The 144,179-nt window shown below is 39.7% G+C and overlaps 4 protein-coding genes across 9 annotated transcripts; all 4 read right to left on the reverse strand.

The window, feature by feature from the left end:
- Positions 1-511: 511 nt before the first annotated feature.
- On the reverse strand, positions 512-35,273 carry LOC128097023 (ribitol-5-phosphate transferase FKTN-like). The gene is made up of 6 exons (XM_052717219.1): positions 30,586-35,273; positions 20,665-20,942; positions 20,112-20,149; positions 19,191-19,328; positions 17,916-18,036; positions 512-4,702 (listed from the first exon to the last, which is right to left on the reverse strand). The coding sequence occupies exons 1-6, from the start codon at positions 30,688-30,690 to the stop codon at positions 4,489-4,491; spliced, it is 894 nt and encodes a 297-aa protein (XP_052573179.1). The 5' UTR covers positions 30,691-35,273; the 3' UTR covers positions 512-4,488.
- Positions 35,274-35,280: 7 nt separating this feature from the next.
- Positions 35,281-61,290, reverse strand: LOC128096341 (zinc finger protein 431-like). Its single transcript, XM_052715795.1, has 3 exons — positions 58,135-61,290; positions 54,781-54,912; positions 35,281-38,153 (listed from the first exon to the last, which is right to left on the reverse strand). The coding sequence occupies exon 3, from the start codon at positions 37,875-37,877 to the stop codon at positions 36,213-36,215; it is 1,665 nt and encodes a 554-aa protein (XP_052571755.1). The 5' UTR covers positions 37,878-38,153; positions 54,781-54,912; positions 58,135-61,290; the 3' UTR covers positions 35,281-36,212.
- Positions 61,291-69,537: 8,247 nt separating this feature from the next.
- On the reverse strand, positions 69,538-141,556 carry LOC128096310 (ribitol-5-phosphate transferase FKTN). 6 transcript variants are annotated; one of them, XM_052715733.1, is made up of 11 exons: positions 140,911-141,023; positions 127,218-127,407; positions 125,108-125,167; positions 123,401-123,604; positions 103,101-103,378; positions 101,001-101,133; positions 94,233-94,362; positions 89,230-89,363; positions 87,945-88,072; positions 86,295-86,384; positions 73,063-73,177 (listed from the first exon to the last, which is right to left on the reverse strand). In XM_052715733.1, the coding sequence occupies exons 2-10, from the start codon at positions 127,320-127,322 to the stop codon at positions 86,309-86,311; spliced, it is 1,248 nt and encodes a 415-aa protein (XP_052571693.1). In that variant the 5' UTR covers positions 127,323-127,407; positions 140,911-141,023; the 3' UTR covers positions 73,063-73,177; positions 86,295-86,308. The 6 variants fall into 6 exon arrangements, with proteins under 6 accessions (XP_052571690.1, XP_052571691.1, XP_052571689.1 ...); XM_052715730.1 differs by lacking the exons at positions 86,295-86,384; positions 140,911-141,023 and adding an exon at positions 141,223-141,556 and having other exon boundaries at positions 69,538-73,177; XM_052715731.1 differs by lacking the exons at positions 86,295-86,384; positions 140,911-141,023 and adding an exon at positions 141,069-141,182 and having other exon boundaries at positions 69,538-73,177.
- Positions 127,389-141,004, reverse strand: LOC128096309 (zinc finger protein 431-like). The gene is made up of 3 exons (XM_052715727.1): positions 140,911-141,004; positions 131,947-135,124; positions 127,389-127,407 (listed from the first exon to the last, which is right to left on the reverse strand). Exon 2 carries the CDS (start codon positions 134,932-134,934, stop codon positions 133,516-133,518), a length of 1,419 nt encoding a protein of 472 aa, XP_052571687.1. The 5' UTR covers positions 134,935-135,124; positions 140,911-141,004; the 3' UTR covers positions 127,389-127,407; positions 131,947-133,515.
- Positions 141,557-144,179: the final 2,623 nt, after the last annotated feature.

Genomic DNA, 144,179 nt, shown 5'->3' on the forward strand with positions numbered 1-144,179 from the left:
TTGCACACCAAATGTATACATCAACTTGGGCAAATTTCACATCTTTTGACTTTTCTAATGCTTGACACAGTACCTACATTTATGTAGGTCTTCTTTGGTTTCTTTCTTTTCATATATATATATATATATATCCTTTTTATAGATATTTGCGTTTGCATAAACTATGACTTTTCACCCTGTGTCTGGGGGTTTTTCTTTACAATTTTGACTTTAGCTCAAATAGTATAAAAGAACTTTCTAGAGCTCTTTGACTATGTCATGGTTCTGCACAGTGGATGTTTTCCCTGGCTACCATGAGCAGATAAGCCAAACTCTGCATGATGAGAGATGTCATGTGGCTGACTTTGTCACTGAGAAATTTTGGATTCCAGGGTATGTGTGTAGACCTCTATGGTTTCCAGACTTGGATTTTAGAAATATTGTATTTGTGCCAAGTTCACTATTTCACCAGTTTTGAATGCTAGTGGCTTTTTATTTCTAGTTCAAATTTCAAAAACAAACACAAAAAGCACAAGAGATTAAAACATTTTATTAATCATCCCAAAGTGGTTATAAATTACAAATTCAGATCACAGTAATAATATTAAAAGTGTTTTCAGCAGGACCATAAACTATACCTTAAGACAAAAACCAAATAGTAAACTGGTATGCTACACTGAAATCTCATGTTTAAAATATTACTTTGTCGAGAAAATTCACATACATGTTCATAGTCACACACATGTTAACAGAGCTACATGGTTTGCATTTAACAAACTCATGAACTAGTTTTCATGCTTTGAATAAACTGCCAGAAGGCTGTAAGAGCTTAGAGTTTTTAAAGTGTATGACAGAATACCTTATATGACGAAGCTTTCCTATATACCCCCTTCTGTGAAGGTACTCATAAGTAGAAGTTTGGATGACTACATGGGCCCTCAGGGAAATTCTATTCGGTTGGGTCCAGGAATTATAGTGACAAATTCTAGCCTAGGTAAGAGGGTACAGAAACAAATTTCTCAGAAAATTTATATTTGCTTACTAGTGCTATATGAAAGGTCTCAACACTGAATTGGTCTGTTTGTCTAAAATCAACTACAATTAGTATTTTGCTCTAAAGTGAAGTGATTTAAAACAGCATTACCTACCCTGTTGAGTCTTGTCTGGATTAGAAAAAAAATAAGTTTGTAGGCAGATGATTGACATGAGTATATTCTCATTCTCTCCCTCTCTCTCTATTCCTTCCTTTTCCTTCCCTCAATACAGGGTCTTACACAGTAGCCCAGGACGGGTTGAAACTCACTATGTAGCCCAGGCTGGCCTTGAACATGGTGATCCTTCTGCTCAGACTTCCGGTGCTTTGTACTGATCCAGGCCTCACACATGCTGGGCAAGAAGACTCCCCTAGCCCACTTGTCTATGCAGGGTGGGTAGTAAATGACTAAGCATTCCAAAGTATGCAGGGGCCACAGGCCATTTGTGGAAATTAGTCCTCTCCGTGCACCATATGGATCCTGGGATCCAACTCAAGTTGTCAGATTTGGTGACAAGTGCTTTTACCCGCTAAGCCATCTCATCAGTGCCCCGCCCCCATATTATTTCTAAGCAACTTTTGGCATGCCACCTTCTGAGTAAGGCAGTATATCCTCACCTGCAATTTCTGTGTCCTAGTTAAACTATATTGGACAAGAAAGAAACATTCCTCCTTAGTGTCTTTTGTCACCTCAGGCCTTCAGTGGGGATGGCACGAACACCCCAGAGCACATGTCACTGAGACACTGGAGTGATGTGTCATGGAGGCCACACTAAGAACTCATCTCAGAACTGCAGACAGCAGCAGACTAGAAATCACAGAAAGCTTGGATCTCGGCCTCAGCTCTTTTGCTCAGCTCACTCCTTCCTGGGATTACTCAGTGGCTGAGAAAATGAGGGCTAGAGTGAATGTTTCACTGAGTACACAGGGCCCACATTTCAGGGTCTGCAGCTAGGAAATCTGGGAAGCCTGCCCTCTAACTGCTCGGCTATTTGTAGGGATGCTCACTTGTGGTTACTAGCATTCTATCTCAGAGGGCAGATGTCAAAAACTGCAGCCAAGAGCACGGCATGTGCCCCATGCTTGGAGAAGTAGCTGGTTGTTTCAAACTGAGAAAGCATTGCTCCTCAGGGTCTCTCTGCAGATAACCTTGGTTACATAAGGTACCAACAAGTTACTACACTAGGTGTCTTCAAACAAGCCAGGCGATGGGACCAGAAAGTAGTCATATAGGAGAAGGACACTTGGCATATTCAGGGAGGAAAGGAAAAGGTACAGGTATCTGAGAAGGTACAGGTGGTGGGCACACCTAACCCAAGGTCTCTGGACACTCAGCAGAGTTCAGTTAAGAAGCACAGGCGTAACTGTGACTGAATCATGGGATCATTTTGAGATGCAGGCCTCACCTTCGAGTTCTGGGGGAAAGGCTTTCATTTTCTGCAAGATAGGATGGAACTTAAATACTAATACCAAACCAGAGGGAAGACAAGAAGTTTAGCTGTCCTCTGTGTAGGGAGGAATATAGAACCTCTGACCACAGGCCAAGACTGCCTGTATTCTGAACACTTCCAGACCTTGAACTCCAAAGATGGACACAGGTGAGGTAACTTGAACAGGAGTAGGCGAGATCTCCTGGCAGAAGATGGGAGCTCTCAAGAAATGTGATGAGAGTGAACTTACTTCTGGATACTGATACGAACAAACAGTTCTCTGCAGATAGGGTGGGTTTTTCTCAAGAACACTATTATAATCATTTTATTTCTGGGGCACAAAAAAAATGAAATTAGGGTTGGCTATCTAAAGCATGGATACATATTCTATGGAGTTATTTTCTAGGACAGAACTGTTTATGATCTATAATTTGTTTCCTGAAAATCTGAATATGACAGCTATGATGAGACTCAGTATTCCTACATGGAGGATGTATCCTCACAGACTGTGGTTTTTTCATCCATCAAAGAGTTTTCATGTGATTTTAAAATTTGGAAGTGGGTGGCTTTAAGTAATTTCCCCCAAGGTTGTTTTGTTTTTGTTTTTGTTTTTGAATTTCTGCCAGCTCATTCCCTCAGATATTCTGGTTTCCATTTTAGTAACTATAGTTCCACAGGGAAATCTGTCAAGCTGCCAGGGAGAGCATCCCTAAGCAGCAGAGAGTAGAGAATCTCTTCTCCCAGGCAGTATAAACTGTGTCAGACTGTCCTGCATATCTCACTTAGAGCACATCACTTAAGTACAGGTACAGAGATGGGTGCAGCTAGCCCAACCTACTCACGAGTGTATAATGAGAAGAAAAAGAATGTCAAGGGGTCCAGCAGGTGTAGCACTTGGTAGTAGGGAAGTCTGAGTCCTTGCATTATTACACTCAGCAGAAGGAAAATCTAGAGATGGACACAGGTTTTAAAAGCAGTGATCTGGAATGAGGAAGAGTTATCAGATTCACATTAACCCTCCATTATGGAAACCTGAAGTAATATTGGATAGAACAACAGTCATATCTCTATACTAAATCAATTAAGAGTGTAGGCTATCGATTAAAGAAATAGAGCTACGGTTCATAAATAAATAAATGGTATATTTAGAAAACTCAGAGGTATATCTACTAGTATTTAGTGTCAACATTCAAATTAAGGGTAGAAGAGTTATAAGTTCAGAACATAGAAAAATAACCATGAATAACTCCTATTTTTTAAGTCTAACAGCGATTGAGAATGAAATGAGCAAAGTAAGCTCTGTGAAATCACAACTTTTGGGCAGCATGACTGAGTGACTTATCAAGAACTACTGCAGGTCAGTGACCATGTTCCTATGACGTCAGACATTTAAGCATCACATAGGCATCAACTTCTCACTTCAAATATGAAGAAAAGAGGATACATCTTGACAAGACTTGAAATGGGCTCTCATGTTCCTTTATAAATCGCCCTGTGCTTTAAGTCAACTGTGGATCGCATTGCTTGTAACATGAGTCTGCCACTGTCTTTCTCTGTGTGACACAAAGTCTAATCACTCATAAAATACTAACTCATATTCCACAACCTTAAAGGGGCACTAACACAGCAGCTTAAGTCCTGAGGGCTGGCAGGAAGGACTTATTCCTAACGAATGTACCCTTCCTTAGCTTTGTCTGATAAGCTCACTTTCCAGTATAAACATTATTTAATGTTTTAAGAATCATAAAATACATCACAGTGCACATCAGCTCTTCAGAAGGTGGGGGAGACTCCCTTAACAGAAAATTGGACATGACAAGCAAGAGGCAGGCATTTGCTCATTCATCTCTGCCTGACCACCAGAACCCAGTGTTTTACCTGGTGTATAAAAGCCTCAGTAAATGCTGAATGGCAGAGCTGATTAGATGGCCCACGAGTTAGAACATTTCTGTCTTCAAACTTTTCACTTATCTTCTTTGGCTCTCACATGTTTTAAACAGTTACCCGCCTTCTTTTTGGGAAATGTCCCTCCTTAACTTTGTATTCTCAGTACAGCTGGATAACCTCATCCCACTCAGAAATAGGCCAGACACCATTGGGCTGCACATTTGGTGGCGAGCTCTTCCAGTCCCATGTCTTGACAGGAATCGTCCAGGTCTTACCATAGTTGGCTTCAATGTAGTCAACTGTTTCACAGGGCACATGGACATTCATGTCTACAAACTCGGTCCAGCACAGTGTGAACTTGGGAAACAGGTACCTGCAGTAAAACAAGGACAAGCAGGGAGCATCAGGCCATGTACCTCAACTGCCAGGCCTTCCTAGTGAAGGACAGCCCTTTCCTGTCAAGCAGATTTATTCTTTATCTGCTCAGCACCCCTTTCTCCTTTGGGGTTTACACCCTGGTCTTCCTCTTCTATTCTGCTTCCATCTGAAGGAGAGCTAATCCCATCCATAAGCTCCAGTGGAGAAAAAAAATACAAACCAACCAATCTAAACCTAACCCAGGCCTGGTTAGTAAGTTACAGGGAATGATTGCTTCAGAGATGGGAACACACCAAAATTAGGCAAAATCAAAGCCAGCCCCTGGGACTGTGTTGAGAAACCTGAGGAAATACGTGTCACAACAATGTTTCCACAAGATCGAGAAAATGGTTATTTTCTTTTCTTGTACAATCTCGTGTTCCAAGGCAAATGGATTAATTCCTCCAGCATGTCTGAGGTTTTTCCTCTGCTCTATATGCGATAATAACTGTACTTTCTACCTCTCTTTACTCTTAAATTTTAAAGAACATTTCCAAACCTCTTGGGAAGGGAAGGAATGAGGATCAGGAGTTCAAGTCCAGCTTCAGTCATATAGTGAATTCTGGGGCAGTCTAGTCTACTAAGACTCTGTCTCAAAAAATAAAACATTGAAATAGATCCTTCCATAAACTATATAACAAAGGAAAGTAAAAAGCAGCAGGCCTGTTTACAGTTACATAGCTCTATATTCTGTGTTGGATTCTCAATGAGAAATTTTTTCATCATAACTCGGAAGAACTTTCAGTATTTAATGAGGAAATGGCAATAATAGGGATCAAGAATTTAATATACTAGAGAATTACAGAGAGAGTAGAGAACTGGGGAAAAGGGATCTGATTGTATTTGATTAACATGTTTTACCACCAAGTGAACCCAAGAATGGATTTTGTTCCTGAATATCTTGTTTTACCACGAAGCAAACATGAAACCACACATGAAAGTGTATCTGAATATTCTAAAAAAGCCAACAAGTCTGCTACAAAAGGCAGTGGGTACTGGCAGTTAGTGGACAGTCCCAGCTGGCATCTATGAATAGACAGCCACAGAAAACCTCATAGCTGAGATACAAACAAGACACTGCTTCGACACACCATCTGCTGGTCTCAGTTTTGCCCTGTACACTCATGTCCACAGAATGACTTATTTTGTCATGAGAAATAGCTATCCTTCATCAGCCTCCACGCCCCACAATCACCTGCTGGTCAGCAGAATGTCCACCTGTCCCATACTATCAGGTTGACACTATGAACCAGAATTGAGGCAGACACCATCTCCCTAGTAACAGCAACCAGAAAGCATCTGCCTTAATATTAGCCTTTAGTCTCATCAAAGAGCTGAGAGTGAAAAATAACAGCTTCAGGATACACGTGGTAGAATACTACAGGCTACAAAAGAATGCTTGGAACAGTGAAGGAAAATCTAAGAGCAAACCCCAAACACGTAGAGAAACAATGTGAAAACGATACAAAAACAATGCAACTCTAATGTTGTTCCTAACCAAATCCCCAGACTCTCTGCTTCTCATTTCTGTACTCATTTTCAATCTATTCTACAGAAGAGTATCTTGGCTTCCCAGGAGAACAGGAAAGATAATCACAAAACGTGATAAGTAATTGTAAAGTCAGACCATGCAGAGGAAGGAGGCAGCAAGTCACACACAACAGCACATGCTTGGACTTTGCCTGGGTTACCAGTAAATAATGACTGATACTAAATCTCTCATTGTTGCCTGGATTTAAAGCTATGATTCAATCTGGCAGAACAGTCTGTACTTTAAAGCTTTGGGAAGAGATCCAAAATCTGAACAGATTTAAATTTAGAGCAAGGCACCCTAAATTAGGATACAAATTCAAAAGATCTTACTATGGCAAAAAATTCTCCCATCTGTTTTCTAACTTGGACCACTTCACTTCATTCCACTTTGGCTAAAACAGCAGTTACAACACTTGCTAGCTTGAACAGTGAACTAGAGTAGTAGGATAGTTTTATTTTCTTCCCCAAATTTGAAAGCCAATAAAGCCACTTTGGGGTGGTTAGAATAATTTTGTCAGCTTAGTTGTACAATCTTTGAACATAATTGCCAAATGAGAAGTATTCCCAGCACTCTAGAACAGTGTGTCTCCTGGTGCTAATAGAGGAGGCTAAGTGAGACAGAGGCCATCAACTACAACCGACCTGACCTTTCCAAATCTAAGTCTGCACCAAACACTGCAGTCCCACGAGCACAGCCGAAGACCCCCTGAATTCCTCATAAACACAGTTTATTCCCATTAGCACCTCACTTTTTCTGAACCTCCCATTTTATCTGATATTCCAGGGCCTAAACACTAGCATCCCGTTAAATAGGAGCAGTCAACACAGGATGCTGCTTCTGACTGTAATGGAAATGTGGTGGTATTGTGTTCCCCAAAATATGTGCACCCTAATAAACTTATCTGGAGTCAGAGAACAGAACAACCACTAGATACAGAGGATAGAAAATGGTGGCACTCACGCCTTTAATCCTAGCAATCCAGAGGCAGAAATTCTCTGGATCTGTGTGAGTCAAGGCCACACTGGAAACAGCCAAGTATGGTGACACACGCCTTTAATCCCAGGGAGTGATGGCAGCAAGCAGAAAGGTATATAAGGTGTGAGGACCAGAAACTAGAACCATTTTTGGCTGGTAAAGCATTCAGGCTTTCGAGAAGCAGTTCAGCTGAGATTCATTTTGATAAGAACTCAGAGGCTTCCAGTCTGAGGAAACAGGATCAGCTGAGGAACTGGCAAGGTGAGGTAGCTGTGGCTTGTTCTGCTTCTCTGGTCTTCCAGCATTCACCCCAATACCTGGCTTCAGGTTTGATTTTATTAATAAAAAGTTTTAAGATTCCTGCTACATGGAAAAGCTTCTGAGTTTCACCATTAAACATGAAGCTCCCTCAAGGTTTTCATTATCTTCCCTTCATCAAATCAAGGAAATCCCATATTCCTTTTAATTCAGTTTCCTGGAAGATCTTTGCTGGTGGGGACTTATGTTTTTATGTCATCAACTCAATCACCTCCTCCCCTCCCTCCTGTGGCAGCACTGGAGATGGAAAAGGAGGCTGTGCACAGGAAGTGCTCCCTTCACTCCGTTAGGTAGAGTCAGACTATGCACATGCCTTATGAAACTATTCTTTTAGCATGTTTCCACCTGTGTTCACTGTGCCGTTTCCCTCTTAAAAATATGCTGGGGGACTCCATGTGCAGGCTTGCTGAGTCTCATGCAGTGAGTGACTCAGCTGCTCTCTTCCTGGTTTAGAAACAGGCTCTGTCCCCTGCAGGTAACTTATGTGTGTAGGTATGATGGACAATTTACTCTTTGTAAACCATGTAGGTCTTGGTAACTTCTAGAAGGGGACCTCAAAGGAATGATCAAGTTTCACAATGACCATAATTACAATGTGAAATTCAGTAACCTAACAATATCAATTACTGCTGGTAACTATCAATAAAAATTTAATAACTTTTTGGGATGACAATCTGGCAACATATATTATAACCATATTAATTTATTTCTCCATCCATATTCATTAATTCAAGAGCTACTAAGTGAGCTTGGGGCTTCGCTCCAGGGGATACTACATAATAAATGGGACATAATTGCTTAATAGACATTAAACTTCATGTATGATATGTAACATGACCCTACTTCTTTATGCTTTATTTTTTTTTACTAATATACTTTAGTTAATGTACATATTAACACAGTCCATTCATACAGCATGCACTAATCACATTTAGACCCCTTTTCACACTATTAGTGTATAATCACTATTCCACATTTATGACATATTTTTTTAGTTTAGAAATGTTATTTATTCATAAAAGTTTAACTTAGATTATTTTCTAAAAGTTTAAGTGTTTGCTTCAACTTAAAATCATGTCAGGGTTAGTTCTACTGCCACATAACTTCATCAGTTACAAGCAGATGCAAACAAATCTGCTTTTGTACAACAAAAAATAGAACATTATAGTTTTTAATGAAGTTAATTGAAGCACAGTAGGTGGCTTAAGGCTCACAGGGAATCAGTAGCTTAAAAAATAATGGAAATGGGTTTTCACAATGCCAGTCATCAGCAGTATATTTAAAGGTCAGAAGTCATCTTCATACATATTATTTCTATGGTATCACTTAAGTCACTAGTTGTAATGACTTAAGAAACAAGTAATCCTCCTTTATAGTCCTGGAATATGGACTATCATATTCTAGACAGTGGCAAAAACTAAAGGCACTCCAAAATTTAAAGTGGATAAATGTACAAGAATATTTTGCTGATTAAATATTTTCTTATGAAATGTAAGCTATTGTATATTCTGTTTATTAAATAAGCTATTATATTATGTTTGTGAGTAAAATGGAGAAACAGGTGAAAAATAACTGCCTCAAAAGTTAAGTTGGAAAATTTTAAAATTAAAAATTGGAATAATCAGAATAGTAAAGCAATTACATAAATCTATCATTAGACTCTCTCCATATTCCTCCCAAAGCTACCTAACCAACTCTGCTATTTTAAACCATGCTTCCTTGTTGTGTTTTGACAAGAACCTCAACTATATATTGTACACAGTTCTGTAATTGTGCTTCTTGCTTACAGAATATGCTGTAACTATTTTATGGTCAAGATTATGATCACAATGAGAGCAGAAACTAAAATACATTTCTACCAGTATTCTTAGTATGGAGCAAAAATAAAGTAATAACTAAAAAATGAAATGAAGTAATAAATTACATACAGTTACATTGGATTGGAGTGTAGTCTACAAAGGATGAGTCAAAACTCCTTGAAGATCTATCCAAAGAGCAAAGACAATACAAGGACCTAATACTACTTACCAAATAAATAAAAGATCACCTGTTATGGGACATTTGATCACAGTGTCAACCCTGAGTTTGTGTTAATAAAACCTGGAGTCAAGAGATGAAACTAGCAACTAATTAACAGGAAGTAGCCATATAGAGCTAGAGGGAGTCTGGAGAACGGATAGACACACACAGGAAGTAGTAGGGAGGGATTTTGAGTCTGGTGGTCTTTTTGGCTGGGGACAGCAGAAGGGAAGTTCTCTTGGTGGGTCGCTAGCTAAGGAGGAAGGTCAGCTGGTTGCTTCTCAGCCTCTCTGAGCTAGCAGGTTTTCACCCCAGTATCTGACTCCTGAGTCTTTATTTGTAAAATAGATCTACAGAGACTTAGTTCGGCAGAGGTGGGTCCAGCAGGATGCATAAGTCCCACTGGACCACAGCCTGAGCAGCAGGCAGTGATTGTGGAACCAGTCAGTAGCTGAAGCAGCAGCAGATTCAGGTGCAGCCGCTGTGCCGATGCTTAAAACAATTCCCTTGGGGAGAAAGCAGTAGCTGTATTACCTCAACAGTGTTTTCATGAAGGGAGGATTAAGAATATGAGAGTGAGCTTGGTGACACCAACAGTATACAGAAAAGAAAAGTGGGCTCTTACTGGAAAGTAGGAAGAAGGTCTGTGAAATGCCATTTTCAAAGGACCACACAGTCACGGCAATTGTCAACTCAGAGCAGCTGTGCTACTGGCACCAGGCTATTATTAGTGAGGCCTACTCATTAGTCAGCTATGAACAGGGAAGGGAAATCACAGGGCCCAACCATTTAAAGAGTCTGGGTAATGGGGAAACATAGTATGCAGTTGTGTACCCATCAGAGAGTCCACCGGGTTCTCATTGGCATGGTCACACAGAGGGCCATAGGCCCTAGTTAAATCTCTGCAGGACTCTACACAAAAGTCATGAATATGGGAAAGCTGTAGGGAAGGGGGGCTGACAGACAGGGGTGGAAACTAAGACAGTAACCAGAGAGTGTTAAGCTGGGGAGAGAGTAACCAGAATGCATTATATACATGTATGAAATTGTCAAAGAACAAAATTTATTTTAAATGGAGGGGGAAGAGAAGAGGAGAACATGAGCTCTAAAATGACACAGCCTAGCTCTGGGTCTCAGCTCTGTGTTATTCTCCATTAGATAAAGGCAGCAGTATTCAAATCTCCATTACAAAGTTCCCAAGAGGGTTAAAGAAAAAGGTGCACATAAAAATGTGGCATAGTAGCTGCATACACTAAGTATCCCATAAACAGTAGCTCCCATGGTTAGCTCTAAAACACCTAGCTTCTATTCATACATTGATTCAGATGAAGAATGCAAAGAAATCCAATCAAATAGCTGTAGGAACTGAGAAGTTGTGAAATAAAAAGTTCTTTCATTTGTTTTGAGGACCCTCCATATTTCCGTAGTGACTGGACCAATTTCCAGTGCCACCAGCAGTGTATCAGCATGCCTGTCCGTGGCCAGCCCCGACCTGCTGAAGGGTTCTTGGAGGGAGGAGAGAGGAATGAGGAAGTATTAGATAGAAATACAGTCAGAGACTATGAGAGGGACAGAGACACAGGATTGCTTCAGGAGGGCTGTGGGTCAACACCCAGCCGCCTGAGGTTTGATCTAATGGGTTTCTTATATACTAGCAAGGGGAGAGGCAAGAGACCTCCCCCTTTCAAGATCAAAGTGCAAAACATCTGATGACCACACCCCTGGCCAAATCATTCTACTATGCAATCCTGCTGGGTAAAGCAAGCTCAGATTCTCTGATCTTAAGTAAGGCCTTACTAGGGAGCCTCTGTGGGCACCCACACATTCCCTTTTGCCTGCATCCTTGCCAGCATTCTGTTTTCCTAATGATAGTCATTCTGACAGGTGAGATGGAATAACAATGTTTTAATTTACACTTTTTGGTATCTATCAGTCATTTGTACTTCATCTTTTGAGACCTGTCTTTTCATTTCATTCGCCCATTGACTGACTGAGTTGTTTGGGTTTTGGTATTTAGCTTATTGAATTCTTAATATATTGTAAATATTCTGTCCCAAGTACAGAAGCAAAGTTTTTTCTTCTTCTCATTCTATCGGCTATTACTCAACAGTTTGTTTATTCAAAGCTTTTACACTTCATGCAGTTCTACTGTTATCAAGTCTTGGATTTGGAGCTGCTTCTATACAAACCCTTTCTGGGTATACACTCAAAGGACTCTCAGTAAAACACACTGCACAAACACCTGCACATTATGTTCACTGCAGCATTACCCTTAATTGCCAAGCTATGGACTCAGACTTAATGTCTGACAACAGTTGAACAGATAAAGAGTTGTGGTATATGCACACATAATGGAGTTTCTGATAACAGTTGAATAGATAAAGAGTTGTGATGTATATATACACACATAATGGAGTTTCATTCAGTCATAAAGAAACATGAAATTGTGTCCTTTACTGGAAAATGGCCAAGTAGAGATCATCATATGAAGTGAAATTAACCAGACTCATGAAGACAAATTAACATATTAACCCTCATTTGTGGATCCTAAATTCTATATGGGCACATAAAATTTATAGATGTGTGTGGTAGTTTGAATGTAATCGGTCCCCATAAATCATAAGGAGTGGTACTATTAGGAGGTCTGGCTTTGTTGGAGAGTATGGCCTTGCTGGAGGAAGTGTGTCACTGTAGGGGCAGACTTTGAGGTTTCCTATGCTCACGATATTGCTCAGTGTCTCAGTCGACTTCCTGTTGCCTAAAAGATGTAGAACTCTTAGCTGCTTCACCAGTACAGTGTCTGCCTACATGCCTACATGCTCCCCACCATGATGATAATGGACTGAATCTCTGAAACTGTAATTGAGCCACCCCGGGAAATGTTTTCCTTCGTAAGAGTTGCCATGGTCATGGTGTCTCTTCACAGCAAGAGAAACCCTAACTAAGACACTGTGTGAAAAATGATTAGAAGCAGGACTGAGAGAAGGAAGGGGACTAAGGGGTAAAGGAAAAAGAGGAGGTTATGGAGCATACCAAAGTACCCATGTTTGAAACAAAAGGCCTTTATGAAACCCATTACTATGTACCATAATATATGGCAATTAAAAACTTAAAAAGGAAAAACTTCCCACATGAAGGTTGGGCTCAGACAGCTTTACCTGTATACTCCACTGAATATGTTAGAAAGCAATAATGCTAATTATGTACAAACTCTGTAAGAAAATTAAACAGATTATCCCCTCCCTTATACTACCCCTCAGGAAAAAAAAAACAAAAACTTCTTATATTGTCATCACTTTTTATTACTGGTGATCTGGACTCTATAGATGAAAAGCAAATATGAAAAACACAGACAACTTTTGAAAATGAAGCAGATACAGAACATATATCTTTAAAAGATATAACAGCAGAACAATGAAAGACTAATGGGAACTAAGAAATAAAAGACTGAATGATACCCAGGAAGAAAATGCTCACCAAGGGGGTAACTACTCAAGTCAGTATGTGTTGAAGGTGCTGTGATCTGTGCTAGTCCAGCACCTGATGAATAACAGCAGTAGTAGAGACAATCTAGAAGTGGGAATAGAAGCAGTATTTAACAGTGACACATACTTATAGGGTGCCAGGCACTGTTCTAATACTTCACACAGATCAACTAATTTACGCTATTAACTCAAATGTTTAGGCCAGGGTCAAACCAGTCTGAGGTGAAATCATGGCACTGTTATTAATGGTCCATGGCCTTAGATAGTCACTGACCATCAGTGTGTTTTAGCTTCCCCAAGCCTGAGCTGGTCATTAGAAGACATAATCCAAAGAGCGATATAGGATTCTCTAATACTCTATTAAGGGGAGTGTACCTAGCAGACACACTGGTCATGATATCTTTACAGTTGCTGTTAACAGTAAAATTATTATTAAATCTTAGAATCCAAGGTATCAGTCAGAAAGCATAAATGGGAAGAGATGCTTTTCCATGGAGCGCCCATCCTTAAAAAAGTTAAGCATAAAAAAAAAAAAAGGTAAGCATTCTATAGTTTTAGGGTTTTCTCAGCATGAACCACACATGGTTTAAAAAACACTATTATGAAATTTAAAAAAACCCTCACACTAGTTTCAAGTTTCAGGTCCTCCCTTTTAGAGATGGCCTTTTGATCAATCCTGTATTTCCTTAAAGTGAATGGAGTTGACAATGGCATGTGGCTGGGGAGTCTCCCAAAGAAATGGCTCCACACAGCCTTCCCCTGTTCTTTTCCCTGCCTCTAAGGTCACAGTAACAGGAGAGAAAATCTGGGGTGCACACCATCTGTTCAGACCGTTCCCTCACTGCTCATTTCTCCTGTTCCTCAGAGAACTTCACACTTGGCCAACACTGCTACTAGAAAGGGAAATGGGAGGAAACCAAAGTTGTCTCTACCATAAATGTGGCAGCTGATTGAACACTGCTTGTGAAGACTGTGTTTTCAGATCACATCCTGAGAAGAAAAATTCACCTTTGATAGCAAATTTAAGACAAAAGACTGACACTTTTACAGGACTTCTCAAAACCCAGATGTAGCAATTTCATACCGCGCTGATCAGACGGTATCGAAATTTCTCACAAGACTATGAAAGGCATCATTTTCCTACTGTTACTATAGTGGCATTAACACAAGCTAAGAGCATTCAGGAAATCTTGAATCCCTTCAAATCCTTTTTCCATAACAACATTTTCAGTCCTTAAAACAAGGCTGCATGACAATGTCTAGTATTATTTCCACTTGGAAGTGGAGGAACCATATGCAGAGAAGTTAAATAGAAAATTGATGAAGGAAACAGTACTTGTCACATGTACAGTTGGGATTTAAAAGCTGGCTCTATGACCTTAATTTCTGTGGTATGCTATCTTATAAAGAAAAAACTCATTATACACTAACTTTGCAGTTTCTATCATATTTTGAAATATAAGCTCTAAACATTGTGAAAACACTCCCACTCACTTAACTACAACTGAACCTCAATAAGAAAGTTCCTCCATAAGATCAGGCTGTAGGCAAACCTCTAGAGCATTTTCTTAATTAGTGACTATGAGGGTAGGGCCATGCTCAATGTAGGTGGGGCCTTCCCTGGGCAGGAGGTTCTGTGTTTTGTGAGAAAGCAGGCTACCTGTAAATGGCCTTTATTATGCTTAGGTATGTCCCTAGTATCCCTGACATCTCCAATATTCTTATCATAAAGGGGCATTGGATTTGTCAAAGGCTTTTTCAGCATCTAATGAGATGATCATGTGGTTTTCTTCTTTCAGTTTGTTTATATGGTAGATTACATTGGCAGATTTTCGTATGTTGAACCTTCCTTGCATCTCTGGGATGAAACCTACTTGATTATAGTGGATGATCTTTTTGATGTGCTCTTGGATTTGGTTTGTTTGAATTTTACTGAGTATTTTTGCACCTGTGTTCACAAGGGAGACTGGTGTGTAATTCTCTTTCTTTGTTGAGTCTTTGTATGGACACACTGAACCTGACAGAAGAAACAGTGGGGAACTGCCTTGACTGCACTGGCACAGGAGACAAACTTCTGAACAGAACACCAAAAGCGCAAGCACTAAGATCAACAATTAATGAAAAGTTTCTGTAAAGCAAAGGACACCATCCACAGACCAAAACGGCAGCCCACAGAATGGGAAAAGATTTTCACCAACTCCACATCTGACAAAGGGCTAGTATCCAAAATATATAAAGAATTCAAGACATTGGACTTCAACAAACCAAATAATCCAATTAAACAATAGGGTACAGACCTAAACAGAGAACTCTCAATACAGGAATCTCAAATGAATGAGAAACACTGAACACTCTTAGCCATCAGGGAAATGGAAATCAAAATGACTCTGAGATACCATCTAACAACTGTCTAAATATCTAAGACCAAAAACACAAGTGACAGCTCATGCAGGAGAAGATGTGGAGCAAGGTCCACTCCTCCATTGCTGGTGGGAATGCAAACTTGTACAGCCACTTTGGAATTCAATATGGCAGTTTCTCAAAAAATTGGGAATTAATCTACTTCAGGACCCAGCTAGACCACTCCTGGGCATATACCCAAAGGACATTCTATCCTATCACAAGGACACTTGCTCAACTATGTTCATAGCAGCTTTATTTATAATAACCAGAAACTGGAAACAACCTAGATATCCCTCAACCAAAGAAGGGATAAAGAAATGTAGTACATTTATACAACGGAGTATTCTCAGCTGTTAAAAACAACAGGCATCAGAAAATTTGCAGACAAATGGACAGAACTAGAAAAAATATTATCCTGAATGAAGTAATCCAGACCCAGAAAGATAAACATGGTATGTACTCATTTATAAGTGGATATTAGCTGTAAAATAAAAGATAACCATGATATTGTCCACAGACCCAGAGAGGCTAAGTAACAAGTAGGGCCTACAGGCTGGGCAGAATGGAAGAATCTCCCTGGGAAGGGGAAATAGAACAGAATTTACAGGTGAATTAGGTAGGGGCTGGTCAGGTTAGGAACAGGAGGGATTAGTTGGGTCGGGGAGGGAGAAAATACTGAGAGAACTATTGGAATAAGGGGGCATGTTAGGGTCAAGGCAGAAACCAGGTAAAACAGAAACTCCATGGGATATACGAGAGTAACCCTACCGAAGACTCTTAGTAATAGGAAACACAGAGACTGAAATGGCTATATTCTGCAACTAGGAAGGGCCTCAATTGAGACACCAATCCAGTCACACAACTTTCACCCTACAGTTTGTCTTGCCTGCAGAGTGTTCTGAGACCAGAGCTTAGCAGAATCCTCATCAAAGAGACCAGAGTGACTTCATCCAGGAACTGTGGGAGCAGATGCAGAGTCCCACAGCCAGACATTAGGTGGTGCTTGCGGAGTCCTGCAGAGGAGGGTAAGGGAGGATCAGAGGAACGAGCGAACTCAGGGGCACCGAAAACACACCCCACAGAATCAATTGACTAATGAGGGCTTGCTGATAACAGGGAGCTTGTGAGGGTCTGATCTAGGCCTTCTCCACATATGTCCATGGCTGAGTAGCTTGGTGTTCTTGTGAGATTCCTAATAGTGGGAGCAGGGGCTGTCTCTGACTCTTTTGCCTACTTATGAGATGCTTTTCCTCCTAGTGGGTCGTCTTGTCCAGCCTTGATGTGATGGTATGTGCCTGGTATTATTGTAGCATTATTATTCAATGTTTGGGTGATGTCCCTGGGAGGCCTGCTCTGTCCTGAGGGGAGGTGGAATGGGGATGGACCTGGGGGAAAGAGGAGTTGGGGAAGCTGGGGTAAGGGGAGGGAGGAGAAACTGTAGTTGGGATGTAATGTATTAAAGAATAAAGGAAAAAGGCAGCCTGAGAAGTCAAGCCATGGTGAGCAAGCCAGTAAGCAGCAGCCGCCATGGTCTCTGCATCAGTCCCTGCCTCCAGGTCCCTGTCCTCTTTGAGTTCCTGTGTGACGTCCTTCCGTGATGGACTACAATGCAGAAGTGAGAGTCACAGAAACCATTTCCTCCCAACTTGGCTTTTGGTCATTCATCACGGCAATAGTAACCCCAACTAAGACACATATAGACCCACTGGTTTATCTATTTCTAAGTATATTTAAATTGTAAATTACTTTTAATTTATTTGTGTGTGTACACGTGTAGGTGGGCACAGCATGTTGTATGTGTGAGATCAGAGGACAATTTCTGGGAGGTGGTCTCTCCTTCCAGCATGCAGGTCCCCAATTGATGCAGCTCAGGTTGCTAGACTTGGTAGCAAGTGTCTCACCTGCTAAGCCATCTCACTGGCCCATCTCTCTTCCTTTGTATTTTTATTTCTATGTATCTTATAGTCAGACTGAACTCAGTGGAGTGTGTTGTCATAAAGCAAAGTAGTTTTTATAATTAATAAAAGTGTAACGAATACGTTCTAGAGTCAGAGTCAATTAGAGATGGATAGTTTGTAACTTTCAGGAAAAGGTTTGGATTACTCTCAAACCTCCAGAACAAATTTACTTTACAATCTTCAGATGAAGTCTCAGGAATCCTAGGAGGATGGATGAACCCAAGAAAAACTGCATCGTAAGTTTGCTATGGTAACTCAAGCGCTTTCATCATGACTCCTTCGGTTGACTAGCCCTGGCAAGGGTCCCTCTTCTCAGACCATCCTCACAGCCAGTTCTCATGAGAACTTCCCAGGAAAGCTGGACTGTGGGTGAGCTGAGAGCATAGTAGCTGCTGATGGAGCCTTGGGGGACTTTCCTTTCTTCTTTCTGAAATTACTCCCAAAGCCCCTTTAAATAAGTACTTCTCTGATTCATACTTAAACTTTTTTCCTGTTTTGGCCTGCGTGCCTCCATTCCACATATGGTCAGTCTCTTCATAGAAGAAAAAAATGTCAAGTTTTACATCATCTTTTCCCTGGAAGGATAGTTCCAAGCTGTCTTCCACCAATAGGGAAAACGAAAACCTTCACAGACTGAAACAACAGAAACACATTTCCTACTTTAAATAAAGAAAAATGTTTTATATAGTGAGCATTAATTCTAAGATGCACGCTTTTAAAACTTAAATCCCTGTCAAAGTGGGATACTATACTAGCCTTTCTTAAATGCATATACAATAATGTTTCTTAAATGATGACAATTCATGAGTAAATGTCTCATGGTAGTTAAAACTGTCACTCTGCAGGGAAAACAAAAGTAAGAATTTCAGAGCCCCGTTCCAACAAATGAGGAAAGGAAAGTTATCCTAAAAGTAAAGTTCACATCGGACTTGGTGCATGTGTCTTCAACAGCATCAAATAGTAATTTATGTGACCCTCAAGGAGATGAACGCTAATGGATCCATCTGTAGGTAGTGCCAGACACCAGCCTTTGGCAAGTATCTGCTCAGTGACTAAAGCTACTGCTTTGGCCTCAGAAAACACTAAATTTTTTTTAAATAAATTAGAATGATTACTTCTGATGGGGAGAAATAATTTTCCAGGAATGAAAAAAAAATTCCCTGGGAACAAATTAAGAGCAGCATCATCAAAAAGGATCATGGGCATTGTGAAGAGCAATCAAATTGTCCAGAGTTCATTTGGGCCATAGTGAGTGCCCTTGCCCATGTTAACCTCTGAGGAAGTTGCTTACCTTAGCACACGTGAGACAAACAAGAAACTGAAGCACTTGTTAAACATGGCTCAATATCTCTATCCCTTAGCAATCGATGGGATATTTGTGCTGATGATTATTATGACATCTAATCCTAAGTGAGCATTTAATTAGACAACTCAGAAACAAATATAACTTCAAACAGAGTAGCAGGACTCTATCTTTAGATTAATTTTGTGCCATATTATTGCATAACAAAATAGCAACACATTCACTTACAAGAGCCCAAGTTCCTTCTTTCATATTATCAATAAAAGGCATATTTTTGAACTTTTCCTTAACTGGTATAGAAATGATAAGGGATAATAGGCTTCCACAGCCCATCCTGGTAAGTGCTGGGTGCTAAAACTATGTTTGACATACCTTTAATCATGTATAAGTTAGTTAAGGTAAACTTTACAACTGAGACACATTATTTATGAAATTAAGTTCATTGTCACCAACCTTCCCAAACTTGTGTTTTAGTGGAAGTCCAGCATTCTGAAATGCCAAAATAATGTCAGGTTTGTAATCTTGTATAAAAATTCCCAGGTCGACATCTTTGCTATAAGGAATAATACTGCACTGCCGATACCATCCTAAAAAGGGGAGGAGGATAAAATATGTTTAAATTATATTTGGAAGATTAGTTATTATCATGAACAAACCTTATAGTAATGGCTATCATTTCATATGGTTGGGGTTGGGGTTCTTTATTAAAATTATTTTTTAAAAGTTAAATCCCAAACTAAACCACTTGGTTGCAGTAGTTACCTTGAAAAATCAATCTCCTTGCTTTTTTCCCTCCCCACCCCTTCCCTCCCTTGTTCCCTCCCTTCCCTCCCTCTCTCCTCTCCTTCCCTCTCTCCCTTCCTTCCTTACCCTGGCCTGAGTGCTCAGCTTCCTCAAAAGTTTGAATGAAGACAGACATGGTGGCTGACACTTTTAGGTCAGCCTGTTTGGTCTACATAGTGAGTTTCAGAACAGCCAGGGCTACACAGTGAGATCCTGTGTAAAAAAAAAAAAAATTCAGGATACATAATAATTTCTGACCAGATCATCAGCTTTAATAATGTATTAATTGGTCCATTCACTTAAACAATTGCTGTTCAGAGTGTTTAAATGTTAAAGTTTAATGATTGAGACTGCTTTAAGATGTGTTAAGTCTGACTCTGGGTCAGAAATCTGACATTCACAGTCCGGTTTCCCGAGTCTCCTCAAGTACCTGTTTCCTGTCTGCAGCGTTGACTAGTGTGGTAGTTAAGGACAGACTTCTACACAGAGTATTATTTTTATGCTCATGATCTGTCTTAGTTTTCTGAGGCAGGGTTTCATGATTACAGCCAGGCCGGCCTGCAACTTGTTCCTTGGCCCAGCCTCACCTGCAGCTTGCAACTCTCCTGCTTCAGTTTCCAGAGTGCTAGGTTTACAGGTGAGTCACCACCTCAGGACACAGGAAATTAAATAACACACACACACACACACACACACACACACACACACACACGCTCACTCAAGTACATGTAAACATAAAGGCACAAAATAATGCGTCAGAAGCATTTGTGTCTTCATCTTCATCACAGACACTGAATCTTGTCAGCTCCCCTGGAGGTCTCTGAACCCCACTCAGTAACTCCCTGTCTATCCTTCCCCTTCTAGGGATACATTCTATCTTCTTTGGGGATAACTTTTCCTTACTATTCTTAGTACCTTTATTCTATTTTAAATATAACCATGAACACAGTATAGCATATGCTATTATTCTTTTCTGCCTTGGGACACTCAGCATTGTAGGACCCATCCATGCTGTTGCCGAATTGCAGCAGATTTCACTGATGTATATAATACTTCAATGTAGGAGTATACAGATTACATATAACTTTAAACACATAATATCACTGATTTATTATTGTTTATTGTTATAGACAGACTTACCTGTCAAAAGCTCCAGGATAACGACCGAACTGTAACTTTCGAAAAGGAACAAACTTTCTGTCCACGTGTCCTTGGAGCCGCAGGTGACCATGCCAGAGGTAGTTGCCGCTCCTCTCATAAAAGAACACCAAGGGGATGGCGTGAGTGGCCAGCTTACAGACATAGTGCAGAGGGATTTCAGTTCCAGAAAGTGAGTCGATTCCATCTAGCCGAGGATCTTTGCTTTCAGTCTTTAAGCACTGAAATCCCATATTCTCAGCTATCTGAAACCAGCCATCCTAGAATAAGGAAAAGATCAAGCCTGAATATTTTAAACCAAATGCTAATAACAAAACTAAAGCAATTGTTACACCATTAATGAAGCCATATTTTTGTCTTGATTTGCTTTTTGCCAGAACATTGTAAAAAAGGACAGTAGGAAACAGAAGGCAGTGCGGAAAGAAGGAAGTAGCAAAACAAAGGTATGGGGAATGGAGAATAGGTCTCAGGACTCTGAAAATAACACAAATTTCTCCCGAAGGAGAAGAATGTTCATTTAGTGTCCTCCCATTAGTTTCTATGAAGTAGATGTTAGTAGGAAGAACAGAAAAGCAAACTTACAATTCTAATCTCCTAACACTTGAAAAATGTTATAACAGGGAAGGAAGATGGCGGCGGGGGCTAGGTGAGGTGTTGTGTAGGGGTGGGGAGCCACGGATCAATGACCCGTGCAGGTCGCTGGGGCAGATGAGACCCCTGTCGCACTGCAGGTGTGGGCTGGAGGGAGGAGATAGTGACATAGGAGTATGACGGCTCTATGAGCTGGTATGATGGGTGCTGCATGGGCTGCTCTGAAATTATTCAATGGTATGGCCAGTGAATGCCCATCAAGCAATAGCATCTTCACCCACATTCCTATGTCTGTCTGTGTCCCCCTCCTTCCTCATCCACCTCAATCCTTCTCTCTGTCCTGCCTCAGTCTCCCAAGTCCTGAGACTACCACATGAACCAGCTGGTTCTCTGCTATCTCTATGAAATTAGGGTTTGTCTATTTAGTCCCATATTCCTAACTGCATCTCCATATACTGAATTAGTGATGAGATGGAAAATGAGGTTTAAAAAGTATAATGAACACATCTCAAAGGTCCCCTCCCACATACTCCCTCATAACAACACTGCAAAGTCATTATATCTAGTAGAGAGATGGTCCCAATACCCACACTTTTCATCATGTACACTATTATTCAAATGTTCTAGGTTCCTTATAAGTTAATAGTACTTTTTAAATATCCAGGTTCAGAGAGTCAGAAGGAAGAAAGCAATATTATCAGTAGTAATACCCTACACCTCCAAATAGTTTGAAACTAAATAGGAGAAAGAATGTTGGATGGTATAGAGGTAAGAAGAGTGTTTCAAGCTCAAAGAAGTTTAACAGCTCCTTATGCTTTCAATGAACTTCTACCTATGAAGTATAAATAACTGAGAGGAAGCTGACAGACAATTAGTATCGCCTCATCCTACAAACACAACATTCCTAAAAACAAGGCTCATCTTCTTGTTAACCTGCACACTCAACGCCAGGTGCCAAGGCCAAGCTTTCTTTGTATTACCATGTCTGGCCTAGTGCTCGGTTAAATAAATGTTAGTTCGAAATTGTTAACTGGAGGACAAAGGAAGGAGGAAGAGTAATTAAGGCAGAGCCTGACTCAGTCTCTCACAAGATCTGCACTGTAGACAGTAAAATTTAATACAAATGGACATGTGAGAGAAACAAACAACAGAAAAATAAAAACGCAGGGAACATTGTAATCTTCAATCCTGACAAGTGATGGAAACTGTAGACAGAAATTTGATTTTCACTACAGCCCTACATTAGGAGAGGAGCCTGAATTTTTAAGCAGTTGAATTGGTTGAGTTTGGAGTAAGTACATTTCTAGTGAGCTTGCAGATTATTTTATACAAAATTTACTGGAAAAAGATCATATATCATAATTCCTACCATTTTGAAGTGTATAGTTAACTGTATAGTTAAATGTATGGATGTTGGAACACAGTCTAAAATGGAGTCATGCGAGGGGAATTCGGAGTGCTTGTGAGACAACTCCAAAAAAACAAGAAATCAAAATCCTCTCTAGTAAAAATCCTCAAAATCCTCCTCAGGTCTCTGAGGTTTACAGTTATATACCCATGCAATAGCAGTGCTCTAGCTAAAGCAAGGTCACCAGGCTTGAATTCTTACAGGGTCATAAAGGCAGACAAGAGTTTTCTTTAGGTAGTGACTGTCAGGCTTTCTTTTATAACCCAAAGGGGGAGAGGTAAAGCAGGAGGACCACTAAGAGCTAAAATTGGTTAATATATCAGAAAAAGGGCATTTATGTGCTCAAACTACATTCCTAGGGGTGGTTAGGTAAATTTTAGGAGTCTATAATGTTAGTATAAATACCATTAAGGCTTTATAAGAAAGGAGGGTCTGAGTTTAATTTACCTTAATTCAGAAGATCATTTGGCCTTGGATGCTTGGTAGGTATTTCCAATAAAATGCACCATTATGAGTTCTTGGAAACATACATAGCATACAAGGAAATCATTGCAGGAATCAGCTAATATATACATACAACAGCTAAAATATCACCAAGACTTCTTAAGCCATGGCTTGACCTTAGGAAATTTCCTTGACCTTTCCAAGTAGTAGCTTTTGTGATAGCTGAATTCCATTACATTTTCCTGTGGCTTGCAGCACTTAACCCTCAGAGTATATATAGTCCGATGCTCTGAATAAAGTTGGCTATCAAATGAGACTTTACTCCACCTCATTCTTAAGCCCTGCTCTCTCAGGTTCATGACTCCAACGAGAGCAGTAAACATACGGTTACAGTAGTATTACTATCACCTCTACCTAGAACTTTACACTATGTCAAAACTACATTCTTATTAGCAGTCACTCCCCAGTCTATTTCCTCTGTGACACCAATATGAGCAATGCTGTCACAAAAACCATGTTTTGAATGGCAAACCCTCCTACAGACTCACAATTTGCCACTATTTTACTTGCTTAGTAAAACACACACACACACACACACACACACACACACACACACACACAAACTCCAAAACTCCAAAAACCAAAGCCAAAACAAACAAAAAAATCCCACAAAACGGTTCATATTCACAGCTGGGCACGGCGGAGCAAACTTATAATTCCATTATTAGGGAGGCTAAGTCCAGAAGACCATTAGTGGGTTCTAGGCCAACCTGGACTATATAGTGAGACCCTTCATCACAAAACAAAGCAAAACAAGCAAGGGAATCCAACTCCTCACTTGTCTGCACAAGCAAGCACACAGCTAACTACAGCTGTAAACTGGTGTCACCGCCGGATCTCCAGGATGTAAGGTAGGCCTTCACTCTGTTGAGCAGTGCTACATTTCATTTCCTTGGCATTAATCCTCTCCTTCTCTTAGGTGACTTTTTCTGTTCTTTTCTCTTTTTAAAACATTTTCCATATCCCCTCTGCCACCATATTGCATTGCTTTCTCTTTCCTAAGAAAAGAAAAGGAAGTAGAGACCTTTCAAACCCTCCCAATACTTTACCACCAACTGAGATTACATTCAAACAGTCTGACTGCCCTCTTCTCCTAAGAGATGAACTGCCTACATTCCTCTTTACAGCCACTTCTCTACTGACTACATCTCAGGTCCTCTTGCTTGGCCAAAGACATCGCTCTGGTAGACCATTCCTATGAATATACAAACCCAAAATTATTTTTTCTATTAAAAATAATTACAAGAAACAAAACAAACCAAAACCTATTGACAGACCTTTCCTCCAACAATTTCTTTTTCTCCATGGTGCAAAACTCCCAATGTCACTCTCATTGCCTTTAATTCTTTCCTATCAATTCACTTGAGCTCAAATCCGCTCCACCAGACACTCACAACTACCACTGACCTCCACAATGCTAATTCCATTGGTTGGTAGCTCTTATCTCATTTCATCTACCAAGACTTGGTAGCATCTGCCTCACTGGAACGCTTCATTTACTGGACTCTCCAGAGTCCATAATACAGACATTTCCTGCACTGTCTCGCCTTTTTTTTAAAAAAAATGTTTTCAAGGTTGTTGCTAGAGTTTTCCTGCCTGGCCAACAGTCAGGACAAACTCTCTCACCCGCCAGTCCCACAGCCACTCAGACCCGACCAAGTACACAGAGACTTATATTGCTTACAAACTGTATGGCCGTGGCAGGCTTCTTGCTAACTGTTCTTACAGCTTAAATTAATCCATTTCCATTAATCTATACCTTGCCACATGGCTCGTGGCTTACCGGCATCTTCACATGCGGCTTGTCATGGTGGCTGCTGGCAATGTCTCTCCCACCCAGCTTCCTGTTCTCTCAATTCTCCTCTCTGTTAGTCCCGCCTATACTTCCTGCCTGGCCACTGACCAATCAGTGATTTATTCATTGACCAATCAGCAACACATTTGACATACAGACCATCCCACAGCACTTCCCCTTTTCTTTTCTTAAAAAGGAAGGTTTTAACCTTTACACATCTCCAAAGTCAGCTTGGTATATTTGGGAATTTGGGCGTAGTTTTTCTTACTACTTCCTGCTGGAGGGGGGCGCTGTATCTTATGGGGACACAAAGAATATTTTAGGGTTATGGAGTAGTCCATGAGGGTGTATTGTCTGAGCCAGTTGCCTTGAAACAGTTCTGGATGTTGGATCATCTGGGCCATGGTGTCATCAGAGACCTTTCGGGTAGTCTTGGCTGGTCAAACCTGATGTGTCTTAATCTGGAACAAATCCATAGCCTCTGGCTTTCTGTGGAAACAAAAGCAGAGCCTCCTTTCCAAAGCAACATATCCTTACATCCAAATTTTGAAGTCAAGGTACCTTTAAAATATACATTTTGGCATAACTCAACAGCTTTTGTAATCAAATATTTTTCTTTAGTTACGAATATCAAAGAGAACATAATCCAGATTCTCTGTGTGGTAGCCATCTTTACGTGGCTTATATTTTTATATTAGCTTGAGCCTATTGCTTTGAACTGTAGCCTTCTAAGCCTGAAATGGCGCTGGCGCTGTTGGCTCCACCCACGTCAGCTTCCCAACATGGTGGTGATACGTTTTCCGCCAGTTCTGGGAGCCATCAACTCTCAGAAATAGTGGGTCTATGCTTCTATCAAAGCAGTGTGTAGCCTAGAAACCTCTTTTTTTTTTTTTTTTTTTTTGTACTAGCAAAGGCTAAATCCACCACACAGTTTAATGTGCCACTTGCAGAGGCCTCATTCCCATGCAGGTCAAGCATGCATGCATGCTAGGAACCTGCCAGTAGCTCAAACCAACAGACAACTAGGAACTGTTTTTAGCTCCGTTTTAGAATCTTTTTTCTCAGGTTTTAAATGGTGTCCAACGTGGTGGCAAGAGTTTCCACCTAAAACCTGAGAAAAAAGATTCTAAAACGGAGCTAAAAACAGTTCTAGTTGTCTCTTTCAAGTTAGCGGCAGCCTGCCAGTTTGAGCTACTGGCGGGTTCCTAGCGTGCATGCATGCTCGACCTGCAGTATGGTGGGAATGAGGCCTCTGCAAGTGACACATTAAACTGTGTGGTGGATTTAGCCTTTGCTAGTACAAAACAAAAAAAAAAGGTTTCTGGGCTACACGCTGCTTTGATAGAAGCATAGACCCACTATTTCTGAGAGTTGATGGCTCCCAGAACTGGCGGAAAACGTATCACCACCATGTTGGGAAGCTGACGTGGGTGGAGCCAACAGTGCCAGCGCCATTTCAGGCTTAGAAGGCTACAGTTCAAAGCAATAGGCTCAAGCTAATATAAAAATATAAGCCACGTAAAGATGGCTACCACACAGAGAATCTGGATTATGTTCTCTTTGATATTCGTAACTAAAGAAAAATATTTGATTACAAAAGCTGTTGAGTTATGCCAAAATGTATATTTTAAAGGTACTTTGACTTCAAAATTTGGATGTAAGGATATGTTGCTTTGGAAAGGAGGCTCTGCTTTTGTTTCCACAGAAAGCCAGAGGCTATGGATTTGTTCCAGATTAAGACACATCAGGTTTGACCAGCCAAGACCACCCGAAAGGTCTCTGATGACACCATGGCCCAGATGATCCAACATCCAGAACTGTTTCAAGGCAACTGGCTCAGACAATACACCCTCATGGACTACTCCATAACCCTAAAATATTCTTTGTGTCCCCATAAGATACAGCGCCCCCCTCCAGCAGGAAGTAGTAAGAAAAACTACGCCCAAATTCCCAAATATACCAAGCTGACTTTGGAGATGTGTAAAGGTTAAAACCTTCCTTTTTAAGAAAAGAAAAGGGGAAGTGCTGTGGGATGGTCTGTATGTCAAATGTGTTGCTGATTGGTCAATGAATAAATCACTGATTGGCCATTGACTAGGTAGGAAGTGTAGGTGGGACAAGGAGGAGAATAAAGCTGGGAAGTGGAAGGCTGAGGCAGAGAGACACTGCCAACCGCCATGATGAGAAAGAGCATGTGAAGATGCCGGTAAGCCACGAGCCATGTGGCAAGGTATAGATTAATGGAAATGGATTAATTTAAGCTGTAAGAACAGTTAGCAAGAAGCCTGCCACGGCCATACAGTTTGTAAGCAATATAAGTCTCTGTGTTTACTTGGTCGGGTCTGAGTGGCTGTGGGACTGGCAGGTGAGAGAGATTTGCCCTGACTGTGGGCCAGGCAGGAAAACTCAATCTACACAAGGTTTCTCTGTGTAGTCCTGGTTGTCTTAGAACTCAGAGATCTGCCTCCTGAGTACTGAATATGCCACTACTGCCAGCAAGTCTAGTAGCTTTTACTTAAAATGTATTTATTGTATGTTTATGAGTATTTAACCTATACATATATACCACATGTGTGAAGTGTCTGCAGAGGCCAGAGAGGGCATCAATTTTCCTTGAACTGGAGTTACAAGAGATTGTCAGATACCACAAAAGTCAAAGATCAAGTGAAAATCTTTGCACAATTTTACCAAGCAACCCACTTAAAACTATTCCAAAAGCCTTTTCTGCATATGTTCTACATGGCTGTAAGGTTAGTTCCCATTCCTAATGATAACATGAGAAGTTGTTCAATGTGAACAACTGCTGCCATTCTTCTTTCAAATCTCTCCCTCTAACGGAAAACAAATTACTGAACAAATGGGAAGCTGGCCCAGAATAACAGCCTGTGAGTGGCCTGCTAGTAATAAGGCACTGGGGGGGGGGGGGAGCTTGTCTGATTAGGAAGAACAATATAAGGCTTGCTCCAGTTACTGCTTTGTTTTTTACTTAGCCATCAACCCCAATATTTTCAATTATCCTACAGCATTCTGAAAGCCATCTCATCTCATATCTCCCAATCTGAACATACTCTGTTTAGACAGACTTTTACTTATATTTCAGAGCGGCTGCAGTAAAGACACAAGCTTTAGGTCCTGAACACTTTAATCATGAGCAAGAAACACTCAATCTAGATCCGAGTTAACTCATGCATAAAACAGTGAGAAATAGGCTCACAAGGACTCTATAATCACTTACTTCAACTTTATTTTTTTATTGGTTTTTTTTTTTTTTTTTTTTTGGTTTTTCGAGACAGGGTTTCTTTTTGTAGCTTTGCACCTTTGCACCTTTCCTGGAACTCGCTTTGTAGACCAGGACAGCCTGGAACTCACAGAGATCCGCCTGTCCCTGCCTCCCGAGTGCTGGGATTAAAGGTGTGTGCCACCATCACCCCCCACCCCTGGCAGCTTTATTTTTATTTGTTTGTTTGTTAGTTTATTAAGGGGTGGGAGAAGGTGTGTCACAGGATATGTACAGAGGTCAGAGGACAACTTTCAGGAGTCGGTTCTCTCCTTCTACGATGTGGGTTCCAGGAATTGAACTGATTGTCCAGTGGGGAGGCAAGTGACCTTACCACTGAGTGATCTCACTAGCCTCTCAACTTGATTTTCAAAATGGTAATGTAAACCTTCAGTAGGAAAAATAAGCTTCTGGAAACTATTGTCTTTGATCATATACATGTAGAAAACACTAAATGAGATGCATCACATCAAGTAGACTAGTTTAGCTCGGTTGGTAATATTGCTAAGAATCCTAACCAAAGGAAGCAAAGCTCAGAGAAGTGACCAGCTGAAAGCCAGATGACTAAACAAAGACTTGAACTCTGAGCCCAGACTCAAGAATTACTACTACTGCCAGGCAGAGGTGGTGCACCCCTTTAATCCCAGCACTCAGGAGGCAGAGGCAGGTGGATCTCTGAGAGTTTGAGGCCAGCCTGGTCTACATAGCTAGTTCCAAGACAACCAGGGCTACACAGAGAACCCCATGACAAACAAGAATCACTACTACTGCTATGACTATCAAATAGAGTAAGACCTTTGCCCTGCTAATCTCAGTTTTCCTGCTATATATCCTAGGTCTTAATAAGTCATCAGTAAATACAAGTTAGACAAGTGCCCTGAATTCAAACCACATTAACCTGTTAGGTGTAACAAGAAGAAAATAATCCCTAGAAACATGTCTTCTCCTTTTTGGTATGAACTGTAAGCCAATTATGAATGGATCCCAACTTCAGACAGGGAGACTCACAATTTTTTGAGTTTACAATAGGTGTGGAAGTATTATACACTGCATAGAAATGATACATTAAGTTTTGAACTTTTGTCTTTTCCTGGCCAAGTGACAGGCTATTCAATACTAACAGTGCTGTGGAGTTACCAGCCATATGATGATGAAGGTACTCAATTTCACAGCATACTATATTCCAAACTATGGTGTTCAGTAGGTGAGCCTTGTTATTTTTTACTTACAATATTTTGATCCTATAATGAGTTTATCAGGGTGTAATCTTACTGTAAGTCGAAGAATATCTGTACTTGAAAATTAGAGTCCATAGAATGCTCACAAAGCTACCATTCCACTAGAGTTTGTATTTTAGGATATGAGGGGAATGGCACTGTGGTATCTGTTACCCCACTGACTGTCAGGCTTAATTTGGCTGGCCAGGCAGGTGTCCCCGTCTTCCCTCATTGCTCCATGTCTTTCCCTCTTAAAGACGAGCACTCAGTCAGTCAAAGAGGACTGTTCTTGGGCCAAGGGTATATGAAGAGCTGTGCTCCCTGACAGAACATCCAAACAAACTAGTCTGCATTTCAAAAACCTGAACGACTGTCCTGAATCTGAAAAGTCAAGCCTATTCCTCTATGAAATACAGTATAATTGTTCATTACCTTTAATAATTAGATAATTGGATTGGTATCCGTTGTTGACCACAGAAAATACAAACTCATCTAGTTAAGTGGCTAGGGCCTAGAGAACATCTACAGGAAATTCCAAACATAAGAAGTAGGCCTTCTTTACTCTAAGAGAGCAAATAGTCCCCTTCCCTCGACTGTGACGGACTTAGGGTAATCTCTCCTAAGATCCTGGAAAGCTATGTAGTCATCCCAACATGGTGCTACAGGCATTTACTACTACGAGAAGCTACTGGACTCCAAACCAGTATCTCCACATCTTCAGTCCTACAAACAGCAATGAAGGTAAGTTCTCCGACAATTCCTCTGGTAGATTCTAAATCAAAACACACACTATAAGACAAAGTAAGTTTGATAACATATCAAAATTATTAAGTGACTTCATTTAACTGATACTAATTTGCGGAACAATAAGTTTCATTTATTAGAAAACGTGACTAGATTAAATATTATTGAAACATTACTTTTGATTTAATTGTATATTACAAAAACATTTCATTGTAATTTTGAACTGACTACTACATTCTACAAAGTTGAGAACCCCTGTAAGAAAACATTCTGTAAAGGTTCAACATTATTAATTGAATATACTGCAATGTAAATGTTAAGGAAACACAAAGCCACAATGATGTCTAATAAGAAAAAACAGAATTACCTTTGGTGACAAACAGTGCTTGTAGTAGTACAACTGAAACAGCAGAAATGCAGAACTAGTCAGTGTTAAAAGGGCCAAGATTACGTTCTTATTGATTCTACTCATTGGTGTGTGGTGTTCTCTTGGATGTTCTCAACAGTAACCAAGCTGTTTTCATCTTCTTCATGAAACAGGAAGGTAATCTTGTTTTCTGTGAACAAAGAGATACTTCTGAAAAGATAAAAAGGCCAATGTGGCAAAAATAAAAAAGGAAATTAAATTAACTTTAACAAAGATTGATAGCACACACACAAAGTTATTTAGTGAAACATAGCAGTACATGGCTATAAGGCTAGCATTTGGTATGCTGAGGCAGGGGGTAGAAAGTACAAGGCCAGCCTGGGCTACACAGTGATCTAGACCAGCTTGAATTACATAGAAAGACCCTTTCTCGAACAAAAAAACAAACATAAAAAGAAAAACCAGAAAGAAAGAAAGCTAAGGAAAAGCCATCTGCGGTACTACAGAGCACTATGACCAGGAGGAATCCAGGGAGGGCCTTCTCCAATGTCTGTGACACACAGATGTGACCTGGGACCTCTGGATCTCAGAATGTATGTCTGACAAGTCCAAAGGTGATATCACTTCTGACCATACTGAGAACTACTTCCATGGGAAAGAAGTGAGAAAGTGTTTAGTCAGGATTACAGTATCTGTTTCTTTGTGGTGTGTGTGTGTGTGTGTGTGTGTGTGTGTGTGTGTGTGTGTGTGTGTTTGTGTTTGTTAGAATGCTCATGTATGAACCTGGTATTTGCAAGGGTAAAGAACAGCTTGGAAATCATTTTGGTCTTTCATCCTTGGTGTCAACTCAGATTACTTCTTTAGTTAGAAATTTAGTATGTATATACTTCCTACCTCCTCTCCAATACATCACCTTGCTTAAATATTTTTAAAACGTCCTATTGTGTTTAGCTTTATTTCTTCAAGAATACTAATACCTCTTTCACTCAATAATCTAAGTTTTCTGTCTTATGTTTTCTGGTTATAACAAGAAACTGGCAAATTATGCTACCTCTGTCTTCTTTCCTTTTCCTATTTATTTCTGCTTGGTTATTTCATTCTGTACTATAACTATGTGATTTTACTCTTATTGGCACACTGTTCCACAATCACCCTATATACCATGGGCACACGCAGTTTCTCTGCAGCTTATAAAAAAGAACAGATACATACTACTTATTTTCAGTGTTTGCATAGTTTAAACAGATGTCAGTGGAGTTTGCCTGTGAAGTCACAATTTACTTCCCCTGATAAGTTACAGAATTTATCACTGCCCTGAAATGCTAAATATTCTCGATTATCATTCAATTACACAGCATCACCTACGGGGAAATCTGATCTGTTTTCATGGAATGCACAGTGGAAGCACACATATTCCCTACGTTGTTGACCTAGACTATATAATGATAGTGATGAGTCATTTTTAAAAATCTAAAATGACAGTGATGAGTATATATTCATTTTTCCTTGGTCTTTGTGTATTCTTTCAACTTATAAAGATTTCTGTGTAGAACACTTCTGGAGTCATTTAAATACTTTTGTTGCAACACTGGGGTCTCTATTTCCAGAACTACAGTAAGTACATCTCCTTTCTTTCCTATTTCAGTTTGTTCAACTTCCAAAGCCTGTCATCAAGCCACCTCACTGAGGCTTCAATGCTGACTTTCCATTCTAATGTCTGTTATTCCTCCTTGTGCATCTTTTCTTCCTTAGCTCTGCCAGACTGCTCTCTTATAATTAACTCCTAGCTCTTGAGATAATAAACACTTTATTTTTTGCAGGGCTACTAACTGAACCCAAGGCTTCTATCCAGGACTGGCAAATTACCACCAAGGTACAGCCAACACTGTCATTTTAGAGATTTTTAAAAATGACTATTGATTATAAGTACATTCACGGGTATGTTCACATGTGTGCAGGTGCACATAAAGGACAGAGGTGGTCAATACCCTTGAAGCTGGAGTCACAGGGGGTTATTGTGAGTCACCTGACATAGGTACTAGGAAGTAAACTCAAGTCACTCAAGGAGCAGTATATGTCTTATCTACTGAGTCCTCCGTCTTTCATTTCAAAAGTTTAACTGTTTCATAAACTTCACCACCACTTAGGCCTGTACAATTTCATCTCCATTTTTCTCAAAAACACACGAGTATAAACTTCATCACGGGTTGTCACTTGTTTTCTGGTTTATTTTCTTCTTGTAGCATTTTTCATGGACCATGCTCATTTCCTTTTAATTACTTACCTTTGAATGGCCTGAGTGCCGCAAGACCAGTTATTCTTAGGAATACTGGGGTAGGAGAGAAGAGTATTACATTCTAGACTAGATGGAAGTTCTTTCTGACATAACAGTTTATACACGTGTGTTTGTGAGAAAAATGGAGAATGCATATTAGATGTTAGAAAAAGTTAAAACATTACTCCTTCATGAAAAACAGGTACCAAAGAGTCTGTGGCAATCTCTCCCTCTATTTTCCTGCTGTAAGGATAGTGCACTTGTGTATACCTTATTTCCCTTTCTTCTTGCTAGTTCATGCTGCCAAACAACTATGGATGTTCCAATGCCTCCCATATGTCCTAACCTATTGTAAACAGAAGAGCCATGTCTTTGTTCTGTCAGTTCAGAGATCTCTTTCTACAAGGATCTTCTTTTTACATATGGCAACCATTTTTCAAATATTTCAGTTTGGAGTTACAGCAATATTTGTCTATAGGAATCTGTATTGTGTTGTATGAGGGTAACTTCAGACAGAATAGAGAACAAATATTTTTACTCTGTCATTTTAAATCCTAAGTTTGGTGTGGAGCTTTGAAACAATCTAAATGAACTGACAGAGCTGAAGCCACATAAAATAAGCACTGTAAGAAATCAAATAAGATCAACTACTCAAGAGAAATGCAACAGAGATGAGAATTACCTATCCTATCTGCAAATAATATATCAAGGTGATGGGATAAATCATGATTTTCTCTATTAAACTGTGAAAATTAGCAGCATCAATCAACACTGATGGTCGTCCTAGTGTCTGCTGTCAGCTAAAACTTGCTACAATGATTTCTTCAGAGAAGGTCATGGATAACAATTATTTGTCACCCTCCAGATTTAGCTATTCCTCATACAAGTATTAAATAGCACACTAGTGTAATGCACGCTGCTTCTTGGTGAAATTTAAGCTGGCATTCAGTATACCATTGTTAAGCCTCTCTAAGCTCAACTATTTTAAAGTCCAAACTAATACACTATAGTTTTTTGGGATCTATCACTATTTTACAGCGAATACAACATTAATTCATTAATAATACAGAAACCACTTAAACAATGCAATGAGACAGTTTTAAAAAGAGGTATCTCAGAGCAACATCATAAGCCCTGGCTTCTTCAGTGGCAGAGGTCCTAATTCAAGATAATATTAGTGTACATAGTTCTTATTTATGACATTTTAGCCACCTTGTAAAAACAGTAAAAAGGATAATGCATTTCTTACTTTACACATGTGTAAAGAAGATACTGAATCATGTGTAATGGAAAATAGTATCAAGCTAATAAAATAAGCAGAGAAAAGGGGAAAACAGATGGCAAATGTACAGCTGATTGCTGATCATTTTACCTCATTACATCTCTTTCAGAGATGAAAGTGCAGCTTTGGATGTACACATTAGGTATTTAATGTTTCTTATATTCTCCTCTATTAAGCAATTTAAAATTAACATTTTAAAACAAGTTGAAAAAATAGCAAACGTTAGGGGTGTATCATCTACCCTTGGACTTTTACACTGGAGACTGACACATGAGGATCATGAATTCAAATGTATTCCAGACAAATTACTGACATCCAACCTAGGCTGAATAACAAACAACATCTAAAGGGAATTTGTGAAAATATGAAAAAGAAAACCAAGAATAAAAACCCACCACCCTTTCACAGACACCCTTACTTGAAAAGTATGATCAGCATTGCCTGATGTTTAAATAAACAATGGACTACTTAGATGATGGCCATTCTATTCTATACTTTGCAATAGAAAAATATCTATCTCTAAATGAAAGCACAATTGAGGATGAACAATGGCCACAGAGGAATATAAGGACCATAAATTGAATTTGACTAAATAGATTTGCAACACATATAGCACACTTTAATAACTACCTCAAATGTTGCAAAATAGAACCACAATGCACTGATCTCCAACATCAGTCTTGTGTGAACATGGTAATTTGCTTCCTTCAAGGCTATGATATTAAAGAGGTGAAGCAAGTCCTTTTTTATGAACCTGAAGACAACTGTGGTGTGTAAGTTCTTTACAAAATCATATACATGAATAGGGTTTCCTCTTGTATCAGTTCTTCCCTATTTCTTGATATCAAGATGATAGTAAAAGGTTTTAAAATATTTAAAGGGCTAGAGACATGGCTGAACAATTAAGATAAGTTCATTCCTAGGACCAAAGTCAGGTTTTTGACAACTTCCTATAATTCATGCTGCAAGAAACTCCAAAGGTCTAACCTTCTTGGGAACCAGAATGCACATGCACATAATCACACAAAGACACACTGACATCACATTAAAAATCTGTAAATAAATTTCCTCATGAATGCTTTTCTCTTGTAAGCATTCATTCTAGTAACACAAATCTTGAAACATTTAAAAGGCTTACAGAGATTTTCTTCATTGTGAAGTAGTTCACATAACAGAAAACTAGCATGTAGACTTGAAGTCAGAGAAATCAATCCTTCTCAGTTGGTGGTATCATTTCAGAAGATTTAGGAAATGCTGCCATGCTTATGAAATATGTCACTATGGGTGGGTCTGAGAGTTTTCATCCATACACCATTTCCAGTTCCTACTCTCTACTTCATGGTGCAAGTTGAGGGTCTAAGATCTTAGCTTCTTGCTTTAGCTGCCCTGTCTGACAATTGTTGCCATGCCACTTTCATGGTGATCCAGTATCTCTCAGGAGTAAAGAGCCAATTAAATTCTTTCATAAGTTGACTTAGGCATTATGTTTTACTACAGCAACAGAAAATGCACTAATGCATATCCATAAAGTTTTACTCATAGATTTCTTTTTTTTCTGTGATTGAAGAGAAGAGATCCAAAAGTTGTTTTAGTTTAAATTCATAGGCCTTTTGTCTATGTGAGATTGCAGGTACAAACAAAATAAAGACATCATAATGACTGAAGAGACTGTTGACACTTGCTAGATTTTTTCCTCTAGATTAATCTTGAGTAACTAAATATACATATGTTGGCTAATGATCTTACCCAATCCTTTACAGTCAGATTTCCTTCAGTATTAATTTTTTTCAGATCATCACAGATTAATGTTTTATACACAGGATTTAACAGCTCAATTACACACTCAAAGTTTTACTCTTGTATGAAGACTACCATGAATTGCAAAATTTTGCCACACTGACTACATGTATAGGGTTTCTCAACAGTATGATTATTTTCTTATGATTTTGAAGACTATTGATATGCAAAGGCTTTACCATATTAATTACATTCATAGGGTTTCTCTCCAGTATGTCTTCTTTTATATATTTGGCGACTACTTTGATATGCAAAGGTTTTATCACACTAATTTCATTCATACGTTATCTCTCCAGTTCCAGTATGTTTTCTTTCATGTCTTTGGAGACTCCTTCGACATGCAAAGGCTTTATCACATTGATGACATTCATAAGGTTTCTCTCCAGTATGTCTTCTTTTATGTATTTGGAGATAACTATATTTTGTAAAGGCTTTATCACATTGATTACATGTGTATGGTTTCTCTCCAGTATGTGTTCTTTTATGTATTTGGAGACTACTGTGATATGCAAAGGATTTACCACATTGATGACATTTATAAGGTTTCTCTCCAGTATGAGATCTTTTATGTATTTGGAGACTCTTTTGACATACAAAGGTTTTACCACACTCATTACATTCATAGGGTTTCTCTCCAGTATGTGTCCTTTTATGTAATTGGAGACTCTCTTGATATGCAAAGAGCTTACCACACTGACTACATTCATAGGGTTTCTCTCCAGTATGTGTTCTTTTATGAGCTTGAAGATGAGCATGTTTAGAAAAGGCTTTATCACATTGAATACATGTGTAGGGTTTCTCTCCAGTATGTGTTCTTTTATGCTTTTGTAGATTACTGTATTGTGAAAAGGCTTTATCACATTGAATACATTTGTAGGGTTTCTCTCCAGTATGGGTTCTTTTATGTTCTTGAAAACTATTGTGATGTGCAAAGGCTTTACCACATTCATTGCATTCATAAGGTTTCTCTCCAGTATGAGTCCTTTTATGTCTTTGGAGACCCCTTTGACATATAAAGGCTTTACCACACTCATTACATTCATAGGGTTTCTCTCCAGTATGAGTTCCTTTATGTAATTGGTGACTCTTTTGACTTACAAAGGCTTTACCACACTGACGACATTCATAAGGTTTGTCTCCAGTATGAGTTTTTTTATGCATTTGAAGTTTACACTGTCGTGAAAAGGCTTTATCACATTGATCACATTTGAAAGGTTTCTCTCCAGTATGTATTCTTTCATGTATATGGAGAGCACTGTAATATAAAAAGGCTTTACCACGTTGACTACATTCATAGTGTTTCTCTCCTGTATGTCTTCTTTTATGTACTTGGAGATTACTGTATTGTGAAAAGGCTTTATCACATTGATTACATTTGTATGGTTTCTCTCCAGTATGTGTTCTATTATGTATTTGGAGACTACTATGATGTGCATAGGCTTTCCCACAATGATTACATTTATAAGGTTTCTCTCCATTATGAGTTTTTTTATGTGTTTGGAGACTACTTTGATGTGCAAAGGCTTTATCACACTGATTACATTCATAAGGTTTCTCTCCAGTATGAGTTACTTCATGTCTTTGTAGATGACTCTGACATGAAAAGGCTTTATCACATTTATTACATTCATAGGGTTTCTCTCCAGTATGTCTTCTTTTATGTATTTGAAGATGATTGTGATATGCAAAGGTTTTAACACATTGAGTATTTTCAGAGAGTTTCTCTCCAGTATGATTTCTTTCATTCCTGCCCTGCCTTCTAAAACTTTGACAATGTTTTTCCATATTATGGTCTTCCCAACTGTAGCCTATAGCTGTGAGGTTCCTGTAGGTCTCTAGCATTACATCTTTGTATAGATTCTTGTGGGAAGAATCCAGCAAAGCCCACTCTTCCACACTGAATTCCACATGCACATCTTCATAGGTCACTGCACTCATCTTGTGGTCTCAAAAGGTAATCCCTACTTCACCATCACAGTCTCATACAATGAACTCTCAGGATCTCCTCACTGTGGCTCTCACTCATCTCGTGGTCTAAAAGGCAATCCAAGCTTCAACGTCACAGCTTCATGCAATGACTTCTCAGGATCTCCTCTTGGAGCTCAAACTCATGTCCTGGCTTCCAAGCTGGACCATGCTCTCTCCTCAGTTCCGTGCAGCAGCACTTGTACAGCATACAAACCCAATAGTGCCAAATCCTCTTCAAAATCAAGCCTGAAACCGGAAAATTATTCTTAAATGGCAAAGGAAAAGGACAAAACTGGAACACGAACTGTGATCTAGCAATGGAGAAGAAGGAAATGGTAAGTAGTTTGAGGCATCAGAGCTATCAATCCTCTTGTCTCTGGCCCTAGATTGTGATGTTAGTTAACAGAATGCACATTCTTTTAACTTTCATTTCATCTTTCATTATCAAATTTACTACACATCACTACCTGAACAAGGTTGAGAAAATGTGGTCCTAAGAACCAAACACCCTTGAGATAGAAACGTGTGCAAAATAAGGTCAAGAATATTTTCACATTCTTTCTGTAGCCAAGAGCAATACATAGTAATTCAATGTCACAGCTGACATTCAAATATGCCTCGAACTGCAAAACAAATAGGAAGTCAAACTACAGAGGAAAAGAGAACAGTTCAGTTGAGAGAGTGTACGGTTAGGGGCCTAGGTAGCAGAATGGGATGAATGAAAAGAAAATGAAACCAAAGATGCACTCAGACGCTCATGCTCAATTAGAAGCTTTACTCCAGGTAAATAGAGTTCATAGTGTTGAAAGGTATGATACACACTACTGGAGAAGAAAAGTAATCATCAACCTCACTCAGGTGTCAAACCTGTGAGCTATAACAGCAATCTGTGTACAAGATTTACCCACTGACTGTGCAATAGTGGCAGAAATGCTATAGTAGTAACCAACCACCTTTTAATTGGATTTAAGGCCAGCTCTACAAGATGGAACCTATATCTGACACACTAATGAGGCCAAGAACCTGAGACTAGAAAGGTCAGAGGCCTCAAGGGAAAATCTACTATAATTATTCTGCCAAATGAACATAGAAATAAAATGACTCCTAATTACATATTGTTATATCCATGGAGTATCACATTACTGAGAACTCATCATAAACAAGACATCATGTCATAGATAATAACTAATATGGACAACCACAACTGGAAAACATTCAGAGAGTGAGAGTCTTTGGAGCACTCAGTAATAAAGGGAAAGCCCGTTAAAGCCCTCCCCTCAAGTCTCAGGGATATATATATATATATATATATATATATATATATATATATATATATAAAAGTAAAAAGACTATAAAAGCCAGAGGTGATGAACCACTCCAAGGAAACAGTATTTTTCAGTCATAATAGGGCTAATGCACATTTGAAATTACAGAGTCTGTGACGGCATGCATAAGATCTGTACTAGTTCAAACCAGACAAAAATCCCAGCACAGAGAATGGGAAGTGGGCACAAAGTCCCACTTCTAACCAAGAAGCTATGCGTAACCATTAACTTCTGGGAGGAGAAAACCAGTTTCCTTCAATAGAGAGACAAAATGTGTTAAACATACTCCAGGACAAGCCACATGCTCATGAATAGTTGGTCAACACAAATGGACACCATGTAATTTTTTGTTTTGTTTTGATTTCTAATAGAAAGAATCTGAAGTTGAGTGGGTATCTGGGAGTAGTTTGGCGATAGGAAATTATGACTAAAATATATTGTATGAAAATTTTTTTAAATTTTGGTAGAATATTACTTTAAGGTATGTTAGGTTATATTGCATTTATTTAATTCTGTAAAGCTTTGTTACTGTGCCTGTGTAAAATACCTGCTGGTTTAATAAAGAACTGGCCAATAGCAAGGCACCAGAAAGGATACATGGAAATCTCAGGCAGACAGAACATATAGAGAAGGCACCAGAGAACAGGAGGCCATCAAGGGCCAGCTACCCAGCTACATAACCAGCAAGCCATGGAGTAAGATTAAGATTTATAGAAGAGAATGGGAAAAACCCAGAGGCAAAAGATACATGGGTTAATTTAAGTTAAGGAAAGCTGGCTAGAAAGTAAGCCAAGCTAAGGATGGGCAATCATAATTAAGAATAAGCATCTGCATGTGATTTATTGGGGAGCCGGTTGGAGGGGCCCACAAAAAGAGTAAAAAACAAGTAACAACATTAAATTAAAAAGGAAGTCTAATAGAGCCTCATGGAGACTAGCCAGGATGATGGTTAAGTTCAAGGGCTGTCTGTGCAACAGACTTCCTGGCGAGCCTAGGAAACTCAGTGAGACTATCTCAAAATAAAAACTGAAAAAAGAGCTGGGAATATAGCTTGGCAATAGAGTGCTTGCATATACAATCCTAGGACTGAAAATAATAATAATAATGATCAGAATGAGTCTTTACCTATGTACTATTCATTCACATTGTAATCCTTTGCAAAATAACCTCTACCTCGCCACATTGCTACTTAGAAGGTGAAGGGTAAAATAAAGCAGTCTTTCCATGTGATTATCCAGAAAAATCATAAACATACAGGGACACATTTCTGAATATGCTATAAGGAACATTCTGAGGGAGTGATGGACCCCACCACCACCCATCGCTGCCCCAGTTTCAGGCCAGCAGGCAACACTCCTCAATGTAAGCCTCCCCACTACACCCCACATTGGAAACTGCAATCCACAAGACCCACTCCTTGACCTTAACTCAACCATCCCCCTGTAACCTCAGTTTCTCCCTGAGAAACAGTATCTGCCACACCTGATTGAAACAAGAGTGGTCCCCTGAGACACAGACACAGTAAGCACAGACTGAACCAAGAGCAGCTCCCTCAGACGCAGAAACCTCTTACACCTATTGGAGGAAGAAATGGGTAGACACCAGTGCAAAAACACATACAACAACATAAAGAGCAATATGGCACCAATAGAACCTAGAGGTTTTACAACAGCAAGACCTGAGCATCACAGAACAGAAGAAGCAGAAGTAAGCGATCTTACAAATCATTTTATGAAGATGATAGAGGCTTTTAAAGAGGAAATGAAAAATGCCCTTAAAGAAATTGATGAAAAAAAAAAAAGAAATTGATGAAAAGACCACCAAAAAAATTGGGAAGAAATCAATAAATCCCTTAAAGAAAGCCAAGAAGACAAAGTAAAAGTAAAGACGTGAAGGAAACAGTTCAACGCATGAAAATTGAAGCAGAAGCAATGAAGAAGATACAAAAGGAGGGAATGATGGAAATAAAAACTCTGAGTAAATGAACAGGAACTACAGATGCAACCATAACCAAGAGAACACAAGAGATGGAAGAGAGAATCTCAGGCGTGGTGGTCACAATAGAAGAAATAGATTCATTAGTCAAAGAAAACACTAAAACCAAAAAAGTCATAACACAAAACATCCAGGAAATCTCTGACATCATAAAAAGTCCAAATCTAAGAATAAGAGGAATAGAAGAAGAATACCAACTCAAAGGCACAGAAAATATATTCAACACAATCATACAAGAAAACTTTCCCAACTTAAAGAAGGAAATACCTATGAAGATACAAGAAGCTTACAGAACACCACATAGACTAGACCCCGCCCAAAAAGTCCCCTCATCACATAATAATGAATCCACAAAACATAAAGAACAAAGAAAGAATATTAAGAGCAGCAAAGGAAAGAGGCCATGTGACTTATAAAGGTAGATCCATCAGAATAACACCTCACTTCTCAAGGGCAACTCTGAAAGCCAGAAGGTCCTGGGCAGATGTAATGCAGACACTAAGAGATCACAGATGCCAGCTCAGACTACTATACACAGCAAAACTTTCAATTACCATAGACAGAGTGCACGAGATACTCCAAGACAAAACCAGATTTAAATAATACCTATCCACAAATCCAGCCCTAAAAAAAGCACTAGAATCAAAACTCCAACATAAAGAATTTAGATGTACCCATGGAAACACAGGAAATAGATAACCCCACAGCAATAAATCCCAAAGAAGGGAAATACAAACTACCACCAAAAGATAACAGGAACTAACAACCATGGTCATTAATATCCATGGACTCAATTCCCCTATAAAAAGATACAGGCTAAAAGAATGGATACAAAAACAGGATCCATCCTTTTGCTGCATACAAGAAACACACCTCAACTTCAAAAACAGACACTACCTCAGAGTAAAAGGCTGAAAAAAGACTTTCCAATCAAATGGACTTAAGAAGCAAGATTGTGTAGCTATCCTATTATCTAACAAAACAGACTTCAAGCTAAAATCAATCAAAAGAGATCAGGAAGGACATTACATATTCATCACAGGAAAAAATGCACCAAGAGGAAGTCTCTATTCTCAGAAATTATGCCCCAAACACAAGGGCATCCACATATATAAAAGAAACAGTACTAAAGCTTAAATTGGACATCAAACCCCACACACTATTAGTTGCAGACTTCAACACCCCACTCTCATCAATGGTCTGATCTGCTAGACAGAAACTTAAAAGAGAAATAAGGGATCTAATAGATGTTATGACTCAAATGGACTTAATAGATATCTATAGAACATTCCACCTTAATACAAAAGAATATACCTTTTTCTCAGCACCCCAAAGAAACTTCTCTGAAATTGTCAACATACTCGGTCACAAAAAAAAAAAAAAAAAAAAAAAAAAAAAATCTTAACAGATACAAAGAATGGAAAAACCCTCCTGTATTTTATCAGCCCACTGTGGCTTAAAGTTAGATTTCAACAACAGCAAATATCATAGAAAGCCTAAAATCTCATGGAAACTGAATAATGCTCAACTGAATCACCAATGGGTCAAGGAAGAAATAAGGAAAGAAATGAAAGACTTCCTAGAATTCAATGAAAGTGAATGCACATCATACTCAAACTTATGGGGCACTATGAAAGCAGTACTAAGAGGACGGTTCATAGTGCTAAATGTCCACATAAGGAAGTTGGAGAAACCTCACAGAAGTGACTTAACAGCACACCTCAAAGCTCTAGAACAAAAAGAAGCAAACTCCCCCAGGAAGAATAAACAGTAGGAAAAAATCAAATTGAGAGTTGAAATCAATAAAACAGAAACAAAAAGAACAATACAAAGAATCAATGACACAACGAGTTAGTTCTTTGAGAAAAATCAACAAGATAGACAAACCTCTATCCAAACAAAACAAAAGGCAGAGAGAGAACATCCAAATTAACAAAATCAGAAATGAAAAGGGAGACATAAGAGACAACGAGGAAATCCAGAGAATCATCAGGTCATACTTCAAAAATCTGTACCTCACAAAACTGGAAAATCTAAAACAAATGGACAAATTTCTAGATAGGCACCACATACCAAGGTAAAATCACAATGAGATAAACAATTTAAATAGACCAATAACCCCTAAGGAAATAAAAATAGTCATTAAAATTCTCTCAACCAAAAAAAGCCCAGGACCAGATGGTTTCAACACAGAATTCTATCGGATTTTCAAAGAAGAACTAATACTAATACTCTTCAAATTGTTCCACACAACAGAAACAGAAGGAATGTTACCAAACTCCTTTTATGAGGCAACAGTTACTCTGATTCCCAAACCACACAAAGAGGCAACAAAGAAAGAGATTACCGACCAATCTCCCTCATGAACACTGATGCAAAAATACTCAATAAAATATTGGCAAACTGACTCCAAGAACACATTAAAAAATTATCCATCATGATCAACTAGGCTTCATCTCAGGGATGCAAGATTGGTTCAACATACGAAAATCTGTTAATGTAATACACCATATAAAAGAAACTCAAAGGAAAAAAACCACATGATCATCTCATTAGATGCTGAAAAGGCCTCTGACAAAATCCAACACCCCTTCATGATAAAGGTCTTGGAGACACCAGGAATAAAGGGAACATACCTAAACACAATAAAGGCAATTTATAGCAAGCCAACAGCCAGCATCAAAGTAAATGGAGAGAAACTCAAAGAGATTCCACTAAAATCAGGAACAAGGCAAGGCTGTCCGCTCTCCCCATATCTTTTCAATATAGTACTTGAAGTTCTAGCTAAAGCAATAAGACCACAAAAGGAGATCTGCCACGCCCACCATGGTGTCGCCCGCATGACAAATGCCTTGGATGAGGTGGTTACATGGGAAAGGGGGGCTCACGGCCCTCGGGTCTATGCCCCCGACGACCTCTTATCAATCTGCCCGAATCATGGTGCCAGGCTACACGGAACCAGCAAAATCTGCTTGCAGAGGCTGGCTGGGCACTTTGCCGTTTTTCTCTTTGCAGATGTGACTATTGCTGTTTCCTTGTGTATTGATTTCAGGAAGTTAACTCTCAATGTTCCTGATGTGCCCCATAAAGAGAATAATGACTCCTCAAAAGTGGCCTCAATACCCCCACCTATAATTCAAGCTTTTAGGCAAACAGTTAAAGAGGGTCCCAGAAGTTTGGGAGAATTTATGAATGATTTAGAGCAAAAAGAACTTATGACTCAGAGGGACAAAGATTCTAGCGAGGAGAGAATGAAAGTAAAAGTCCAGGAACTCATGAGCAATCCACACGCGCAGCCAACAGCAGCTGCAAGAAAGCAGTTACAGGAACTAACCAGTCCTACAAGAATTATCCAGGGACAAATAGAGTTTCTCATCAAGGGTCGGTGGTGGCAACCCCCTAACTTTAATCCTAGATATAATAATTATTTGGAGCCATTGCCCTTTACGGGAGCTTATGATAAACATGGGAACCAATGGGTGAATCATAATAGTATGAAAACAGAATGGCATAAGTTACAGTTCATGGAAAGAATAGCTAGGTCCCAACCCCCCTGGTGCCTTCCCACCTGCAGGTAAAGGTTAAATATTTTCACACAAATGAAACCATGGTTAAAACGATAGTGGGAAGGGTTTAATTTTGATACAAAACAAAGGTCTAATAATTACGTAGAAGGAAAACTTCAGCTAGGGCCGTAATATTTTCTGTCTGGATGAGGAACCACAAAAAAAAAGTAACACCTGTACTCATGAGATCTATTAATCATTCTGAGAAAATTGTGTGACCACATTGTTGATTCTATGTCTATCACCCCACTGGCCGATTGCCATGTTTCCTCAAATGATTGTATAAAAAGCACTGCTTGATCTGAGTAAAATTGCAGCAGTTTCACAGCATACTCTTGTATCTGTGTCTGTCTGTCATTCGCCGAATCACTTATCCTGAGTACCTTCGACCTGTTCTCCCTCGGTCTGGTGTTCCTACTGAGACCCAGTCCAAGGCAGGTGGCACCCGAACAGGGACATGAAGGACAGGTAATTTTCTCTCTTCTTTCTCTCTTTTCATAAATAGGGATCGGCTCCTGTCAGGGTTCTGCAGACCCGCCGGTAAAGGCTCACCAGTTAAGCACAGGTAATCCAGAAGGTAAGCATGGGGCAACACCTCTCTAAGGAGGACAAATTATTTGCATCTGTGATAAGACATATGTTGACAGAAAAGGGCTTGAAGGTAACACCAGAGGCCTTGGCAGAATTCCTTAAACTCGTGAAGGAATTGTGTCCCTGGCTCACAGAGGATGGCAGCCTGACACTGACGGAATGGAGGAAGGTAGGGAAGGCTATGCACAGATATGCAAAAGAAAAGGGAGAAGAATGCCTCAGTCTCAGTCTGCTTTGCCTCGTGATGTCTTGGAGGCTATTACTAACAATGCAGTCGCTGCTTGGCGTCGCATTCTGCCTCCCGGGACAAAGAGCACGGTGTTATCAGGGATTATACAAGGGAATGAAGAAACATATCAAGCCTTTATCTCTAGACTTGAGGAAGCAATACATAGAATGCTTCCCCCTTTAGAGGGGACAGACATGCTTCTGAAACAGTTAGCCTGAGAAAATGCCAATACCCTTTGTAAAGACTTAATTAGGCCCGTCAGGAAGACAGGCTCATTACAGGATTATATAAAAGCATGCATGGATGCCTCACCAGCCATAGTGCAAGGAATGGCCTACGCTGCAGCAATGAAAGGACAACGATTTAGCGCCTATGTTAAGAAAATAAGTAGCGGAGGGGCTGACAGCTCCCCGACCTGCTATAAGTGTGGAAAATCAGGGCACATGCAAAAGGAATGCCCGAATGCTGAGAATAGAGGAGGAAGAGCTCCTCCTGGCATTTGCCCACGATGCAAAAAAGGAAAGCATTGGAGAAATGAATGCAAGTCAAGGTTCACTAAGGAGGGAGTTCCCCTCAAGCCCGACAGTCAGACAAAAAACTAGCTTCGGGGCTCCCCCTTAGCCCCGAGAAAGAAAAGGGGAATGTCCAAAAGGAAGTACAGTTAACACCAGGGCTAAACCCTGCTGCGCCAGAATTCACTGTCCATAACCTGCCTAGAGCTACTCCAGAGAGTGCTGGATTAGATATATCATGTCCTCAGGACTTGCTCCTGTCCCTGTGGGATGGGGTAACAGTCATAGATACAAAAATTACAGGAACCCTGCCACCGCAAACGGTAGGATTAATTTTGGGGAGAAGCTCTAATACTGCTACCAGCTTTGAAGTACTCCCTGGAGTGCTAGATGCAGATACCTTAGGTACAATAAAGGTGATGATCAGGCCTTTAAAAGAAACCATTCAATTACACAAGGGACAGAGAATCACACAGGTTGTTCTACTCCCCTACATAAAAATGCCTAACCCTATTATAAAAAGCCATAGGGGATCAGGACAGTTTGGCTCTTCAGACTCCGTAGAAGGAGTCAATTGGGTACAAGATTTAAGACAACGACCCTTTAAGACAATCATCCTGGATGGCAGGAGCTTCCAAGGACTCTTGGACACAGATGCTGACAGGACCTGCATAGCAGGAAAGGATTGGCCTTCTTCTTGGCCAACACACAGAACAGGATCCTCCCTTACGGGATTAGGGATGGCTTCCGGAGTAATACAGAGTTCAAAGCTTTTAAAGTGACAGACAATAAAAAAGGGTTTATACAACCTTATGTGCTACCCTCTCTACCATTTACCCTATGGGGAAGAGACTTAATGGAGTCACTTGATGTGCATTTAGTAACAGGAAGTTCTGAGCTGGAGCAGCATTTTACATAGGGGCCACTGCAAAGAATCTCTATACAGACTCTATACAGTGGAAGTCTGATCAGCCTGTATGGATTAGTCAGTGGCCCCTGACACAAGAAAAAATACAGGCATTAAAACAGCTGGTATCAGAACAATTGGAAAAAGGGCATATAGAAGAATCTAATAGCCCATAGAATACTCCTGTATTTGTCATAAAAAAAGAAATCAAAAAATTGGAGACTACTACAAGATTTAAAAGCAGTAAATGTTACAATGGAGGATATGGGGGCCCTACAACCAGGACTCCCATCCCCTATGGCCATACCAAAGGACTGGCACATTATAGTCATTGATCTACAAGATTGCTTTTTTACAATAAGATTACAGCCTCAGGATTGCCCTAGATTTGCCTTTAGCATACCCTCAGTTAATGTTAAGAGACCCTATAGACGATTTCATTGGAATGTATTATCCCAAGGAATAAAAAACAGTCCTTCATTATGTCAAAAATTTATGGATATGGCCCTTTTACCAATAAAAAAAACTTTTCCCTCTACATATATTATTCATTATATGGATGATATATTATTGGCTCATAAAAATAAAGATACAACAAAAAAAATTCTCAAAGAGACAATTAGTAGTCTAACAGCTTATGGCCTTGTTGTGGCTCCAAAAAAAATTCAAAAAAATAGGCCACTTAGTTATCTTGGACAATGGATAGGGGATAATTATATAACAACCCAAAAGGCATCTATCAGAGTAGATAAATTAAAGACCCTCAATGATTTTCAAAAATTGTTAAAAAATATAAATTGGATAAAAAAAATTTAAATGTCACAACAGGTCAATTAAGCCCCCTGTATCAAATATTACATGGAAAAGCTCACCCAAGGTCAATAAGACACTTAACTCCTGAAGCCTTGCAGACTTTAAAACATATATAACAGGCTTTAGAAAGAACTAAAGTACATCAAGTAGACTACTTGATTCCATGGTATTTAATTGTTTTTGCCACAGATTATTTATACTCCAACAGCTTGCCTATGGCAGAAAGGTGTATTAAAATGGCTACACCTACCACACACACATAAGAAGGTACTTATATCTTATCCCTCTCTTTGTACACAACTTATATATAAGGGCAAAATTAGGTCTAGAAAATTGTTTGGCAAGGAACCGGCCTTTGTAATTATACCCTATAATAAAGAACAATTAGAGCTCTTATTACAAGAATCAAAAGATTGGTGTCTCTCCTTAACGAGATACCTAGGACAAATCACCTTTCATTACCCCAAAGACCCTCTTATTAAATTCATAAAAGAAGTTCCTCTTATATTTCCAAAGATATGTGTTTCTCAACCCCTAGCAGAGGGTATTGTGGTTTTTACAGATGGGTCAACAAATGAGAGGTCTGCGGTATACTCGAAAGGGGAGGAACCTTTAATAAAAATTGTACCACAGATAACAGCCCAACAAGCAAAAATACGTACAGTTCTGCTTGCACTTAAACCTTTTCCCCAGTCCCTTAACCTTTAAACAGACTCAAAGTATGTGGTTAATTTATTTCCTGCCATAGAAACAGCGAGTTTAACAGGTTCTTCTACTATTAAGCGTCTGCTTAAGGAATTACAAGCTCTGTTATGACAAAAAACAGAGAAACTTTTCATAGGACATATTCGGGGTCATACAGGGTTACCAGGGCCCCTGAGCCATGGTAATCACATGGCTAACTTGTTAACTAGAATTAATCTCCTTACAGTACAGGAGGCACAAAAAAGTCATGCTCTGCATCATCAGAATGCTAATGCATTAAAACAAGCTTTTCAGATAACTAGAGAACAAGCTAGACATATAATTAAGGAGTGCGCTCATTGCCCTCCAAAAATTCAGAGTTTAAAGATGGGAGTCAATCCTAGGGGATTGAAGCCTCTTACATTATGGCAGATGGACGTAACCCATATTCCTTCCTTTGGGAAGATAAAGTATGTTCATGTAACAGTGGATACATTCTCTCATTTTATCCACGCGTCTGCCAGATCAGGAAAAGCAGTAAAGGATGTGATTCAACATCTGGTACAATGTTTCATGATCATGGGGAAACCCATGCATATCAAAACTGATAATGGACCTGCCTACACCTCAAAATCTTTTGAGGTATTTTTAGCACAATGGGGGATTAGTCACACAACAAGAATTCCCTATAACCCACAAAGACAGGCCATCATAAAAAAAACTCATCAGACATTAAAATTACAAATAAAAAGATTACAAAATGCTAACTCATATATGTCCCCCCATCATGTTTTAAGTCATTCTCTATTTGTATTAAACCATTTAAACATGGACTCAAATAATAATTCCTCTGCTCTTAAGCATTGGGCAGTAAAAGAGACGGCATCATCATTGCCACGAGTACTATGGAGAGACTTGCTTTCGGGATCCTGGAAAGGACCCGACCCTCTGATAACTTCGGGGCGAGGGTATGCTTGTATCTTTCCACAGGATGCGGAATCGCCCATATGAATTCCAGACAGACTCATCAGGCCAGCGCCGCAAAAAACTACCAAAGCAAAAAAAAAAGTTAACGACGGCCCGGCTGACTCAAAAAATAAAAAAGCTGACCCTGAAGCCACAAAAGCTTCCAACATGGACCCAGCTAAGACATCTGGCGACGGAAGCAAAAGCACTTGCCTCACAACAATGTTCTAACCCTCCTTTAGAAATGCTGTTTGTAGCCATGTTGTCCTTGATTGCTGTTGGGCCTCTACGGCCTCTACCAGTCCTTCTTCCTATTGGGTTTATGTGCCTCGTCCTCCCCTCTTACATGTAGTGGGGTGGTTGGATGATGAGACTTATAAGGTATTGAGCAATCAGACGGAGATCATCGGGGGTTTCCAAGATTCAGATGAAAGGGCAAGTGCTTCCTCATTTATAAACTTTGCAGGAAGCTCAGATTCATTACCAATTTGCTTCGCCCTACAAGGAGTAGCTCTTCCCAGGTGTCTCTCCACCAGCTACAGAACCTTTTTAACTGATGCCCCCAGCTCTACCGGTAAAAAAGGAGATCCTAGATGGATCTGGGAGACTCAACTGCTTACTCTGGGACTTCTCACTATAAATAAAACTTTTAAGTCTGTCAATTTTATGCCTCTTGATTCCTGTATTACTAAGTATCGGGATAAGAATCAATTTTGGGATGATGGTATTACCGCCTTTCCTACTTGGTTGCGTTGTGGGTTTCCTCACGCAGCCTCCTCCTACAATCCTTTACTGTCTAAATTGCTTATTTGGGATTTTTCCGCCTCTTCTGGAAAAAAGAAGTATAAAGATTATATCTCAAAAAATAAAGATAAGTTCCATAATTATACATTTGTGGGTCATAGAGAAAAAATCACTAGGTGGTTTTCACCTGGGTATGTTGAGCCAATGTGGGTCGCTAGAACCCCCTCTGGAAACATGAGAAAACATCCAGACTTGTTTCGGTTTGTTGCCGCTTCAGGCCCAGTGTCTCAAAAAAGACCCAAAAAAACTACCCCATCTCCCATGGCGGTTAGAGCGTGTATTTCCTATCCTTTTGCTCTGCTACTAGGCTCTGCCGCACATGCAAATATCTCTGCTCTTGGGTCTAATTCATATCATGTAACTTGCTTTGGATACATTATCACTAATTGTATTTCACCAAGGGAAAAACAAAAAATACAGATTATGATGATTATAAAAAGACCACCTTTTATAATGATGCCTGTGCAATTACATAACATGACTTGGTATGATAATTCAGCTTTACAGGTACTTAGACAGCTTCATAAATTAATAAGGCCAAAAAGATTTGTCACAGCGTTGATATTAGGGATAACAACATTAATATCTATTATTACTACTTTTGCCATTGCCACCACCACCCTGGTTCAAGAGATTCATACAACTCAATTTGTAAATGATTTAAATAAAAATATTTCCTTTGCATTATCTAAACAAACAATTATTGACAAAAAATTAAAGACAAAGATTAATATATTAAAGGAAATAGTGTTAGCCTTAAAACAAGATGTGGCCAATATTAAAAAACTTATAAAAACTAGATGTCATCAAGAATACAAAGCTATTTGTGTGACTCCGCTTCCCTACAATTCCTCTGAGAATTGGGATAAAATTAAGCATCATTTGTTAGGGGTATGGAAGGATTCTTCCATTCCTCATGATTTAGAGGCTATTCAAAAGGACATATCGGCCATGAGCCAAGCTCATATACAAGCTGGCTCATTAAATGTCTTAACACAAGGATTACAAGAAGACCTTAAGGCCATGAATCCCTTAGATTAGATTCAATATTTTATTTTCATAGACATTCTTGCCTTAATTGTAGTTTGTGTTATCGTGATTTTCCCTTGTCTTTTTAAGACAATAACCAGATCTCTGGGCAGTGTACGTGGTGACCTGTACCTGTACGCCTTCCGCCATAAAAACAAAGAAGGGAAAACTGCCACACCCACGACGGTGTCGCCCGCGTGACAAATGCCTTAGATGAGGTGGTTACGTGGGAAAGGGGGGCTCGCGGCCCTCAGGTCTATGCCCCCAACGACCCCTTATCAATCTGCCCGAATCATGGTGCCAGGCTACATGGAACCACACAAAATCTGCTTACAGAGGCTGGCTGGCACTCTGCCTTTTTTCTCTTTACAGCTGTGACTATTGCTGTTTCCTTGTGTATTGATTTCAAAAAGTTAACTCTCAATGTTCCTGATGTGCCCCATAAAGAAAATAATGATTCCTCAAAAGTGGCCTCAATACCCCCACCTATAATTCAAGCTTTTAGACAAACAGTTAAAGAGGGTCCTAAAAGTTTAAGAAAATTTATAAATGATTTAAAACAAAAAGAACTTATGACTCAGAGGGACAAAGATTCTAGTGAGGAAAAAATAAAAGTAAAAGTCCAGGAACTCATGAGCAATCCACACGCACAGCCAACAGCAGCTGCAAGAAAACAATTACAGGAACTAACGAGTCCTACAAAAATTATCCAGGGACAAATAGAGTTTCTCATCAAGGGTCGGTGGTGGCAACCCCCTAACTTTAATCCTAGATATAATAATTATTTGGAGCCATTGCCCTTTACGGCAGCTTATGATAAACATGGGAACCAATGGGTAAATCATAATAATATAAAAACAAAATGACATAAGTTACAGTTCATAAAAAAATAGCTAGGTCCCAACCCCCCTGGTGCCTTCCCATCTACAGGTAAAGGTTAAATATTTTCACACAAATAAAACCATGGTTAAAATGATGGTGAAAAGGGTTTAATTTTGATACAAAACAAAGGTCTAATAATTACATAAAAAAAAAACTTCAGCTAGGGCTGTAATGTACTCTGTCTAAATAAGGAACCACAAAAAAAAAATAACACCTGTACTCATGAGATCTATTAATCATTCTTTAAATATTGTATGACCACATTGTTGATTCTATGTCTATCGCCCCACTGGCCGATTGCCATGTTTCCTCCAATGATTGTATAAAAAACACTGCTTGATCTGAATAAAATTACAACAGTTTCACAACATACTCTCGTGTCTGTGTCTGTCTGTCATTCGCCGAATCTCACGTATCCTGAGTACCTTCGACCTGTTCTCCCTCGGTCTGGTGTTCCTACTGAGACCCAGTCCGCAACAGAGATCAAGAAGATAAAAATTGGAAAGGAAAAAGTCAAATTTTCACTATTTGCAGATGATATAATAGTATACATAAGTGACCCCAAAAATTCTACCAGGAAACTCATTCAGCTGATAAATACCTTCAGTAATGTGGAGAGATACAAGATTCACTCAAAAACATCAATAGTTCTCCTATATACAAATGATAAACAGGCCAAGAAAGAAATCAGAGAAACATCACCCTTTACAATAGCCACAAATAATATAAAATACCTTGGGATAACTCTAACTAAGTGCTTGAAAGACCCATATGACAAGAACTTAAAGTCTCCGAAGAAAGAAATTGAAGAAGATATCAGAAAACAGAAAGATCTCCAATGCTTAGGGCTATGTAGGATTAACACAGTAAAAATGGCAGTCATACCAAAAGCAATCTACAGATTCAATGCATTCCCCATCAAAATCCCAACACAATACTTCACAGACCTTGAAAGAACAATACTCAACTTCATATGGAAAAACAAAAAACACAGGATAGCTAAAACAATCCTGTACAATGAAGCAACTTCTGAAGTAATCACCATGTCTGACCTTCAGCTCTAGGAGAGAGCTGTAGTAAAAACAACAACAACAACAACAACAACAACAAAAAACAGCTTGGTACTGGCATAAAAAACTGACATGTGAAGCAATGGAATTAAATTGAAGATCCTGATATTAATCTACACACCTATGAACACCTGATATTTGACAAGCCAAAACTGTACAATAGAAAAAAGAAAGCATCTTCAACAAATGCTGCTGGCATAACTGTATGTCAACATGTAGAACGCACATAGATCCATATCTATCACCACGCACAAAACTCAAGTCCAAGTGTATCAAGACCACAACTTAAATCCAGTTACAGTAAACCTAACAGAAGAGAAAGTAGAAAGTAGCCTTAAGTGCATTGGTACAGGAGACCACTTCCTAAATATAACACCAGTCGCACAGACACTGACAGCAACAATTACTAAATGGGACCTCCTCAAGCTGAGAATATTCTGTAAGGCAAAGGACATGGTAAACAAGACAAAATGACAGCCTAAAGAATGGGAAAAGATCTTTACCAACCCTAAATCTGACAGAGGGCTGATCTCCAAAATACATAAAGAACTGAAGAAAATAGACAGCAAAACATCAAACAATCCATTTAAAAAATGGGCTACAGAACTAAACATCCTTACTCATGAGGGAAATGTAAATTAAAATGACTCTCAGATACGATCTTACACCTGTCAGAAAGGCTATGATCAAAAACACTAATGACAGCTTATATTAGGAGAGGATTTGGAACAAAGGGAACACTCTTCCACTAGTGGTGGGAGTGCAAACTTGTACAGCCACTTTGGAAATCAGTGTGGCAGTTTCTCAGGTAATTGGGAATCGATCTTCCTCAAGACCCAGTGATCCCACTCTTGAGCATATACCCAAGGAATGCTCAAGAATTCCGGAACGAAACTTGCTCAACTATGTTCATAGCAGCATTATTAGTAATATCCAGAATCTGGAAACAACCTAGATGCCCCTCAACCAATGAATGGCTAAAGAAAATGTGGCACATATACACAATGGAGTACTACTCAGCAGTTAAAAAATGATGACATCTTGAAATTTGCAGGCAAATGGATGGAACTAGAAAATATCATCCTGAGGTAACTCAAACTCAGAAAGACAAACATGGCATGTACTCATAAGTGGATACTAGATGTAAAGCAAAGGATAACCAGACGACAACCCACAGCTCCAGAGAAGATAGCTCACAAGGACACTAAGAGGGACACATGGATTGCCCCGGGAATGTGAAATAGATGAGATCTCCATTAGTAAAATGAGGGTTTGGGGGGCAATGTAGGGTAAGGTATGTGGAGTGAGTACATAAGGAATCAGGATGATCAAGCTGGGTGTGGGAATGAGTGGGAGAGCAACGAAAGAGTTGCCTTGATAGAAGGGAGACATCATGGGGATAGGGAGAAACCTAGTGCTAGGGAAATTCCCAAGAATCTACAGGAATGACCCCAGCTTAGACTACTAGCAATAGTGGAGAGGGTGCCTGAACTGGCTTACCCCGGTAAGCAGATTGGTGAATACCCTGTCATCACAGAGCCTTCATAAGGTAACTGATGGAAGCAGATGCAGAGATCCACAGCCAAGCATCAGGCAGAGCTCCAGGAGTCCATCAAAGAGAGAAGAGGGATTCTATGAGCAAGGGGCATCAAGATTATGATGGGGAAACCGACAGAGACAACCATACCAAGCTAGTAGTAACTCATGAACTTTACACCAATAGCTGTGGAACCCCAATGGGACTGGACTAGGACCCCCGCATAAATAAAACAGTTGTATAGCTTGATCTGCTTAAGGGGCTCCCTGGCAGTAGGATCAGGATCCATCCCTGATGTATCAGTTGGTTTCTTGGAGCCCATTATTTATGGTGGAACACCTTACACAGCCTTGATGCAAGGGAAGGGGCCTGGACCTACCTGTACTGAATGTACCAGGCTCTGCTGACTCCCCATGGGAGGCCTTACATTTTTGAAGGAGGAATAAAGGATGGGTTCGGGGGAAGGCTCGCGGGTGGGGTGGGGGTGGACGGTAGAAGATAGGGTGATCTGCCATTGGTATATAAAATGAATTAAAAACAATTCTTTTTTTTTTAATTTATTTCTTTATTATGTATACAGTATTTCGTCTGCATGTATACCTGCAGGCCAGAAGAGGGTGCCAGATCTCATTACAGATAGTTGTGAGCCACCATGTGGTTGCTGGGATTGAACTCAGGACCTCTGGAAGAACAGTCAGTGCTCTTAACCTCGGAGCCATCTCTCTAGCCCCCACCCCCACAAAAAATTCTTAACCAAAAAGAAATGGTAGGTAAGACTGAATTTCAAGGGGAGAAAATGTAGATGCTTTTCTTTTTATTTAAAGGCTTTTTTATTTGAACCTAATTTTGTAATAGAAAAAATGTTGTTTTATTTTTTTTTTTTAATTCTACTCTTAACCAGGTATGGCGGTGTAAGCCTTTAATTCCAGCACTTGAGAGTCAGAGGCAGGATTGCTGAGTTCAGGGTCAGCCTAGTCTACATAATGTGTTCCAGGCCAGACAGGGCTCCATAATGAGACCGTCTCAAACAAAACAAAACAAAATCCCAACACCACCACCAACTTCATTTTGCTAGTGTTCTTAGGGCTAGAAGAGAATGGTACTAAACCAGTTGTTATTGTGTAGGGAGATGATGAGTGCAAAGCAGTGTATGCAAGTATGTGGCGGTAAGACTACCTCTAGGGTCATTCTTTAGGTACAATCAACCTTTGTGGGGTATATAAGGGGCTATGTGCACTTATGTGTGTTTGGGGAGGCTATGTGCACTTGTGTATTGCAGGCATGTGGACTTGTGTGTGTCGGGGGTATGTGCACTTCTAGGAGGGCAGCAGCAAGCAGGCCAAAATGATCCAGAATTTTGATCTTTCACACTCTACCTTATTCCCCCAGGACAGAGACTCTCACTGACTTTGGAGCCAGGCTGGTGGTCAGAAACACTTATTTTTTGTTGCCTCCCCTGGTTCTGGGGTGACCGACATGCACACAGCCATGCTTGGCTTCCTATATGAGTGCTAATATCTGAATTCAGGTTAACATTTCATGCTTGCTCTCTGTCACTGAGCCACGTCTCCATTCTCCTTTCTACCACTTATACCTCCAAAACAAAGTCTATCACTAGCCTGTAAGTCACTATACAAGCAAGGGTGGCTGGTTAGAATTTTCAAGGAATCCTTCTTGTCTCCATCTCCCCAGATCTAAGAGTAGACCTGCAGGCTGCCATTCTCACTTTTATGTAATTTCTGGGAATGGAAATCAGATGACCATGCTTGTAATGACAAGCACTTTAGTGGCTGAATTATCTTCCCAGCTCAAATCAAGTTATTTTTATGAGTGTGCTGGCTAATTTTAGGTAAACTCTAGAGTCATCTGAGAAGAGGGAACTCCAACTGAGAAAATGCCTCCATAAGACCAAGGCTGTAAGCAAATATGGGGGACCCTTTCTTATTAGTTATTAATGTGGGAAGACCCAGCCCATTATGAGTGGTCCTAGGTTCTATAAGAAAGCAGGCTGAGCAAACCATGGTAGCAAGCCAGTAAGCAACATTCCTCCATGGCCTCTACATTGGCTCCTCCCTCCAGGTTTCTTCAGCCACTGCTTTTGATGGTGAACTGTTACATGGAACAGGGAGTGAAATAAACCCTTTCTTCCACAAGTCACTTTTGGTCATGGTGTTTCATCACAGCAATATTAACTCTAATGCAGTGAGAAAAGAATTTCCCTCAAGTGGCAAGAAATTAATTCCTTGCTTGAGGGCATTTACCCCAGGCTGGCCTGAAGCTCATTATGCAGTGATTCTCTTGTCTCCACCTCCAAAGTGCTGATATTCAGGTGTGAGCTACCATGCCTGGCTGACTTTTATATATCTAAAATATATAAAGGTAAAAAGGCTAGAGTATCATTCTTTATAGCTGAGAAAGCTCGAGGCACACAGCAAAGTGGCTTGCTTTGTGCTACCTGAGAAATTCACGATAGTGATGAAATCTGAATTCAGTTCTCCAGACTCTTATCTAAAGCTTCTAATTACCTCGCCTCAATTAAATACAATCTTTTCCCATATTCCCCAATATAATGTAAATGGAAGACAGCAAAGCTACACGCAATTATCTGGCATGGCTAACCGCGTCCACGTTATTATTATTATTATCGTCATCCACCGTTATTATTAAGCACAGTGAGCACTCCTCCAAACCTACTAAGGACGAACACTGAGGAGTCTCAGAGGGCAGGAAAGACACTGGCAATTCAACCACCTCCTCTCTTCGAAGGGGCTGCAGCTGGCCCCTGCACACAGAACTTCTCAAGTCCTTCGCGGGGCATCAAACTCCTTCAGGGGGAACTCTGGTTAGCCGCCTGCCATTCTCCCTGTCCCTGGCGAGTTCATGCCTCCAGCCACTACTGAAGATGCAGGCAGAGCAGCCGGCTGCAGCAGTTCCTCCCCTGCAGAGGCACCTTGCCATGCACCGGTCCTCACGTCTCCTCGTTCTCCCTCATCCTCCGCTCTCATCACCCAGCTCAAAAGATGACGCCGTCCCGACCCGGCTTCTACGAGCGTCTCCATCAACCTCCGAAATCGAAGCCGGTCAGGACGATCAGCGGACCGCAAGGGCACGTGGGGACTATCTGCTTCCGTGAGGAGCGCAGCGTGCCGGCGGACTGACTCACACATGGACCTGCGGCCGACCTCCGCTGCTCCCACCGCCTAGGGCGGGTACCCCGAATGTGGCCGACCGCCAGTCCGGGTACCGGGCGACCAGCGACACCTGCCTGAGGAGGCCCGCCCAGAGCCCAGAGACACAGCCCCGGTGCCTCATCTTACCTCACTCTACAGCAGCGGCGGAGGCCTCGCTTTACGGCAGTCGCGACGACCGTCGCAAAGCGGCCGTCAAGCGCGCAGCCTCACAGGCTGGCCTGAGTAGTGTCTGGGGTGGCCTGGGGCCGTCCGCGTTTTCTGCCACTTCACTGTCCCACGTTCCTGGAGCCCTGCTGTTTGCCTGGCCTTTAGAAAGCCGCAGGCAGCCAGCCCTTCAGCAGCGCACCGAGGCTGCCTGAGAGTTTAGAAAAACCTCAGCGAGCAAAGCAGAACTGTCTCCCCTGGTGTGCTGGTTCACCAGACAGGGCAGAGTGTGGGCTACATGCAAACTTCGGGTGGATAAGGATTCCTTTTGCTTTGCTTGCTTGCTTGCTGCCCCCCTTCGTCCCTACTCCCTCCTTCCCTCCTTCTTCCTATCTTCCCTTCTCTCTCTCCGTCTCTGTCTGTGTCTCTGTCTCCCACCCCCCTGGTGTGTAAACGCATGTACTAAGCAAACAGATTCAGAATAACTCCTTGGATTCTGCTTTGGATACCGTTACTTGCGATTTAGATACCTTTGCTTCCGATTGGGAATAGAGTGGGAAAGATCACTAGGTAGTGATGTATAAGCTCATGAGGTTGAGCTGCCTAGTTGACATCCAGGTCTGGAAGATGCTGTCTTCCAGAATAGGACTCAAAACAAACATAGTTCTGGGACTGGCATCTCTTGCTTTTAATGGTGTAAAGAGTTATTGGTAAGTATTAGATGTAGATTTTGATAGGAGTTTCTGAAAATTACAAAGTACTAGACACAGTATTGTAGTTTTAAGTCCTCTCTACAAAATTTATTAAGAGACCATAGAAAAAGATGAAATAATTTACCCTCCACATCCAGTTCTGTATTATGTAACTCAAGCTGGCCTTAAACTCTCCATGTAGCCTAGGATGGCCTTCAACGGTTCCTAGTGCTTGCACATCTCAAGTGCTGGGATTACAAGTTTGCACTGCCATGCTTGGCTTAAAGAGAATTTTTTTTTGAAAACTGTAATGGGATGTGACTCTTCCAAGAAGTCACTATTAAGCCTGGCATGCCTATGACTCAATCATTCTGGACTTCAAGGCAGAAGGGTCAAGAGTCAGGCTTTGTCTTTTAAGGAAAAAAAAAGTTAAAATTGATGCATTCTGGAGTGTTAAGAGGTGATTTTTTTTTTAATGAACAGTATTTATTATGCTAAACAATGTATGCGAATTCTAAGTAGGAAGACCTCTCAGGTTTTTATAAGTGAATGCTTTTCAAATGCATAGCTGTAAGTTTTGTGGCTCTGAAGGGAAAAGCTTCCCCAATGCAAGTGTTATAGCTCTGTTCCAGCAGTGGGGAAAAAGTTTCCCTACCAGAAGTGTTACATCTCTGCTCCAGCAGAGGTGGGGGTGATGTTTTCAAAGCAGAAGTATTACAGTTCTGCTCCTTTTCTTTTATTATTTATACCAAGGATCAGTTCAGATTATACATAATATTGTTGATGGTTTGATTCCAAAAAAGAGACAATGAATGTAAGTCAGTGTCTCTTTTTAAAATATTCAGAACAGAACACACACACACACACACACACACACACACACACACACACACGTCTATTGGCAGAATATGCTACTATTAATACAAACATTGTGGTCATGCCATAAATTTAAACAGCAGGTTAATTCTTGATCTACTCTCATAACCCATTTTATTCCCAGCTTGTTCATGTTTCTTCCTGGTTCCCTGTCTCCATACTCAGCATCACTAATGGCATTTCCTTTCTCTCCTGCAATACTACTTCCTAGCCACTGGGCGGCATGCCGTTCACTTTGAAGAATCCATAATATATATAGTGCAAAATAGAAAGTCTCATATTAAAGGGACTGATTGTACTTTTAAACTTTAGTATGCTAGATAAGCATTTTGTCTAAACTTATTTTAATAGCCATTTAATAACTGCCCTGTATGAATCATATTATAATAACACATGACACATAAACACATGTACTTTGAATTTAACCTTTTTAATGTTCAGAATTATAAAGGACAGTTAACTAGAGAATGCTGGTCACACTCAACATACCTACCACTTCCAATCAGCACAATGATGTTTCAGTGATTAAGTTGGTCTGAGAATCCACTTAACTCTACTCACTATGTATTTGGTAATACATTTGATGTTATGTCTGGGAAAATATAACCTTGCCCCTTATTTCCCACACTTGAAATGAAAATCTTTTTCTCTAAGTATCAGTACCATTCATACTTTTTTATTATTATTATGGTCCAGCCTTAATAATCTTCTTCCCAGGGAACCAGAAGAGAAGCTATGAACAGCAAGAATTATTTTCAGGAAAAGAATCTAAGTACACTGAGCTATTAGTTCATACTTTATTCCTCTATGATAAAATTCTGTCTCCTCAGCTTCAGTTCTGTTCTCATGCCTAGCTCCTCTCTTGCCTGATTTCTCTCTACATTTATCTGCTGTGCCCTCTAAGTTCTAACTTACTTCTCATCTTAATTCTGCCCCATCTTGGTCTTTCTCATCTTATTCTTACTCATCTCATTCATTCTTCTTATCTGGCTCTTCCTCATCTTCCATCTCATTCTTCTAGTTCTCCAGTCAAAATCCTCTCCAGTAAAAATCCTCCATTAAATTCATAGGACATTCAAATTGGAACACGGACCAAGACACTTGAAGAAAATAAAAGTATTTTGGGGCCCAAAAGATGACTCAGTGAGTAAAAGTCCTGGATGCAGAAACTGATGACCTGAGTTCAGTTCCCAGAACCCACAGGGGCAGAAAAGCATCAACTCCCACAGGAAGTTGTCCTCTAAGTTCCACATGGCTGCCTTATCAAGCAGGTGCCTGTGTGTGAACGCCCCCCACATATAACAACAACAACAACAATAATGTGTGGTTTGAATAAACATGGCCCCTTATAGGCTCATAGAAAGTGACACTTAGGAGGTGTGGCCTAGGTAGAGTAGATGTGGCCTTGTTGGAGGAAGTATGTCACTGGAGGTGGGCTTTGAGGTCTCAGATGCTCAAGCCAGGCCCAGAGTCACTCTCTCTTCCTGCTGTGCGCTGATCCAGCTGTAGAACTCTCAGCTACCTCTCCAGCGCTATATTTGCCTGTGTGTCACCGTGCTTCCCAATATGACAACAATGGTATAAAACTCTGATCTGTAGGCAAACACCAATTAAATGTTTTCCTTTATAAGAGCTGCTGTGGTCATGGTGTCTCTTTGCAGCAATAAAGCTTTGTCTAAGACAACTAATCATGATGATGATGATGATGATGATGATGATGATGATACATAAGATAAAATAAATCTTTAAGAAATTTCCAGGACAGACAATAAGTCACTCTAGGAAGGCTAAGCAAAGTGAGGAAGTTATTGAACCCCATGAAACTGAGGAGAGGTTGAATATCAGATCCAAGAAGGAAAAAAGCAGGACATTTCTTAGCCCAATAACAGAGAGGGTCAGGGCCTTCTTTCAGGTACTCACCATACTCAGTGCCAACATCCCTCATCCTGTGCTCCTCCCCCATTCAACGTTTCCAGAAGACATAGCCTGCCTGGCATGAGAAGAAAGATGTCCTTTCCTGGTTAATATGCTCTTGGGTGGAGGCTGGATCACATGGTTAAGATACAGACACTGCTATATATCTGAGGGATCAAATTCAGAACTTCTGATTTGGCAGCAAGTGTCTTTCCCCACCTAGCCCTCTCGTCAGCCCATCACCTAAGTGCTTTTTCATACTAAGATTGTGCCTACACATACACACACACACACACACACACACACACACACACACACACACACACAGCAGAGCACAGGCACAGGCCCCCACACACTTCATCTTTGTCTGCTGTATTCTCAGCGCTTCACCACACTTAGTAATATTGGCTTATTTATCATGTCTTACATCTCTTCTATATCCCTCAGTACCACATTGAATAGATGTCCATAAAATGTTGCTTGATTAGTGTATGATTAAAAAATCAATCTCTAGGTATTTCTCTCTCTGAAGGTCGCAGGATTTGAGACAATAAATTCATAAATGCATTGTACCTTGATGAATAAGAGCAAATGACTCTGAGGTTGTATTCATCCAGGTTGACATTTCTTGTCTATTCATTTGTGGATGCCAGGCAAATTCCTAACCTTCTCTCTACTTCAGTTACCTTATTTGTAAAATGGCTGCAATGCTGGAACTGTCGGAATCAAATTAGAAGGAAAACCAGGTAAGGCATTTAGGATCACAAGCAGCACATCACATAGTATTAACAGATTTTTGTTGTAATTGAACGACTGCATTCTAGTTCCCTTCTCTGTGAGGATTATAGAAACCCTTCAAGTTCATGTGACCAGTAGCTCTGCATAGGTGGAAAGAATACACTTCCCTCTTCAGTGCCAGGCTTGTTCATGTGCAAGAATCAGCCAATGGAATATGAGCAGATATGACACAGACCATGGAGAGAGGCTCCAGCAGGATGACTGCAGGCTGAGGCAGCAGCGAGAAAGTCATGCTTGAGGTTGTTCCTGCAGCCTGGGTACCATGGAGCAAACCCCAAACCACCCACAGCCCTAATGCAACAGGAGAGATCACTGCTGTGAGGCACTGAGACCTCAGGCTGCTTGTCACACCTAGGACTCCTTACCCTACACCCATGTAAACTCATAATTTTATTACAAACGGAGAAGATACTGTCTGGATTACAAAGCTCAGGTATGTGGGTAGAGCCAGAAAGGTGAAGGGGACATGACAGACTGAACACAAGATTGACAGTCCTCAGGAGCAGAGAAGGTAAACTCTAGTTAGGACAAGAGGTCAAAGATTCTGGCTGGATGACCAGGCATTATGTGTGGGAGGGATAGTATTTAGACAAGGCCTTGAAACAAGGCTCCCATTGGCAATCGAGGACCTTAAAGGAAAAATGGAGACTCCTAATTCCTTCCTCTCTATTTTTTCCTACCCACAGCTCCATTTGTTTCAGTAAAGGGCCCTGTGTATTAGGTGGACTCTGATCCACAGACTTGAAAAGAGCCCCGAACCAACACTGAAAATGAGCTTGGTGCCTATTGTAAAGCAATTCAGGGTTCCCAAATGTCCAGGTTGTTGTCTAGAAGGTGGAGCATGGGTACAGTGTAGGCAGGGGAGGAGACCAGGAGCAGGGCTTCTAAAGTACAATACCCAGAACAGGGACCTGGGTGCCTGGAATCTTGGAAGGGAGGGTAGAGGATAGGAAGACAACAGTGAGCTGCCAAGATGGGAACAGTAACTTCCGCTGGGACTCCAAGACCCATTCTGGTTATATCTTGAGGACGTAGTGGAGGGAAGAATAAGATGAGCTGGCCATTAGTGCCCAGAAACACAACCTAACATTTGCAGAAAGCACCTGTGGCCTGCTCCTCTTTCTGTCCCCTGCTCTTTCAGTGTGCTGTGCGAGAGAAATTGTTCCTAGGGTGTCCATGCTTTTCCCACTCTGTCCGATTATGTTACCGTTCTGACAGGCCCCACCAAAGCTCATTATCCTTCACCTGTGTTCTGGAGCTGGAAATCCAAATTAAGGTGTTGCACGTTAGTTCCTTCTGTAGGTTCCTCTTCCGGGCTTGTAGACGGACACCCTCTTCCTGTCCACACGCGGTACTCTCCTTATGAGTCATTCCTGTCCCAGTCTCTCTTACAATGACACAGTCGCCACTGGATTAGGATTTGCACATACAAACTCCATTGTACCTGAACTGTCTATTAAAAGGTTCTGTTTCCACATCCCATAATATTGTGCATACTGAAAGTTAAGGTGGGACTTCAATACCTGAATTTTAAGTGTGCTCAGAACAATCAGATAGTATAAATTAAATGTACTGTATACTTTTACAATTTTTCTTTTTGTCTTTTTCCTTCTTACTATACTTACAATTTTCTATGTAAAACTTAATATTGGACAGAATAACTAATTGTACCATCACTTTAAGAAGTAATGTGAGAATTGAGGTCGAGGATGAGATGTATGGGGTCTCTCTCTCAGAGCAGAGGTGAGAGGAACCCAGGGATTGTGAGCTGTATTATTTCTTTCTGTGCTTCTGTTCCCAGCATCCCAGCCCCCCACCCCAAAAAAGCAGGGGTCATTTACCCCAGAAACCTGGATGCTGAGATAGACTCCCTGCCCAGCATGCTGGATGGTCTGGACATGGGTGGCAGTCATGTTCTCTCCATTCTGACCTAATAGCATGCCCCCAACCCCTTTTTACTATGCAAGATCTCTGATACCCAGTGGAGGTCTTATTCTACCCCTATGGCCCAACTACCTGGTCTTTCTAGACTACCACCAGCACCCAGCTGGTCCTGCTTTCTCTGTAACGTCAAGGTGGCTCTGAGAGCCTGTAGATGGTCCAGGTGGGGTCTTCTCCTAGGCTCTGGTGAAGTCTATGAGGATGGCTTTAGGAGCCATCATGAGCCAGGACCACAAGGGAAGGATAAAGTTGCTGGGGTACATAGCACTGCAGGAGGAAGAAAGGTAGTTAGGGTACAGGCCCAGGTTCCCATTTTTGGAAAAGGAGCTGGAGATACTGCCCAAGAAATTGGTGCATGCCATGAGCCACCTGATTAGAGTGGTAAGTGTTGTAGAGTATTCACCAGAGAAGACTGCTCAGACATGGGTTTAAGCCAATAGAAAGTCCTTATTAGCCAGCTGGCTTTTACACTGGGTGTTCAGGATCCCAGTGTAGCACTGAGCCTTTTTCAGGGTGAGCTTTTAAGCACAAAAAAATGTTCTGGGTTGACATCTTTAGTTAACAGGAACACTTAGCCAGAAGTAGAACTACAGAAGCCAAAAAGCGAGGTTAGAACATTTAGAGACTTTCTCATAACTGTGGACGTAGATGGATTAGGTCTTTGTTTTCAATTTGTCAGGTGGTATAGTCGACATGTTGAGTTTATGGGCTGAATATGTACTTCTGTTATGGAGTCAGTTGTGCTAAGGTCTGGGACCCTGTTACAGTAAGCCTTCTGAATGGTCTAAAGGATCCAGTCTAGGATGAGTTCAGAGAATGCAAAACACTTCTCCAGGGTGGCCACAGAGCAGCTTTCACAGTAGTCTGGCCTGGCACAGCACATGGATGATAGCCTGAGATTTGGGCCCAGCAGGTAGAATACACAAAACACCCAATACGGAAGGCATGGTCTAGGGCTACAACCCCCGGCTCAATCACCAGCCACATCTCAGCAGCCAGCACACAGTTCAGAATGTGGGTGGTGTGTCACCATGAACCCGATGGAATCCCCTTCATAGTGGATGCCATCATCCAGATTCATGCCGAGGACTTGGTATTAGAAATCTGCCCCACAATGCTTAGTGTGGGGTGGGCCATAACGTTGGAACCAGAAGGGGATGGTGGGAATTGTTGATCTGGAAAGTTTTCACATTGGCTGTTACAACCCTGAGGAATGTGGGCTACTGCTGTCCTCAGAGGGCAAGTGTCAAGGGTGCTACGCTCCAGGTGGGTACAATCTTATGCAAGGTTTGCAGTGTTTGGCACATCTAAGGGCTCTAAGTCACCAACACCACCAGCTGTCAACTCTACAAACCAGCATCTGCTGGGATCTCAGTCCCCACCCATCGTCACCCTGACATCTACCTTTATAAGTTGTCACCTAATGCCTTTACCCCTCTTCATGAAACAACAATCTCTAGTTTTTTTTACTTATTTCTTTTTCAGGTTGGATTCACTTCTTGTTCAAGAAAATATCAAATGGGTGATGTCCATGTGGCAGTAGGTCCCAGAGGACAGAGGCCCATGCTTGGGAGGATTCTGAAGCTTTCAAAGAGGACATAGTAGTGAAGACTTGGGTCAAGGCTGTGGGGCTCTGGAGGCAGAGCCAAAGACAAGAAGTCTCCAACTTATTATTGGTGAAATTATTAAGGCCACTCCACGTAGTTAAAAGGGAGGTTTATTTTGTGGGGTAACTTACAAGTGAATGGATAGTTTACAGAGTCTGGGAAAGGTGTGGCCCAATCCGGTGGTGTTCTCTGGAGAACTCTGCTCAGTCTACATGCAGGGTCCAGGGTCCAGGAACTAAGAGAGCCCGCGCATCTGGAACCTGGGTCTTCAACATCCTCTGTCAGCCCTGCCTTGTATACATGACCATTACCGAAGCCTCAGTGGGGGTTGGAACTTCCAGGTCAAAGCTGGAATGGCTACCCACTATATCTCCCCATTTTGTCTAAATAAGAAGGTTCTAACCTAATAAAAGACTATATACAAAGGAATGGTTATCAAATATGTCCAGGAGTAATGAGGGATAATGACCTAGATAAGATGGAACTACAATCAATGCAAACAATATCAAGCAAGAAACACATACTAAAATCCAGGGAAGTCTAGAGCGTGGGCAAATGGCATGTTACAAAGATCATTCCAAAAGGTATCCTATCCTAAAGAACCTGAATCTAATACTTAATATATTCTATCTAAGATATTATATATATACTAAGTTGTAACTATAACTGCTAGTCTTCAATCTCATCAAAGACCTGAGAAGGAATACAATGGTTCCTGAGAAATGGAAGATGAATGCAAGCAACTTTCAGGAATCTTGTTAAGAGTAGACAGAGACAGCTGGCACCCTGGACAGTCACCTAATGTTTCTCAGCATTGTTGGTGCATTGAAATTGGCTACAGGCCTAGAGTATCTGACAGACCATTTTCAGAAGCAGGAATTCTGAAAGACCATCATACCCTGTCTTGGCAGAGTTCAGAAGTCACTTTTTTGTGTGTCCCGCTTGTCCAGAAGGACAGCACTTGTATTGTCAGCAGTTGAGATAAGGGCAGTTCTTTGCTCAATAGGCCATTTTGTGCCAAGAAGACAAACTTCCAAATGGAAATGTCTTAGAAGCCCAATGTTCTCTCAGGATCAAATTGGTGCTGCGAGGAGCAATTGTGTCTCACGTCAACAGAATTTTAAGTTATTTAAATGGCATATTCTCTAGGTCTATGAAGTGTTTGAAGATTACCTGTCCATCTGACCTATGTATCTGTAAATCTGGATAACCTAACTAGCATAACTATAGAGATGACAAGCATAGGTGACTATAAATCTATAAGTCTAATCTACCTAAATAACCTAAGGACTAAGGCTACATGTAAACAAGGTAAACAGTCTATAAGTAAAAGTATGGTAAAGGACGATGACTTCAAAACTGTGACAATACACAAGATATTTATAACAGAGGTAGGAATGTATAGTGCAATGTGCAATATGACAATAATCTTAAATATATATCAATATACCGAATATCTTAAACAGAAGTAGAACATACAGTATGACAGATATAAATTTACATTTGTATCAATATACAAATATTTCAAATAAGAGTAAAAATATGTGTACATCATAACAAATAGAGTTCTGTATTTGTATCAATATACAAATTATCTTAAACAGGAATATAAAAATAGTTTATATTTGTATCAACATATAAGAATTCATAACAGTGCAAATTATCTAAGACTGCTATTTTACTAAATTTGTTTACTAGTGTATACAATAATCTACCATAATATCTTATACCTATCCCTTTTCCCTTGGAGTGTCCCTTGATGAGGTTCTGATGATCAGGCCAAGGCTGAAGTGGACTTGGGCTGGCCAGCTTTGTAGCCATGGTGGTCTACAATGGTTATGTTGGCCTGGGTGTTAAGAGCCCTAAGGAGGTAGCTCCTCCTCAGACCCTCCTATGGGGCCAAGATTTCCATTGTCCCAGTGCAGAGGCTGGTGGGATAAGAATGGTAAACTCCACACTATACCATGTGAGGTGACAGGCTGCTGTGGCTCTCTGCTGGTGCATCTCAGCCCTGCCCTGAGCAGCTCAGGCTCCATGTTCATTCTTGTATTCAAGTTGATGCAGCTGACCAGCACTGAGGACTGGGGCTTCACTGACACATTGGACAACTTCACTAAGGCCACCTTTGATGCCATCTCTAAGACTCTTGACTTCTGGAAAGAGACTGTATTCACCATTTTGTGAAAACCAACAGCAGTCTCCTTGCAGTGGACTCAGGCACCAGCTATTGCTACCACATAAAATTTTCATATCAAATATATATATATATATATATATATATATATATATACACACACACACATACATATATATACATAATATATATAAATATACACATATATTTTCTTGTTGAAAATAATGTTGGATACAAGTTATAATTAAAAAAATTATTTTCCAGGCCAGTAGTAATAAGAATTGGCAGAAATGAAAACCAATGGATTTCAAATGAGAAGACAAGGATTTAAGATCTGTCATCTCTACAGAACAACTGATTTCACTGTCAAACTAGGGATCACCACCTCCCTTCTAAGATCACAGACCTATTCAAATTCAAGGAGACTCACATCTCTTTGTCTCAGAAGATTTTTCTTTAATATGTGTGCTTGTTTTGCCTGTATATGCACCATGTGTCTGTCTGGTGCCCACAGAAACAGAAAAGGGTGTTAGGTCCCCTGGAGTTGGAGTTAAGGACAGTGTGAGTTTCCACGTGGATTCTGGGATCTGAATCCAGGAGCTCTGGAAGAGCAGCTAGTGCTCTCAACACTGGAACCAGGTCTCCTGCATTCTTTCCTGTTCTTGTCAAGATGGCTCAAGCTCCTCTAGATAAATTTACCATAGAATTTTAGAATAAAGATTTTAGAAAAAGATTGCCGGGTAGTGGTGGCGCACACCTTTAATCCCAGCACTTGGGAGGCAGAGGCAGGCGGATCTCTGTGAGTTTGAGGCCAGCCTGGTCTCCAAAGTAAGTTCCGGGAAAGGCACAAAGCTACACAAAGAAACCCTGTCTCGAAAAACCAACAACAACAAAAAAAGGCTGAGATCATCGTAGGAATTGCACACCAAATGTATACATCAACTTGGGCAAATTTCACATCTTTTGACTTTTCTAATGCTTGACACAGTACCTACATTTATGTAGGTCTTCTTTGGTTTCTTTTCATGTGTATATATATATATATCCTTTTTATAGATACTTGGGTTTGCATATACTAGGACTTTTCACCCTGTACCCTGGGGTATTTCTTTACAATTTTGACTTTAGCTCAAACAGTATAAAAGAACTTTCTAGAGCTCTATGACTATGTCATGGTTTTCCACAGTGGGTGTTTTCCCTGTCTACCATGAGCAAATAGGCAGATAATCTGCATGATTAAATGTCATGTGGCAGACTTTGTCACTGAGAAATTTTGGATTCCAGGGTATGTGTGTAGACCTCTATGGTTTCCAGACTTGGATTTTAGAAATATTGTATTTGTGCCAAGTTTATGATTTCACAGGTTTGAATGGTATTGGCTTTTTATTTCTAGTTCAAGTTTCAAAAACAAACACTAAAAGCATAAGAGATTAAAACATTTTATTAATCATCCCAAAGTAGGTTATAAATTACAAATTCAGATCACAGTAATAATACTAAAAGTGTTTTCAGCAGTACCATAAACTATACCTTAAGACAAAAATCAAATAGTAAACTGGTATGCATACACAGAAATCTCATGTTTAAAATATTACTTTGTCTAGAAAATTCACATACATGTTCATAGTCATATACATGTTGACAGAGCTACATGGTTTGCATTTAACAAACTCATGAACTAGTTTTCATGCTTTGAATAAATTGCCAGAAGGCTGTAAGAGCTTAGAGTTTTGAAAGTGTATGACAGAATACCTTATACGACGAAGCTTTCCTATATACCCCCTTCTGTGAAGGTACTCATAAGTAGAAGTTTGGATGACTACATGGGCCCTCAGAGAAATTCTATTCGGTTGGGTCCAGGTTTATAGTGACAAATTCTAGCCTAGATGAGAGGGTACAGAAACAAATTTCTCAGAAATTTATATTTGCTTACTGGTCCTATATGAAAAGTCTCAACACTGACTTGGTCTGCTTGCCTATAATTAACTACAATTAATAGTTTGCTCTAAAGTGACGTGACTTAAAAAAGCATTACATACCCTGCCTAGTCTTGCTTAGCTTAGAAAAAAACCAAAAACGTGTGGGCAGATGATTGACATGAGTATATTCTCATTCTCCCTCTCTCTCTTCCCTCCTTGTCCCTCCCTCAATACAGGGTCTTATACAGTAGCCCAGGATGGGTTGAAACTCACTATGTAACTCAGACTGGCCTTGAACATGGTGATCCTTCTGCTCAGACTTCTGGTGCTTTGTACTGATCCAGGCCTCACACATGCTGGGCAACAAGACTCCACGAGTCTATCTAGGGTAGGTAGTAAATGACTAAGCATTCCAAAGCTTTGGTTCTATGAGTCATTACACAGAGTGATGTTTGCAGGGGTCACAGGCCATTTGTGGAAATCAGTCCTCTCCTTGCACCAAATGTCAATAACTGCAGCCAAGAGCACGGCATGTGCCCCATGCTTGGAGAAGTAGCTGGTTGTTGCAAACTGAGAAAGCATTGCTCCTCAGGGTCTTCTGGAGATAACCTTGGTTACATAAGTACCAACAAGTTACTACACAAGGTGTCTTCAAGCAAGCCAGGCGATGGGACCAGAAAGTAGTCATATAGGAGAAGGACACTTGGCATATTCAGGGAGGAAAGGAAAAGTGATCTGAGAAGATACAGGTGGTGGGCACACCTAACCCAAGGTCTCTGGACACTCAGCAGAGTTCAAAGGTTAAGAAGCACAGGTGTCACTGTGAGTGAATCATGGGATCATTTTGAGATGCAGGCCTCACCTTTGAGTTCTGGGGGAAAGGCTTTCATTTTCTGCAAGATAGGATGGAACTTAAATACTAGTGCCAAACGAGAGGGAAGACAAGAAGTTTAGCTGTCCTCTATGTAGGGAGGAATATAGAACCTCTGACCACAGGCCGAGACTGCCTTATTCTGGACACTTCCAGACCTTGAACTCCAAATATGGACACAGGTGAGGTAACTTGAACAGGAGTAGGTGAAATCTCCTGGCAGAAGATGGGAGCTCTCAAGAAATGTGATGTGAGTGAACTTACTTCTGGATACTGATACGAACAAACAGTTCTCTGCAGATAGGGTGGGTTTTTCTCAAGAACACTATTATAATCATTTTATTTCTGGTGCACAAAAAATAAAATAAAATTAGGGTTAGCTATCTAAAACATGGATACATATTCTATGGAGTTATTTTCTAGGACAGAACTGTTTATGATCTATAATTTGTTTCCTGAAAATCTGAATATGACAGCTATGATGAGACTCAGTATTCCTACATGGAGGATGTATCCTCACAGACTGTGGTTTTTCATCCATCAAAGAGTTTTCATGTGATTTTAAAATTTGGAAGTGGGTGGCTTTAAGTAACGTCCCCTAAAGTTGTTTTTGGTTTTGTTTTTTTTTTAATTTCTGCCAGCCCATTCCCTCAGATATTCTGGTTTCCATTTTAGTAACTATAGTTCCACAGGGAAATCTGTCAAGCTGCCAGGGAGAGCATCCCTAAGCAGCAGAGAGTAGAGAACCTCTTCTCCCAGGCAGCATTTACTGTGCCAGACTGCCCTGCATATCTCACTTAGAGCACATCACTTAAGTACAGGTACAGAGATGGGTGCAGCTAGCCCAACCTACTCACGAGTGCATAATGAGAAGAAAAAGGAGATCAAGGGGTCCAGCAGGTGTAGCACTTGGTAGTAGGGAAGTCTGAGTCCTTGCATTATTATACTCAGCAGAAGGAAAATCTAGAGATGGACACAGGTTTTAAAAGCAGTGATTTGGAATGAGGAAGAGTTATCAGATTCACATTAACCCTCCATTATGGAAACCTGAAGTAATATTGGATAGAACAACAGTCGTATCTTTATGCTAAATCAATTAAGAGTGTAAGCTATCGATTAAAGAAACGGAGCTACAGTTCATACATAAATAAATGGTATATTAGAAAACTCAGAGGTATATCTACTAGTATTTAGTGTCAACATTAAAATTAAGGGTAGAAGAGTTATAAGTTCAGAACATAGAAAAATGACCATGAATAACTCCTATATTTAAGTCTAACAGCGATTGAGAATGAATTGAGCAAAGTAAGCTCTGTGAAATCACAACTTTTGGGCAGCATGACTGAGTGACTTATCAAGAACTACTGCAGGTCAGTGACCATGTTCCTATGATGTCAGACATTTAAGCATCACATAGGCATCAACTTCTCACTTCAAATATGAAGAAAAGAAGATACATCTTGACAAGACTTGAAATGGGCTCTCATCTTCCTTTATAAATCGCCCTGTGCTTTAAGTCAACTGTGAATCGCATTGCTTGTAACATGAGTCTGCCACTGTCTTTCTCTGTGTGACACAAAGTCTAATCACTCATAAAATACTAACTCATATTCCACAACCTTAAAGGGGCACTAACACAGCAACTTAAGTCCTAAGGGCTGGCAGGAAGGACTTATTCCTAACAAATTTACCCTTCCTTAGCTTCGTCTCATGAGCTCACTTTCCAGTATAAACATTATTTAATGTTTTAAGAATCATGAAATACATCACAATGCATATCAGCTCTTCAGAAGGTGGGGGAGACTCCCTTAACAGAAAATTGGACATGACAAGCAAGAGGCAGGCATTTGCTCATTCATCTCTGCCTGACCACCAGAACCCAGTGTTTTACCTGGTGTATAAACACCTCAGAAAATGCTGAATGGCAGAGCTGATTAGACGGTCCACAAGTTAGAACATTTCTGTCTTCAAACTTTTCACTTATCTTCTTTGGCTCTCACATGTTTTAAACAGTTACCCGCCTTCTTTTTGGGAAATGTCCCTCCATAACTTTGTATTCTCAGTACAGCTGGATAACCTCATCCCACTCAGAAATAGGCCAGACACCATTGGGCTGCACATTTGGGGGCGAGCTCTTCCAGTCCCATGTCTTGACAGGAATCGTCCAGGTCTTACCATAGTTGGCTTCAATGTAGTCAACTGTTTCACAGGGCACATGGACTTTCATGTCTACAAACTCGGTCCAGCACAGTGTGAACTTGGGAAACAGGTACCTACAGGAAAACAAGGACAAGCAGGAGCATCAGGCCATGTACCTCAAATGCCAGGCCTTCCTAGTGAAGGACAGTCCTTTCCTGTCAAGCAGATTTACTCTTTATCTGCTCAGCACACCTTTCTTCTTTTGGGGTTTACACCTGGTCTTCCTCTTCTATTCTGCGTCCATCTGAAGGAGAGCTAATCCCATCCATAAGCTCCAGAGAGGAGAAAAAAATACAAACCAACCAATCTAAACCTACCCCAGGTCTGGTTAGTAAATTACAGAGAACGATCGCTTCAGAGATGGGAACACACCAAAATTAGGCAAAATCAAAGTCAGCCCTGGGACTGTGTTGAGAAACCTGGAGAAATAGGTGTCACAACAATGTTTCCACAATATGGGCGAAATGGTCATTTTCTTTTCTTGTACAATCTGGTGTTCCAAGGCATATGGATTGATTCCTCCAGCATCCCCTAGGTTTTTCCTCTGCTCTATATGCAATAATGTATTTTCTACCTCTCTCTCTTCTTAAATTCTAAAGAATATTTGTTAACCTCTTGAAGGGGAAGGAATGAGGATCATGAGTTCAAGTCCAGCTTCAGTCATATAGTGAATTCTGGGGCAGTCTAGTCTATTAAGACTCTGTCTCAGCCGGGCGGTGGTGGCGCATGCCTTTAATCCCAGCACTCGGGAGGCAGAGCCAGGCGGATCTCTGTGAGTTCGAGGCCAGCCTGGGCTACCAAGTGAGTTCCAGGAGAGGCGCAAAGCTACACAGAGAAACCCTGTCTCGAAAAACCAAAAAAAAAAAAAAAAAAAAAAAAAAAAAAAGACTCTGTCTCAGAAAATAAAATATTGAAATAGATCCTTACATAAACTCTATAACAAAGGAAAGTAAAAAGCAGCAGGCCTGTTTTCAGTTACATAGCTCTATATTCTGTGTTGGATTCTCAATGAGAAATTTTTTCATCATAACTCGGAAGAACTTTCAGTATTTAATGAGGAAATGGCAATAATAGGGATCAAGAGTTTAATATACTAGAGAATTACAGAGAGAGTAGAGATCTGGGGAAAAGGGATCTGATTGTATTTGATTAACATGTTTTACCACCAAGTGAACCCAAGAATGGATTTTGCTCCTGAATATCTTGTTTTACCACGAAGCAAACATGAAACCACACATGAAAGTGTATCTGAATATTCTAAAAAAGCCAACAAGTCTGCTACAAAAGGCAGTGGGTACTGGCAGTTAGTGGACAGTCCCAGCTGGCATCTATGAATAGACAGCCACAGAAAACCTCATAGCTGAGATACAAACAAGACACTGCTTCGACACACCATCTGCTGGTCTCAGTTTTGCCCTGTACACTCATGTCCACAGAATGACTTATTTTGTCATGAGAAATAGCCATCCTTTATCAGCCTCCACCCCCCACAATCACCTGCTGGTCAGCAGAATGTCCACCTGTCCCATACTATCAGGTTGATACTATGAACCAGAATTGAGGCAGACACCATCTCCCAAGTAACAGCAATCAGGAAGCATCTGCCTTAATATTAGCCTTTAGTCTCAACAAAGAGCTGAGAGCGAAAAATAACAGCTTCAGGATACATGTAGTAGAATACTACAGGCTACAAAAGAATGCTTGGAACAGTGAAGGAAAATCTAAGAGCAAACCCCAAACACTTAAACTAGAGAAACAATGTGAAAACGATACAAAAAGAATACAACTCAGCCGGGCGGTGGTGGCGCACGCCTTTGATGCCTTTGATCCCAGCACTCGGGAGGCAGAGGCAGGCAGATCTCTGTGAGTTCGAGGCCAGCCTGGGCTACCAAGTGAGTTCCAGGAAAGGCACAAAGCTACACGGAGAAACCCTGTCCCGAAAAACCAAAAAAAAAAACCAAAAACAAAAAACAAAAAACAATGCAACTCTAATGTTCCTAACCAAATCCCTAGATCTTTGTGACTCTGATTTCTCCTCTCATTTTCAATCTATTCTACAGAAGAGTATCTTGGCTTCCCAGGAGAACAGGAAAGATTATCACAAAATGTGGTAAGTAATTGTAAAGTCAGACCATGCCGAGGAAGGAGGCAGCAAGTCACACACAACAGCACATGCTTGGACTTTGCCTGGATTACAAGTAAATAATGACTAATACTAAATCTCTCAGAGTTGCCTGGATTAAAAGCTATGATTCAATCTGGCAGAACAGTCTGTACTTTAATGCCTTGGGAAGAGAGCCAAAATCTGAACAGATTTAAATTTAGAGCAAGGCACCCTAAACTAGGATACAAATTCAAGAGATCTTACTATGGTAAAAAATTCTCCCATCTGTTTTCTAACTTGGACCACTTCACTTCATTCCACTTTTGCCAAAACAGCAGTTACAACACTTGCTAGCTTGAACAGTGAACTAGAGTAGGATAGTTTTATTTTCTTCCCCAAATTTGAAAGCCAATAAAGCCACTTTGGGGTGGTTAGAATAATTTTATCAGCTTAGTTGTACAATCTTTGAACATAATTGCTAAATGAGAAGTATTCCCAGCACTCTAGAACAGTGTGTCTCCTGGTGCTAGTAGAGGAGGCTAAGTGAGACAGAGGCCATCAACTACAACCGACCTGACCTTTCCTAATCTAAGTCTGCACCAAACACTGCAGTCCCACGAGCACAGCCGAAGACCCCCTGAATTCCTCATAAACACGGTTTATTCCCATTAGCACCTCACTTTTCCTGAACCTCCCATTTTATCTGATATTCTAGGGCCTAAACAGTAGCATACTGTTTAATAGGAGCAGTCAACACAGGCTGGTGCTTCTGATTAATGGAAAAGCTTCTGAGTTTCACCATTAGACATGAAGCTCCCTCAAGGTTTTCATTATCTTCCCTTCATCAAATCAAGGAAATCCCATATCCCTTTTAATTCGGTTTCCTGGAAGATCTTTGCTGATGGGGACTTACGTTTTTATGTCCTCAACTCAATCACCTCCTCCCCTCCCTCCTGTGGCAGCACTGGAGATGGAAAAGGAGGCTGTGCACAGGAAGTGCTCCCTTCACTCCATTAGGTAGAGTCAGACTGTGCACATGCCTTATGAAACTATTCTTTTAGCATGTTTCCACCTGTGTTCACTGTGCCGTTTCCCTCTTAAAAATATGCTGGGGCACTCCATGTGCAGGCTTGCTGAGTCTCATGCAGTGAGTGACTCAGCTGCTCTCTTCCTGGTTTAGAAACAGGCTCTGTCCCCTGCAGGTAACTTATGTGTGTAGGTATGATGGACAGTTTACTCTTTGTAAACCATGTGGGTCTTGGTAACTCCTGGAAGGGGAAAGAAAGAGAAAGGCTTTCTGGTTATTAGTGCAGTTTCTTGACTGGGGAAGGCTATCTGTATCTCCTGAGTTGATTCTTGTTTATATTTTTCTATATTTTTGCCATTTCACATCATACTGCAATTGCTATACTGGGTGATCTAAGATCACCCACAGTAGTTTCTTTTTATCATCAGTCCAACACAGTGAGAAGTATAAAGGGTCATACATCTTGGGTTTGGGGAATAAATATTATTTTTATTTATTTCATTTCCCCTATATATCTTGATCAATCATGCTAAAGGTCTGTTAGTTGCACAAATTTGATAATCATTTGTTTATTTATGTATTTATTTTGGTTTCTTTATGTAGCCCTGGCTGTCCTAGAACTAGCTCTGTAGACCAGGCTGGCCTAGATAAAATTAATTTTTAAACAAACGAGCATGTGGAATTGATCTTTTATACTATTTATTGTTTTATTAATTTCTTTTGACTTGTTTCCTTCAATTCCTCAGGAAACCTCATTGATCATTTATACTTATCTCCCTGTGAATCTTTTAGTTGTACAAGTATTAAAAAATATTTATCTTTACCTGTATGTGTCTGTATGGATGTACATGCATGCGTGTGTGGGTGGCCACAGAATCTAGAAGGGATCAAATCCCCTGATGATGAAGTTATAGGTGGTTGTTCCCCACCCAATCGGATGCTGGGAACTGAACTCAAGTTCTTCTTTGGAAGAGCAGCAAGTACCCTTAACCACCAGGCATGTCTCCAGACCTCAGTTTTAGGAGTATTTTTTTTCAAGGCAAGGTTATATATACATTTATACTTACTTCTTTATAGCCTGTAAGTTTCAGTATGTTGTACATACATTATCTCAGTGCAAAGTATGTTGTATTTTCTACTATAATTTCCCTTTTGATTCATTATAATAGAGAATATTTTAAAGTTTCCACAGTTTTAAGAAGTATTTTTAAATTGGCTTCTTTTTTGTCTCTTTCCTTTCCGTGTCTATGTGTGTGTGGTGTATTTATCTGAACTCTGGTCTTCTTGATTGCATGGTAAGTGCCTTTACCACTAGACAATCTCCCTAGTATCAATTCTGGCTTCTTTATTATGTCTCTGTGATGTGAATCTTAAACTTTCTTAGCCTTTCTGTATTTGTACAGGTCATTATTTACATCTCACTCCTGGGAATGACTTAATTATATGTGACATTTAAAGATGACAGTTTTGCCGGGCGGTGGTGGCGCACGCCTTTAATCCCAGCACTCGGGAGGCAGAGCCAGGCGGATCTCTGTGAGTTCGAGGCCAGCCTGGTCTCCAAAGCGAGTTCCAGGAAAGGCGCAAAGCTACACAGAGAAACCCTGTCTCGAAAAACCAAAAAAAAAGATGATAGTTTTTAGAAGACACTGATGCATCATTTTCTGGCCAGTGTGACTGCCAAGGCACACCTGGTGCTCTTTTGTTAAGCCTCAAATTTTCAATCTTCCCGACTTGCCTCCAAAGTGCTGGGATTACAGACAGGATCTACTACAATCAGTTACTAATCCTTTTTGTTTGTTTCATATTTCATTCCCATATTAATATACATAATAACGGGCCTCATTATGACATTTTTATACTTTTCATTGTCAAATTTGTGTATGTTTAACAATCTTGCACTTATACACTCATCTAAGAATTAGACTCAATTCTTGAAAAACCAAAGTTACATTATACTGCCTAGTATCTTTTTTAAAATTATCAGCTGAGCTGTGGTGGTGCACAACTTTAATCTCAGCACTTGAGAAGCAGAGAAAGTTTGATCTCCAGGTTCGAGGCCATCTTGGTCTACATAGTGAGTTCCAGGTAGCCAGGGCTACATAGAGAAATCCTATCTCAAAAAACAAAACAACAACAATAAAAAACACCACCAACAACAAAAAAACCCTGAACCTAAATTTAGTAATTTAGGTAATGTAAATATCTGATAGACACGATAACCTTAGGGGACCCCTGTCAAAGGGCTGTCCCACCTCCATAGGGGTTGTCACCCACAGGTTGAGAACCACTGACTAGCTATCTGGAGATTCAATTAAGGAGACCAATGATATAATCGGTATGTTATAAAATATGAAAGTGTAAGTAGAGCAGGGAATAAGATCATTTTAGAAAAGCCAGTACTTCAAATACACTCAAAAAAATGACTCAATCTGCCTTTTAGCTTTGCAGCTGTAAGAACTGAGAGACAAGTATGTTTCCTAAGAGCTGTAACCATGGGAGCAGAGCATCAGCCTCTGAAGCTGGGAGTCCCCCAGGGACAACTCCACCCCTAAGTCTAACTTGGTGAGGGGCAGAATGACTGGAAGTAACCAGAATGACTCATCTTTATTGTTCCAATTGTCCAAAGATGCTGGGCTGGATCAACTCATTCTGAGTGTCACCTGTCATCCTTACTAAACAGTAGAGAGCTGACTCAGTGTCAGGCAGCACTCAGGTCTCACTCAGCCTGCCAGTTTAAGACTGACTTTATCCAGTCCTAACAGATTTCCTGGAGCCACTATCCTAAAATCATACTTGAATCAAGTTTAGATATATAGAAGTTCTTAACCTTTCTAATTCTGTGACCCTTTAATACTGTTCCCAGTGCTGTGCTGACCACAACCATGAAATTAATTTCATTGCAACTTCACACTTGAAATTTTGCTACTGTTATGAATCGTAATGTAAATATCTGATATGCACGATGACCTTAGGGGACCCCTGTCAAAGGGCTGTCTCACCTCCATAGGGGTTGTCACCCAAGGGTTGAGAACCACTGATATAGAAGTTTCACCTAGTGCTTAACTAATATTTAAAATGATATAATCTAAAGCACTGTAATATTTCATAGCTAAATTTTGAAGTGTAAATTAAATGTAGAGGAAGATATATGTCTGGTAAGATTAAAGAGCCTATGGATTTGAAATAGTTGCCAGTTAATAACTCTGATAACCTCTCATCAATAGCTGATTCTGTTTTATAATAGATATCTTTTATTAATGAGAAGCCATGGCAGGGAAAAAAGACTCAAAGGAACGATCAAGTTTCACAATGACCATAATTACAATGTGAAATTCAGACACCTAACAGTACCAATTACTGCTGGTAACTATCAATAAAAATTTAATAACATTTTGAGATGACAATCTGGCAGCATATATCATAACTGTGCTAATTTATTTCTCCATCCATATTCATTAATTAAATAGATACTGAGTGAGCATGAGGCTTAGCTCCAGAGATACTACATAATAAATGGGACATAACTGCTTAATAGATATTAAATTTCTTTGTACGATATGTAACATGATCTTATTTCTTTGTGCTTTATTTTTTAACTAATGTATAATAGTTAATGTACATATTAACATTCCATGCATACAGCATGCACTAATCACATTTAGGCTCCCTTTCACACTTTTCGTGTATTATAATCACTATTCCACATTTATGACATATTATTTTTTTAGGTTAGAAATGTTATTTATTCCTAAAAGGTTAACTTAGAGTATTTTCTAACAGTTTCAGTGTTTACTTCAACTTAAAATCATGTCAGGGTTAGTTCTACTGCCACATAACTTCATCAGTTACAAGCAGATGCAAACAAATCTGCTTTTGTACAAAAAAAAAAAAAAAACAAGAACATTATTGTTTTTAATGAAATTAATTGAAGCACAGTAGGTGGTTTAAGACTGAAAGGGAATCAGTAGCTCAAAAAATAATGGAAATGGGTTTTCACAATGCCAGTCATCAGCAGTATATTTAAAGGTCAGAAGTCATCTTCATACATATTATTTCTATAGTATCACTTAAGTCACTAGTTGTAATGACTTAAGAAACAAGTAATCCTTCTTTATAGTCCTAGAATATGGACTATCATATTCTAGACAATGTCAAAAACTAAAGACACTCCAAAAGTGGATAAATGTGCAAGAAATCATATTTGCTGATTAAATATTTTCTTATTAAATGTAAGCTATTGTATATTCTGTTTATTCAATAAGTTATTATATTATGTTTGTCAGTAAAATGGAGAAATAGGTGAAGAATAACTGCCTCAAAAGTAGGAAAACTTTAAAATTAAAAATAAATTGGGATAATCAGAAAAGCAATTACATAAATCTATCATTAGACTCTCTCCATATTCCTCCCAAGGCTACCTAACCAACTCTGCTATTTTAAGCCATGTTTCCTTGTTGTGTTTTGACAAGAACCTCAACTATATATTGTACACAGTTCTGTAATTTTGCTGTTTGCTTACAGAATATGCTGTATCTATTTTATGGGCAAGATTATGATCACAATGAGAGCAGAAACTAAAATACATTTCTACCAGTATTCTTAGTATAGAGCAAAAATAAAGTAATAACTAAAAAATGAAATGAAGTAATAAACCGCATAGAGTTACATTGGATTGGAGTGTAGTCTACAAAGGATGAGTCAAAATTCCTTGAAGATCTATCCAAAGAGCAAAGACTTTACAAGGACCCAATACTACTAACCAAATAAATAAAAGATCACCTGTTATGGGATATTTGATCACACTGTTTACCTCGAGTTTGTGTTAATTAAATAAAACCTTGAGTCAAGAGATGAAACTAGCAACTAGTTGACAGGAAGTAGCCATAGAGAGCTAGAGGGAGTCTGGAGAACGGATAGACACACACAGGAAGTAGTAGGGAGGGATTTTGAGTCTGGTGGTCTTTTTGGCTGGGGACAGCAGAAGGGAAGTTCTCTTGGTGGGTCGCTGGCTAAGGAGGAAGGTCAGCTGGTTGCTTCTCAGCCTCTCTGAGCTAGCAGGTTTTCACCCCAGTATCTGACTCCTGAGTCTTTATTTGTAAAATAGATCTACAGAGACTTAGTTCGGCAGAGGTGGGTCCAGCAGGATGCATAAGTCCCACTGGACCACAGCCTGAGCAGCAGGCAGTGATTGTGGAACCAGTCAGTAGCTAAAGCAACAGCAGATTCAGGTGCAGCCACTGTGCCGATGGTTAAAACAATTCCCTTGGGGGAGATAGCAGTAGCTGTATTACCTCAACAGTGTTTTCATGAAGGGAGGATTAAGAATATGAGAGTGAGCTCTTGACACCAACAGTATACAGAAAAGAAAAGTGGGCTCTTACTGGAAAGTAGGGAGAAGGTCTGTGAAATACCATTTTCTAAGGACCACACAGTCATGGCAAAGGTGAACTCAGAGCAGACACAAAATCAAAAAACTCTACTATAAAATTTAAAAAACCCTCACACTAGTTTCAAGTTTCAGGTCCTCCCTTTTAGAGATGGCCTTTTGATCAATCCTGTATTTCCTTAAAGTGAATGGTGTTGACAATGGCATATGGCTAGGGAGTCTCCCAAAGAAATGGCTCCACATAGCCTTCCCCTGTTCTTTTCTCTGCCTCTAAGGTCACAGTAACAGGAGAGAAAATCTGGGATGCACACCATCTGTCCAGACCATTCCCTCACTGCTCATTTCTCCTGTTCCTCAGAGAACTTCACACCTGGCCAACACTGCTACTAGAAAGAGGGAGGGAGGGAACCAAAGTTGTCTCTACCACAAAGTGGAAGATGAAATGAATGCTGCTTGTGAGGACTGTGTTTTCAGATCACACTCTGAGAAGAAAAATTCACCTTTGATAGGAAATTTAAGACAAAAGACTGATACTTTCACAGGACTTCTCAAAACACAGATGTAGCAACTTCATACAGAGCTGATTAGACAGCATCTAAATATCTCATAAGACTATGAAAGGCTTCTTTGTCAAAAATCATATGTTCATAGGTGTGCGGATTAATGTCAGGGTCTTCAGATCGGTTCCATTGGTCCACATGTCGGTTTTTATGTCCATACCAAGCTGTTTTTAATTACTGTAGCTCTATAGTAGAGCTTGAAGTCAGGGTTTTTGATGCCTCCAGAGGTTGTTTTATTGTACAGGATTCTTTTGGCTATCCTGGGCTTTTTGTTTTTCCATATGAAGTTGAGTATTGTTCTTCCCAGGTCTGTGAAGAATTGTGTTGGGATTTTGATGGGGATTGCACTGAATCTGTAGATTGATTTTGGTAAGATTGCCATTTTTACTATGTTAATCCTACCTATCCATAAGCGTGGGAGATCTTTCCATTTTCTGACATCTTCAATTTCTTTCTTCTGGAACTTAAAGTTCTTGTCATATAGGTCCTTTACTTGTTTAGTCAGAGTTACCCCATGGTATTTTATATCATTTGTGGCTATTGTAATGGGTGATGTATCTCTGATTTCTTTCTCAACCCATTTGTTATAGGAGGGCGACTGATTTTTTTGAGTTAATCTTGTATCCTGCTACATTGCTGAAGGTGTTTATAAGCTCTATGAGTTCCTAGATCGAATTTTTTTGGTCACTTATGTATACTATCATATCATCTGCAAATAGTGAAAGCTTGACTTCTTCCTTTCCAATTTGTATCCCCTTGATCTCCTTATGTTGTCTTATTGCTCTGGCTAGAACTTCAAGTACTATATTAAATAAGTATGGGGAGAGTGGACAGGCTTCTCTTGTTCCTGATTTTAGTAGAATTGCTTTGAGTTTCTCTCCATTTACTTTGATGTTGGTTGTTGGCTTGCTGTAAATTGTCTTTATTATGTTTAGGTATGTTCCTTGTATTCTTGATCTCTCCAAGACCTTTATCATGAAGGGGTGTTGGATTTTGTCAAAGTCCTTTTCAGCATCTAGTGAGATGATCATGTGGTTTTTTTCTTTCAGTTTGTTTAAATGGTATATTACATTGACAGACTTTCGTATGTTGAACCACCCTTGCATTCCTGGGATGAAGCCTACTATACAATGGAAAAAAGAAAGCATCTTTAACAAATGGTGCTGGCATAACTGGATGTCAACATGTAGAAGACTGCAAATAGATCCATATCTGTCACCATGCACAAAACTTAAGTCCAAGTGGATCAAAGACCTCAACATAAACCCTGTTACTCTGAACCTGATAGAAGAGAAAGTAGGAAGTAGTCTTGAACACATTGGCTCCGGAGATCACTTCCTAAATATAACACCAGTAGCACAGACACTGAGAGCAACAATTAATAAATGGGACCTCTTGAACCTGAGAAGCTTTTGTAGGGCAAAGGACACAGTCAACAAGACAAAAACGACAGCCTACAGAATGGGAAAAGATCTTCACCAACCCCACATCTGACAGAGGTCTGATATCCAGAACATATAAAGAACTCAAGAAATTAGACATCACAATACTCAATAGTCCAATTAAAAAATGGGTTATAGAGCTAAACAGAGAATTCTCAACAGAAGAAGCTCAAATGGCTGAAAGACATTTAAGGAATTGCTCACCATCCTTAGTCATCAGGGAAATGCAAATCAAAACGATTCTGGGATACCAACTTATACCCGTCAGAATAGCTAAGATCAAAAGCACTGAAATCAGCTTATGTTGGAGAGGATAGGGAGCAAGGGGAATACTCCACTGTTGGTGGGAATGCAAACTTGTACAGCCACTTTGGAAATTAATATGGCGCTTTCTTAGAAAATTGGGAATCAACTTCCCTCAAGACTCAGCTATACCACTCTTGGGCATATATCCAAAGAATGCTCAATCATAACACAAGGACACATGCTCAACTATGTTCATAGCAGCATTATTTGTAATAGCCAGAACCTGGAAACAACCTAGATGCCCTTCAAGTGAAAAATGGATAAATAAAATGTGGTACATATACACAATGGAGTACTACTCAACAGAGAAAAACAATGACATCATGAGGTTTGCAGGCAAACGGATGGAAATAGAAAAAAATCATCCTGAGTGAGGTAACCCAGACTCCAAAAGACAAACATGGTATGCACTCACTCATAAGTAGATACTAAATGTAAAGCAAAGGATAACCAGACTGCAACTCACAACTCCAGGGAGGCTACCTAGTAAAGAGGACCCTAAGAAAGACACAGAGATCGCCCAACCAAAGAAATGGATGAGATCTACATGAGCAAACTTGGGGTGGGAGGTTAATGGAGGGCAAGAGTCAGGGGAAACAGAGCTTAGGGGAGCGGGAGGTCCCAGCTGGATCAGGAGCAGAGTGGGAGAATGGAGAGGGAGACACCAAGATGAATGAAGACCCCAGGGGAATAGGAAGAAGCAGAGTGCTGGAGAGGTCCCCAGAAATCCACAAAGATACCTCCACTACAGACTGCTGGCAATGGTTGAGGGAATGCCTGAGCTGACTTGCTCTGGTGATCAGATGGCCGAACACCCTGGCTGTTATGATAGGACTCTCACTCAGTGTCTGATGGAAGCAGATGCAGAGATCCACGGCCAAGCCCCAGGTGGAGCTCCAGGAGTCCAATCGGTGAGAGAGAGGAGGGATTGTATAAGCGAGAGATGTTGAGACAATGGTTGGAGGAAACACAGGGACAAATAGCCAAACTAATGAAATCTCTTGGAACTGTGAGACAATAGCTGAGAAGCCCCCATGGAACTGGACCAGGCACTCTGGATAATTGAGACAGTTGATTAGCTTCAACTGTTTGGGAGGCCCCCAGGCAGTGGAGCCAGAACCTGTCCTTGGTGCATGGGCTGGCTTTTTGGAGCCTGGGGCCTATGCTGGGACACTTTGCTCAGCTTCGGTGCAGGGTTAGGGGACTGGACCTGCCTGGGCTGAGTCTACCAGGCTGGACTGACTCCCCAGGGGAGACCTTGCCTTGGAGGAGGTGTGAATGGGAGGTGGATTGAGAGAGAAGGCTGGGAGTGGGAGGAGGGAGGACAGGGGAATCTGTGGCTGATATGTGAAATTGCCGGTTGTGGTGGCACAGGCCAGTAGGATTTGCTGAAGGAGGCGGAGGTAGGAGGATCACGAGTTTGAGGCCAGCCTGGGCTACACATTTTTAGAGGCATCCAGGCAGTGGGACCGGGTCCTGTGCTCATTGCATGAGTTGGTTGTTTGAAACCTGGGGCTTATACAGGGTCTTTTGGCTCAGCCTGGGAGGAGGGGACTGGACCTGCCTGGACTGAGTCTTCCAGGTTGATCTCAGTCCTTGGGGGAGGCTTTGCCCTGGAGGAGCTAGGAATGGGGGGTAGACTGGGGGGAAGGGGAGAGGGGCGGGAGGGGGGAGAACAAGGAAATCCGTGGCTGATATGTAGAAATGAATTGTATTGTAAAATAAAAATTTTAAAAAAAAGTTAATTATAAAATAACAACATTAAATTTTTAAAAAAAGACTATGAAAGGCATCATTTTCCCACTGTTACTATAGTGGCATTAACACAAGCTAACAGCATTCAGGAAATCTTGAATCCCTTCAAATCCTTTTTCTACAACAACATTTTTAGTCCTTAAAACAAGGCTGCATGACAATGTCTAATATTATTTCCACTTGGAAGTGGAGGAACCACATGTAGAGAAGTTAAATAGAAAATTGCTGAAGGAAACAGTACTTGTCACATGTACAGTTGGGATTTAAAAGCTGACTCTGTAATTTTAATTTTTTTAATTAATTTATTTTATTTACATTGGTGTTTTGCCTTCATGTATGTCTGCGTGAGGGTGTCAGATCTTGGAGTTACAGACAATTGTTAGCTGCCATGTGGGTGCTTAGAACTGAACCCAAGTCCTCCTGAAGAGCAGTCAGTGCTGTTAACCACTGAGCTATCTCTCCAGCCCCCATAATCTTAATTTCTATGGTATGCTATCTTATAAAGAAAAAACTCATTATACACTAACTTTGGAGTTTCTATCACATTTAAAAAAATAAGCTGTAAACATTGTGAAAACACCCCCACTTACCTGACTATCATTGTTACTTACTGTGCTGCATGCTTTTATGTCAACTTGACACATGCTAAAGACAGAACCTCAATAAGAAAGTTCCTCCATAAGATCAGGCTGTAGGCAAACCTGTAGAGCATTTTGTAATTAGTGACTATGGAGGAGGGCCAGGCTCATTGTAGGTGGGGCCTTCCCTGGGCAGGAGGTTCTGTGTTCTGTAAGAAAGCAGGCTGCCTTTAAATCGCATTTATTATGCTTAGGTATGTCCCTAGTATCCCTGATCTCTCCAAACTTTTATCATGAAGGGGTGTTGGACTTGTCAAAGGCTTTTTCAGCATCTAATGAGATGATCATGTAGTTTTCTTCTTTCAGTTTGTTTATATGGTAGATTACATTGGCAGATTTTCGTATGTTGAACCTTCCTTGCATCTCTGGGATGAAACCTACTTGATTATAGTGGATGATTTTTTTGATGTGCTCTTGGATTCGGTTTGTGAGTATTTTATTGAGTATTTTTGCATGTCTGTTCACGAGGGAGACTGGTGTGTAATTCTCTTTCTTTGTTGAGTCTTTGTATGGACACACTGAACCTGACAGAAGAAACAGTGGGGAACTGCCTTGACTGCACTGGCACAGGAGACAAACTTCTGAACAGAACACCAAAAGCGCAAGCACTAAGATCAACAATTAATAAATGGGACCTCATGAAACTGAAAAGTTTCTGTAAAGCAAAGGACACCATCCATAGACCAAAACGGCAGCCCACAGAATGGGAAAAGATTTTCACCAACTCCACATCTGACCGAGGGCTAGTATCCAAAATATATAAAGAACTCAAGACACTAGATATTAAAAAACCAAATAATCCAATTAAACAATAGGGTACAGACCTAAACAGAGAACTCTCAATACAGGAATCTCAAATGAATGAGAAACACTTAACACCCTTTGCAGTCAGGGAAATGGAAATCAAAACAACTCTGAGATACCATCTAACACCTGTCTGAATGGCTAAGATCAAAAACACAAGTGACAGCTCATGCTGGGGAAGATTACAGCCACTTTGGAATTCAAAACGGCAGTTTCTCAGAAAATTGGGAATTAATCCATTTCAGGATCCAGCTGTACCACTCCTGGCCATATACACAAAGTACACTTTATCCTACCACAAGGACACTTGCTCAACTGTATTCAGAGCAGCTTAATTCATAATAGCCAGAAACTGGAAACAACCTAGATGTTTTTGTCATAAAGCACAGTAGTTTTTATAATTAATAAAAGTGTAACGAATACGTTCTAGAGTCAGAGTCAATTAGAGATGGATAGTTTGTAACTTTCAGGAAAAGGTTTGGATTACTCTCAAACCTCCAGAACAAATTTACTTTACAATCTTCAGATGAAGTCTCAGGAATCCTAGGAGGATGGATGAACCCAAGAAAAACTGCATCGTAAGTTTGCTATGGTAACTCAAGCGTTTTCATCATGACTCCTTCCGTTGACTAGCCCTGGCAAGGGTCCCTCTTCTCAGACCATCCTCACAGCCAGTTCTCATGAGAACTTCCCAGGAAAGCTGGACTGTGGGTGAGCTGAGAGCAAAGAAGATGCTGATGGAGCCTTGGGGGACTTTCCTTTCTCCTTTCTGAAATTACTCCCAAAGCCCCTTTTAATAAGTACTTCTCTGATGCATACTTAAACTTTTTTCCTGTTTTGGCCTGCGTGCCTCCATTCCACATATGGTCAGTCTCTTCATAGAAGAAAAAAATGTCAAGTTTTACGTCATCTTTTCCCTGGAAGGATAGTTCCAAGCTGTCTTCCACCTATAGGAAAAACGAAAACCTTCACGGATTGAAATAACAGAAACACATTTTCCTATTTTAAATGAAGAAAAATGTTTTATATAGTGAGCATTAATTCTAAGCTGCATGCTTTTAAAACTTAAATCCCTGTCAAAGTGGGATACTATACTAGCCTTTCTTAAATGCATATAAAATAATGATTCTTAAATGATAACAATTCATGAGTAAATGCCTCATGGTAGTTAAAACTGTCACTCTGCAGGGAAAATTGAAGTACCAATTCCAGAGCCCCTTTAGAACTAAAGGAGGAAAGGAAAGTTATCCTAAAAGTAAAGTTCACATCGGACTTGGTGCATGTGTCTTCAACAGCATCATATAGTAATTTATGTGACCCTCAAGGAGATGAACGCTAATGTATCCATCTGCAGGCTACACTCAAAGCAGTGCCAGACACCAGCCTTTGGCAAGTATCTGCTCAGTGACTAAAGCTACTGCTTTGGCCTTAGAAAACACTAATTTTTTAAAAAAAATAAATTAGAATGATTACTTCTGATGGGGAGAAATAATTTTCCAGGAATGAAAAAAATTTGGTTACTTCCTAGGAACCAATTAAGAGCAGGATTATCACAAAGGATCATGGGATTTGTGAACAGCAATCAAACTATCTAGAGTTTTTCTCAGCCACAGCCCTTCCCCACATTAACCTCTGAGGAAGTTGCTCACCTTAGCACATGTAAGACAAGAAACTCAAGCACTTGTTAAACATGGCTTCCTATCTCTGTCCCTTAGCAATCGATGGGATATTTGTACTGATGATTATTATGACATCTAATCCTAAGTGAACATTTAATTAGACAACTCAGAAACAAATATAACTTCAAACAGAGTAGCAGGACTCTATATTAATTTTGTGCCATATTATTGTATAACAGAATAGCAACACATTCACTTACAAGAGCCCAAGTTCCTTCTTTCATATTATCAATAAAAGGCATATTTTTGAACTTTTCCTTAACTGGTATAGAAATGATAAGGGATAATAGGCTTCCACAGTCCATCCTGGTAAGTGCTGGGTGATAAAACTATGTTTGACATACCTTTAATCATGCATAAGTTAGTTAAGGTAAACTTTACAACTGAGACACATTATTTATGAAATTAAGTTCATTGTCACCAACCTTCCCAAACTTGTGTTTTAGTGGAAGTCCAGCATTCTGAAATGCCAAAATAATGTCAGGTTTGTAATCTTGTATAAAAATTCCCAGGTCGACATCTTTGCTATAAGGAATAATACTGCACTGCCGATACCATCCTAAAAAGGGGAGGAGGATAAAATATGTTTAAATTATATTTGGAAGATTAGTTATTATCATGAACAAACCTTATAGTAATGGCTATCATTTCATAAGGTTGTGCTTGGGGTTCTTTATTAAAATTATTTTTTAAAAGTTAAATCCCAAACTAAACCAGTTGGCTACAGTAGTTACCTTGAAGAATCAATCTCCCTACTCTTTTCCCTTCTTTTTCTTTCCTCTCTCTCTCTCTCTCTCCCTCCCTCCCTCCCTCCCTCCTTCCCTCCTGCCTTCTCTTCTCCAAGCCTGAGTGCTCAGCTTCCTCAAAAGTTTGAATGAAGACAGACATGGTGGCTGACACTTTTATGTCAGCCTGTCTGTTCTACACAGTGAGTTTCAGAACAGCCAGGGCTACACAGTGAGATCCTGTGTAAAAAAAAAAGTTTTCAGGATACATAATAATTTCTGAGTAGATCATTAGCTTTAATAATGTATTAATTGGTCCTTTCACTTAAACAATCGCTGTTCAGAGTCTTTAAACATTAAATTTAATGATTGAGACTGCTTTATGATGTGTTAAGAATATTAATTCTCTTAATATGCTCTCCTGAGTCCATAATCTATAGCACTTAACAGCTCCCACAGCTCATAACTAATGGGTCACATAAAAGATCTTTTAAGGTATGATATGCAGTGCATACCCAATGCTATTTCTCGGTGTTTCTTGTGTATCTACATCTGGCTTAGATGCCTCAACAATGGACTGAGAAAGCTTACACCTAAACATTATTAGTAACTCCCCAGTCCTCCCTACTAGCTTCTAACCTTTCCACTCCAATAGCTTTTAAAGTACGTAAGTGTCTATAGTCAGCCCAGGAGGCATTGCTATTACAAAATATGATTTGGAATTATAAAAGAATTCTAATAAACAATTATGAACTATAAAAAAAGAAGGGATTTCTGGGTGTTGCAGCACTCACCTCAACAATGGAGGCTGAAACAGGTGGAACTCTGTAAGCTCAAGGCTAGCCTGGTCTACACAGACAGTTCTAGGCCAGCAGGGCTACATAGTAAGACCTTGCTTAAAACGCACTCACACACACACAAAACATGAAAAATTGCTGCAAGGAAAAAAAAATGTAACGGAATTCAGCTACTATCACAAAACTACTACTTGGAAAGGTCAAGGACTTTACTGAAGGTCAAGCCATGGCTTAAGAAGTCTTGGTGATATTTTAGCTTGATGTGTATATATATATATATATATGTTAGCTGATTCCTGCAATGATTTTCTTGTATGCTATGTATGCTTCCAAGAACTCATAACAGTGTATTTTATCTGAAATACCTGTCAAGCATCCAAGGCCAAACAATCTCCGGAATTAAGGCAAATTAAGCTGAGACCCTGCTTTCTTATAAAGCCTTAGTGGTATTTATACTAACATTATATATTCCTAACATTTACCTAACCACCTCTAGGAATGTAGTTTGAGCACATAAATTCCCTTTTTTTGATATATTAACTGATTTTAGCTCTTAGTTGACCTCCTCCTTTACCACTCCCCTTTTGGGTTGTAAAAGAAAGCCGGACATTATCTGCCTGAGGAAAACTCTCGTCTGCCTGTATGACCCTGTAAGAATTCAAGCCTGGTGACCTTGCTTTAGCTAGAGCAGCGCTATTGCATGGGTAAATAACTGTAAACCTCAAAGATTGAGGAGGATTTTGACTGAGAGGATTTTGAGTGGAGAACTAGAAGAATGAGATGGAAGATGAGGAAGAGCCAGATGGGGACGAACAAGATGGGGAAGAACAAGATGTGAAAGGCCAACATGGGGCAGAATTAAGATGAGAGAAGTAAGATAGAACTTAGAGGGGACAGCAGATGAAGGTAGAGAGAAATCAGGCAAGAGAGGAGCTAGGCATGAGAACAGAACTGAAGCTGTGTAGACAGGATTGTAGAGGAATAAAGTACACACTAAGAGCTCGGTGTACTTAGATTCTTTTCCTGAAAATAATTCCTGCTTTTCTTCTGAAACTCTGGGAAGAAGATTATTAAGGCTGGCCCTTAAAAATATTTGAGAAATAACTTCAGTGGTCGTGGTGGCTTCGGTGGCAGCTGTGGTGGTGGTGGATATGGTGGCAGTGGGGATGGCTATAATAGATTTGGTAATGATGGAAGCAATTTTGAAGGTGGTGGAAGCTACAATGATTTTGGCAATTATAACAATAAGTCTTCAAATTTTGGACCAATGAAGGGAGGAAACTTTGGAGGCAGAAGTTCTGGCCCTTATGGTAGTGGTGGCCAGTACTTTGCTAAACCACGAAACCAAGGTGACTATGGTGGTTCCAGCAGCAGCAGCGGCTATGGCAGTGGCAGGAGGTTCTAATTACAGCCAGGAAACAAAGCTTAGCAGGAGAGAAGAGCCAGAGAAGTGACAGGGAAGCTACAGGTTACAGCAAATTTGTGAACTCAGCCAAGCACAGTGGTGGCAGGGCCTAGCTGCTACAAACACGACATATTTTAGACAATACTCATGTGTACGGGCAAAAAACTCCAGGACTGTATTTGTGACTAATTGTATAACAGGTTATTTTAGTTTCTGTTCTGTGGAAAGTGTAAAGCATTCCAACAAAGGGTTTGACTGTAGATCTTTTTTCACCCATGCTGTTGATTGCTAAATGTAATAGTCTGATCATGACGCTGAATAAATGTGTCTTTTTTTTCTTTAAAAAAAAATATTTGAGAAAAAAAAACTACCTAAAATAAAGGGGTTCTTAAATATCACTTAACACACAGTATCATCAAATTTAATTCTTATTTTATAAATGAAATAAACCATGAGGGTAAAAAAATCTCAAATCAAATGACTATGCTTTTTCACTACTGACTATAAAAACATACATGCTTCTATAAAAATGTTTTCAAGCAAATATGCACACACAAGAGATTACCATGTATTCTTTTATGCTTTTACTGTTTTGTTGTTGAGACACGGTCTCACATATTCCAGACTGGCTTTGAATTTGCTATGTTGCTATGGCCTTGAACTTTTGAGCCTCCTGCCTCTACCTCCTGTGCTGGATTAAAGATGTGTGCCTCACCTGTCTAAGCATGTAATCTCTCATACAGCCCAGTATATAGGACAGCTATGAATATCAGGTTACACCTGTTGTACCTGCATAATTATTTAAGGCATTTCCTTTCAGTCTCAAAGTGTTCTGAATGGGAAAATAAATTTTATAGTAACTTTTTAAAGCTGAATTAACTGGAATTAACTTCTGAACAAATACAGTCACAATAAAAAAAAAAAAAAAAACATAGCCGGGCGGTGGTGGCGCACGCCTTTAATCCCAGCACTCGGGAGGCAGAGCCAGGCGGATCTCTGTGAGTTCGAGGCCAGCCTGGGCTACCAAGTGAGTTCCAGGAAAGGCGCAAAGCTACACAGAGAAACCCTGTCTCAAAAAACCAAAAAAAAAAAAAAAAAACATAATCATAATCAACTACAGTAAAAATTGAGAAGGAACAGATAAATGAAACAATCTTAAGGATCTAAACAATACTAAAGTCCAAGAAGCTGACATAATGAGTGGTGTATCCAGAAACCTTTTTCAGATTCTAATAGCTGCCTGTTTAAAACTACAAAAAGCATCTTTCCCATCTCAGGTGAACAGTGATGCCTAACCAGTGATGCTCTCAATGACCTGGAAGTTATAGGTGACCTTAAAGCATGCCTGTCAATCTTCCTCTCACTAGAAATGTTTCCTGAAATATTTCAATTTAAAGCAATAATAATCTTTGAGATAGAAATAGCAAAATGCCATTTAAGGATTACTTGAAACGAAACATACTCTACATGTCTGATATAAATTTGTACACATTATTATAACTTTTAGTAAATACAATTGCCCTTATGATTCTATTTTACAGGGCTGGAAAGATGGCTCAGTAGCTAAGTATAACATGAATCTTAAAAGGTCTTATTAATAAAAATAAAAAAACCCAAACAAACCCAGCACCAGGTACTGGAGAGAAAGCTGGAAGATCAGAGAGGCAGAATAAGCCATAGCCAACCTCACCTCACCAACTCTTCAGCCAATCCTGTTTCCTCAGACTGGAAGCCTCCGAGTCCTTATCGGAAAGGGATCTCAGTTCAACTGCTTAACAGCCTAAAAGCTTAAAAGCTTCTAGTTCCTTGTCCTCATGCCTTATGTACCATTCTGCTTCCTACCATCACTTCCTGGGATTAAAGGTGTGTGTCTTTTCCAAACAACACATGAGATCTCAAGTCCTGGGATGAAAGGTGTGTGTCCTTCCCAAGCCAAGACATGATATCATAAGTGCTGGGATTAAAGGTGTGTGCCTGTACACCTGGCTCTGTTCCTAGTGTGGCCTTGAACTCACAGAGATCTGGATGGATCTCTGCCTCGGGTATGCTAGGATTAAAGGTGTGTGCCACCACTGCCTGGCCTTTATCTAGTGGCTGTTCTAATCTCTGACCCCAGATAAGTTTTATTAGAGTACACAATATATCACCAGAGTTAAGAGCACTGGCTGCTCTTCCAGAAGACCTGAATTCAATTCCAAGTACCCACATAGTGGCTCATAACCATCTATAATAGGATTTGATGCCTTCTTCTGGTACTCAAGTGTATATGCAAATAGGGCACTTCTATATATGAAATACATAAATAAATGGCTTTAAAAAGATTCTATTTTATATTTCATTAATTACTTTATTTAAAGGAGTCAACACATCTTTGCTTTATACATTAATGTTTGTTCTGCTTATGAATACTACACTTCCAATATTACTGATACCTGATCACTTCAAACATTCACTCTTAAAGCCAAAAGGAAGAGATGGAGATAAAAGGAAAGCATTTTTACCTAGACAAGTTCCACTGCTCAGCCAGAAGGGCACTCCCAATTCCTGTAATGTTTTGGCAGCTAGTTGCAGTAATTCCTTTGCCCTCCTCCGAAAGGCCACAGCATCCACAGTGTTATCCTCAAGGTACTGCTGAAAGTTTAATAAAGTTATTTATTATAACAATCCCTAAACTGTTAGAAACTTTTCTATGATATCTGAATTGAACTTGGAAATTAACACTGTATCTTTTTTCTACTGCAAAAAATCCAAATGTAGGGGGCTTGGGTGGCTCAGTGGCTTTGGATTCTCAACACCCATATAAAAGCTGGGAGTGTTGGTGTGGGTCTGCGATGCCTGTGCTGTGGGGGTGGCAGAGAAAGGAGACAAACAGATCCTGGAGCTCCTTGGCCAGCCCATCTAGCCAGTCCATCAGTTCCAGGTTAAGTGAGAGACACTGTCTCAAAAAATAAGGTGAAGAAGTTGTGGACTGCTGCTAATGTGCCCAAGCTCTGGTGCATGGCCCCACTCCCACGTGCATGTAGGAAGCACTAATTGGATTCTTTGAGTTATAAAAATAAGAAGACAGGAAAATGGAAAGGGGGTGTATTGGGCAGGAGTACAGGGGAGCTGGGAGTGGATATAATCAAGACGTAATAGAGGAAGACACCTAGTTCCAACCTCTAGCCTCACAGACACAAGTGCACAAGTGTGCCCACATATCTACATACAGGCACAAATGCATATACCCCACAAGTCCAGAAATCAAAGTTTATAGTTGCTTCTTAGTCACACATTAAAATAATTCAAATAGATTCTAGGAGCAGCCAAGTTAAGAGGAAGAAATTTAAATAATGAGGATTCCCCAACGATGAGACTTGAAACTGTTATCTGTTTCCTCTGTACATCAGAAGTTAGCAGGCTGGGCAGTTGGGAGAAAAGAAGAGCTAATTACAGAGCCAGGAGCATTATTTAAACCAAATAGATTATATGATGTTTTAGATGTAGTTGTTTACTTGTCTTTACAGATTGGGTCATCAAGCAGAAAGACACATTTTGAATCAGACCATCTGTGTTGGACTCTAGGTCCATCTCCTTTGGGATGGGCAGATCATTTTACAAGAGTGTAAGCTCAATGAGGAGGGGACGTTTGTTGGGGTATTGTATAAAATACCCCAGTGTCTAGAACAGTATCTCTACATCTGAAAAATGAACAACAGAATGGAAGAAACAAATTTCACTGTGGTTAATGTCCTCATTTATAACTTAAAGATAATAACTATGCTTTATACAACTACTGTACAGATTGGAATGAAAGTCCTTTTGTAAAGTATAAGAATTTGTACTAATGTTATCTTTTACTTAGGCATTTTAGTTTTCTGCTATAGTACACTTTATTCTGTAACTGAAGAAAACAGCATGAATTCTTCAGTGATATTTCACTATGGAACAAAATATAAACTACTTGGTCTAGCAGACCAGGGACACAGGTCTTTGGCTGTGTCTGGCCTCATCACTAGCCTCTTTTTACATGTCCTGTTATAGTAATAAAATATAATTTCTCAAATATACCACAGCCTTTCTAGCCTATGTGACCTTATATGTTGCTTTCTTTTTCAGTATGCCTGTGACTAACAAAATCATGTTTCAGCCTCAGTCTCTGAGAAATATCCTCATTTCCCTAAAAAGACAGATGAGTGTGTTTCCCCAATGTTTCCATTCAACACTTGCTAATACATAAAGCCAAGCAAAATAGTCAGCTCCTCCATGAACTTACAATGATTGCCACTTACACAGAAGTTTTAAGTCCCTAATTTATTTTTTACTATTTTATGTATATGAGTTTTTGCCTGCATGCATGCATGTCTGTGTACTATGTCCATGCCTGGTCCCAGGAAGGAAAGAAGAGGACATCAGATATCCGGGAAATCGAGTTCTAGACTGTTGTGAACTGCATGTGGGTGCAGGGAATCAAACCCAGGTCCTCTGGAAGAGCAGCCAGTGCTCTTAACCATTGAGCTAGTCCTCTGTCTTTTTAATTCTTATATTTAGTTGTAACTGTTGGTTTTGTGTCATTTCCCAGTGAGGCTGTAAACATATGAGAACAGGTACTGCATTTCTCCCTCACTGAATCAACAGCTTTAGAATGCCACCTGGTACAGAGTAGGTTAGCAACAAATACTGGTGAGTGGCTAAATGAAGAAATGATTGTAGCTGTAAGGTTTCTCAGATCCCACCCAACGCCAAGGTCCTCTGATGCTTATAAAATAATCACTCAGAGGCTTATATTAATTATAACTGTTCGGCCATTAGCTCAGGCTTATTAAGACTAAGTGCTAAGCCAATAATGCCTGTCAATGTTAAAAGCATCTTAAAGCTACAATTTCCTCTCTGTTAAAGAACACTCACCTTATGGGAAACCTCCCTTCCAGATGTTGGCCAGAGGAGTCTAAGAAGCTCCCCAAACAATATAAGCCATTGTCCTTGGTTGTGTTCCAGAACATGAAGGTAAGACCTTATTGCTAAAGACACTACATACTTCAGACCCAGGGCGTGGAGGAGTCAACCCAGAAATGAACAGCTGAGCACGGGGCATCCATCTCTAGTTAATACATCTACAACACAGTCTTTATATCGAAGACTCAGGAAACATGGAAAAAGCAGCAGAAAGACTCTACAAGTGAAAGGATCAGAATGTCTACTATGAGAGAGTACCCTCTATAGATAACAGGGATGTGTACCTAAAAATCTTAACAATATAGTCACCTAAACAAGACCTGTACAATGACAGCATCAGCTGATATTACAATGTGGATGGGGGAAATTCCACAAGGCTCCAACCCTAGATGAAGAGCTACAGACAATTAATGGCTGTTGAGAGGGACAATCCAATCTCTCCAGTAGTAAGTCCCCTGACAGGTCATCCAATGTTGTTTAATTAGATCTTACAACTTAATTGGGCTGGAGATAATGATTTGAATTTATAAATTTTATCAAACAGATTTAGAAATAAATATAAACAGACATATGTATAATGTCCCTGTTAAATGAGAGGGCCTGTGTACAGAAAAACCCAAACAGCAATGAGCATGCTCCCTACTGTTTAGATCTTGGCTTATACAAGGACCCACGACTCAGAGAAATGGCTGAACCCAGGGCTGAGACAAGAAATTCACAAGATGAACTTAGAATATCTATATTTTGCTAAAAATGAAGAAAGATGGAGATAAGACAGAAGACACAGAAGCTGTGGTCAAGAGTCTTCTAACAGCCAAATATGCAACAATCTTCAGATAAAAATCAATGATAAAAGTAAGGGTCTACAATTCATGAAAACAGGAAACCATGAGTTTCTTATTTAAATAACAAATTTGATGAGAAATGTTAATATTTAAATAGTTGCAAAGTAACTTGCAAACAAATACTTCTAATTACAAAGGAAAAAATGCAAAGTCACAAAAGACTTTAAGACTTGAAAACTGGGTGAATGATGTAAACATCAACAGTGTTCTGTAGCCCTTCCCCTGAACTTAAACATTTCCAGCAGGGGGAGAAGGGAGGTCACAGGACTCAGGAAGTACATGAAAACTAAAGGTCCCAGGAAACTCCCCAAATCTGCAAGCTTCACAAGGCCTCACCCCAAGGTTATGAGTGCATCAACAGTTTCTAGGGTCTGAGACTGATGGTGTCCTGGAAGCTGTTAGGAGCTCTAGGGCACGCAGCTTTCCTAAGTGTCACTTGCACAGGGGGAAGCTTCTTGGTGATGTTTAAAACTGGTCTTGCTATATGCCTTAGCAGGCCTTGAACTTTGGGCAATCCTCCCGTCCTGGCCTCCCAAGTGTGGAAATTACAGGCATGTGCTACCACACAGAGTTAGATTGAGATTAAAAGCAATGTATGTTAATCCCTAATTTTTTTATTCAGATACAGAGAATATTCTGGTTTTTAGAAAACCCTGTTATTTAAGGCTTCAGGACACTAGTTTATAGCTCACTCTCAAATGTGCCAAAAAAAAAATGTTATTTGCGTTGTACTTGCAACTGTTACTTAAGTCTGATACTCTTTTAAAATCATCATTAAAATAAACGAGCAACTTTACTAGATCTTTGTTTGTTTGTTTGTTTTGTTTTTTAAATTTGATTAATTCATTACTATAACCATCGTGTGTTTATTATTTCATTTAAGACTGTTTGGCGCCATCAAGTGTTCAAATGGGTGTAAGTTAACTTTAATTTGAAAGTGGACCCTCTTGGTCTTTTACTTATCAGGGTACTAACCTAAGAAACAAAGAATGAAACATGTAAGAGGAAAAAGATAAAAAACATGACCAAACCTTTTAGTGATTCCACATCTGTAATATCAACACAATGTCAGGAGATAAGAACAAATTAGGCATCACGAATGTCATGGCAACAATTGATAACCATGAATAAAATAGGTGCCTGCTGTTAAGTTCACAGAATTAGAAGGGTAAGAGACACTGACAGTTCACTGTGGCAACTGCTATGGCAGAGGTGGGCAATACCCTTTGGTCAGGAAGCACCGAACTCCATCACTTCTACTCCTTCTTTTTGTGGGTTTTCAAACAGGGTTTCTCTGTGTTAGAGCTCTAGCTGTCCTGGAACTCACTTTGTAGACCAAGCTGGCCTTGAACTCACAGAGGTCAGCCTGTCTCTGCCTCTGGAGTGCTGGGATTAAAGGTGTGTGCCACCACCGCCTGGCTTACTTCTACTTCTTATTACTATGTGCTGAAGGCAGTGCTTACCCACAAAACAGGCCTATCCACACATGCTGCTTTCTAGCTTCTCTCCCACCAAGATCAGTAGATCTGACAGCCCTACAATAATAAATTCAAAGGACTAGGAAGAGCTAGAAGAACCACTTGGACTGTCAGGCCGAAGTCTTGGGTACCAGCATACAGTATCTGAGACCCTTGTATTTGAGCACTGGATACTGGGCAGCAATAAAAAGTTGATATTTAGTTTCTCATTCTATTTGTACTAATTTGCTTTATATTGTGTGATAAACACTATGATCAAAAACCAACTTGGGGGAGAAAAGGGCTTAACTCATCTTACAACTAACTCCCATTCACAGTCCATACCTGAGGGACTCAGGACAGGAACTCAAAGTAAGACCTAAAGCACAGATTTGGGCAGTGATGGCACATGCCTTTAATCCATCACTAGGGAGGCAAATGCAGGTGGATTGCTGAGTTCGAGGCAAGCCTGGTCTACAGAGTGAGTTCCAGCCAGGGCTATACAAAGAAACCCTTTTTCAAAAAAAAACAACCCCCCCCCAAAAAAACAAAAAGAAAAGAAAAGAAACAAACAACAACAACAAAAAACCCAAACAAAAAAGAACTGAAGCAAGGACCATGAAGTAATGCTACTTCCTGACTTACTCAGCTATAAGTCAACCCCAAATCATTTGCATAGGTGTGGCACTGCCACCAGTGGGCTGGACCCTCAGAAATCAATCACTAATGGAGAAAATAGCCCATAGGATTTCCTACAGGCCAGACTTTGACCAGGGAATCCCAGAAAATAAAAGGCAAGTAGAAGAATTAGGAAACCAAATCCCCACATCAAACTCTGTTTTCAGTGTATCTCTGGTTTCATAAAATTGTTAGAGTTGGACAATAAAATTATTTGTATACCACTACAGTCAGAAACCTACAAAGCTAGATTCACAGAGGAAAAACTAAAAATTCAGCTGGTCTCTGGATAGCACTTGTTTAGCATTTGCCAAAGACTCTCACACTCATATTCAGTGCCAAATGTCTGATAAAAAAAAATAACCCTATTTTCATTTAGTCTTTCTAAATCCACATGGATCCTCTTCAGTGGCTATATTCTAAGTCAACATAAACTTCTTAAAAAACACAAAAAGAGCAAAACAAAAACAAAACAAAAACAAAAAACAACAACAAAAAAACAGGCTAGAGAAATGGCTTAGGGTTAAGAGCACTGGCTGCTCTTCCAGAGGTCCTGAGTTCAATTCCTAGCAACCACATGATGGCTCACAACCATCTATAATGAGATCTGGTGCCTTCTTCTGGTGTACAGGAATACTATATACATGGTAAATATATAAATCTTAAAAAAAAAAAAAAAACACCGCTACTTTAAAAACAAAGCTTATGAACTCTCATAATTTTGGAATGAAGCAAGGGTTAATTCTATCAGGATCTAATAAAACAAAGCAATATATATATATGCCCATTCCCCAATCAGGGTAGAAAAAATTGTGTGTGCGTGTGTGCGTGTGCGTGTGCGTGTGTGTGTGTGTGTGTGTGTGTGTGTGTGTGTGTGTATAATTCCAGCACTTGGAAGATGGAGGCAGAGGGTTGAAGGTGATGTTCCACTACACGGTGATTGCAGAGGTAGCCTGGACCACCAAGAGCCTATCTCCAACAGGAAAGCATAGATTCTGCTGGCTGATAAGGCAAGTTTGTAACCCCAGCACAAAGCCAGCTTAGGCACAAGATCTCAGTTAGAAAGCATCCCTGGGCTCATGCACCTGCTACTGCACCTGGTGGGGAAAATCAAACTCAAGCCCTGTGCATTTCAGACAGGCACTCAACTCATTACGCTACACCCCTAACCCTTAGGGAAAAAATGAAGTTTTTAACTTTAAATTAAAAGAAAATAAGTAGGATGAAAAATGATCAACTTAACAAGACATTTAAACCTATTCTGCACAAGCCATCTTCACTTCCTCTTAAAAACTAATCGAGCCCTAATTCTCATTAATTTAATTTAGAATTATATTATTTCATCGTCTCTAACCTGAAGGAATGCCCGAGCTTCTTTATACCTGCACTCGATAAATCTGGAGTGTAGTACTTCTTCTAGAAAGTGTCCTGGGTCTTTTGGAATAAGCACATCTAGTCCATCTACAGTAACTTGCTGTAACTCTGGCCTGAAAAGGAAAGTTAAGATTTTCTATCAACATTTAATCCAGAACACAGGCAGCCTTTTAAAATAGTGAACATTAGCCAAGGAGCTAAACATCAAGTGAATTTTCTTCAAATACTTCAGGTATCAATCAACAACTTTATTAGGACCTTGGAAATCTGACATCCAATAGCAGAGCAGAATTTCAGTATTAAGTATTTTCACTAATGCAGCTTAATTTGGGAGTGAGGAGGGAATGGTATGGAATGAACCTCGGGCCCTCTGCATGCAGCCACTGAGCTACATCACCCCTCTTTTTTTAAGACAAGTTCTTCCTAAGTTGACAAAGCTGGCACTGATTTTGCAGTCTTACTGCTTCAGACTCCCAAGAGCGGGGATTACAGACCTGTGCCACTAGGGCTGACTTGGTGCATCTAAAATAGTTTTATAGCTACTTTGGCATTTTAAGCAGAAATGAAAGTTGAATGACATCCTTTTTCAGTTACCAATTTAGTTTTAAAGAAGTAAATAGTTCTTAAAGTTAAGAAATACTGAGTTAAATTACTGTAGCTTGGGAGCCTCACTGACTGGAAAGTTACCTGGAACCGACCTTCTATGAGTATTTCTTGAGAACGTTCTATTCCTCTAGGTAAAACTATAAAATGTACAAATGGCTTTATCTACTGGCACACATTACACTTACAAGTTATTTCTTAATTGGCAATATTGAACTTAATTAAATTATTAACTAAACTTTGATATAAATTTTTAATACCTTAAAGAACTAAATGACTCCCCCCCACAAAAAAATGTTTGAAACACAAAGTAAGAAAAAGTGCTTATGTGAATAGTGGCTAAGATTTCGACAAAAATAAAGGAAGAAACATTGACAAGAAACTGTTTCTTATAACCCACTAATCGTCACTTATATTCCTGACTTCCCCAGTTCTGAACACCCTTTCAGCTGTTTCTCAAATTCATGATGTTAAACACTAACAAGAAAACAAAAATACACATGCCCTTACAGTTCTAAAGCTAACAAAGCAGTGTTTCTCTAAAAGTGGTAGCAAAACATATCGATATGAAAATTCTTATTAGAATGATAGACTTTAAGGCAAAGGACAAACATTCACTGCTATATTCATATCAAGTTCCAGAGTTTCAGACAGATTATAACATCATTAAGGACTTCCGAGGAGAAAGAGAAGTCCGACTCTGGGTCAGAAAGCTGACATTCACAGTCCGGTTTCCTGAGTCTCCTCAAGTACCTGTTTCCATTCAGCAGCGTTTACTAGTGTGATAGTTAAGGACAGACTTCTACACAGAGTATTATTTTTATTCCCATGATCTGTCTTAGTTTTTTGAGGCAGTGTTTCACGATTACAGCCAGGTTGGCTTGCAACTTGTTCCTTGGCCCAGTCTCACCTACGGCTTGCAATTCTCCTGCTTCAGCTTCCAGAATGCTAGGTTTACAGGTGTGAGTCAGGACACAGGGAAATTAAAATAACACACACACACACACACACACACACACACACACACACACACACACACACACAAACACGCTCACTCAAGTGCATGTAAACATAAAGGCACAAAATAATGCATTACAAGCATTTGTGTCTTCATCTTCATCACAGACACTGAATCTTGTCAGCTCCCCTGGAGGTCTCTGAACCCCACTCAGTAACTCCCTGTCTATCCTTCCCCTTCTAGGGATACATTCTATCTTCTTTGGGGGTAACTTTTCCTTACTATTCTTAGTACCTTTATTCTATTTTAAACATATCCATGAACACAGTATAGCATATGCTATTATTCTTTTCTGCCTTGGAACACTCAGCATTGTAGGACCCATCCATGCTGTTGCCGAATTGCAGCAGATTTCACTGACGTATATAATACTTCAATGTAGGAGTATACAGATTACATATAACTATAAACACATAATATCACTGATTTATTATTGTTTATTGTTATAGACAGACTTACCTGTCAAAAGCTCCAGGATAACGACCGAACTGTAACTTTCGAAAAGGAACAAACTTTCTGTCCACGTGTCCTTGGAGCCGCAGGTGACCATGCCAGAGGTAGTTGCCGCTCCTCTCATGAAAGAACACCAAGTGGATGGCATGAGTGGCCAGCTTACAGACATAGTGCAGAGGGATTTCAGTTCCAGAAAGTGAGTCGATTCCATCTAGCCGAGGATCTTTGCTTTCAGTCTTTAAGCACTGAAATCCCATATTCTCAGCTATCTGAAACCAGCCATCCTAGAATAAGGAAAAGATCAAGCCTGAATATTTTAAACCAAATGCTAATAACAAAACTAAAGCAATCGTTACACCATTAATGAAGCCATATTTTTGTCTTGATTTGCTTTTTGCCAGAACATTGTAAAAAAGGACAGTAGGAAACAGAAGGTAGTGCGGAAAGGAGGAAGTAGCAAAACAAAGGTATGGAGAATGGAGAATAGGTCTCAGGACTCTGAAAATAACACAAATTTCTCCCGAAGGAGAAGAATGTTCATTTAGTGTCCTCCCATTAGTTTCTATGAAGTAGATGTTAGTAGGAAGAACAGAAAGCAAACTTACAATTCTTATCTCCTAACACTTAAAAATGCTATAACAGAACCCCTACCACAGTGCAAACATCAGCAAAAAGATTGCAATGTACTGTAAGACAATGGACGTTTTGAAAATCATTATAATTTAAATCTCATTTATCAAGATTATCCTACATGTAGAATTTAGATGACTAAATATTACTATGAGTATCTGCTAGCCCAATGGATATGTCTACATTACAACTCAGCATCTATGGTTCGGGGAACATTGCAGAAGAGGGGATCAAAAGACAGTGAAAGACATAATACCAGGAAGCCTGCTGGGAAAGGCTCTCCTTGAAATGGCTGATGCAATTCTGTTTCAATTAAAAACATTATAAAAAAAAAAAAAAAAGAGTCTCTGCTGGGTACAGTGGCCCATCAACTGCAGTCCTTGCCGAAAGACTGTAAATTTGAGGTCAGCCTCAGCGTTAGTGAACTCCTGATTCTTAGAAAATCTTGTATTTCACTAGGAATTTATAATCTCTAAAGAACTTTTACTTGTATTCTTACATTTCCATTTGAATATTATACTTACCCTATAAAAGAAGTAGCATAAGCATAATAGGTAAGGAAACATACTTCAAGTCAACTTTCAAAACACAGCTAATAATACACAAAGCCACCTAATGTGTACAAAGTGCCAGCACACTGATATCTCCTTTGCTACCCACAGAAACTATGTGAGGCCAGCAAGGAAGGTTCTACTTACATCTAACCTATAGTCCTGGAACATAAAGCTTTCAGAAAGTGTGTCTCACTGTCCACAGAATTCAGAAAGATATTGAAGACCAAACCCAGACTGTGAGGCTTGGTGACAAGCCAGCTCACCTGCTGAGTCATCTCACCAGTCCCTAGCAGACCTTTTCTTCTTCCACAGACTCTGGTCATGTTAGTCTTGCCTAGTGTTTATTCCTTCCTTCCAAAGTAGCAAGAGTATTGCACTCAAGAGACACTTTGGAAACGTGGAGGAATATTTCGTACCATAACAATAAACTGGTATTTAGAGGCCGAGGCCAGAACACTGGTGTGTGAGTGACTGTCCTGAGCCAAGCAATGACCACCTTGGGAAGTCCAGCTGTGCCCTCTCGCAAAAGGTCATCCCATTTGGGCTGGTTGACTGCTCACACCCCTCATGGAGGGCTACAGAGGGTCTCAAGACCTGCACCTGGGTTTCCAGCAGCCCCCCCACATCTACTGTATGCAACTCTGCCTTAACTACACCAGGTGATGCCTCCAGGGAGAGCTAGAGAACAGAGGCCAGGGCAAACTAGGAGAAAGAGGCTCCACGTATGTGATGATGGAGAAGATCATTTAGGTAAAGGCTTTCCAGGTGAGGCCAGTTGCGGGGCAGCACCCACACCCTGTGAGTAACCTCTCATCTGTAAGTCAGCTCAAGAAACTCACTGGATTCCCAGAGAGAACTTCTGTGGATCATGCCTCAGTTTGTCACTGGGAACTGGTGAGAAGATGTAGCCACTGTTTATGTCTCTCTCTGAGAAGTAATTTTAGCTACATCTGGGTGTTTTATAATCTAAAATACAAAAATCTGCACTGTTTTATACATAATTTAAAATATGCTATCAGATGGGAACAGTGAAAACCCTGTTTACAATGACCTCAACCCTTACCTCCCAAGATGAAATAACTGTATTAATGAAGACAGAATTTTACATTATATTATTATTGGGAAAGGGTTTTGTTATGTAGCCCAGGCTGACTTGAAATTTTTGTACTCCAGTCTCCCGAGTGCCTAATTTACTTTCTCTTGCTGGCTACTTTGAGAAATCACATTACTAACAACAATGTCATGTGTAACAACAGTCTATATTTACAGCAATAACACTCTGCAAACACACAGACATAGATATAAGAATCACTTATATTACACTTATATTAAGTATAATGTATAGTATACTTCCAATGTAGCCATTTCAGAACTTTTATACACTGAAACATCATTACTTCATTTGATCTGTAGGTTATAAGTGTGACGTTATGTTGATATGGGGGAGTACATATATGTAAAGGTTATAATTACTACAAACTTCATTTGAGGAAATACTGATATAAAACTGTAGTGGGTAGCCATTCCAGCTTTGATCTGGAAGTTCCAACCCCCATTGAGACTTTGGCAACTGTCACGCCTACAAGGCGGGGCCAAGGGAGGCGCCGGGGGACCCGAGATCGGATCGGTGGGCGCTCTCTCTGTTGCGGGACCCTGGACTGGAGAGGTGGACCGAGCAGAGCTCCAGAGAACACCGCTGGACTGTGATACACCTTCCCCAGACTCCGCGACCTACCTATTCCTTAATTTGTAAGTTACGCCATTAAATAAATCTCCTTTTAACTACGTGGAGTGGCCTTCATAATTTCACCAATATCTGGCACTCACGTGGGGCAAGTTCCAAAGGCCTGGGTGGCTCCCGCCCTCAGCCTCCTGCCCGGCTAGCGGGTACCTAAACCCGCCTGCAGAGTTCCATAGAACCAGGGAACACCTACACGGTTCCATTCCCGAAAAAGGGAGCAGCTAGTCCGGTCTCAGCTCCCTAGCTTAGCCCCCAGACCAGCGAAAAACCGCTGTGAGTGAGGCGATCCCCCTCCTCCCCGAGTGCGGGCCCCGGCTCCCACCATCCCGGCTCCCGCCATCCCGGCTCCCCGCCATCCCGGCTCCTGCCTCCAGCTGCCGCCAGCCAAGGTTGCCAGCAGGCCCTGCTTTGGAGCTGTACCAGCGCCTCCCGCTGGCTGAAAAGCGCCACTACACCCCCCCCCCCCACCGAAAGGTAAGATAGGCAAACCAGCGTTTTATTTCAAGTAGAAGTACTTGATAATTTTACACCTTAAAACTGACTAACAAATTTTGAGTAATTCTTGTAATATGGCTGACAACATTACCTCACAAGAATTTGAAAACCTTTTTGCCTGTATGATGAATGACATCTTCCTGGAAATATACGACCTTCCTAAGGCATATCTGGCCTGTACCATTTTGGTATTCATTGTAATAATCCACACAGTGTTCAAACACTGGTTTAATAGCAAGAACAAAGATGAGTCATTATTGGGACTGATACGGGCTTTAAGTGAGAGCAATGAGGGCTTACAGAAAAAGATTCTCTCTCTGGAATCTGCTTTAACAGATAGCAATGAGACCTTAGAGAAAAAGATTCTTTCTCTGGAATCTGCTAACCAGGATTTACAGGCTTTCAAAACTAACAATGAGGGCTTACAGAAAAAGATTCTCTCTCTGGAATCTGCTAACCAGGATTTACAGGCTTTCAAAACTAACAATGAGGGCTTACAGAAAAAGATTCTCTCTCTGGAATCTGCTTTAACAGATAGCAATGAGACCTTAGAGAAAAAGATTCTTTCTCTGGAATCTGCTAACCAGGATTTACAGGCTTTCAAAACTAACAATGAGGGCTTACAGGAAAAGATTCTATCTCTGGAATCTGCTTTAACGGATAGCAATGAGACCTTAGAGAAAAAGATTCTTTCTCTGGAATCTGCTAACCAGGATTTACAGGCTTTCAAAACTAACAATGAAGGCTTACAGAAAAAGATTCTATCTCTGGAATCTGCTTTAACGGATAGCAATGAGACCTTAGAGAAAAAGATTCTTTCTCTGGAATCTGCTGATCAGGATTTACAAAACAGGCTTGTACCAAAAATTGATCTTATTGATAATAAATGTGAATATTTAATGGACAGAACACTAACTCTCCAGACACTATATAAGGAAGAAAGATTATCATTAATTGATAAGATAAGGTCCATGGAATCATGTGTTTCTGAGGAACATAAAAACTTCTATGATTCCATGAGAAATCTGGAGTCCCTTGCCAGAGAGGAGGTTCACTCCATAGAACAGACTCTAGGTGCTCGTTTGCAGGCCTTAGAAGAAACTCTCAGGAAACATGACAAGGGACCTAATAAGCAGAAGGGCAAGACCATAGAGGTTGTAACATCTCCAAATGGCTCTCACACAATGGCTTATCCTGTTATCATCCATGAGAAGCCAGCGAATGACACACACCCCGAGCCATATACTACATATACAGTACAACCAATTTCAACAAGGGACTTTAAAAATATAAAGGAAGCAGTAGTTATGTATGGGATACACTCCACATATGTAAAACAATTGTTAAATTCGTGGTCTACCTCACATAGAATCATCCCAGATGACTGGCATCAGTTAATTTCAGCTGTTCTAGAATATAGTCAGCAGCTACAGTGGCAAAGCTGGTTGAGAGAAGAGGCAAAAAATTTAGAACAACAAGGTAAAATCAGAGGTTTTGTGATCTCCCAAGATCAAATACTTGGTGAGGGATGGTTCGCTGACAGGAATGTACAAGCCACTTATGATGAACATACAATATCCCTATGCCGTACAGCAGCTCTAAATGCTTGGGAAAAAATTCCAGAACCTGGAAAACCAACTGAGGTATACACAAAGATATTTCAGGGACCACACGAATCCTTCACTGATTTTTTACAAAGACTGAACACAGCTATAACAAGAGCTGTATCAGATAAAGAATTAAGAAAAGTATTAACTGAGTCCTTGGCGTTCGACAATGCTAATGCAGAATGCAGAAGAATACTTACACCATTAAAGATCAGATCAGCTCCTTTGGAAGAGTGGATTCAGTATACTAATGGTGTTGAGTCTCGTAACTACAGTAATGAGGCTTGGATAGGAGAGACAAATCCCAGAGGTGAAAGAAGGCCCCGTGTTACCAAATGTTTTAAATGTGGTACACCAGGTCATATAAGTAAAAACTGTACGTGGGGTACTCCTAGGAGTAATACTCCTTTTAGGAATAGCCTAAACAGGAGACCCCAACCACCTCCCGGATTATGTAGAAGGTGTGGCAAAGGCCGACATTGGACCAGTGAGTGCAGATCAAAAATAGATATACGAGGTAACCCTTTACTGGCGGGAAACGCCTCAGGGGGCCTCTTGCAGGCCCCCAAATCAAATGTAGTATGAACATTCCCAGCCACTGTGGAAGAAATTCCTCTCCAAGACAACTGAATAAACCAATGCCTAATGTAAAAACTGATACTGCAATGGATGATAAAACAGCTCTGATGGATGGATCACAGTTTACAAAGAACACTATAAAACAAATATTTTGGCAGACTTCCATAAATGATCAAAGACCAAAGCTTAGAATTTGAATTAATGGCCTGGTTATGGAGGGACTGGTAGACACAGGTGCAGATGTGACTATAATTACACCAAAATCATGGCATCCAAATTGGCCTCTTCAAGAGGTAGATGTCCAACTTTTAGGGATTGGCACCCTATCTCAGATAAAACAGAGTTCGAGATGGGTTGAATGCATAGGGCCAGAAGGACAGAGAGGAAGGCTGAAGCCATATGTAGCAAATGTAGCAGTAAATCTTTGGGGCCGAGATCTGTTACAACAGTGGAATACCCAGATTAAAATTCCTACACTTTCAGAAAAAGAATACAGACAAATGCATGTTTCTAGGAATAGTATCATCACATGCTATAAAAATCAGGCACCAACCATTCAGGCTGTTCACAAACAGAGCACAACTGCTGTTGAATTCTCAGAAGTACCAAATGCCTTACCTTTAAAATGGCTAACTAATAAACCTGTCTGGGTTGGACAATGGCCTTTGACAAAAGACAAGCTACAAGCTTTAGAACAGCTGGTTCAAGAGCAGTTAAATGCTCAACACATTGAAGAATCTACCAGCCCTTGGAATTCTCCTGTATTTGTTATTAAAAAAAAGTCTGGCAATTGGAGAATGCTGACAGATCTGAGAGCTATTAATAAAGTAATTCAGCCAATGGGTCCCTACAGACTGGGATGCCCTTGCCCTCTATGCTACCTAAAGAATGGCCTATAATAGTTATTGACTTAAAAGACTGTTTCTTTACCATACCCTTACAAGAAAATGATAGAGAAAAATTTGCCTTCACAGTACCTAATTATAACAATTCTCAGCCAGTCAAGAGATATCAATGGAAGGTTCTCCCACAGGGAATGTTAAACAGCCCTACTTTGTGCCAATACTTTGTGCAGAAACCATTGGAGATAATTCGTGTAAAGTTTCCACAATCCATAATTTATCACTATATGGATGATATCCTATTAGCTGATCCAAAGTTAGATACATTAGAAAGCATGTTTGAAGAAGTAAAGAAAGTTTTACCTCGCTGGGGACTGCAAATTGCTCCTGAAAAAATACAAAGAGGAGATTCTATTAACTACTTAGGATATAAGATAGAGCTACAAAAAATTAGACCCCAAAAGGTACAGCTAAGGAGAGATCGATTGAAGACTCCTAATGATTTTCAAAAGTTATTAGGAAGCATTTCCAACTTACTGGGTATCATGGGAATACCCAAAGAGGGACTACAAAATTTGGCTAATACTCTAGAAGGGAACAAAGAATTAAATAGTCCAAGAGAATTATCAGCCGAAGCTGAGAAGGAATTGGCCCTAGTAGAAAAGACAATTCGAGAAGCACATGTGGATCGTGTGGATCCAGAACTTAAATGCATTCTTGTCATATTCCCCTCCAGAAATTCCCCAACAGGTATTTTGATGCAGAGGGAAGATATTATATTGGAATGGATATTCCTACCACGTAAACCAAATAAGAAATTAAAGACTTATATAGAAAAGATCTCTGATTTGATTCAAAAAGGTAAACTAAGACTTCGCCAGTTGACAGGAATGGACCCAGCAGAAATTGTAGTACCTTTAACTAATGAAGAAATTTCATCACTATGGAAAGATAATGAATACTGGCAGAGAGCCTGCAGTAACTTTTTGGGAGAGATTAACAACCACTATCCCAAAAGCAAGAGAATAGAATTCATAAAGAAGACCGAATGGGTCCTTCCTCACATTGTACAGCAAAAGCCAATTTCTGGAGTCCTCACATTCTATACTGATGCAAATAAATCAGGGAAAGCAGGATATAAATCAGGAGACCTAAGTAAAGTGGTACAAAGTCCATACAGCTCTGTACAAAAGGCAGAACTGTATGCCATTCTTATTGTACTGAAGGACTTCACAGAACCCCTCAATATAGTCACTGACTCTCAATATGCAGAGAGAGTTGTTTTACATATTGAAACTGCTGAATTTATTCCTGATAATACAGAATTAACTTCATTATTCATACAATTGCAGGAAATCATCAGAAAAAGGGAACATCCTATATATATAACACATATCAGATCCCATACAGGTCTGCCAGGACCTCTAGCACAAGGTAATGATGAGATTGATCAGTTACTAATAAGTAATGTGCTAGAAGCTTCAGAATTTCATAGGAAATGCCATGTAAATAGCAAAGGTTTGAAGAAGGATTTCTCCATCACTTGGCAACAGGCTAAGGATATTGTGAAAAAATGTCCTACTTGTTCCATCTATAACCAACTTCCATTACCTGCAGGGAGCAATCCAAAAGGTATACAAAGAAATGAAATTTGGCAGATGGATGTGTTTCATTTTGCAGAATTTGGAAGATTAAAGTATGTACATCATACCATTGACACCTATTCAGGATTTCAATGGGCAACTCCTATGAGTTCTGAAAAGGCTGATTCTGTGATTACATACCTATTAGAAGTTATGGCCATCATGGGAATACCTGTACAAATTAAGACAGACAATGCCCCAGCATATGTCTCCAATAAAATGAGACAATTCTTTGCTTATTACAATATAAAGCATGTTACAGGTATACCACACAATCCCACAGGCCAAGCAGTCATAGAAAGATCCAATTGAACTTTAAAGGATATGCTAAATAAACAGCGACAGGTAACAATGACTCCTAGAAATAGATTGCATAGTGCTTTATTAACCTTGAATTTTCTCAATGCTGATGAGAAAGGAACAACAGCTGCGGAGAGACATTGGACGACAGACAAAACTCCTGAGCTAGACCAACCGGTTTATTTCAAGGATGTGCTGACCTCAGAATGGAAACCTGGATATGTTCTACGTTGGGGAAGGGGTTTTGCCTTTGTTTCTGCAGGAGAAGAGAAGCTATGGATACCAACAAAATTAATAAAAATTCGATTTGAACAGGAAAAACCCCTTGATGAGGTGAAGTAAAAGATCATCCACCAATGTGACATCTCTACAAGTTGTAAGAAAAATTTAACAATCAAGGTTGGGGTAGGGTTCTGTTTTTGTCTTTCCAGGATAATGGAAATACCCATCTTCCAAAAATCATAAGGCCTTGGATATCCGGATGTTTACAGCAGAAAGAAAGAATCTATTGGTACCAATCTACACACGGTAAAATCTCATTGTCTAACATCTATCTCTCTATCAATCTAGAAAAGTTGTGGTTCCAATTCAATTATAAGCCAAGCTGGCTTTGGAGATGGAATTGGCTCACTCCTTCTCTAAACCCAAGCACATTGCTAAAAGAAAAGTTTGAGAGATTCTTCAGTTCCATATCAGAAGAGCCCTCTGGTGTGGGACAGAAGAAAACCAATAAAAGGGACCATTGTCTTCTAGATTCTAATTCTCTGCATGCTTACTCTTGATTTCTCAGAATCCTTTCTTACATGCTATGTCCTCTTTAAATCCAAATCTTCCATTTTGATAACAAATAAGTTTTTCTAATAGCAATCTCAGAAGTCTCCAGAAGGAAGATGGGGCCCCAGCAACAACTCTACCCAATCCAGAATGATGCCATGGTAATCATCATCATACTACACTTCTTACCGGAATTTCAGACAATCTTACCCATTACTCTAAGACTTACTGCAGAACCTACAGTTAGTCTAACTGAGATTTAACTATCTGAGCTTTCTCACAGTACCCAACAGAGATAACATCACCCCCTAAACAGCAGGAAGCAATTCTAAGAAAACGACGCCCCTTCTCCCTTAGGTTTCATAATTCTCAGGGTTATGGATGATGGTTATAGGGTTGGGGGTGGAAGGAAATATTAAACTCAGTATTCAAAAAAAAAAAAAAGAAAAGAAGAAATGGAATGGATAGGTATAAGATATTATGGTAGATTATTATGTATACTAGTAAACAAATTTAGTAAAATAGTAGCCTTAAATAATTTGCACTGTAATTTGCACTGTTATGGGTTCTTATATGTTGATACAAATGTAAACTATTTTTATATTCCTGTTTAAGATAATTTGTATATTGATACAAATACGGAACTATATTTGTTATAATGTACATATATTTCTACTCTTATTTGAAATACTTATATATTGATACAAATGTAAATTTATATCTGTCATACTTTATGTAGGTTCTACTTCTGTTTAGGATATTCGGTATATTGATATATATTTAAGATTATTGTCATATTGCATATCGCACTATATACTCCTACCTCTGTTATAACATCTTGTGTATTGTCACAATTTTGAAGTCATCGTTCTTTACCATACACTTGCTTATAGACTGTTTACCTTGTTTACGTGAAGCCTTAGTCCTTAGGTTATTTCGGTAGATAAGACTTATAGATTTATAGTCACCTATGCTTGTCATCTCTATAGTTACGTTAGTTAGGTTATCCAGATTTACATATACATAGGTCAGATGGACAGGTAATCTTCAAACACTTCATAGACCTAGAGAATATGGCATTTAAATAACTTAGAATTCTGTTGATGTGAGACATAATTGCTCCTGGCTGCACCAATTTGATCCCGAGAGAATGTTGGGCTTCTAAGACATTTCCATTTGGAAGTTTGTCTTCTTGGCACAAAATGGCCTACTGGGCAAAGAACTGCCCTTGCCTCGACGGCTGACAGTACTAATGCAATGCTATCCTTTCTGGACAAGTGGGACACAAGGAAAGCGACCACTGTACTCTGCCAAGACAGGGTAAGATGGTCTTTCAGAATTCCTGCTTCTGAAAATGGTCTGTCAGATACTTTAGGCCTGTAGCCAATTTGAATGCACCAACAATGCTGAGAAACATTAGGTGACTGTCCAGGCTGCCAGCTGTCTCCGTCTACTCGCAAGATTCCCGAAAGTTTCTTGCATCCATCTACCATTTCTCAGGTACCATTATATTCCTTCTCAGGTCTTTGATGGGATTGAAGACTAGCAGTTATAGTTACAACTTAGTAGATAGAACATATTAAGTATTAGATTCAGGTTCTTTAGGATAGGACACCTTTTGGAATGATCTTTGTAACATGCCATTTACCTATGCTCTATACTTCTCTGGACTTTAGTATGTGTTTCTTGCTTGATATTGTTTGCATTGGTTGTACTTCCATCTTATCTAGGTCATTATCCCTCATTATTCCTGGAGAATATTTGATAACCATTCCTTTGTATATAGTCTTGTATTAGGTTAGAACTTTCTTATTTAGACAAAAAGGGGGAGATGTAGTGGGTAGCCATTCCAGCTTTGATCTGGAAGTTCCAACCCCCATTGAGACTTTGGCAACTGTCACGCCTACAAGGCGGGACCAAGGGAGGCGCCGGGGGACCCGAGATCGGGATCGGTGGGCACTCTCTCTGTTGCAGGACCCTGGACTGGAGAGGTGGACCGAGCAGAGCTCCAGAGAACACCGCTGGACTGTGATACACCTTCCCCAGACTCCGCGACCTACCTATTCCTTAATTTGTAAGTTACGCCATTAAATAAATCTCCTTTTAACTACGTGGAGTGGCCTTCATAATTTCACCAATATCAGTACTGTGGGATGGTCTGTATGTCAAATGTGTTGCTGATTGGTTAGTAAATAAATCACTGATTGGCCCGTGGCCAGACAGGAAGTATAGGCGGGACAAGGAGGAGAATAGAGCTGGGAAGTGGAAGGCTGAGAGAGAGACACTGCCAGCCGCCATCAGGACAAGGAAGATGTAAAGTATCGGTAAGCCACAAGCCACGTGGCAAGGTATAGATTAATAGAAATGGATTAATTTAAGCTGTAAGAACAGTTAACAAGAAGCCTGCCACGGCCATACAGTTTGAAACCAATATAAGTGTCTGTGTTTACTTGATCGGGTTTGAGCGGCTTGGGACTGGCGGGTGAGAGAGATTTGTCCTGACTGTGGGCCAGGCAGGAAAACTCTAGCAACAAATGGCGTCCAACGTGGTGGCAAGAGTTTCCACCTAAAACCTGAGAAAAAAGATTCTAAAACGGAGCTAAAAACAGCTTCCTAATTGTCTCTCTCAAATGAGCGGCAGCTGCCGGTTTGAGCTACTGGCGGGTTGCTGGCATGCGCAAAATTGTTCCCATGAATAAAAGAATGCAAGGAGTTTAAGAAAAGGAAAAAATTTGACAAAAATATTTAATCAACAGCATTTTTTAAAAATAGAATGGTTGAACAAAAGAGAAGCAAAATATCATAGAACAAAAATAAAAAAATAAAATGATCCTTTTAAATTAGAACAAAGGACCAGGAAAAAGACAAAACACAAACTGAAAACCCACAATTCAACAAAGGAACAAACAGATAAAGAGTAGGAAAACTGCCTGTATTAGATCCAACCAAGCTTTATATTTCAATGTCAGAGTTCACAGATGCATTATTTACAAGTATATGGGGGAAAAATGGAGAATTATGATAAAATAAGTATGACCAGAGCAAACTAGTGAGCTTTCATGTGAATGTTTACTCATAAGGAGGTGGACTGACTACTCATGTAAGTATAAAATGGGTGATGATAGGAGGGCACATGTGCCCATATGACAATGTGAGCTAAACTCTCTGAATTCCTCATCTCAATGAGACACTAGTAACAGAACGTAAGCATTTATGAATGAGAAGATAAAGTAAAGAAATTCAAGCCGCTGGATCTAGGACTCAGAGGAAGTGGTAAGAGGAGAGGCAGACACCATCCTTGTTTACTGAGCTTTGCATTAATCTGACCTTTAAACTTAATACTAGCATTTTTGTGCTTAAAAACAAAAATTAACTTTAGGACCTAGGCCCTGGGACAAAATGAGTCTCTGGGAACCCCCACCTATCTCTTCCCCAAATGCCAGTCAGCAGGGAAAACTCCTGCAGACAGGCTCCCCCACCAAAACCCCCATTGGACTCTGAAATCTACAAGACTCATTCCCTACTCAAATACCCATCCCCCCACACCAGTAGCTTCCTGAGATGTAGAATCTGCCAGCTCTCACTGGATGAAGAGTAGCTCCCTGAGATACAGAACCTGCCAGCTCTAATTAGAAAAAAAGCTAAGATTGGACCCAGAGGGCCCCCCCAAGATACAGAGACAGGAAGCATAGATTGGATCAATAGCAGCTCACTCAGATAAAGGCACTTCTTGCACCTATTGGAAGAAGAGATAAGTAGACGCCATTGCAAAAATACATACAACAACATAAAGAGCAATATGACTTCAGCAGAACCTAGCCCTTCTACAACAGCAAGACCTGAATATCACAATGTAAAAAAAGCAGAAGAAAGTGACCTTAAAAATAACTTCATGAAGATGCTAGAGGCCTTTAAAGAGGAAATAAAAAATTCGCTTAAAGAAATCGAGGACAAGAAAAACAAAAAATTGGAAGAAATCAATAAATCCTTAAAGAAAACAAGGAAAACCATGAAAAAGCAATTAAACATGTGAAGGAAACAGTTCAAGACCTGAAAAGTGAAATAGAAACAATGAAGACACAAACAGAGGGCATGCTGGAAATAGAAAACCTGAGTAAATGAACAGGAAACAGAGATGCAAGCATAACCAACAGAATACAAGAGATGGAAGAGAGAATCTCTGGTGTAGAGGATACAATAAAGGAAACAGATTTGTCAGTCAAAGAAAACACCAAAGCTAAAAAAGTCATGACACAAAATGTACAGGAAATCTGGGACATCATGAAAAGGCCAAACCTAAGAATAATAGGGATAGAGGAAGGAGAAGAATATCAACTCAAAGGTAGAGAAAATATATTCAACAAAATCATACAAGAAAACTTTCCCAACTTAAAGAAGGAAATACCTATGAAGATGCAAGAAGTTTATAGAACACCAAATAGACTAGACCCCGCCCAAAAAGTCCCCTCACCATATAATAATTAAACCACTAAACATAAAGAATAAAGAAAGAATATTAAGAGCAGCAAAGGAAAAAGGCCAAGTGACTTATAAAGGAAGATCCATCAGAATAACACCCGACTTCTCAATGGAGACTTTGAAGCCAGAAGGTCCTGGACAGATGCAATGCAAACACTAAGAGACCATGAGTGCCAGCCCAGACTGCTATACCCAGCAAAACTTTAAATCACCACAGACGGAGTGCACAAGACATTCCAAGACAAAACCAGATTTAAACAATACCTATCCACAAATCCAGCCCTACAAAAAGCAGTAGAAGGAAAATTCCAATCTAAGGAAGTTAGATACACCCACAAAAACACAGGCAATAGATAACCCCATAGCAGTAAATTCCAAAGAAGGGAAATATTCACACACTACCACCAAAAGATAACAGAAATTAACAATCACTGTTCATTAATATCCCTTAATATCAATGGATTCAATTTGCCTATAAAAAGACAAAGGCTAACAGAATGGATACAAAATCAGGATCCATCCTTCTGCTGCATACAAGAAACACACCTCCATCTTCAAACACAGACACTATCTCAGAGTAAAAGGCTGGGAGAAGACTTTCCAATCAAATGGGCTTAAGAAGCAAGCTGGTGTAGCTATCCTAATATCTAACAAAATAAACTTCAAACTAAAATCAATCAAAACAGATCAAAACATACTCATCACAGGAAAGATCCACCAAGATGAAGCTTCAATTCTCAACATTTATGCTCCAAATACAAGGGCACCCACATATGTAAAAGAAACACTACTAAAGCTTAAATCACACATCAAACCCCACACACTAATAGTGGGAGACCTCAACACCCTACTCTCACCATTGGACAGATCTGCCAGACTGAAACTTAACAGAAATAAGGGACCTAACAGCAGTTATGACTCAAACGGACTTAATAGATATCTACAGAACATTCCATCCTAACAAAAAAGAATATACTTGCTTCTCAGCACCCCATAGAACCTTCTCTAAAATCAACCACATACTTGGTCACAAAGCAAATCTCAACAGAAACCAAAATATTGGAAGAACCTCCTGTATTCTATCGGACCAACATGGCTTAAAGTTAGATTTCAACAACAACAAAAATTACAGAAAGCCTACAATCTCATGGGAATTGAATAATGTTCAACTAAATCACCAATGGGTCAAGGAAGAAATAAAGAAAGAAACAAAAGACTTCCTAGAATTCAATGAAAATGAATTTACTACACACCCAAACTTATGGGACACTATAAAAGCAGTGCTAAGAGGAAAATTCATAGCACTAAATGTACACATAAAGAAGTTGGAGAAATCTCACACTAGTGACTTAACATCACACCTAACAGCTCTAGAACAAAAAGAAGCAAACTAACCTAGGAGGAATAGATGCTAGGAAATAATCAAATTGAAAGCTGAAATCAATAAAATAGAAACAAAAAGAACAATACAAAGAATTAGTGAAACAAAGAGTTGGTTCTTTAAGAAAACCAACAAGATAGACAAGCCCTTATCCAAACTAACCAAAAGGCAGGAAGAGAGCATCCAAATTAACAAAATCAGAAATGAAAAGGGAGACATAACAAGAGACAATGAGGAAATCCAGAGAATCATCAGGTCATACTTCAAAAACCTGTACTCCACTAAATTGGAAAATCTAAAAGAAATGGACAATTTTCTGGATAGGCACCACATACCAAAGCTAAATCAAGACCACACAAACAATTTAAATAGACCAATAACCCCTAAGGAAATAGAAACAGTCATTAAAAGTCTCCTAAGCAAAAAAAGCCCAGGACCAGATGGTTTCAACACAGAATTCTACTAGATTTTCAAGAAGAGCTAATACCAATACTCTTCAAATTGTTCCACACAACAGAAACAGAAGGAATGTTACCAAACTCCTTTTATGAGGCAACAGTTACTCTGATTCCCAAACCACACAAAGAGGCAACAAAGAAAGAGAATTACAGACCAGTCTCCCTCATGAACATTGATGCAAAAATACTCAATAAAATATTGGCAAACTGACTCCAAGAACACATCAAAACAATTATCCACCATGATCAAATAGGCTTCATCCCAGAGATACAAGGATGGTTCAACATACGAAAATCTGTCAGTGTAATATACCATATAAACAAACTGAAAGAAAAAAAGCAAATGATCATCTCATTAGATGATGAAAAAGCCTTTGACAAAATCCGACACCCCTTCATGATAAAGGTGTTAGAGAGATCAGGAATACAAGGAACATACATAAACATAATAAAGACAATTTACAGCAAGCCAACAGCCAAAATCAAATTAAATAGAGAGAAACTCAAAGCGATTCCACTAAAATCAGGAATAAGACAAGACTGTCCACTGTCTCCATATCTATTCAATATAGTACTTGAAGTTCTAGGTAGAGCAATAAGACAACAAAGGAGATCAAGGAGATACAAACTGGAAAGGAAAAAGTCAAGCTTTTACTATTTGCAGATGATATGATAGTATACATAAGTGACCCCAAAAATTCTACCAGGAAACTCATACAGCTGATAAATACCTTCAGTAATTAGGAGGGATACAAGATTCACTCAAAAACATCAGTAGCTCTCCTATATACAAATGATAAACGGGCCAAGAAAGAAATCAGAGAAACATCACCCTTTACAACAGTCACAAATAATATAAAATACCTTGGGGTAACTCTAACTAAGTGAGTGAAAGACCCATATGACAAGAACTTAAAGTCTCTGAAGAAAGAAATTGAAGAAGATATCAGAAAATGGAATGATCTCCCATGCTCATGGATAGGTAGGATTAACATAGTAAAAATGGCAATCTTACCAAAAGCAAGCTACAGATTCAATGCAATCCCCATTAAATATCTGAACACAATTCTTCACAGACCTTGAAAGAACAACACTCAACCTAATATAGAAAAACAAAAAAATCCAGGATAGGTATAAGAATTCTGGCCGGGCGGTGGTGGCGCACGCCTTTAATCCCAGCACTCGGGAGGCAGAGCCAGGCGGATCTCTGTGAGTTCGAGGCCAGCCTGGTCTCCAAAGCGAGTTCCAGGAAAGGCGCAAAGCTACACAGAGAAACCCTGTCTCGAAAAAACCAAAAAAAAAAAAAAAAAAAAGAATTCTGTACAATAAAGCCACCTCTGGAGGCATCACCATCCCTGACCTCAAGCTCTACTATAGAGCTAGAATAATAAAAACAGCTTGCTATTGGCACAGAAACCAACATGTGGACCAATGGAATCAAATTGAAGACCCTGACATTAATTCACATGCCTATGAACACCTGATTTTTGACAAAGAAGCCAAAACTGTACAATGGAAAAAAGAAAGTATCTTCAACAAATGGTGCTGGCATAATTAGACATCAACATGTAGTAGATTGTAAATAGATCCATATCTATCGCCATGCATAAAACTCAAGTCCAAGTGGATCAAAGACGTCATTATAAAACCAGTTACACTGAACCTGAAAGAAGAGAAAGTAGGAAGTAGTCTTGAACACACTGGCACAGGAGATCACTTCCTAAATATAACACTAGTAGCTCAGACACTGAATAAAATGGACCTCCTGAAACTGAGAGGCTTCTGTAAGGCAAAGGACACAGTAAATAAAACAAAATGATAGCGTACAGATTGGGAACACCTTCACCAACTCCACATATGATAGACAGCTGATCTCCAAAATACATAAAGAACTTAAGAAACTAGACATCAAAATAACGAACAATCCAATTAAAAAATGGGCCACAGAGCTAAACAGAGAATGTTCAAAGGAAAAATCTCAAATGGCTGAAAGACATTTAATCAATTGCTCAAAATCCTTATTCATCAGGGAAATGCAAATCAAAACAATTCTGAGATACCATCTTACACCTGTCAGAATGGCTAAGATCAAAAACACTGAAGACAGCTTATGTTGGAGAGGATGTTGAGCAAGGGGACCACTATTCCACAGGTGGAGTGTAAACTTCTACAGCCACTTTGGAAATCAGTATGGTTGTTTCTAAAAAAATGGGGATTCAATCTTCCTCAAGACCCAGCTATACCACTCTTGGGCATATACCCAAGGAATGCTCAAGAATACCAGAAGGACACTTGCTCAACTATGTTCATAGCAGCATTATTTGTAATAGCTAGAACTTGGAAAAAACTTTGATGCCCTTCAACTGAAGAATGGTTAAAGAAAATGTGATACATATACACAATGGAGTACTACTCAGCAGAGAAAAACAATGACGTGTCATGAAATTTGCAGGCAAATGGATGGAACTAGAAAATATCATCCTGAGTGAGGTAACCCAGACTCAGAAAGATAAGAATGGTATGTACTCACTCATAAGTGGATACTAGATGTAAAGCAAAGGATAACCAGACTACAACCTACAACTCCAGAGAAGCTAGCTAACCAGGAAGACCCAAAGAGGATCACCCTGGGAAGGGGAAATAGATGAGATCTCCATGAGTAAACTGGAGATGAGGGGATGGCAATAGAGGGTAGGGGGTAGGGGATGAGAACATAAGGGAATAGGATGGTCAATATGGAACAGGAATATAGTTGGAAAGCAATGAAAGGGATACCATGATAGAGGGAGACATCATGGGGATAGAGAGAACTTCCTAGGGAAGTTCCCAGGAATCCCCAAGGATGACCCCAGCTTGGACTACTAGAAACAGTGGAGAGGGTGCCTGAACTGAACTGGCCTACCCCAGTGACCAGATAGGTGAATATCCTAACTGTCATCACAGAGCTTTACTCTAGTGACTGATGGAAGCAGATGCAGAGATCCACAGCCAAACACCAGGCAGAGCTCCAGGAGTCCAGTTAAAGAGAGAGAAGAGGGATTTTATGAGCAAGTGCATCAACATCATGATGAGGAAACCTGCAGAGACAACCAAAGTGGGAACTCATGAAAGCTGGATCAATGGCTGTGGAGCCTGCATGGGACTGGGCTAGGCCTTTTGTATGGTGAGACAGTTGTGTAGTCTGATCTGCTTGGAAGGCCCCCTGGCAGTAGGATCAGAATCCATCCCTGGAGCATGAGGGGGTTTTTTGGAGCTCACTACCTATGATGGGACACCTCATGCAGCCTTGAGGCAGGGGGAGGGGCTTGTACTTGCCTCTACTGGATGTGCCTCCCCATGGGAGGCCTTGCCTTCTTTTGGGGAGGAGTGAGGGGTGGGTTGGGAGGGAGAGGTTAGGTAGGGGTGGGAGAAGGGAAGAGGGGAATCTTTGATTGGTGTATAAAATGAATGGAAAATTTCCTTAATAAAAAAATAAATAAAAATTAAGTTTAAAATATCATATTCTCACTTTTTCATAGGTTAAAACTTTTCAGATATATAAAACGAGAAAAAAAGCAAGCAACAAAGATGATGGACTTACATACACTTCACCTGTCTTTCCCCTGCATCACTGCCTAGACAGAACCATGGGACAAGATGCTCTGGACAAGATGCTGTAGACAATGAGCTTGAAGCAGTTGAGGAACCTACACCATATACTGCCACCTACCAGTATCAAATTGATTAATCAGTTCTCCTCTAGAACTTCTGCATCTCTCATGATGGCTGACTAGTACTAGAGATGGTCATTTAATCTATCCCTACACTGCTGCACTGGGGATCAAGTTTACAACATATAGACCTTGTTGGACATCTGAACTATATGAAAATCACGGCATATTCTAAATAAAGTGAGCAAAATTTTGGCACGTTTGGAACCCTCCTTGCCTTATTCCAGTCTGCCTCTCATCTTAAAACCATAAAGCAAGATTGAAATATAAGTTCAAGGGACTGGAGAGATGGCTCAGTGGTTAAGGAATTTAAGTACAGCCGGGCGGTGGTGGCGCATGCCTTTAATCCCAGCACTCGGGAGGCAGAGCCAGGCGGATCTCTGTGAGTTCGAGGCCAGCCTGGGCTACCAAGTGAGTTCCAGGAAAGGCGCAAAGCTACACAGAGAAACCCTGTCTCGAAAAAAAACCAAAAAAAAAAAAAAAAAAAAAAAAGAAAAAAAGAAATTTAAGTACAAGTTTGTGGACACATCTAAAAAATGCTCCATATGAGTAGCAAACTAACACTGTGCACATACAAAATGGAAGAACGGTGCTATAGACAAAATCCTATGTGGAGGTATACCTTATGCAACGCAGAGTGGAAATTCAGCACAAGACTCCTTCTAGCTCATGTACACTAACAGAGATGCTGAACACTCATGTTAACCTCTTCAAGATCATGATTCTAGCCAAGACAGTGATATGAGAACAACAATTTACTAGAAGCTTCTGAGAAAATTTTTCCTTGATAAGATGGATGGCTGTTCTTTCCTCTCATTCTCGCACCATGAGCATGGATGTGATGTTTCTATGCACTAAGAGAGCTATGCTGGAATGATGATGGAAATGGACTAAGAACTTCAGCCCTGGTATCAGTGGGAAGGAAAACTAACATCAATAGCCACCATTATCACACCCATTTACTAGAAAAGAATAAATGCCTTATTTGCTCTAGGCTTTGTATCCAGTTATTTATAGCTGAAAATATTCCCAATAAAACTTACACAAAGAACCTTAGATGTTTTGCATTTTCAATGGTGTAGCCATCTCCTTTATCTAAAGCAGCAGACTCACCTCATTCTTCCACAGGTGATACTGCAGTGCAAATGCCGTAAAGTCTCTTGGAACACAGAAAAACCTGCAGTCTGAAGCGGAGCTTTGAGAAGTATTTTTCACTTGTTCCAAGTTTTTATTAATCAAGTCCAGAATCCAAGGGTCAATAAGGAACACTGGCACATTTTGGCTGGACGTCAGCATAACAAATTTCTGAACTGCACGCTGTTTGAGAAGAAAAGGATCTCGTTGAAACCACCAAGTCAATAGAATTGTTTTCCTAGTACTGGGAACTGAATCGAGGACCTCACACATGCAAGGTAAGTGCTCTGTCATGAGCTCTATCCCCAATCCCTTCTGTAGTTTTCATTTTGAGAGAAGATCTCATTAGGTCACCCAGGCAGGGCTTGACCTTGCATTCCTCCTGCCTAATATTCCCTAGTAGGTGAGATTTAAAGGCCTGGGCCACTAGGCCTAGCTCATCACAACTTACTTTGTTAAATTTTTGTTCAATTAATTGTCTAAGAACTTACAGAGTATTTACCATGCGTATCACTGCACTAGGAATAAGCAAATGAATAACACACATGGTTCTGTCCCCAAGAAGTGCACAGTCTACTGAGGAAGATAACAAGTCGTTATAGTTCAAAGTGAAATACGCTACAACACAATGCAAACAACCTTATGCAAAAGTAGGAAGCCAAAAATGGTCAGCTATGGTGATGAATGCCTGTAACTTCACCACTCTCAGAGGGACAGATCAGAGACGACCACGAAGTGTGAGGCAAGCCAGGTATGCACAGAAAGTTCCAGGCCAACCAAAGCTACACCAGTGAGACACTGTCTCAAAATAACAGCATAAACAAAACAAAACCAAGAAGCAAAAATAAATAAATAAATAAAATCAAAGTATGCACAAGAACTATCTGCTCATTTCCCACAACACAGGCTATCATGTATCATGGCTATAATTTTGGTTTAATTAGTAAACCAGCACTATCTTTTAATATTTAAAACTGTTGTTGATACAGGGTCTCAAGTAGGCAGGCTGGCGTTGACCAGTGTCTGTAGCTGAGGATGACTTTGAGTTCCTGGTCCCCCGTGCTACCTACCATGTCTGGTTTACACAGTGCTGGAGATTGATCCCAGGGCCTCCTGCAGGCTATGCACACACTACCAACTGAGCCTCATCTCGGCTCTGTCCTCTTGGCATTGTTTTTCATTTTTAATTAGGTAGAAAAACAGTAAGAAAATATATTTTTTAAAAAATGGAGGTTTTGCAATTTTACAAAACAAAAAAATCTAATATATATATTACATTATCTTTTTCACTCATCTTACAAAGAAAACATTGAGATTTTTATTCCTGATTATTAATTTGCCTTCATATTTGTAGATCAATTCTAATTCATATTGGGAAAGCATTATAGTTCAGTGGACAAGAATTCTAGAGATGGAAAGTTAAAATCTAGATTCAGATGTTTACTAACCAACTAACCTTAAGCTCCCTGACTAGCTAAACTGAAAACAACAGACATGCTGACTTTTTAAGGTTCCAATAAAGACAAAACGAGATATTCCATGTAAAGCACTAGGTATAGGGTCTATTCATGTCCAAGATCATAATTGTCATTGACATCATTCAACTAATACCTGAGGAGTATATCAATGAATGTACTAAAGATAACACAAACACTGTAATTGAGATGTCTTGTTTATAGTACATACCCATTGTGTGCTATCAAATCCAATTCGGTTTCCCTTGGACTTTGATGAACCAGTTCCGTTCTAGTAGAGAACAAAACAATATTTTGGTAAATTTGCAGCCCAGCACACAATGTCCAAATGCTTATTTCATACTCAGAACCAAAAGATCATACAATTTTATAATACAATAACCCAAGGTATAAAACAGTGACACAGTACAGTAAGTTGCTGAAATTATTCAATATTATAGCCAGCATTTCTGAACCAATGAATGCCCATCAAGGAAAAGCATCTGCACACACACATTCCTATGTCTGTCTGTGTCCCCCTCCTTCCTCATCCGCCTCAATCCTTCTCTCTGTCCTGCCTCAGTCTCCCAAGTCCTGAGACTACCACATGAACCAGCTGGTTCTCTGCTATCTCTATGAAATTAGGGTTTGTCTATTTAGTCCCATATTCCTAACTTCATCACCATATAGTGAATTAGTGATAAGATGGAAAATGAGGTTTAAAAAGTATAATGAACAAATCTCAAGTGTCAGGTTCTGTTTTATACTTCCAAAAACAAAAGTCTCCCTCCCAAATACTCCCTCATAACAACACTGCAACGCAAAGTCATTATTTCTAGTAGAGAGATGGTCCCAATACCCACACTTTTCATCATGTACACTGTTATTCAAATGTTCTAGGTTCCTTATAAGTTAATAGTACTTTTTAAAGTCCAGGTTCAGAAAGTCAGAAGGAAGAAAGCAATATTATCAGTATTTAATGATACACCTCCAAATAGTTTGAAACTAAATAGGAGAAAGAATGTTGGATGGTCTAGAGATAAGAAGAGTGTTTCAAGTTCAGAGAAGTTTGACAGCTCCTTACGCTTTCAATGATTTTCTACCTATGAAGTATAAATAACTGAGAGGAAGCTGACGGACAATTAGAATCGCCTCATCCTACAAACACAATGTATTCAACATTCCTAAAAACAAGGCTCGTCATCTTGTTAAACTGCACACTCAACGCCAGGTGCCAACGCCAAGCTGTCTTTGTATTACCATGTCTGGCCTAGTGCTCAGTTAAATAAATGTTAGTAAGAAATTGTTAGTTGGAGGAGAAAGGAAGGAGGAAGAGTAATTAAGGAAGAGCCTGACTCAGTCTCTCACAAGATCGGCATTGTAGACAGTACAATTTAATACAAATGGACATGTGAGAGAAACAAACAACAGAAAAATAAAAACGCAGGGAACTTTGTAATCTTCAATCCTGACAAGCTATGGAAACTGTAGACAGTCATTTGATTTTCACTACAACCCTACATTAGGAGAGGATCCTGAATTTTTAAGCAATTGAATTGGTTGAGTTTGTAGAAAGTACATTTCTAGTGAGCTTGTAGATTATTTATAGTAGCTTTAATGGAATTAAGATCATATATCATAAATTCTACCGTTTTAAAGTGTAAAGATAACTGTAAAGTTAAATATATGTATGTTGGAACACAGTCCAAGAATGGAGTCTGCGAAGGGAATTCTGAGTGCTTGTGAAATAACTCCAAGAAAACAAGACAAGAGTCTCGTGACCTCAGTTTCTTCAAAACACAAAATTATTCTTGAAATGTGTTTTCATGCTCCTCCCAGGTGTAGCAGATAGGAGTGAGTTTACTTCAGCTGTTGTTATTGATGACCTTCTAGGAAGAAACATGTTTTTGCCATGTGTGGCTTTTCCTTGGGATTATACACTTTACTTAGGTGATTCTTCTCAACTCTCAGAGTATAAATTGTCTGATGCTCTGAATAAAGCTGTCTACCACATGAGATATAATGTGGCAGACTTTGATGTGCTATCAAAATTACCTATCAGTAACTTTATTTAACTGATACTAATTTGTAGAATAATAATTTTTATTTGTCAGAAAATGTAAATAGGTTAAATATTATTGAAACATTACTTATGATTTAATTGTATAATTATAAAAACATTTCATTGCAATTTTGAACTGCCTGCTACATCCCACAAAGATGAGAACCCCTGTGAGAAATGCTTATGTAAAGGTTCAACATTATTAATTGAATATACTGCAATGTAAATGTTAAGAAAACACAAAGCCACAATGATATCTAATAAGAAAAAACAGAATTACCTTTGGTGACAAACAGTGCTTATAGTAGTACAGCTGAAACAGCAGAAATGCAGAACTTGTCAGTGTTAAAAGGGCCAAGATTACGTTCTTATTGATTCTACTCATTGGTCTGTGGAGTTTTTTCAGATGTTCTCAACAGTAACCCAGCTGTTTTCATCTTCTTCATGAAATAGGAAGATAATCTTGTTTTCTGTGAACAAAGAGATACGTTTGAAAAGAAAAAAAGGTGAATTTGGAAAAAAAAAAAAGGAAAATTAAAATTAACTTTAATAATCACAGACAGCACACACACAAAAAAGTTATTTAGGGAAGAATGGCAGTACATGGTTACACGGCTAGCATTTGGTATATTGAGGCAGTGGGTTAGCAAGTACAAGGCTAGCCTGGGCTACACAGTGATCTAGACCAGCTTGAGTTACATAGAAAGACCATTTCTTGAACAAAACAAAACAAAAAAACATAAAAAGAAAAACTTGAAGAGAAAGAAAGCTAAGAAAAAGTCATCTGCAGTTCTACAGAACACTTTGACTAAGAGGAATGCAGGGAAAGGCTTCTCCAATGTTTTTGACGAACAGATGTGACCTGGAACCTCTGGATCTCAGAATGTATGTCTGACAAGTCCAAAGGTGATATCACTTCTGACCATACTGAGAACTACTTCCACGGGAAAGAAATGAGAAAGTTTTTAGTCAAGGAGGACAGTATGTTTCTTTGTAAACTGTGTGTGTGTGTGTGTGTGTGTGTGTGTGTGTGTGTGTGTGTGTGTGTGTGTGTGTGTTCCTGGTATTTGCAAGGGTAAAGAACACCTTAGTAAACATTTTGGTCTTTCGCCCTTAGTATCTCCTCTGATTATTTCTTTAGAGTAAGAAATTTAGTATGTATATACTTCCTACCTCCTCTCCAATACATGATTTGGATTAACTATTTTTTAAATGTTCTATAAAGTTTAGCTGTATTTTTTCAAGAATGGTAATACTTCTTTTATTTAATAATGTAAGGTTTCTGTCTTGTGTTTTCAGGTTATAACGAGAAACTGGCGAACTATGCTACCTCTGTCTTCTTTCCTTTTCCTATTTATTTCTGCTTGGTTATTTCATTCTGTACTATAACTATGTTATTTTACTCTTATTGATACAGTGTTCCACAATGACCCTATATACTCTCAGCACCATCAGCCTCTCTGCAGCTTATAAAATAGAACAGAAAGGTACTACTTACTTTCAGTGCTTACATTGTTTAAAAACAGATGTCAGTAGAGTTTGGCTGTGAGGTCACACTTTATTTCCCCTGACAAGTTACAGAATTTATCACTGCCCTGAATGCTAAATATTCTTGATTATCATTCAGTTACACAGCATCACCTACAGGGAATCTGATTTGTTTTCATGGGATGCACGGTGGAAGCACACATATTCCCTATCTTGTTAACATAGACTATATAATGATAGTGATGAGTATATATTCTTTTTTCCTTGGTCTTTGTGTATTCTTTCAACTTATAAAGATTTCTGTGTAGAACACTTCTGGAGTCATTTAAATATTTTTGTTGCAACATTGGATCTCTATTTCCAGAACTACAGTAAGTACATCTCCTTTCTTTCCGATTTCAGTTTGTTCAACTTCCAAAGCATGTCATCAAGCCACCTCACTGAGGCTTCAATGCTGACTTTCCATTCTAATGTCTGTTATTCCTCCTTGTGCGTCTTTTCTTCCTTAGCTCTGACAGACTGCTCTCTTATAATTAACTCCTAGCTCTTGAGACAATGAACACTGTCTTTATTTTTTGCAGGGCTATTAACTGAACTCAAGGCTTCTATCCAGGACTGGCAAATTACCACCAAGGTACAGCCAACACTGTCATTTTAGAGATTTTTAAAAATGATTGTTGTATAAGTACATTCATGGGTATGTTCACATGTGTGCAGGTGCACGAAAAGGACAGAGGTGGTCAATACCCCTGGAGCTGGAGTTACAAGGGTTTATTGTGAGTCACCTGACATAGGTACTAGGAAACAAACTCAGGTCCCTTGGAAGAACAGTATATGTCTTAACCAGAGTCTTCTGTCTTTCATTTTAAAAGTTTAACTATTTCATAAACCCCACACCACCTTAGGCCTGCATAATATCATTATGGGTTGTTACTTGTTTTATGGTTTATTTTCTTCTTCTTGTAGCATTTTTCATGGACCATGCTCATTTCCTTTTAATTACTTACCTTTGAATGGCCTGAGCACCACAAGACCAGTTATTCATAAGAATACTGGAGTAGGAGGGAACAGCATTATATTCTAGACTAGATGGAAGTTCTTTCTGACAGAATAGTTTATACATGTGTGTATGTGAGAAAAATGGAGAATAATTATTAGATGTTAGAAAAGTTAAAACATTACTCCTTCATGAAAAACAGGTACCAAAGAGTTTCTGGCAATCTCTTCTTCCGTTTTGCTGTTGTAAGGATAGTGCACTTGTGTATACCTTATTTGCTTTTCTTCTTGCTAGTTCATGCTGCCAAACATCTATGGATGCTCCTATGCCTTCCCTATATGTTCTGACTTAGTGTAAACAGAAGAGCCATTCTCTATTCTGTCATTTTGGAGACCTCTTTCTACAAGGATCTTCTTTTTACATGTGGCCACCATTCTGCAAATATTTCAGTTTGGCGTTATAACACTATTTGTCTCAGGGAAGCTATATTGTGTTGTTTGAGGGTAACTTCAGACAGAATAGAATACAAATATTTTTACTCTGCCATTTTAAATCCTAAGTTGTGGTGTGGAGCTTTAAAACAATCTAAAAGAACTGACAAAGCTGAAGCCACATAAAATAAGCACTGTAAGAAATCAAATAAGATCAACTACTCAAGAGAAGGACAACAACGATGAGAATTACCTACATCATCTGTAGATAATGTATCAAGGTGATGGGATAAATCATGATTTTCTCTATTAAACTGTGAAAATTAGCAGCATCCACCAACACTGATGGTGGTCCTAGTGTCTGCTGTCAGCTAAAACTTGTTACAATGGTTTCTTCAGAGGTGGTCATGGATAACAATTATTTCTCACTCTCCAGATTTAGCTATTCCTCATACATGTATTAAATAGCACACCAGTGTAGTGCACGCTGCTTCCTGGTGAAATTTAAGCTGGCATGCAAACTACCATTGTTAAGCCTCTCTAAGCTCAATTATTCTAAAGTCCAACTTAATATACTGTTGTTTTGGGGGATCTATCGCTATTTTACAACTAATACAAAATTAATTCATTAATAACATAGAAACCACTTAAAGAAAGCAATGGGACAGTTTCAAAAAGAGGTATCTCAGACAACATCACTAGCTCTGGCTTCTTCAATGGCAGAGGTCCCAATCAAGATAATATTAGTGTACCTATTTCTTAGTTGTGACATTTTAGCCACCATTGTAAAAACAGTTAAAAAGGATGATACATTTCTTACTTTACACATGTGTAAAGAAGATACTGAATCATGTGTAATGGAAAATATCATAAAGCTAATAGAATAAGCAGAAAAGGGAAAACAGATGGAAAATATCTGCAGAAAAAATAAAATAGAGACACTCACAGAAGAGATTTAAGCAGGCTATGTACCCTGAAATTCTAATGTAAAGAGGCTGCTTTAACTATGATATATTACAGTGTAAAATTATTTTTTTCATTTGCAAACAGGATTATTCAGTTTGTCTGGTTTTGCTCTATGCTTCAATGAAAATGTTTACAGTTTGAAAAGAAGACATATTTCAGTGATGTAACCTTTAAACTAATCTTATTTTGGAATGACTAAGATGACTCAGTGGGAAATGTCTGGTTTGCAAGGGTAGTAACCTTATCTTGATCACCATATGAATATGAAACAAAGTAGACCCATTAAATTGTCTGTCTCAACCTATCTGTCATGGCCTAAAAACCCCAAACCATATTACACACACACACACACACACACACACACACACACACACACACACACACACACTAGAAATTAAAAAAAAATTCATTGCCATTATATTATCTGGCATCTTTGGATAATTCCCTTAGAAGGCAGTACTTCAAGTTGAAGGGCCAAATGAATAACTGATGGGAGGAAGATGATGCACTGAACTTCAAACAATACATACATATCTATAGCATATCAAGTTGTATTGCGAAATATACAGTTGATTGCTGATAGTTTTACCTCATTACATCTCTTCCAGAGAGATGAAAGTGCCGCTTTGGATATACACATGAGGTATGTAATGTTTCTTATACTCTTCCCTGTTTAGTAATTTAACATTATCATTTTTAAAACATGTTGACAAAACAGTAAGCCTTGGGGATACATGATCTACCCTTGGACTTCTACTCAGGAGACTGACACATGAGGATCATGAGTTCAATGTATTCCAGACTAATTACTGACATCCAAACTAGGCTGGATAACAAACAACATCTCAATGGAATTTTTAAAAAGATGAAAAAGAAAACCAACAAAAATCCACCACTCTTTCACAGATACCTTTACTTGAAAAGTATGATCAACATTGCCTGATGTTTAAATGAACAATGGACTACTTGGATCATGGGCATCTGATTCTATGCATTACAACAGAAAAATATCTATCTCGAAGTGAAAACGCAACCAAAGATGAACAATGGCCACAGGAGGTATATAAGGATCACAAATTGGACTTGAAATAATCGATTTTCCAGAGATATAGCACTTTAATAACTACCTCAAATACTACAAAATAGAAACCACAACGCACTGATCTCCACCATCAGTCTTTAGTGAACATTGTATGTAATTTTCTTCCTTCAAGGCTATGAAGAAAAAAATATGAAATAATTTTTTTTTCTTGAACCTGAAGACAACTAGGATGAGTAAGTTCTTTACAAAATCATTTATACATGAATAGGAATTCCTCTTGTATGAGTTTTTCCCTATTTTTTTGGCATCAAGATGATATTAAAAGATTTTAAAATATTTAAAGGACTAGAGACATGGCTGAGTAACTAAGACAAGTTCATTCCCAGGACTAAAGTCAGGTTTTTGACAGCTTCCCATAATCCATGCTACAAGAAGCTCCAAGGGTCTAACCTTCTTGGGTACCAGAATGCACATGCATATAACTACACAAAGACACACTGACATCACAAAATTAAAATCTTAAACCAATTTTCCCTCAAGAATGCTTTTCTCTTGAAAGCATTCATTCTTGTAACATAAGTCTTGAGACATTTAAAGGCTTATAGAGCTTTTTTTCATCATGAAGTGGTTCATATAACAAAGCTAGCATGTAGGCTTCAAGTCAGAGAAATCAATCCTTCTCACTTGGTGGCATCATTTCAGAAGATTTCGGAAATGCTGCTCTGCTTAGGAAATATGTCACTAGGGGTGGGTCTGAGAGTTTTCATCCATACACCATTTCCAGTTCCTACTCTCCGCTTCATGGTGCAGGTTGAGGATATAAGTTCTTAGCTTCTTGCTTTAGCTGCCACGTCTGACAATTGTTGCCATGCCACATTCAAAGTGATCAGTATCTCTCAGGAACCAAGAGCCAAATTAAATTCTTTCATAAGTTGACTTGGGAATTATGTTTTACTACAGAAACAGAAAATGCACTAATGCATATCCATAAAGTTTTATCTATGGATTTCTTCTTTCCTGTGATTGAGAGAGGTAAGCAATCTAAAACTTACTTTCTAATTTAAATTAATAGGCCTATTGTCTATGTGAGTTTGCAGGTACAAACAAAATTAAGAGAGATATCATAATGACTGAACAGATAGTTGACACTTGCCAGAATGTACATCGGTTGGCCAATGATCTTACAAAATCCTTTATAGTCAGATTTCATTTGGTATTTCATTTTTTTCAGATTCCCAGAGATTAATGTGATATGCATAGGTTTTAACAGCCCAATTAGACACTAAAAGTTTTACTTGAGTATAAAAACTAACATGAATTTCAAACCTTTGCCACATTGACTACATTTATAGGGTTTCTCAGCAGTATGATTTTTTTCTTATGGTTTTGAAGACTACTGATATTTGCAAAGGCTTTACCACACTAACTACATTCGTAGGGTTTCATCCAGCATGTCTTCTGTTATGTATTTAGAGACTACTTTGATATGCAAAGGCTTTACCACACTAATTTCATTCATAGGGTTTCTATCCAATATGGTTTTTTTATGTCTCTGTAGACTCCTCAGACATGCAAAGGCTTTACCACATTGATTACATTCATAAGGTTTCTCTTGAGTATGTGTTCTGTTATGAGTTTGAAGATGATCATGTTTTTAAAAGGCTTTATCACATTGATTACATTTGTAGGGTTTGTCTCCAGTGTGTGTTCTTTTATGCTTTTGTAGACTACTGTATTTTGAAAAGGCTTTATCACATTGTTTACATTTGTATGGTTTCTCTCCAGTATGTGTTCTTTTATGTTCTTGGAGACTACTGTAATGTGCAAAGGCTTTACCACACTGATTACATTCATAAGGTTTCTCTCCAGTATGAGTTCTTCTATGTGTTTGGAGACTCTTTTGACATACAAAGGCTTTACCACACTCATTACATTCATAGGGCTTCTCTCCAGTATGTGCTCTTTTATGTTCTTGGAGACTACTGTGGTATGCAAAGGTTTTACCACATTGATTACACTCATAAGGTTTCTCTCCAGTATGTGATCTTTTATGAGTTCGAAGATTATCGTGTTTAGAAAAGGCTTTATCACATTGATTACATTTGTAAGGTTTCTCTCCAGTATGTGTTCGTTTATGTACTTGGAGATAACTATACTGTGGAAAGGCTTTATCACACTGATTACATTTGTATGGTTTCTCTCCAGTATGTATTTTTTTATGTACTTGAAGACTACTGTGATATACAAAGGCTTTACCACATTGATTACATTCATAAGGTTTCTCTCCAGTATGAGTTCTTTCATGTGTTTGGAGACTCTTTTGACATACAAAGGCTTTACCACACTCATTACATTCATAGGGTTTCTCTCCAGAATGTTTTCTTTTATGTGATTGGAGACTCTTTTGAGATACAAAGGCTTTAGTGCACTCATTACATTCATAGGGTTTCTCTCCAGTATGTTTTCTTTTATGTATTTGGAGACTCTTTTGATGTGCAAAGGCTTTATCACACTGACTACATTCATAGGGTTTTTCTCCAGTATGTGTTCTTTTATGAGTTCGAAGATTATCATGTTTAGAAAAGGCTTTATCACATTCATTACATTTATAAGGTTTCTCTCCAGTATGTGTTTTTTTATGTATTTCAAGTTTACTGTGTTGTGAAAAGGCTTTATCACATTGATCACATTGGTAAGGTTTCTCACCAGTATGTATTCTTTCATGTATTCGGAAATGACTGTAATATGCAAAGGCCTTATCACATTGATTACATTCATAGGGTTTCTCTCCAGTATGTCTTCTTTTATGTATTTGAAGATGATTGTGATATGCAAATTGAGTGTTTTCAGAGAGTTTCTCTCCAGTCTGATTTCTTTCATTCTTGCCATGTCTTGTAGAACTTTCATAATTTTGTTGACTATTATGATCTTCCCAACTGTAGCCTATAGCAGAGAGGTTCCCGTAGGTCTCCAGCATCACATCTTTGTATAGATTCTTCTGGGAAGAATCCAGCAAAGCCCATTCTTCCTCACTAAAGTCCACATGTACATCGTCATAGGTCACTGCATTCATTTTGTGGTCTCAAGGGGCAATCCTGTCTTCATTGTCACAGCTTTATGCAATGAACTCTTAGGATCTCCTCACTGGGGTTCTGACTCATGTCCTGGCTTCCTAGCTTGAACATGCTGTCTTCTCAGCTCCCTGCAGCAGCACTTGCACAGTACACAAACCCAATGGTACCAGATCCTCTTCAATGCCAAGCCTGAAACCGAAAATTATTCTTAAATGGCATGGGAAAAGGACAAAATTAGTACAAAACTAGTACATCAACTGAGATCTATGCAATGGAGAAGAAAACAGCTAAGTGGTTCTAGGCATCAGAGCTATCAGTCTTCCTGTCTCTAGCCTAGAGTGTCATTTTAGGTAACAGAACACACATTCTTTTAGTTTTCATTTCATCTTTTATTATCAATTTGACTATACATCACAACAGGAACAAGGTTGAAAAAAAGTGGTCAAAGGAACCAAACACACTTGTGATGGAAACATGTACAAAGTAAGGTTCAGATTGTTTTCACATTCTTTCTGTAGCCAAGAGCACTACATAGTCTTTCAGTGTCACAGCTGGCATTCAAATACACCCCTAACTGTAAAGCAAATAGGAAGTCAAACTAAAAAAAAAAAAAGAGAGAGTAGTGCAGTTCAGGAAATGTGTGGTTAGGAGCCTAGGTAGCAGAATGGGAGGCATGAAAAGAAAATGAAATCAAAGAGGCACTCAGAAGCTGATGCTCAATTAGAAGCTTCACTCCAGTTGACTAGAGTTCATAGTGCTGAAAGGTATGACACATACTACTGGAGAAGGAAAGCAATCATCAATCTCACCTAGCTGTGAACCCTGTGAGCTATAACAGCAACCTGTCTGCACGATATACCCCCTGACTGTGCAATAGTGGCACCAATGTTACAGGCGCAACCAACCACCTTTTACTTGGATTTAAGGCCAGCTCTACAAGATGGAACCTATACCTGACACACTAATAAGGCCAAAAACCTCAGACTAGGTAAGTCATAGGCCCGAAGTGAAACCCTACTATAATTACCCTGCCAAGTGAACATAGACATAAAATGATTCCTTACTGCATACTGTTATATTCATAGAGTATCGCATTGCTGAGCACTCATTAGAAAGATTTTTTGCAGTAGATAATAATTAATACAGACACTCACAACTGGATAACATTCAGAAAGTGAGAGTCTATGGAGCACTAAGTCTTAAAGGGAAAGCCCATTAAAGCCCTCCCCTCAAGGCTCAGGGATATGGATATATATATATATATATATACATACTTTCTCATATATATGAGAAAGTAAAAAGACTGTAAAAGTCAGAAGTGATGAACAAATCCAAGGAAATAGCATTTTTCAGACGCAACAGGGCTAATGACATTTGAACTCACAGAGACTGTGACATCATGCACAAGACCTGTACTATTTCGAGTCAGACAAAAATTCCAGCACAGAAACAGGGAAGTGGGCATAAAGTCTCACCTCTAACCAAGAAGGTGTGTGTGTAACCATTAACTTCTGGGAGGGAGAAAACCCATTTTCTTCAAAGGAGTGACAGAATATATAAAACACACCACAGGACAAGCCATATGCTCATGAATAGTTAGTTGGTCAACACAAAATGGACTCCAAGTAATTTTTTGTTTTGTTTCGATTTTTAACATAAAGAACCTGAAGTTGAGTGGGTATCTGGGAGCAGCTGGGGGAGAAGAATATATGACTAAAATATATTGCACAAAAATTTTTTTAAATAAAAAAGAGGAAGTCTAATACAGCCTCATGGTACAGGCCTATAATACCAGCTACTCTGGAGGAGACAGGATGATGGTTAAGTTCAAGGATTGCCTGTGATACAGACTTCCTGGCCAGTCTAGGAAACTTAGCGAGACTATCTAAATATAAAAACAAAGAGCTAGGAATGTAGCTCAGCAGTAGAGTGCTTGCATACACAAGGCCCTAGATTCAATCCGAGGACTGAAAATCATAATGATCAAAATTGATCTTTATCTATTTACTATTCATTCACTTCTTAAACCTTTCCAAAATAATCTTTACCTCACCATGTTGCCACTTAGAAGGTGAAAGGCAAAATAATGCAGTCTTTCCATGTGATTATCCAGAAAAATCATAAGCACACAGTGACTCCTTTCTGAATAAGCTATAACGAAAGTTCTGAGGGAGTGATGGAAATAAAGACATAGGGAACAGAGGTTTTATTAAAATGTAAGATTGGTAAGGTTAAACAGAATCCGCCTGCTCCAACTGGACAAGAGGTGAGTGACTCTTCTCCCACCTAGAGAGTCCTGCCTGTAAGATCTAGGCCATGAGGCACATTCTGTGCCCCCCAAATCTAGCGCTACAGAAAGCACTAGGAGGGAAACTCCAACATAAGGAAATCAGATGCACACACAAAAACACAGGCAATAGATAACCCCACAGCAGTAAATCCCAAAAAAGAAAATACACACACATTACCACTAAAAGATAACAGGAACTAACAATCACTGGCCATTAATATCTCTTAGTATCAGTGGACTCAATTCGCCTATAAAAAGACAGGCCTATAAAAAAAAAAAAAAAAAAGATCTTTCCTTCTGCTGCATACAAAAAACACACCTCAACTTCAAGAAAGGCACTACCTCAGAGTAAAAGGCTGGGAAGACTTTCCAATCATATGGACTTAAGAAGCAAGCTGGTGTAGCTATACTAACATCTAACAAAATAAACTTCAAACTAAAATCAATCAAAAGAGATTGTGAAGTACATTACATATTCCACACAGGAAAAATGGACCAAGAGGAAGTCTCCATTCTTAACATTCATGCCCCAAATACAAGAGCACCCACATATGCAAAACAAACAATACTTAAGCTTAAATTGCACATCAAATCCCATACACTAAGAGTGAGAGACTTCAACACCCCACTCTCACCAATGGACAGGTCTGCTAGACAGAAACTTAACAGAGAAATAAGGGATCTAACATATTATGACTCATTTGGACTTAATAGATATCTATAGAACATCCCACCCTAAGATAAAAGAATATACCTTTTTCTCAGCACCCCATGGAATTTTCTCTAAAATCAACCACATACTCAGTCACAAAGCAAATCTCAAATATACAAAAAAATGGAATATCCTCCTGTATTTTATAGGAGCACCATGGCTTACAGTTAGATTTGAACAACAACAGAAATTATAGAAATCCTACAATCTCATGGAAACTGAACAATGCTCAATTGAATCACCAATGGGTCAAGGAAGAAATAAAGAAATTAAAGACCTCCTAGAATTTAATGAAAATCAATGTACAACATACCCAAACTTATGGGACACTAGGAAAGCAGTGCTAAGAGGAAAATTCATTGCACTAAATGCCCACATAAGGAATTTGGAGATATCTCACGCTAATTACTTAACAGCACATCTGAAAGCTCTAGAACAAAAAGGAGCAAAATTACCCAGGAGGAGTAGGCACCAAGAAATAATCAAATTGAGGGCTGTAATCAATTAAATAGAAACAAAAAGAACAATATAAAGAATCAATGAAACAAAGAGTTTTTTCTTTGAGAAAATCAACAAGCCATACAATTCCTTATCCAAACTAAACAAAAGGCAGAGAGATAGCATCCAAATTAACAAAATCAGAAATAAAAAGGGAGACATAACAGAAAACAGGAAATCCAGAGAGTTACCAGGTCATACTTCAAAAACCTGTACTCCACAAAATTGGAAAACCTAAAAAAAAAAAAAAAAAAAAAAAAAAAAAAAAGACAATTTTCTGGATAGGTACCACATACCAAAATTGAATCAAGACCAGATAAACAATTTAAATAGACCTATAACACATAAGGGAATATAGTCATTAAAATTCTCCCAACCAAAAAAAGCCCAGGACCAGATGGTTTCAGAGCAGAATTCTACGAGAATTTCAAAGAAAAACTAATACCAATACTCTTCAAATTGTTCCACACAATAGAAACAGAAGGAACATTGCCAAAATGTATGAGGTTACAGTTAGTTACCCTGATACTCAAACCACAAAAAGATGCAACAAAGAAAGAGGATTTCAGACCAATCTTCCTCATGAACATTAATGCTACAATACTGACAAACTGAATCCAAAACACTTCAAAAAACTTATCTACCATAATCAAGTAGGCTTCATCCCAGAGATAGAAGGATGGTTCAACATACAAAAATCTGTCAGTGTAATATACCATATAAACAAACTGAAAGAAAAAAACCACATAATCATCTCATTAGGTGGCTGAAAAGGCCTTTGACAAAATCCAACACCCTTTCATGATAAAGGTCTTGGAGAGATCAGGAATACAGGAAACATACCTAAACATAATAAAGGCAATTTACAGCAAGCCGACAGGCAACATCACATTAAATAGAGAGAAACTCAAAGCCATTCCACTAAAATCAGGAACAAGGCTGTTCACTCTCCCCATATCCATTCAATATAGTACTCAAAGTTCTAGGTAGAGCAATAAGACAACAAAAGGAAATCAAGGGGATACAAACTGGAATGGAAGAAGTCAAACTTTTGTTCTTTGTAGACAACATGATAGTATACTTAAGTGACCCCAAAAATTCTACCAGGGAACTCCTACAGCTGATAAACACCTTCAGTAACGAGGCAGGATACAAGATTAACTTTAAAAAAAAAAATCAGTAGCTCTTCTATATGCAAATGATAAATAGGCCAAGAAAGAAATCAGAGAAACATCACCCTTTACAATAGCCACAAATAATAAAATACCTTGGAGTAACTCTAACTAAGCAAGTGAAAGTCCTGTATGACAAGAACTTGAAGTCCCTGAAGAAAGAAATTGAAGAAGATATCAGAAAATGGAAAGATCTCCCATGCTCATGGATAGGTAGGATTAACATAGTAAAAATGGCAATCTTACCAAAAGCAATCTACAGATTCAATGTAATCCCTAACAAAATCCCAACATAATTCTTCACAGACCTTGAAAGAACAATACACAATTTCATATGCAAAAACAAAAAACACAGGATACATTAAACAATCCTGTAGAAATAGCAACTTCTGGAGGTATCACCATGCCTGACCTCAAGCTCTACTATAGAGCTATAATAATAAAAATAGGTTGTTATTGGCAAAAAAAAAAAAAAAAACCTGACATGCTGACCAACGGAATCGAATTGAAGACCCTGGCAAAAGCATCCTTATCTATCACCAAGCACAAAACTCAAATACACGAGGATCACAGACTTCAACATAAATCTAGTTACACTGAACCTGATAGAAGAGAAGGTAGGAAGTAGCCTAGAACCCATTGGAACAGGGGACCATTTCTTAAATATAACACCAGCAGCACAGTGGCTTGCTTCGTGCTACCTGAGAAATTGGCAATAGTAATGAGATCAGAATTCAGTTCTCTGGACTCCTATCAAAAGCTTCTAACTACCCTGCCCCAGTTATATACAATCTTTCCCGATATTCCCCAACTGATTATGTAAATGGAAGCCAGGAAAGGTACACGCAAATAACTGGCATGGCTAACCACGTCTACCTTTTATTATTATTATTATTATTATTATTATTATTATTATTATTATTATTATTATTATTATTACTATTGCCAGCCACCGTTATTATTAAGCACAGTGAGCACTCCTTCAAAAGTACTAAGGACGAATACTGAGGAGTCTCAGAGGGCAGGAAAGACACTGGCAATTCAACCACCTCCTCTCTTCCAAGCGGCTGCAGCTGGCCCCTGCACACAGAACTTCTCAAGTCCTTCGCGGGGCATCAAACTCCTTCAGGGGGAACTCTGGTTAGCCGCCTGCCATTCTCCCTGTCCCTGGCGAGTTCATGCCTCCAGCCACTACTGAAGATGCAGGCAGAGCAGCCGGCTGCAGCAGTTCCTCCCCTGCAGAGGCACCTTGCCATGCACCGGTCCTCACGTCTCCTCGTCCTCCCCCATCCTCCGCTCTCACCACCCAGCTCAAAAGATGACACCGTCCCGACCCGGCTTCTACGAGCGTCTCCATCAACCTCCGAAATCGAAGCCGGTCAGGACGATCAGCGGACCGCAAGGGCACGTGGGGACTATCTGCTTCCGTGAGGAGCGCAGCGTGCCGGCGGACTGACTCACACATGGACCTGCGGCCGACCTCCGCTGCTCCCACCGCCTAGGGCGGGTACCCCGAATGTGGCCGACCGCCAGTCCGGGTACCGGGCGACCAGCGACACCTGCCTGAGGAGGCCCGCCCAGAGCCCAGAGACACAGCCCCGGTGCCTCATCTTACCTCACTCTACAGCAGCAGCGGAGGCCTCGCTTTACGGCAGTCGCGACGACCGTCGCAAAGCGGCCGTCAAGCGCGCAGCCTCACAGGCTGGCCTGAGTAGTGTCTGGGGTGGCCTGGGGCCGTCCGCGTTTTCTGCCACTTCACTGTCCCACGTTCCTGGAGCCCTGCTGTTTGCCTGGCCTTTAGAAAGCCGCAGGCAGCCAGCCCTTCAGCAGCGCACCGAGGCTGCCTGAGAGTTTAGAAAAACCTCAGCGAGCAAAGCAGAACTGTCTCCCCTGGTGTGCTGGTTCACCAGACAGTGCAGAGTGTGGGCTACATGCAAACTTCGGGTGGATAAGGATTCCTTTTGCTTTGCTTGCTTGCTTGCTGCCCGCTTCGTCCCTACTCCCTCCTTCCCTCCTTCTTCCTATCTTCCCTTCTCTCTCTCCCTCTCTGTCTGTGTCTCTGTCTCCCACCCCCCTGGTGTGTAAACGCATGTACTAAGCAAACAGATTCAGAATAACTCCTTGGATTCTGCTTTGGATACCGTTACTTGCGATTTAGATACCATTGCTTCTGATTGGGGAAAGAGCGAGAAAGATCCTTATGTAGTGACGTATAAGCTTACCAGGTTGAGCTGCCTAATTGGCATCCAGATGCTGTCTTCCTGATTAGAGCTGTAAACAAACAGTTCTGGGACTGGCATCCTTTCCTTTTAAAGATGTAGTTAGAGTTACTCGTTAGTATCAGATGTGGATTTTGATAGGAATTTCTGAAAATTACAAAACCCTAAACAAATTATTGTAGTTTTAAGTCTGCTCCAAAAAATTTACTGAGAGCCCATAGAAAAAGATGAAATAATTTACCCTCCACATCCAGTTCTGTATTATGTAACATCAAGCTGGCATTAAACTCTCCATGTAGTTTAGGATGGCCTTCAACAGGTCCAAGTGCTTCCACATCTCATGTGCTGGGATTACAAGTCTGCACTGCCATGCTTGGCTTAAAGAGAATTTTTCTAAAAACTGTAATGAGATGTGCCTCTTCCAAAAAGTCACTGTTAAGCCTGGCATGCCTATGATTCAAGCATTCCAGACATCAAGTTAGTTGGGTCAGGAGTCAGGCATTGTCTTTTAACAAAAAAAGTTAAAATTGATGCAACCTGTAGTGTTAAGAGATATTTAAAAGAAATGAAGTGTTTATTATGCTAAACAGCATGGAAATTCTAAGTGGGAAGACCTCTCAGGTTTTTATAAGTGAATGCTTTTCAAATGCATAGCTGTTAGTGTTGTAGCTCTGAAGGGAAAAGCTTCCCCAATGCAAGTGTTATAGCTCTGTTCCAGCAGTGGGCGTAAGGTTTCCCCAGCAAAAGTGTTACAACTCTGCTCCAGTGGGGGCTGGGGGGTGGCAGTATTTTCTCAGCAGAAGTGTTACAGCTCTGCTCCTACTCAAGGAGGAATCCTGCCAGTCGGAATATCACAAAGTCACACAGCTCAACAAATCTCACACAAGGGTTATTGGGAGAGAAAAAAGTTAGCTGCACAAGCAGCAGGGAACTGACCAGAATGCAGGGTTTATATAGGGTGTCTTGGGTGGGTAGGGAAGAGCTTTTCAGGGTAGCCTGGGATTGGTGGGATTCTGTGTACTGATCTTTAGCAAGCTCAGGGATTGGTAGGATTCTGTGGCCTGATCTTGGGGCAAGCTGAGGGATTGGTGGGATTCTTCTTCTTGGCCCTGGTCTTGTCGTGGAAGTCAGTGTCAGGGTGTTTTTCCTTGGGCCTTTTACCCTACAATAGCAAATCTTGTCCTCATTAACCTTGAAAAGAGGCAGTTAGAGGACTACCCAGTTTTCTGATTTAAGCTTAAGTTAGATCTCATTGTTTTTTCCCCAATAAGCACAGTCATAACGTGTCATCTACATTTTCAAGTTTCTGTTACTGTAAAGTGGACCAGGATTTAAAGATATATGTCAAAGAGAGAATTTGGATCCCCTCAAAGAAAATTGGCAGTCCTTTTTATTTGGTTATCTTAGATATAAACTGTCAGCAACTTTTGTGGCAATTTACCTCTAAAGATTCCCCCACTTGCAAGTAACTTTATTCTTCTCAACATAAGCTAGAAAAGTAAAAGCCCCATCTACCACTGGAAGTTGGAAAATAACAAGGTAAATACAACCAGTTGCAATGGCCCTGTTTAATAGCTTGAATGTGAAGTGCTCCCTTAAATGCTTCTGTTGGAATACTTTGGTCTCTCTAGCTACTGGCAGTTTTAGAATCTTGGAAAGGTAGGGTTCTAAAACCCTGGAGGAAGTGGGCCATTAGAGGGGACAGGCATTAAAGTTTACAGCTCAGCCGCGCTTTCAGTCTGCTCTCTGCTCCTTGGTCCAGTCTATGTAGATGTGAGTAGACTCAGCCACCTGCCCCTGCGGCCATAAAATCTGCCATGCCCTACCTCCCATGACGGACTTTAACTTCTCCAACTATGAGCCAAAGGGAACACTTATTCCCCTAAGTTACTGCTGTCAGATATTGTCATAGCAACTAGAAAATAGTGCTTCTCAAGCATTTCAGACAGAAACTTTTGAGACTTTAGTACACCATAAAAACGTTTTAATCTGGTTAAACAAATTTAAACTATTGGAAAGGATACAAGGATAAATAAAAATAGCCTCTGTTCGAAGTGAATGAATCATCTTTTGAGAATCATCCAGGTGTGTGTGGATACACATCTCGAACCAGCAAATTTGTGGTATCCTATGCGAACAGTACCAGCCCTAACCACTCACATGCACATACTAAGCATTCATATGCACATACATATACCTAAATAAAAATAACTCTAAAAAAATCTTTAATATCCATCTGGAGAGATAATTTTTCTTAGGGAACATAAATGCACTTTCAAATATGGAAGTCTCAGATTCTTCAGACAATACTGGAAAGTGACAGCATAAGTATAAGTGACCTGGTATACATGCA

Source organism: Peromyscus californicus, unplaced genomic scaffold (assembly GCF_007827085.1).
Source record: "Peromyscus californicus insignis strain IS unplaced genomic scaffold, ASM782708v3 Scaffold_5__1_contigs__length_169319896, whole genome shotgun sequence".
Taxonomy (NCBI): Eukaryota; Metazoa; Chordata; class Mammalia; order Rodentia; family Cricetidae; genus Peromyscus; species Peromyscus californicus.

What these genes read in the sequence shown, in the direction of transcription:
- LOC128097023 (XM_052717219.1), bottom strand. Translation starts at nt 30,690, where the DNA reads ATGAGTAGAATCAATAAGAACGTAATCTTGGCCCTTTTAACACTGACT. An exon ending in ACACAAGTTTGGGAAGGTTG is followed by an intron (nt 18,037 to 19,190) that starts GTGACAATGAAC and finishes TATTGGTGGAAG; the next exon opens with ACAGCTTGGAACTATCCTTC. An exon ending in AAAACAGGAAAAAAGTTTAA is followed by an intron (nt 4,703 to 17,915) that starts GTATGAATCAGA and finishes GTTTTACTGCAG; the next exon opens with GTACCTGTTTCCCAAGTTCA.
- LOC128096341 (XM_052715795.1), bottom strand. Translation starts at nt 37,877, where the DNA reads ATGAGTGCAGTGACCTATGAAGATGTGCATGTGGAATTCAGTGTGGAA.
- LOC128096310 (XM_052715730.1), bottom strand. Translation starts at nt 127,322, where the DNA reads ATGAGTAGAATCAATAAGAACGTAATCTTGGCCCTTTTAACACTGACA. An exon ending in AGCACTGTTTGTCACCAAAG is followed by an intron (nt 125,168 to 127,217) that starts GTAATTCTGTTT and finishes GTTCTCTACTAG; the next exon opens with AACGGAACTGGTTCATCAAA. An exon ending in TAAAACACAAGTTTGGGAAG is followed by an intron (nt 88,073 to 89,229) that starts GTTGGTGACAAT and finishes TTTTTCCTATAG; the next exon opens with GTGGAAGACAGCTTGGAACT.
- LOC128096309 (XM_052715727.1), bottom strand. Translation starts at nt 134,934, where the DNA reads ATGAATGCAGTGACCTATGACGATGTACATGTGGACTTTAGTGAGGAA.